General features: G+C 38.3%; 5 protein-coding genes across 32 annotated transcripts; 3 read left to right on the plus strand and 2 right to left on the minus strand.

Annotated features, from left to right (window-relative positions):
• Positions 1-2,771: 2,771 nt before the first annotated feature.
• LOC148800746 (uncharacterized) lies at positions 2,772-3,293 on the minus strand. The gene has a single exon (XM_088903834.1). The coding sequence runs from the start codon at positions 3,291-3,293 to the stop codon at positions 2,772-2,774; it is 522 nt and encodes a 173-aa protein (XP_088759960.1).
• A 4,176-nt stretch (positions 3,294-7,469) lies between these two features.
• On the plus strand, positions 7,470-34,901 carry LOC104605039 (uncharacterized). 23 transcript variants are annotated; one of them, XR_016085928.1, is made up of 7 exons: positions 9,120-9,358; positions 12,612-12,665; positions 15,234-15,336; positions 33,720-33,829; positions 33,917-34,019; positions 34,183-34,242; positions 34,554-34,901. XR_016085928.1 is itself a non-coding variant. In XM_088904413.1 (6 exons), exons 3-6 carry the CDS (start codon positions 33,801-33,803, stop codon positions 34,760-34,762), a joined length of 342 nt encoding a protein of 113 aa, XP_088760539.1. In that variant the 5' UTR covers positions 7,471-12,665; positions 15,234-15,336; positions 33,720-33,800; the 3' UTR covers positions 34,763-34,901. The 23 variants fall into 23 exon arrangements, 1 of the variants encoding a protein (XP_088760539.1); XR_016085936.1 differs by having other exon boundaries at positions 7,470-12,665; positions 34,121-34,242; XR_016085935.1 differs by having other exon boundaries at positions 7,470-12,665; positions 34,139-34,242.
• A 6,748-nt stretch (positions 34,902-41,649) lies between these two features.
• On the plus strand, positions 41,650-43,337 carry LOC104605040 (WRKY transcription factor 23-like). The gene is made up of 3 exons (XM_010269637.3): positions 41,650-42,205; positions 42,373-42,516; positions 42,679-43,337. Exons 1-3 carry the CDS (start codon positions 41,820-41,822, stop codon positions 43,079-43,081), a joined length of 933 nt encoding a protein of 310 aa, XP_010267939.1. The 5' UTR covers positions 41,650-41,819; the 3' UTR covers positions 43,082-43,337.
• A 7,241-nt stretch (positions 43,338-50,578) lies between these two features.
• LOC104605041 (peroxidase superfamily protein) lies at positions 50,579-52,143 on the plus strand. The gene is made up of 3 exons (XM_010269638.3): positions 50,579-50,960; positions 51,075-51,266; positions 51,360-52,143. The coding sequence occupies exons 1-3, from the start codon at positions 50,706-50,708 to the stop codon at positions 51,942-51,944; spliced, it is 1,032 nt and encodes a 343-aa protein (XP_010267940.1). The 5' UTR covers positions 50,579-50,705; the 3' UTR covers positions 51,945-52,143.
• An 8,021-nt stretch (positions 52,144-60,164) lies between these two features.
• LOC104605043 (flowering time control protein FCA) lies at positions 60,165-101,253 on the minus strand. Of its 6 annotated transcripts, none has more exons than XM_010269641.3 (19): positions 100,762-101,253; positions 97,868-97,938; positions 97,088-97,166; positions 92,072-92,154; positions 91,935-91,986; positions 83,858-83,925; positions 83,301-83,367; positions 82,934-83,013; positions 82,755-82,819; positions 81,300-81,362; positions 81,014-81,176; positions 66,292-66,375; positions 65,598-66,179; positions 64,661-64,864; positions 64,344-64,574; positions 64,223-64,261; positions 61,039-61,107; positions 60,911-60,956; positions 60,165-60,426 (listed from the first exon to the last, which is right to left on the minus strand). In XM_010269641.3, the coding sequence occupies exons 1-19, from the start codon at positions 100,991-100,993 to the stop codon at positions 60,416-60,418; spliced, it is 2,289 nt and encodes a 762-aa protein (XP_010267943.2). In that variant the 5' UTR covers positions 100,994-101,253; the 3' UTR covers positions 60,165-60,415. The 6 variants fall into 6 exon arrangements, with proteins under 6 accessions (XP_010267943.2, XP_010267946.2, XP_010267944.2 ...); XM_010269644.3 differs by having other exon boundaries at positions 64,223-64,255; positions 100,762-101,243; XM_010269642.3 differs by having other exon boundaries at positions 60,165-60,423; positions 100,762-101,243.
• Between the last annotated feature and the right edge of the window lie 18,595 nt (positions 101,254-119,848).

A 119,848-nucleotide genomic window follows, 5' to 3' on the forward strand; every position in this document is an offset into this window, starting at 1 on the left:
TGGCTTTGAGAGCTTCGCTATTTTCTGCATCACTATAGGCCTCGACTCGAAGCGTCGGCTGGCCGATCTCTGCAGGTATTACCGCTTTGATACCGTAGGTCAGGTTGAAGGGAGTTTCTCTCGTTGCTATCTGAGGTGTGGTTCGGTATAACCAGAGGACGCTGTGTAGTTCGTCGACCCACAGGCCTTTAGCTCTACCCAACCTAGTCTTTAGTCCATCCAGGATGGTTTTGTTCATAACCTCGACTAGCCATTTGTTTGGGAGTAGCCCACCGAGGTGTACTGTTGTTTGATGCCGAGGGAGGCACACCATTTTCGGAATTTGGCATCATCAAACTTTTTCCCGTTGTCGGTGACCAGAATGTGGAGGAGGCCGAAGCGATAGAAAATGTTTTTCCAAAAGAAGTTTTGGATTGCCTGAGTCGTGATGGTGGCTAAGGGCTCGGCTTCGACCTACTTCGTAAAGTAGTCCACTACAACGACGGGGTACTTCCTTCCCCTTGTTTCTTGTGGGAAAGGGCTAAGGAGGTCCATTCCCCACTTAGCGAAGGGCCAAGGGCTATTGAGGGCTGAGAGAGTTGTCGCAGGCTGATGGCATATGTTGGCGTGCCTCTGGCATTAATCACATCTTCGCACCAGTTCGGCTGCATCTTTGTGAAGTGTTGGCCAAAAATATCTCTGCCTCAATGTTTTCTGCAGATGCCTTCATGAATTTCCTTGAGCACGTACTCCCCCTCCTCGGGGCGAAGGCATCGGAGGTAGGGCAAGGTAAAGGATTTTCTATACAGCTTCCCTTCGAAAAATGTGTAGTGAGCTTCCTGACGCCGGAGTCGTCTAGCCTCGTTTCTGTCGTTGGGTAGCCTCCTCGTCAATAGGAAGTCGATAATGGGGTCCATCCAATATGGTTTTGACCTCTATGGAGAGGATTTGGATATCCCCTATGAAGGGTCGAGGTAACCTTTCCACATGCACAATGCGGCCATGGGCTGCGTCCGAGGTGCTTGCCAATTTGGAGAGGGCGTCGACTCAGGTGTTCTCGGCTCGTGGGACTTGCTGTAGGGAGAAACGTCAGAAGTGGCAGGCTAACTCTTGAACCTTGGCGAGGTACTTATCCATGCTCTATTCTCTGGCCTCGTACTCACCGTTGACTTGATTCACCACCAACTGTGAGTCATTGAGGACTTCGATGTGCTTAGAGTCGAGATCTCTGGTGAGTTCTAACCTTGCCAAGAGGGCTTCGTACTTGGCTTCGTTATTGGATGCAGGAAACTCGAATCTCAGTGCATACTCTATGACGACACCGTCGGGGGTGAGGAGAATGAGGCCCGCTCCACTCCCTTTGGCATTGGATGAACCATCGGAAAAAAGTCTCCACACGGGGGGGGGGGGCTCCTCGACCGGGCATGCTTCTTCTGATTCACCTCCGTGAGGCCGGCCGAGGGGCCTATTGAAGGTGCATTCTACTACGAAGTCAACCAAGGCTTGCGCTTTGATCGCGAGCCTCGACTGGTACTGGATGTCAAACTCCGATAGTTCGATTGCCCACTTAATCAGGCATCTTGAAGTCTCTGGCTTGGCGAGGATGGCCTTAAGGGGTTGATTCATCAGGACCACGATAGTATGGGCTTAGCTTTTGCAGGGGTACCTGGTTTTAGTGTCGTAGAGGACTTTGTTGACATAGTATACAGGTCTCTTGACTCTATCATCTTTCACGAGGACCAAGCTGACAACCTCGTCTCTAGCTGACAAGTACAAATATAGAGTTTTCCCTGATGTCGGCCGAGCAAGGAGTGGGGGTGAGGCGAGGTATAGCTTGAGCTCGTCGAAGGCACGTTGGCACTCCTCCGTCCATTGAAATTTTTTTAGCTTCTTGATGGCGCAGAAGAAGGGAAGGCAGCGGTCTGCCAACTTCAACATGAAACGGTTGAGGACAGCTGTCATGCCAGTGAATCTCTGGGTCTCCTTTACGGACCGAGGGGGTGCCATGTATAGTATGGCCTGTACCTTGTCCAGGTTGGCTTCAATGCCTCTTTGAGTGATGACGAAGCCTAAGAATTTTCCCGAGGTAACTCCGAAGGCACACTTGTTCAGGTTGAGCTTCATGTTGAACTTGCGTAGAGTATCAAAGGTCTCGACCAAGTCCGAGGTGTGTGCTTCGGCCTTCAAGCTCTTCACCACCATGTCATCCATGTAGGCTTCAACGTTTCTCCCATCTGATTCTTGAAAACCTTGTTGACAAGGCGCTGGTAGGTGGCCCCTGCATTCTTAAGATCGAACGACATTACCTTGTAGTAGTACGTGTTGTGCTCAATGATGAAAGAGTTATTTTCCTCATTGTTGGGATGCATCTGGATCTGGTTGTACCTAGAGAAGGCATCCATGAAGTTGAGTAGTTCATACTCTGTAGTGGCATCGACGAGGTGGTCTATCCTTGGCAAAGGAAAACTATCATTCGGGTAGGCTCGGTTAAGGTCTCACGGATGAAGCTGACATCGAGTAGCTTATCAACTTCCTCTCATACGGCCTTCCATCGTTCTGGTGCAAAGTTCCCCTTCTTTTGTCGGACTAGCCTAGAGCTTAGGTCCACGCTCAGCTTGTAAGTAATGATCGAGGGGTCAATTTCGGGCATGTCAATGGCAGACCAAGCAAAGATGTCTACGTTAGTTCTGAGGAAATTTACCAGTTCGGATAGGCGTTTAGGGGGAAGGTTAGACCCGACATGGACTATCTACTCTTGGGCTGACTCGTCCAGGAGAACTAAGACGAGGTCCTCAACTCGTTGGCTCCTCCCGGAGGTTGAGGCCTTCCAATGACAGGGCCTCCTTATTCTTTCCTTTTAGCGTCACCACGTAGCATTGGCAGGTGATCTGCTGGTTCCCACGAACAACTCCGACACTGTGCTCAGTGGGAAACTTGAGGGCTAGGTGATAGGAAGACATGGCTGCCCCTAGTGCATGAAGTGTTGGCCTCCCCATTATTGCGTTGTTGGGAGAGGCAACCTTCACCACTAGGAACTCATGCATCCAGGTCACCTGGTGTGGTGTTGTCCCTACCATGATGGGTAGGGTAATTTTTCCTTCCGGCCTAATGATGCTACTGGAGAAGCCAACAAGGGGAACATTGACAAGTCGGAGCCACTTTGGCACGAGCTTCATTCTCTCATTGGTGTCGTAAAAAAGGATATTGGCTGACAAGCCACTGTCCACCAAGATCTTCTTCAGCATAAAGCATCGTCGTGGGGGACTGTGACCCCCTCTATGTCCCCGTTGGTGAAGACGAGGGCATGTGGACATCTTAGTCTTTGTGGAGCATCCGAGTACTTCTACTTCTTCGGGGCAAGCTTCTGAATGTTAAGTTGCCTGGCATAGGCTTTTCGAGCTAAGGCTAAGGCTCCACCCAAGGCCATGCCCCCAGCGATGATGTCGATGACGCCTGCCACTTGATGATGTTGCTGCTACTAGGAGGACAAGGTGCCGGCCTCTCCTCCGACGAATTGCTTGAGGTGTCCGCAGCAGATAAGGGACTCTATCTCGTTCTTTAGATCGTAGCAGTCTTCGGTGTCATACTTGGTGTCGCGGTGATAGTTATAGTACTTCGTAGGGTTCCCCCTCTTGGGGTTCCACTTCAGCTTCATTGGCCACTTCACAAACTTCTCCTCCTCGATTTGCATCAGTATCTGAGTGCAGGTGGAGTTGAGTGGTGTGTAGTCCTTGTAAGCCAAGGCTGAGGCCGATGGCTTCTTGTTGTCTTTGCCGCCATGGTTGTCGGGGTGGTGCTGGTCTCCACCTTTCCTCTTTTTCTCCGGGGGCCCGTTGTGGTGCTCGACTGCCCTTTCTTGGTTGTCCCCGGCCAAAGCCTCTTCGACCGCGATGTATTTTTGGGCCTTCTTGAGGAATTCAATCTTAGTCTTCGACTGGGTCTTGGCGACCAAGCACTTGAGGGCTGAGCCGGTGCAGAGTCCGTTAATGGCGGCGTGCATGGAGACCATAGGGTCGAGGTCTTGAACTTCAAGCTCTTCCTTCTTAAAGCGGTCAATTTAGGACCACAAGCTTTCACTCGACTCTTGCTTGAGTGACATCAGAGAGACTACACTCTTATGGCATCGTCTACCATTGATGAAGCGAGCGAGGAACAAAGTTGTAAATTGCTCCCACGAGCTAATTGATCGAGAAAGGAGGCTGGAGAACCAGCGGTGAGCAGCCCCCCTGAAGGTGGCTTGAAAGGTCCAGCACGTTAAGGCGTCGGAATACCCATAGAGTATCATGAGCGCCCTGAAACCCTCCAGGTGGTCATCGGGGTCGGTGCTCCTGTCATACATTTCTAGTTGGGAGCCTTGAAGTGTGGGGGAAGAGGCTCCGAAATGATTTCCGGGGTGAACGCGTCCATGCGACCAGCGGAGTTGTCGTGACTGATTGAGGCGTCGGCTCAACTCTCCTTAATGGCCTCAATCTCGGCTCGCAACTCAGCAAGCCCTGGGTCAGTACGAGCATGGGCTCCGCTTCTATCCTTGCGGACTTGGTGGGCGTCAACTCAGACTCCCGAATACTCCGAGATAGGGTCGCGTGTTCCTTTGCGGGCGTGACGGTCATTCAAAATGTCCCGGAGTTCCGAGACGGGAGGGGGAGTGGCGTGGCGTCGGCTCTCACCTCAGGAGAAAACTCCAGGACGGCCGAGATGCCCATCATCATCCTGGGGGACCTCCCTCCGGCGGCGGTGGTGTTGCTCTGAAGGTTGATGACTACATTCGGATTGAGCGGGCACGCTTTCCCTTTGGCTAGGACAGATGTTCCTTCATGGTGAATTCGTGGGATGGTTGTTGCCCAATTCTGATGGCTCAACTAGCAAGTTACCATGGGCGAGGGCTGGTGGCTCGACATTCTCATGTCAGCCCTGATCCTCTGACACCCCAGTGAGGCGATCACTTCGAGAAGGACCTCCTGCTCGGGGGGCAAACTTGTTCCATTCGTTGAATATAGGTGGTCCAGATGATCGAGGATAGCCTGAAACTGTTCATAAGTGACCAATTTCTAATTGTTCCTGATTCTCCGCACCATGGTTTTCAAGCTTAAGAGGGCTTGGATTTAGAGTATTTTTTTTTTATCCTAAAGTAAGGGTCGTCTTAGCAACGCATTCCCGCAGACGACGCCAATTGTTGCCGCACCGATTGACTAGGGGCAACGAGGTATATTCACTCTCCAGGTTCTGAAAGTAGGCCGAAGACTTCGAGGCCTCGGAAGAGGTGAGCTGAAGACGAGGGCCGTAGGCCGAGGCGTGGTATTCCTTCCAAGGACCATAGAAGCCGAGGACTGTAGGTTGTTCCTTCATGGACGAGGTTTCTAGAGACCGGGGGTACTGCAAAACAGGGAATGTTAGAGGCCTCGAGCAAAGGCTCTGACGCTCAAGTTAGTACGAGGTGTAAAGTAGGAGAGGGTGCAGACGAGGTCTTAGTGACAGCCCTTGGGTGCACCGAATCTCCTAGAGTAAATGCTAAGGGAGCAAGGTAGGTGTGAGGAGTAAATGAGTGAGCTGTGCTAGAAGTCCCTGTTCCGGATCCTCTTTAAGAGGGAGTTACCTCTTATTTATACTTGAGTGTGTTGAAGATAGGTGCAAATAAATACCCCGAATGAGAGTCGTACGAGGTCAGGCGACAGACCCTGATGGATACATTTGATTGTCATGCGATTGGCTCCATACGAGGAGAGCAGGGCTCCCCTTAATGTAGCATATCTTTTTGGCATCATAAATTTTCCCATATTCTATATACACTAATGCAAATAGGGATACTATATACTCTTGACGTCATTCATTACAAGTCAGCAAGAAATCATTAAGAGAAGAAGAAAAACTAATTAATAGAATTAAATAGTTGGATTCTTTGAATGTTAGTTGCAATAGCACGAACTTCAAATAAGATAAACATTGATTAGTTGTTGCTAATGAAATAAAGTAGATGCTTTATCATGTTATTAGTCTCTAAAACGCAATTAAGGTGTGGATTTGGTGGTTTATCCATGTGCTCTGATAGCTATTGGAACAAGTGTCCTTAAGATCGTCACAGGTTGGTCTGTCCAATCCAATCTTCTAATTCCTTAATTATAAACTTACTCAGAAGGAAAGAATAAAGAGAAGCTAGCAGTGGGAACAAATCACAAATTAACAGAAAAATCTTTCTTATTATTCCTTCCTAATATCCTACCTACCTATTATATATGCTCTGCACATGCTTGGTTGGACCTTAATCTACTATTTCCTTGATTTTCATTCTTGGGTCCCATTTTCATTTTCAATCATAGAAATTACATTATTATTAATCATTTATTATCTATGATCATGAGAGTTGGATAAAAGTTTTTGTGTAGTTTTATCTAAAACCCATAGTGTAAGACAAATTTATTCAAGAATTTAAATAACAAATTGATATACCAATTGAACACCTAATCTCCAATCTAGGTGATGTATTTATCATTTTCATGAATATAATCCGTTATATAAAGAGGATGCTAAATATGTTGATGGAAAATTAATTTTGCAATGGTAAATGAGATTGCATATATGACCTCAGACAAAGATCTCCTGCACCTTTGAAGGTGCTGAGTGAAGAAAAGGTGGAATGCATGCTAATATGTTTGGAGACAATATCTTATTCTAAACCCAACAATGAGATATCTAAGAGTCATGCTTATGCTTATGTTGGAAGGAACAGTGATAAAGGATGGAATTAGAAACATAAGGATCTTATATAAATTTCTTAGAAACCATCTCCAGCCAGAGGTCCTCTCTCTGCATGTGCAGATACAGGGTTATCCACCATTAACTCTCAACTCCTATACGACCAATGCCACTTTGTTGGAGCTGGACATGTAAGGGTGTTAATGGACAGGTTCTGGATTGGACCCCGTCCAGTCCAAAATCAATTTGGACAGATTGAATGGGCCAATAAGACATATTGGATTGGACCAATCCAGTCCAAAATATTTATTAGATTGGATTGGACCCGGTTCGTCTATAACAAGTTTATATTGGATTGGGTTGGATTAAGCTAATATCTGGTCCATTGATATAAGATAAGAATATATGTGTCAATAGATTGAGTTTGGGTTGAAACCAATCTAAATCAAAATAAATTTAAACAGACTGGATGGTCCAAACATTGAATTTGACCGATATAAATTGGTCCAAAGCATTCATTGGATTGGATTGAACCTGATCCATTTATAATGGACTCACATTGGACTGGATTGGATTGGACCAAATCCAGTCCAATTGACACCCTTATGGACAAGGACCCAGATTCACACACAATATAATAAGAAATGAATCTGCTACAATAGGGGAGTTGAGGAATAATCCAGGGTGTTTTGTTGGGGTATTGAGGAATCATGTGAAAGCATGTGCATTAATGAGTTGGAGAAAATGCCCAAAGCAACAAGCAAACCCTAGCTGGGGAGTCTGATTGTTGGTGATCAACCCACCTTTGATTGGCCCCTTACCCTTGGAGTTGGAAGGCTTGGTGATGAAATTTGTTTGTAGGCCCCCACCTTGGCCGCTCCAATTGATTCCATGCACAAATTAAAGGTCACCTGCCCATTTTTTATTTTATTTTATTTTTCAAATAAGAAGCCATCATCATCTGGCCTTAACCTCCTTCAGCAATTCTGCAACTGGGTCTTCTTCTCTGTAATCAAATTCAAAGGAGGAGAAGTTGTTGTCTAGCTTCAAGGTTTTATGAGAGTTGGGTTTATTTTCTTTAGTATTGTTAGATCATGGGTATTCCTTCAAAATCTTTCTTTCTATCCCTTGATTTGAATGGTGATATCACAGAAAGAAGGGACTCCTTCTGGTGCAAAGTTTTTGAAGTGAGAGCCATGAGAAGAAGGCAGGAGAGGAAATTCAAGCACAGGATGAAGAAGATCTGTGGAGGCCATGGATGGAGCACAAGACCCAGAAGAAGTTTGATGAAGAGAACAAGGCGAATGAAGGGGATGGAGAGAAAAGTTAGAACCCTAAGGAAACTTGTCCCAAATGGAAAGTCCAGAGGCTTGGGAGAGCTTTTTGAGGAGACTGCTGATTACATATTGTTTTTACAAATGCAGGTGAAGGTTCTGCAGGCTCTGGTTAAGGTGTCGACTGATTCTAATTTCTAACCAGTGATTGAGATTCATTCATTTGTAGAGATTGATATTCTATTCTTTCTTTTATTTATTTTTTTCATTTCAATCATTTTAGAACCAGATTTGTTGTATTCTATTTCTATCTTATCTATGATTTGAAGAGAAACAAGCTTTGTTGTCATGTACCCATTTGAAGTTGTAAATGGAATTTTCTTCTCTTTTATTATTGTTCAATTCTAGGCTTCTAGTAGGAATGGCTTAAGCTTTCCATTTACCAATACAATAAATCCAGTGGTTTGATGCCAATATGGGATCAAGTGGATCATCATGATGCATACCTTCCCTGAACCCTCCTTAAATTGCCGATGGCGATGGTTGAGAATCTGGATTTCTTCCTCATAGAATCTTTCCAATGTTGCAGCCGTACATTGGGAACATCTTCCATATACTTGTATGTTTTCATTCATAGGGAGATGTTCTCAATGCATGTCTGCAAATGCCGTGAGATGGGTGTGAAGAGGAAACCTGAACTCCATCCATGACCATGAGTGAGGAAAAAATTAAGGTGGGCCTGGGCCAAAAGCAGTAATGGGTTGAAACTTGGACTTCACCCAAGCTATGCCTAACTTGACAAAATCATGGTTTTAAATGGGTTGGGCTGGTTTATATTTTTTGGGTTTTAAGATGGGCTTGGACTTGCAAAATAATTTGGGCTTGATCTAAACTTTTTGGGCTTACGGTAAGACCCTAGCAAGCCCAACCTTCAACTGAACCCGGTCAAATCCAATTTGAGCCTGACCAAACCGCTTAGCTTAGGTGCAATATTTACTATATAATATAATGACTATATTTGCTCTGGCCTCACGTCCAGACGACTATCTCAAGATTTTGTCAGTCACTCACATCCACGTGCTACCCAACTAATCACTGGGTTGGGGTTGGAATTGGATTGAGCCTAAACCCGACTCAACCCGTCCGAGTTGGACCAACAAAAACGGGTACTATGCCACTCCTTTCTTCCTTCGAGGCGTAGACCGGAGAGTTTCAGAGTTCAGTTCTAACTTCTAAGAATGGAAGAGTGCAGTGTATTCTCCTCCTTTCTGTCTCGAATGACTTCTTCATCATCATCCTCTGTGGTTTTGGAACGGAGGGGCATTCCAGGAACTGCATTCGTGGAGGATGTTCAAGCATATCTCACACAATCAGGCTTGGATTTGAACTCTTCCCCCTGCATTTCTTCATGAAAGGTCAGGCTTTTTAATTTACTCATGTGTCCGTGATCTTAATCGGCCATTATGTCTTGAGAAGTTCAGTTCAGATTCTGAGTTTCCAGCTTCTACCTACGATTTTGTTGGAGGTTTTCATGATTAGTCGTGTTGTGGTGGTTTTGGATGAATGGACAATTTGATGATTTTGTGATCATCTATGTATTACAGCACTTTGATTTCTCTTAACCTTGATTAATGGATTGATATGGACGCGCAGAAAATAGTAAAAACTTTTCTTTTTGTCGCATCGAATATGCTTTTTGCGTTTATATATAGTTCCTTCTGTTATTGGTGATTAATATTGGAGTCATAGACATGGGGGTCGAAGCACATCCGGTCAACTAATTGAGTCATTAAATAGTCTCTTACCAGGTTAAGTGAATAGCATTTTCTTATACGCAGTAATCAAACAACCATTACCTCGAACTCGGTAGCCACGTACCAAAAGCAAAAGAAAGAAAAGAATTTGGACACAATTTCTTCCCAAATTGTTACTTCTTGATTGTTGGAAAGTTCAGTTTCTTCTTTTCTTCGTTGAATATCATTCCATTTCCAAACTCTGATTACTTTCCTTTTTTTCTCAAGTTAGTTACTGATCTTCAACCTTTAAAGTTGTTTACTCCTAGATGCTGATCTAGCATCGCAGTCCCAGATTTGACACCTATAAATTCTCTAAGTTCCTTCTGCAGGGGAAACAATGGTTACTTTAATGTACAGTTCTATTTAGTGAATTAGGCCTTCTGAGCCTCCTGATGGCTGCTTCTAATTAACAAATTCCTATCCTTATTAAGAATACATTCTCCCACCTAACCACAAGCGGATTGCAAGGTCCCAGCCTAGAAACTCAAAAGGAACTTCCATGACTGAACTGTAGAGAAACCTAAAATGAGAGAATATGGCTCTTCATTGGACCGAACTTTTTGTCCTTTTAAGCAGTGAATCTTACCATATTTTGTTGGATTTCACTGAATTAATAATATGTATGGTAATTTTGTCCAATGTTTAAATGTGCAAGAAGCATGAAATGGGGCACCAAAACCTTTAGATTTGTGAGGTATAAGCCTTGAGGTGTAAGGATTAAAATGAAATTAAAATGTTAGAGGTGCATGTTTTCTACATGAAGACCACATTAATGAAATGTTGATAAAGTAAACAAGAACCATGGGAATGTTATGAGCTTTAGAGAAAGCAATTGCATTTAGAAACCATTTAATAACTAGAAAAAAAAGATTTAAACGTAAAGCAATACCTCTTTAAAATGTTAGAGCATAGGTACTATTACAAATACATACATAACACACACACACACATAGGCATCTCAAGGTAAAACTTGCAATCCAAATTACTTTATAATGTTGATACTTCCTTCTTTTCATGCACAGATGACCATCTCAAAATTTTAGTCCACTTTCCACTCTCGTCTCTTCTCTTGCTTTCTTTCTCTGCTCACATGCATTTGCACATGCTACTCAACCAGAGCTCCTTTCCACTGCCACTTTTTTCCCCTGTTTCAAATCCAAAAACCAAAAACAGAAAGAGAATAAAGGAAGATATAATATTAAGATGACAAGCATAAGAATGTGAGTTTTTTCTGAGAAGACCTACTTTGTACAAAAACTTTCGAAGGTTAGGTCCATATCTAGTCCACCCCTCCCATGAGCTTAAATAGCTAGGACCAACATTGGTTAATGGCCCAGTATAGGATGGTATAACTTCATGTACATGATGAGTTTTAAAGCCAAAATAAATAAATAGATAAGCATTACCTGGGTAAAAATGGTCTACAGCCCACTATCTCCTGCCTCTGAATGGTCTACAGCCATTCATCATTTCATCCACAATGCCTTTGAATTTTCTTGATTAGGTTTTAATTAGTAGCAGAGAAGGCAGAAAGGTTATCATTCTTGCATCCCTTCTTAAATACCTTAGGTTGTCTTTCTCTATGAATTTGTGGTTTCTGAAACATCTGGTGGAATATACTCAAATCATTAGTTGGGTATATGGCTCATTTCAGGGCCTTGTAAGCTTAGCCTTCCCATTAGAGAGGCAAGATCCTTATCCATGAGATTGAACTCTTTCTCCTATCTCCCTATCCATGAGGTTCGGATCTTGGAATTCTAATGTATTTTTTATCATTGTAATTCGTATTTGATCTTATTACTGATCCAAAAAAATCAAATTAACAAGGTGAGGTAATGACCCTTTTCTCATGTTGATTTGCTCTATTGTCTAAGAGCTGAAAATTATGGGAGAAGAGGTTCAGTGTTCAAAACACATGACCCATATTGAGTTGTTCATTTGGTGCTTAATATGGAAAAGGGACCAGCTTTAATGAATGCAAAGTTTTGTGTAATGCATTCAAGAGTTTGACTTACTGCTGTTCTCATTTTATATCTTATAAAGAAATTCATTGAACTAATTCTAGAGGGAATAACGTCCCAAAGTATGTAAGTTAGAATTTGAGCAATCTATTAACACCTTGATACGTTATTGGTCAGAAAAAAAAATGATTCATTTTGGACTTATTTGTTGCCTAATTTGTATTGATCTTTTATTCATGCTCAGCAGAGGGATTTCAGGTACTTTATCTTCTTGGTCTAGTTTACTGATGTTCAAACTTATCAATCTCACACCCATAGCACAAAACTCAAATGACCTGACTTAACTTTGTACTTGTTGGGTTTGATAAGAAACATATAATTTTTTTTTTTTTGGTGAATAAGAAACATATAATTGAACCTGATAGTAGCTTCTTGGTATTTTTGAGTCAACTTGGAAGAATTGATAAACTGATTTGGGAAATGGTTGTTTTTTGTCACATTTTGTTGTAGCTTTAAGTTGGAAGATAAAATAGTAAATAGTTTTAATTTTCAACTTTTTTTCAATATTTTGTTGCTTAAACAGACAAATTAAATCAACTTTTGTTTATATTTTCTTGTTAGACTTTAAATTTGATGCCAAAATTGGCTTTCAGTTGCATGTTGGATTAAATTAGAAAATCCTCTTCTCTCAAGTGGTATTCATTCTATTGAAGCTTAACAAGTAGAGATCTCCATTTTTATGTTAAACATTAAATAAAAGTTCTTGATGCTCAAGTTGAATGATATCATTCCATTTTTCAAATACATAGTTACTGCTTGGTTTCCCTGTGAGTTTCTTTTATAACTTGCATTGTTCTCTCCGCTCTCATAGTGCTGTCGAAACTCACTTTTTTGCTTCTTGTGTGTACTAGGCAAAGGTACCTGACGTAGGGAAGTGCTTAGATAGCAATCTGAAAAGGGTACCGGTGAGGCTTGTTTTTCATAATTGTATTTATGTTTTCCTGCTGGATTGTCATTACATTTTGATACTTCTATCTAATATATTCTCCTAAATTTCATGTCTACCTAAGGTTTTCATATTTTTTCTTATTATATCTTTTCCTTTTGTTGGGAGGGATCTCTTGACATCTATATTGATGGTTTTTAGTTATGTGTTGAATATGTTACTTCGATTATGACACAACAGTTGAGGGGAATCTTTCATCCAAAATATTTCACTATAAAATCTTGCATTTTGAGACAAAGTTTTTTTTTTGATAAAAATTAACATTTTTATTAATGATCAAAAGGAAAACCTGAAGTACCCAAGAAGGTATCAGGATCAATACAAGAAAACAGCAAAAACTGACCATACAAGAAAATACTCATATAGACACCCCTGTTACAGCAGAGCCCCAGGACCTGGCATACCCCAGTCAGAACCTTGTCTAGATACTCCTGTTCTGGCCAAAGAATCAGCTAGGGAATTATCCGATCTGGGAGCCCACTTGAATGAGCAGTTCAAATTTCTACCCAGGAAATATGCTTCCCTAACCAAAAATCTGAATCTCCATGGAAGGTCAGGTCCTCTTCATAATTTAGCCAAATAATAATCACCTTACAGTCCCCTTCAATTAGTATGTACCACCAGTTCTGTGACTTAAGCAGCTTAAGGCTTTGAAGCTGGGTCATCAACTCTTCTGTCAAAGAGTTACAGATATCAATCCAACCTGAGAAGCTCAGCATGATGTTTCCACCTTGGTACCTTACGACACCTCCCACACCAGACTCAACAGGATAGCTGGCCTAAAGAGCACCTGTCAAAATCAAATTTGAGCCTGCCTGCTTCAGAATGTTGATAAATAGCTTCTCTTAGCGGTCTACATTCAGATTTGGGAACCTGATAAGCCTGGTATAATCAGTTAAAAATTACTTTTTATTTGTTTAGCTTTTTTGCATTTATTTGTACTTGTATAAGGTTGTTTTGTTTTCAATTAATTATTGCAATATTTACATAGGTAGAAATTTACTAAAACATACGTTATACCTACCAAGTTCTTAATCCCTTTTACTGAGCTAGTTAAAGTGTAACTCATCTTGCCCTTGTCTGATTCTGAAACACATCCCTGCATCCATGTATGATTGCTCAAGGTGCATATGTTCAGTTCAAGAATGTTTAACCATTAATAAGTTATCTATTTTATTAAAAAAAAAAAGAAACAGATTGGGTTATGGATCCAACACCAAGCACAAATATGTAGTAAGAAAATGTTTTTTTTTTTTTTTTTTTTGAAAAGGTAAGGTAATCAGTGTTTTAAAAGGCGTGGGAGGCGTGCCTCCAGGCGAGGTGCTCCCAAAATGCCCCGAGGCGTGTATGCCAGAGGCGCACCTTTTTTCATGAGGTATGCTAGAGGCATATGCCTCATGTGCCTCATGCACATCTTTTATAAAAAGACAAAAAAAAAGGAAAAAGAAAAAAAAAAGGAAAGGAAAGGAAAGGAAAAGAAAGGGAAGGGAAGGGAAAGGAAAAGAAAGAGAAGAAAAAAAGAGAAAAGGAAAGAAAAGAAAAGGAAAGGGAAGGGAAAAAAAGATAAGGGGAAACAAAGTGGTTTGCCCCCTGCCCCTTCAGCTGGCGAGCCCAGACCCTCCGCCCCCTTTTCGATGCAGCCCAATTTGTTTTTTTGAGTCCCTAGGAATCCAAGCTAATTTTGCATTTAAACAGTCCAAGGAGTCCCTAGCCTCTGCCAAGTAGTGGTTCAGTCTCCAAGGTCCCCCCTTCCTTATCCCTTAACCATTTTATGGTATTTGCTGAGTCACCTGCAATGATTAAGTTCTGGATTCCCAAATTTTTTATTATTCTGATTCCTATGAGAGCTGCCATCACTTCAGCCTTTGTGGAATCAGCCAGTCCGATTGAACGTACCGCATATGTTACCCCTTTCATCCCTTACTATGCCTCCAATTCCAGCTAAGCCAGGATTTTTTTTTTTGATAGATAAAATATCATATTTCCATTAAATCAGAAAGAAATTACATAATCAGTCCCTTGGGAAGGCACGAGATGTCGCCTCTCCAAACATGAAGCACATAAAATCTTAAAAAACAGAATCTAAAGCAAAATGTTCATGTGTACTAAAACAAAATTACAGCTCAGCCCAAAATAGTGTTTCCCGAGTTGTGCCTTGTTTTGCCAAGCTATTAGCGAAGGCATTAGCTGATCTCCTCACCCACTGTACACTAACAGTCATATTCCTTGCATAGTTGTCAAGGTGACGCCTAGGCGACTAGGCGGTTTTACAGTGTTGCCTCGCCCAAACGCCTATAGTTTTGTATACTAGGTGACCGCCCAGAGACTTAGGCAGGTACCTAGGCGACTAGGCGAGCACCTAAACACAAGGCAGGCGCCTAAATAAAGTTAAGAAATTTTTTTTTTCATATTTATTATTCTAATATTTTTATTGGCTATTATGTTGTTTTAAAATACAACTGGTTACATGTTAACATTTTATTATTAAGCCACACTAATAGAATACATCTTATTTTCATTTCTTTAGTTCATTTGTTGTCTTGAAAGGGTTTTTGCTCGACTGAAGAGGGAGGAGAACCGAAGGCTTCTAGTTCCAGCTCCATCTCCAGCCCAACTTCGAGCTTCAGTTGGTAAGCTGCTGCTGCTTCTTCTTCTTCTTCTTCCAGTCAGCTTCAGTGTTTTTTTTTTTTTCTTTTTCCAAAAAAACAGGGGCTCCACCCCTATACTTCTTCTTCCAGCCCAGATTCAATGCTTTTTTTTTTTCGAAAAAACAGGGCCTCCGCCCCTATTCTCTTCCCTTCTTCTTCTTCTTCTTAAATATATTGTAGTATAAATATAGATTTTATATTTATAGATTTCATGCCTAGGCGCCTGGGCACCCCATGCTTGCCTAACTTCGCCTAGTCGCCTTGACAACTATGGTTCCTTGTCAACCATTTGTATTTCTTTAGCTCATTCTTGTAACCCCACAACGATCTCCGGGTTATTTATCCACTCCACCACTACCTTAGAGTCCCCTTCAATCAGCAACTGCTCCACACCCAATTCTTTTGCAAGGAGGACCCCTTGCATAGCAGCTAGCAATTCTGCCCTAACAGAATTTTCAATGCTCAATGGGCCAGAGTATAGAAGGATAACCTCTCCAGCCTCATTTTTCAAGACACCTTCCATCCCAGAGGGCCCTGGGTTGCCTTGGTTACTCCCATCAGAATTCAGCTTTAGAAAACCTTGAGGGGGGGGGGCAGTTTGTACAGACCCTTTCCTTTGAGAATGAACAACTTGCTACTACTAACCAGTTCCTCCATAAATCATTAAAGGAAAATTGGTGAAACAGTTCCATAGTCTTTAACCACTGTATTGCCCCATTCAAAATGCAGTCTTTTAGGGCCTGGCTGCTCCTCTCCTTCTCTTGGAAGATTCTAGCATTCCTTTCTTCCCGAACTGCCCATATCAAAGCAGCTCTCACACACCTCTACATTCTTCTTCCTCTTTTATGGGGCCAAGAGAGAGTAAATGGGTTAAACGACATGCTTACTTCTGATGGCATCTCCCACCTGCACCCAAACAAAGAGAAAAGCAAAACTAAAGCTCTGTAGTGACACTACAAGATAAAAATAAATGGTAACAGTCCTCACCATGTGATCTGCAAAGAGTACACCAGTTAGGTGAGATACAAAGAAAGGGTCTTCTCTTTTGTAGGTTATCCATAGTGTTAACTTTCCTGTGACACACTTCCCAACATAAAGCCATAACCTTAGGGGGAACTGACCTACACCAAACTTATTTGAAAGGGAAAACCTGTTGAGAGGGCGAGTTGCAAAGTGACTTATAAAAGGAACCATAGGAAAAAAAACCCCTTTTTGATGAGGGGCCCAAATCCTCTTATTTGGCTTTAAGGGGTCCAACCAAATCTTTTCAAGGAGACAAAGCAAATTAGACAAACACTGGATTTCCTCATCCCTTAACCCTCTACGAAAACCAAAATCCCAATTCAAGGCTGACGGGTTTAACACAAAAGGAAGGAATTTTGAAATCACCTCATTTTTATACAAAGAAACAAAGAACAAGGATGGAAAGAGGTCTTTAAGAGGAGCATCCCCTGCCTAAGTGTCTTCCCAAAACCAAACAGAATTACCAGAGCCTACACCATACCTGACATAACTAATGAATTGTGGGAGGAGTTTGTGAATTGCCTTCGATGGAGTTGCTAGATTAGCCCTCCTTGCTGCACCAACATCCCATCCATTTTCTTCATACCCATGAATACTCTTCACACTTCATGCTAAAGCCTCTCTCACTCCAAAGGCCACCTCCACAACCACTTCCCTAGGCGGTATCCTAAAGACAGAGAGGTAATAGGTAGGTAGATTCGTGAGGGTGGCTTTTATCAAGGTGATCCTTCCACCCAATGAGATATAATTCTTTTTCCACAAAGCTAACCTCTTTTCGAATCTCTATTACTGGAGTCCAAAACCTACTCTCCCTAGGATTTGCCCTTAACGGAAGCCCTAGATAGGACATAGGCCAAGAGGATACAGTACACTCAAGACAACTTGCAATATCCTCAATTTCCTCAATCTCCTCAATCTCCAAGTTGACCCTCGCTATGCAGCACTTTTCTAAGTTGATTTTCAAAAGGGAGATTTCTTCAAAAGTTTTAATCAACTCCTTCAGGTTTTCCACCTTCTCACTATAGCCCCTATCATAGAAAATCATCAAGTCATCTGCAAACAAAAGATGGGTAACTGGAATTTGGTTTCTGCCTATTCTCCATCCCTTTATGATCTCTTCCCTATCGGCTCTAATGATAATACGACTAAGAACATCGGCTCCAAGTTAAAGAGGAAAGGTGATAGAGGATCCCCTTGTCTTAAACCCCTACTGGCTAGAAAAAAATCCCTTACCATCCCATTTACAAGGATGGAATAATGATAGCTGCTAACACATCTGTTAACAGGTGTATTATATGTACTGTACAGCTTAGTACCCGCAGTGGTATTTTTTGTAATTCTGTAGACATATTATTATGTACGGCCAGAATAGTATAAATAGAAAGCTTCACTCGACTGAAGCTAAGTTTTGTTGAGGCCTTAACTCAGTTGCCTCTTATTCTTCTTCCTCTTCTTCTTCTTTTCTTCTTCTTTTCTCCTTCTTCTTTTCTTCTTCTTCTTGGTCTCCTGCTCAACATGGTATCAGAGCAGGTCCGTCCAGGCCTAGAAAACAACTAGCTGAGGTCTCTCTCCACTGCTGTGAAGGAGCTATAGTACTGATGCTTGAAGACAAGGAAGAGGAAGCTTTTCTAGTGCTGCGGTTAGTCTCCACTGCTGAGTAGGGCTCTGCTACAAGTATGCTGATTGTTTAACTTTCTAGCACAGAAAAAGGGTTCGGCTACATGTATTTTTTGTTGGTAACTAGGTTGCTTCGGCTAAGAGGACTGTAGAAATCCATCCCAGATGTTCGAAGGAAGGCTCTGACCTGAAGGGAAGTTCGAGTTCATGACTGTACTGCCTATTGCTGGTACTGAACCTTTTTTTTTCCCTGTTTATGGCTTCTTGCACGACTGTTAATGTCCCAGAATCTGAGTAGGGACTGTTCTCCTTCCTCTGATTGTATGTTGCCTTAGTCTACTCTCTAAGGGGCTGTTGATGAACCCTAGAACTTGAGTGACTGTTCAGCTGCCCTGGAAAGTGGATATCAGCCAATTAGGTGTGGTGAATCACCACTTGTATTGTTGTTCCTACTGTTTTTTTTTTTTTTTTGGGGGGGGGCTGAGAAGCTGTATCAAAGTTGTGAACTGTAGGTCATTCAGACCTGGTTACACTGCATGTGCAGTTTGTATATTGTTCTGTGGACTCCTACACAGTGTAGGTCATAAACCCTAGTACTGCATCTGCAGTGTTTGTGCTTGGTTCTTTGTGAGGCCGAAATTCAGCAAGTGTCTAGTTGTGGACTGTTGCAGCTTTGTAAGACTGTGCTTTGTTTTTGTGTATTTCTAAATTGAGAATCATGAGTAGTGAAGATTCAATTACATCTGGAATCTCCACAATGCTGAATGGAATGAGTGGGAACAGTGACCTATCCTTCCCTATGGCTGTTGTTCCTCTTGACGGGTTAAACTACCTAGAGTGGTCAAGGGGGATCAAGCTATACATAACTGCAAGGGGAAAAGTAGGCTACATAAATGGAAGAATCAAAGAACCACCTTCTGGAAATACAGAACATGATAGATGGGATCAGGAGAACAGTATGGTTATGTCATGGCTTTTGATCTCCATGCAACCGCAAATAAGGAAGAACTTCATGTGGGCTGAAACTACAAATGAGATCTGGGATCAGGCAAAGTCCACATATTCTGAACTTCGACACTATGCCAAAATTTATCAACTGCAAGCAGCTTCATCTACTTGTAAACAGGGGGAGAGGAGTTTATTAGTTTATTACTCTGACCTGACAACTGTTTGGAAGGAGCTGGACCATTACCAGAATATTGAGTGGAAGTGTGAGGAAGATGCAAAATTGTATAAGAAACTTGTCTCACAGCAAAGGGTGTTTGCCTTTTTACATGGTCTCAATCCTATCTATGAACCCATTAGAGTACAAATTCTAAGTTCTAAGGATCTTCCTTCAATTCAGGAGGTTTATGCACTTGTCCAGTCTGAAGAGAGCAGAAGGAACTTGATGAACAGCACCGGAGGGGATGCAATTGTGTTGGCGGCAAAGGGGGGTCCCTCTACTAGTGGTGGACCTTCTTTCAAGAGAGGGGATCTCCAGAAGAAAGTAGAAGATAAGGAAAAATTGTGGTGCACTAATTGTCAGAAGCCCCGGCACACCAAAGATACTTGTTGGGATCTCTATGGGAAACCGAAGTGGGCTCAGGATTTACCTAAGAAGCAAGGCTCAGATGGTATTAGAAGACCCGGGCAGCAAGGTACCAAGAAACACCACATGGCCAATATGGTTACTCGGGAGAATCAGCCCTCCACCTCCACTGTGACTCAACCACCACATGGCCAACATAACTACTCTGGATCCGACCCAAGGGAGGATATTGTCAACTCCTTCCGTGACCATTTGGAGCTCTATGGTAAAACAATTCGCCAGATGGATGCTCCTCCCACCACCTCTTTTGCATCCACATCAGGTAATCCTGCCACAACTTTCCATGTTGCTTCTCACGACCTTGACTCTCCATGGATCATTGATTCTGGAGCGTCAAAACACATGACTGGTATGTCCTCTTTCTTCCAAACTCATCACCCTCTTTCCGGAAGAGATAAAGTGAGACTAGCTGATGGATCATACTCTCCCATAGCTGGTCAAGGAACTCTCTCTCTTCCCCTTGGCCTTACTCTTTCTAATGTTCTTCATGTTCCAAAATTTCCTATGAATTTGTTTTCAGTCAGTAGTGTTACAAATTCCTTAAACTATTCCGTGACTTTTTTCCCTTCCTATTGTGTGATTCAGGATCTGGCCTCGGGGAGGACGATTGGTAGGGGTCGTATGGTTGATGGACTCTATATGCTGGAGAATACGGCTGGCCTTCTTGTTACAGAGTCTATGAGTCAGTTCAGAAAGAGTAAAATGTATTTATGGCATTGTCGTTTGGGTCACTTGTCTTTTGAGTCGTTGAAAGTTGTTTTCCCAGAACTGTGTAAGTCCGTGTCTGTTTCCAATTTTTCTTGTCAAACATGTCAGTTAAGCAAGCATTGTAGAACTCAATTTCCTCAAAGAAATAGTAAATCTGAGTTTCCTTTTCACATTGTGCATTCGGATGTGTGGGGCCCTGTTACTTTACCTTCTGAGAGTGGCTACAAGTACTTTATTACCTTCATTGACGATTATTCCAGATACACTTGGATATATCCAATGCAAACCCGTGAGGAAGTACCAAAAATTGTCCAAGATTTTCAGCAGATGGTCTTCACCCAATTTCAGACCGAAATTCAAATATTTCAATCAGACAATGCAAAAGAATTTTTTCATAGTGACCTCATGGAGTTCTTTGCTTCACATGGCTCACTTCACCGGAGCTCTTGTATCTGCACGCCACAACAAAATGGTGTGGCTGAACGGAAGAACCGTCACCTTCTTGAAGTGGCACGGGGTTTACTACTCCACATGAATGTTCCCAAACGTTTTTGGCTTGAGGCCATCCTTTGTTCTACATACCTCATTAACCGAATGCCCTCTCGTTGGTTAGAGTACAAAGCTCCACATCAGCTTCTCTTTCCTAAGGCCCCTCTTCTTTCTATTCTTCCTTGTGTTTTTGGTTGTCGGTGCTTTGTCCAAAACCTATCCCCCACCCGGGGAAAATTGGACTCTCGTGCTATCCCGTGCATATTTCTTGGCTACTCATTCTCTCAGAAAGGGTATCGTTGCTTTGATCCTATTTCACGGAAATTCTATGTCTCCATGGATGTTACCTTCTTTGAGGATGAGCCCTTCTTTCCTGTTTCTCCTCAGGGGGAGTGTAGGTATGAGGAGAAACTGGTTCAACTTCCTCCTCTCCCTACTCCTTCTCCTTCTCCCCTTTCTCCCTCTGATCCTCCACCTTTCCGTGTTTTTTCTCATCGTCGTAAAGGCCAATCAGGTTCAAGAGCTGAGGAGAATCCAGAAGCCGTACCTCAAATGCCATCAAATTCCTTGGGGGAAGATCATACTCACTTAGGTAACTTGACTCCTAACCTCCCTGTTGCTAATGATCTTGACCTTCCCATTGCCCACAGGAAAGGGGTTAGGTCGTACACCACCAAACACCCCATTTCCAACTTTGTTTCCTATGAGAACATCTCACCTTCATTTCGTGCTTTTCTTACCTCCATTGACAGTATCCCTATTGCCAAGAATGTGGCAGAAGCTCTCTCAGTTCCAGAATGGATGAAGGCCATGAAGGAAGAGATTGATGTTGTTCATAAGAATGGCACATGGGAACTTGTTGATCTCCTTAAGGGAAAGGATCCAGTTGGATGTAAATGGGTGTTCACTGTTAAGCATGGGGCTGATGGAACCGTGGAGAGGTATAAAGCTCGTTTAGTGGCAAAGGGTTTCACTCAAGTATATGGGGTTGATTATGCAAAAACCTTTGCTCCTGTTGCCAAAATGAACTCTATTAGAGTCCTTTTCTCTCTTGCTGCCAATCTGAATTGGGATCTACATTAGCTCGACATCAAGAATGCCTTCTTGAATGGTGACCTTGAAGAGGAAGTTTATATGGTTCAACCCCCTGGTTTTTTGGCTCAAGGAAGTGAACAAAAGGTGTGTAAGTTGAAGAAGTCTTTATATGGGCTGAAGCAATCACCAAGGGCTTGGTTCAACAGATTTCATACTGCAGTTCAGGAGAGGGGATACAAGCAATGTCAGTCAGATCACACACTGTTTGTAAAAAGAGTAGAAGGTAAAATGGCTGCCCTAATAGTATACGTGGATGACATAATTGTTACTGGTAACTGGAAGGATGAAATTCAAAGTTTGAAGGGCTTCCTTGCCACTCAGTTTGAGGTGAAAGATCTAGGACCCACCAAATACTTCCTTGGGATTGAGGTTGCCCGATCAAAAAGGGGTATCTTCATCTCACAAAAGAAATATGTCCTAGATTTGCTCAAGGACACGGGAAAGATTGGGGTTAAACCAACTGACTCTCCCATTGATCCCAACCATAAGTTAAGTGACAGTCAAGGTGAACCACTTAAGGATGTGAAGCAATTTCAGAGGCTTGTAGGGAGATTGTTGTACCTCTCTATGACTCGTCCAGACATAGCATATGCTGTTGGTGTCCTCAGTCAGTTCATGCATGCACCTAGGTTCACCCATCTTGAAGCAGCGGAGAGAGTACTACGGTATCTTAAGAAGTTCCCGGGTGCTGGTTTATTATTCCAGAAACATGGACACTTGAGGGTTGAAATTTACATAAATGCGGATTGGGCTGGATCTCAAAGTGACAGAAGGTCTACTAGTGGTTACTGCACCTTTGTAGGAGGGAACCTTGTTACTTGGAGGAGTAAGAAGCAAACCGTGGTAGCTAGATTCAGTGCTGAAGCTAAGTACCATGCAATGGCACACGGAGTAGCCGAAGGTATGTGGATAAAGAATCTATTGGGAGAGTTGGGTTTTCCAGTTGGTAAACCCATGACTCTACTCTGTGACAACAAGGCATCTATTAGTATCGCTGCCAACCCGGTACTACATGATAGAACAAAGCACATTGAAGTTGACAAGCATTTTATCAGAGAGAAAATCATCACAGGCAAAGTATGCACTCCATACATCAGCTCTGAAGACCAACTTGCAGACTTATTTACAAAAGGGCTAAACCATTCCAGACATCAAGGTCTCTGTGACAAGTTGGGCATGATTGATATCTATGCCCCAACTTGAGGGGGAGTGTTAACAAGTGTATTATATGTACTGTACACAGGCTTAGTACCCGCAGGAGTATTTTTCGTAATTCTGTAGACATATTGTTATGTACGGCCAGAATAGTATAAATAGAAAGCTTCACTCGACTGAAGCTAAGTTTTGTTGAGGCCTTAACTCGGTTGCCTCTTATTCTTCTTCTTCTTCCTCTTCTCCTTCTTCTTTTCTTCTTCTTTTCTCCTTCTTTTCTTCTTCTTCTTGGTCTCCTGCTCAACAACATCCAACCATCCAACTACACCACCTTTCCCCAAACCCACACTTCCTCAAAACCTCCATTAGAAATTTCCAGTCCACCAAATCATAATCTTTCTCAAGGTCTAGCTTACAAACAAAGCCTCTTTGCTTGGATCTCTTCATCTCCTCCACACATTCATTTGCAATCAAAATATGATCAACTATTTGTCATCCTCGAATGAAAGCTCCTTGTGCCTGACTAATGATGGAGGGGAGGGCTTCTTTAGTCCTCAAAGAAAGAATCTTGGCCAGAATTTTATAAATACTTGTCACCAATCTAATGGGCCTGAAGTCTTTAGGATGGATTGCACCATATTTCTTAGGGATTAGCGCCAAAAAAGTAGCATTAATGCCTCGAATAACTAAGTACTTATCTGCAAACTCCTTAAAGACATCACACAAATCATCTTTAATGACCTCCCAACAATTGAATCCATCTAGATCTGGAGCTTTCGGTCTATCCATTAGGAACACCACCTGTTTAGACCTCCCAACAATCTTGGTACTTATCTGCAAATTCCTTTCCAGCCACCTGTTTTTCTCTTCATCCAGTCTTGGCCAATCTGTCCCTTCTGTTTCTCTCCTCTCATTAATGGGTTTATTATAAATCGATTTAAAGTGGTCCATAAACTTCCTAGCAATCTCCTCCTGATTAGTGAACACCACCCCTCCAATCTCTAGCTTAGACACAAAATTCTTTCTCCTCCTCCCTTTAGCCACATCTTGAAAAAACTTAGTATTTCCATCACCTTCCTTAATCCACTTGTGCCTTGATTTTTGCCTCCAGCTTATTTCCTCTTTTAGAAGTACCTCTTCTATGTCCTTTTTCAATTGTTTCCTCTCTTCTCTCTCGTTCTCAGGCAAACCATTTTGAGATTCTTTCTCATCCAGCTCTTTATCCTAGAAGATAGACTCACTTTGTGTTCCTCAATTCTTCCAAATTGATCCCTATTCTACTCTTTTATTTTGGATCTTAGCCTCTGCAATTTCTTGTGAAGCCTTACCTCTTTCCACTTTGTTCTCCTCAGTTCCTCATTCCACCAAATCTTTACTTTGTTCACAAAGTCCGGGTGGATAAGCCACATGTTCTCGAACCTAAACGGTCTAGGTCCACTAATGAAATCCTTCAAACCTATTCTTTTGGGACAATGATCCGAGGTTTCCCTAGGCAAAGCTCTAGACACCAAGTTTCCCCAATAGTTTTCCCATGCTAAGTTAAAGATAAACCTATCCAACTTTGACCACAAAGGGGTTTCCTGTAGATTAGACCATGTGAATCTAGCTTGTAAAAGTGGAATTTCCTTCAACTCACAATCCACAATAAAGCTATTAAATCTCTGCATACTAGTTGTGATGGACTGTTGGGGGTTACTAGTTTCTTCAGAAAATCTTATGACACTGAAGTCCCCTCCCAAACACCATGGGCCTTCCCACAAACCCTGAATTGCATATAACTCATCCCACATGTCATTTCTTTCCCCGTAGTTAATAGGACCATTGATGTTGGTTAAAATCCAAGTGAAACCATCCGCCACATTCTTGAATTTGATGGACACTAAAAACCGACCTATCAACTCTTCCACTGCTTCTACTACATCATCTTTCCAGAGTGTAACAATCCCCTCCTGAGGTCTTGGGGCAGAACTCCAACTTACTCCTCTAGACCTCCATACACTTCTCACCGATCTTCTGTCCAATTCTGGCAATTTTGTTTCTTGCAAAAGCACAATGTCAGGCTTTTCCCTTCTCAGTAGATCCTTAATTACCTTCCTTTTGCTTGCACTCCCCAAACCTCTTACATTCCAGCTTATTATTCTCATAGTCACCGATCTTAGAATACCCCTAATCCATAGGCCACAACTCCTTACCTCGCACCCTTCCTCCTATCTCCTCTACCACTAAACTCTAAATCCCTTTCAATATCAAAAATTAATCTTTCAACCTCAGACGTTTTCTTCTTTTTCTTACTCTTTTTTTCCTCATTTTTCTCAGTAATCATTTCCGCCTCTCCTCTGCCAGCCCTTGCACCCATTTGATCCCTCTCATCGATGGGATCCACAGATAAAGACTGGAAACCTCCTGTATCAGCATCAGCCCCTCCCTTACCATCATCCCCCATCATCTCACAGTGACTGTCCCCATAACCTTCCTTTTGTCTGAGTATCTCAAGCTCCATGCAAATCAAACCCCAGATTCTATCTGCCACCTCATCCTTCCCTTCAATACCGCCTTCCCAAACTCTCCCACCCCCTTCCCCCTCCATTCTTTCCTTTGATGCACCTTCTACATGGGAAGCGGGTACATCTGTTTCAGGCAAAACACACTGATTAGTAACCAAAATCGAATTGACAATGATACCTGGGTGGACAAGGAGAGCACAAAGATTGCTAGGAATGGGTTGTTGGCCAACTACGCTAGGTTCTGGTATCATTCCCCTACAAGGTGACTTCTGCAGAGTGGTCATGGTAAGGCAAACACCATTGTCTTGCCTACCTTCTTGAAAACCCAAACCCTATTCTAGCCTTCAAGGATTTCCAAAAGCACTTCCGTCGAAGTTTAGGGTCACCACTCCACTGAGAAAATATGGTTGTCTCAAGGTTATTTGATGAGGGTGAGGAAGAAGCAGAAAGGGGTGAGCATCTCTATTGAGGTCATTGACTGAGAGTCCTTTGAACAGATCTGAATTGACAGTTCAGAGGTTGCGAAGGTAAGAAATGTCTGAAATTAACTCTTCAAGGGTCCTGAATTTATTGTCAAAGAGGCGTTTATTTCTTTCATCCCGAACTCCCCACATAACTGCATGTAGCACAGATTGCCAATAAACTTTACCCCTTTTACTTAAGCCTATGCTTTGCCACTGATGCAAGAAGTCCAGAATGAGCTCTGATATAACCCAGCTGTATCCTGCCATTCTCAAAATATGAAGCCAAATGTTTTGGGTGAACTTACAGTGAAGGAGGATGTGATCTGTTGATTCACCTTCACTGAAACATAAAATGCAAAAATGAGGAGAGATAGGCAGTCTTCCCAAATACTTCTTCTATGGTCCAGATAAATGGAGCTGTCAAAATAATGGAAGTTTAAAAGTTCTGGGTTGTAAGTTTTAAAAACAAGGGGGAGTTCTGAATGAAATTATTTTTCAATTTGTACTAGCCCTTCTGAACCCTTGTTTTGGTTTGTTTTTTTTTTTATCAGTCCTTGTTTTGGTTTGTTTGTTGCTAATTAATTTCTTTTTTTTAACAAAAAAAGTGACCTCAACTATTATGACTGTTTCTATGTAAGAAGAGAGCAAAACTTGTGAGAGGGTCCCCACCGTTGATGAGGTTTTCAGTGACTGTAGCCTCAGTTCCATCTGAGGCTCTGGGTGATCGATCTGTGTTTCTTATAAATGGCAACCAGAATAGCAGGCTCTGTGAAGCAGGGATCAGTTGTTCCCTTCTACCCTATTATTGATAATAGTTCTTGTTTGGTGGCACAAAGACCCACTACTGGTGGTCCATTGGTGGTGCCATGGTGGTCCAAGTAGAGAGCAGAAGGGTGGAGAAGGATGGCAGTGCAGTGACAGACAATTTCTAGTGTTTGAATCCTCAGGAAATCATTGATGAATGGTGGAATCCTGTTTGGACATGACTAATCTGGACCCTAAGGAGAAAAAAGACATTGATGCATCTTTTGGTGAGAATGTGATGCCAACAAGGGTATATAGTACATACACAGTTTCCAGTGAGATTTGGCATAAAGGAGAGAGTAGTATGGTGGGAATTAAACTGAAGAATGAGGCTTTAATTCAATGGTTGCTGAGGAAAAGAAAGAAATGCACAGCTTGATGAAACCTTTGAGCTAGGCTAACAAGTTCTTACTGGTAAATTGGTGGATAAATCAGTGAAAGTGACCAAACCTTGGGGATTTGTTTTCTTGTTTGGGGGAGGGGGGTTGGAGGGGTGGAGAAGTTGCTCATTCTATGTCAAACAGTTCAGAAAATAAAGAGAGGAAGACTGGTGGCTGCAAAGGAGTTGTGAACTTATGATATAGGGTTAGGAATGCTTCCATGTTATCACCTCAGGCAATCAGGCCATATCCAAAGATGTCAAACCCTTAGAATTGGTGTCAGCTTTTGTTACACATTCTCAACTTCTATTTTCGTTTCCATCAGTTAGGTATTCCATTACTAGTGTTTTATATGTGCCAGGTAAATATTAGGTACCATTTATTTCTATTTGGTAGATGAGATAACTGGCTCCATTTGTTAGTGTTGAAGTTTGACCTGCCATAGAATTCTGTCTTGTTCGTTGACTGTAGAGTAAAGTAGACAGCAAGAAGTAGGAGAGGAAAGAAGAAAAGAGAGAAGAGAGAAAGGCTGGTTCGAATTAGGGAAAAAAGTTAATCCCTTGATTCGGCCAGACCTGTTATTATATTATTAACTTATTGGAAAAGACTTGAGTGCCCTTCTTTAAGTAAGAGGCACTCGAACTAATATAACAGTACACATCAGCATTCTCAACAAGTACAGAGACTGAAATACCCCTTCACTAACACCACTAACACTCCCCTTCAAGCTGGTGAGTATATATCATATAATCCCAGCTTGTTACATATGTAGTCCACTCTCCCCCGACTCAAGCCTTTTGTAAACAAGTCTGCCCACTGGTTTCCCATACTAACATATGCAGTTTCTATCACCCCATTCAGCACCTTCTCTCTCACAAAATGACAGTCAACTTCGATGTGCTTGGTTCTTTCATGAAACACTGGATTGGAAGAGATATGAACCGCTGCCTGATTGTCACAATAGAGCTTCATTGGAGTACTGATGTCATATCCTATCTCCTGTAGAAGGTTCCTCAGCCACACTAGTTCACAAGCAGTACGTGCCATGGCCCTATATTCTGCTTCTGCACTGCTTCTTGCCACAATTGTTTGCTTCTTACTTTTCCATGTTACCAGGTTACCCCCCAGAAAGGTGCAATAGCCTGTGGTAGATCGTCTATCAGACATAGAACCTGCCCAATCAGCATCGGTATATCCTTCTACTACCAGTTTTCCACCACTTCTGTACAGCAAACCACGACCAGGAGCTCCTTTCAGATACCTCACAATCCTTAGCACTGCATTCCAATGTGGGACCAAAGGTTTCTGCATGAACTGACTCACCACACTAACCGCAAATGAAATATCTGGCCGAGTAATGGTTAGATAGTTTAGTTTGCCTACAAGTCGTCGGTATCTGCCAGGCTCTTCAAACACTTCACCTATATCACTGCTCAGCCTCGTATTTGTTTCCGTAAGTGTCTCAGCCGGTTTAGTACCCAACAATCCTGTTTCTTCCAGTAAATCAAGCACATATTTCCTCTGGCACAAATTAATGCCATGCTTAGATCTTGCTACCTCTATGCCCAAAAAGTATTTCAACTTGCCAAGGTCCTTTGTCTGAAAGTGTTCCTGTAGGAATGCCTTCAATCTGTCAATGCCCATTTTATCATTCCTAGTCACAATGATATCATCCACATACACCACCAATATTATTTTACCTGCCGAAGAGTCAAGACTGAAGACAGAGTGATCAACTTGGCACTGTTTCATACCAAACTTCTTGACCACCTCACTGAACCTACCAAACCATGCTCGAGGGGACTGTTTAAGTCCATAAATAGCCTTCTTAAGTCTGCATACCTTACCATCCTCCCCCTGAGCAACAAACCCGGGTGGTTGCTCCATGTAGACCTCCTCGAGCAAATCCCCATGCAAAAAGGCATTTTTGATATCGAGCTGATGGAGAGGCCAACCAGACATAGCTGCAAGAGAGATGACGACACGAACTGACCCTATCTTAGAAACCGGGGAGAACGTCTCCGTGTAGTCAATGCCATAGGTTTGGGAGTACCCTTTGGCAACCAGCCGCGCCTTCAGGCGCTCAACACGACCATCTGGCAAGTACTTAACACTATACACCCACTTACAACCGACAGCCTGCTTCCTAGGAGGAAGAGCGGTGAGATCCCAAGTGTGATTATGATGCAAAGCAGAGAGCTCTTCTTCCATAGCACGGCACCACTCTGGAGAGGTAAGGGCTTCCTGGACATCCTTAGGAACAACCACGGAGGATAACAAAGATATGAACTGGCGATGGGAAGCGGAGAGGTGGGTAAGTGAAACAAAATTGGAAATAGGGTGAAGGGTGCAAGTACGCTTACCTTTCTGTAAGGCAACAGGAAGATCTAGGTCGGAGGCTGGTGTCGGAGCTGGAGCTGGATCTATTGACGGTGATGAAGCTGGAGGAGCTGCAGCCGGTACACGTGGGCGATGTGTATACACGTGACGGATGGGTGGACGGTCAACCAATGGTGGCACCGGAGGCAAGGACGTAGGCATGACTGGAACCAGAGGAGGTGAATCAGCCACAGGAAGAGGAAGAGGAGGTGGTGATGTGGGGGAAGCAGCAGCACCGGACCCCACTAAGAACGGAGTAGACTCGAAGAATGTAACATCAGCACATACCAAGGAACGACGAGAACTAGGATGATAACACTTGTACCCTTTCTGAGTTCGGGAATAACCAAGGAAGATACACTTCACGGAACGTGCATCTAACTTGTTAGTCCCGGGACTCAGATTATGAACGAAGCGGACACAACCAAATACCCGAGGAGAAAGCGGAAACGGAGACATGTTGGGGAATAAGACACTAAAAGGAGAATGACCATCAAGGATAGACGTGGGCATCCGATTAATTAAGAAACAAGAGGTGAGCATTGCATCGCTCCAAAAAGTTTTGGGAACATTCATGTGGTGCATGAGGGAGCGTGCCGTTTCTACAAGATGGCGGTTCTTTCTCTCAGCAACCCCATTTTGTTGCGGAGTATAGGTACATGAAGTTTGGTGTATAATGCCATGTTGATCCAAGTATTCTCGAAAAGATGAAGACAAGTATTCACGACCATTATCAGAACGGAAAATTTTGATGTGAACACCAAATTGATTGCGGATCTCAGCATAAAATTTCTGGAAGATGGAAAATAATTCACTTCTTTCTTTCATTAAATAGAGCCACGTCATTCTTGAACAGTCATCAACAAAAATAACAAAATATCGGTATCCATTATATGACATCACTTTATAAGGACCCCAAACATCTGAATGAATTAAAGAAAAAAGACTCGACACACGGTTATCGACCCTAGAACGAAAGGGAACACGATGGTGTTTCCCAAATTGACAAGACTCACAATCTAAAACAGAAAGTTGACTCAATGAAGGGACTAAGGACTACAACACTTTCAGCGAAGGATGACCAAATCTACAGTGCCACTGGAGAGGAGAAATGGATGACTGAAGAGCCGTTGACGTTCGTCCACCACCATCAAGATAATACAGTCCACCGGCTTCATGCCCTCCACCAATCTTCATCCCCGTCTTGAGATCCTGAAAAACACACATAGAAGGGTAAAAAGTGATGGAGCACTTAAGGGACTTGGTCAGCTTACTAACAGACATAAGATTAAATGGAAGCTTAGGTACATATAAAACAGAGGATAGGGATACAGGGTCTAGGTCAACATTACCAACACCACAGATAGATGACGTGGAGCCATTAGCAAGGGTAACAGATTGTGATGTTGAGCAATGAGTGAGAGATGAAAACACACCTGGAGTTCCCGTCATGTGATCGGAGGCTCCAGAGTCAATAATCCAGGGGTTGGGTGTGGATGCCAAACAAGCCATACCTGAGTGTGCAAAGGAAGTTGTGTTCTGCTGCGACTTGGATTGAACAAACCTCTCATACTCATCACGAGGAACACTCACCATCTCCTTGCCTGGACCATCTGAGGGAGTAGAAGGCATCGGATCAGCTGACCGTTTCTCCTGTGTAGAGCTGAAACTGGTGTCACTAGTCATGGCATGGTTGGCCCACGTCGAGGGAGGACCATGTAAGTCATAGCAGTAGTTAATGGTATGTCCATCCAAACCACAGTGAGTACACTTCCGTGGACCCAAGCCACGTCCTCTACCACGAGCTCCCCCTGAATCTCTGCCTCCAGTACGACCACCACCACGGATATGTGTAGATCCACCACTACCACTCCTGCCAGGCTGGGTTCCTCGAGTCCCACTTCTGCCACCTCGGCCTCTTGACACTGCAAATGCTGATTTATCGGAGACATTAGAGTCCATAGATCCAATGGAAGCCCTCCGAAGACGAGCAAACACCTCCTCTAAAGATGGAAGAGCAGATCCCCCTAGTATCTGGGCTCGTACAGGTTCATACTCAGACTTCAGCCCCACCAGAAACCGTGTCACATCAAGCTGCTCTCGCTGTTGCTGTTGAACTTTGACATCTGAAGTGAGAGGATGATAAACATTTAACTCATTACGGATATTCCTCACATTGGCATAGTACTCCTCAAGGCTCTGATTTCCCTGTTGCAGATTGAAGTATTCCTGATACAGTTGATATACTCTAGTGGTATTATCCTGACCTGAATACAGTTTCTTAGCATGATCCCACACCTCTTTGGCTGTGTCAAGAAACATGAAGTTCACACTGATTTTGGGTTCCATACTGTTCCACAACCATGTAATGATCTGTGCATCTTCCTGTTCCCAGTCTTCATACTCCTGAGAATTAGCGGGGGGTTTCTCCTCTCTTATATGCTTCACTTTCTTCTTCGCCTTCAGAAAAACCTCTACAGACTTGGCCCAAGGGACATAATTCTCTCCATTCAGTTTAATGGAGGTCATTTGGACATTCAGGTAGTCAGTAGATATCATGACACTAGGTTTACTATCACTGTTATCTGCCATTGCCGAACTCCCTTAATTCTGAGCACTGAATTAGGAGCACTACACACTGCACACTACACACAGACACTTCACCGAAATCTGCACACTGATTTCAACAGCTGAGAACTGCAACACCACAAACCCTACTCACCGAAATCTGTACACTGATTTTAGCAGTATTAAATGCTGAAAACTACAACACCACAACCCCTACTCACCGAGGTCTACACACTGATTTCAGCGATATCAAAAGCTGAAAACCACACTTGTAACACCACCAACATTAATCCACAACTATAGGAAGCTTCACCATTCAGTAGACACTATTGCCATTCGAATCACACACAAAACAGAATAAACCCTAGCATAAACCCTAGCATACTGCAATCTGAAAACCCATCATGCGAACTGTACTACACCTCTCATGTATTCCAAAAAAAATATATATAAAAAAAAACTTTACCTCATCGCCTGAAGGCCAACCATACGAAGGGCTGAGACACCACTGCACCACACGTACCAGCCCTAACTAGGGCTTAGAAACCACAACAACCAATCACCAACGACACAATCGGAGGCATAGAGACCTCCTAGGGAAGAGGGCGATCACTCCTTTTCAGCCCTTTTCCCAGTCTCCAACTCACAACTGAGAACCCCAAGTGAAACCCTAATTCGAATGCGCAGAAGGCAGAATTCTAGCAAGTCTGATTTGGTGAACCTAGCTCTGATACCATGTTGAAGTTTGACCTGCCATAGAATTCTGTCTTGTTCGTTGACTGTAGAGTAAAGTAGACAGCAAGAAGTAGGAGAGGAAAGAAGAAAAGAGAGAAGAGAGAAAGGCTGGTTCGAATTAGGGAAAAAAGTTAATCCCTTGATTCGGCCAGACCTGTTATTATATTATTAACTTATTGGAAAAGACTTGAGTGCCCTTCTTTAAGTAAGAGGCACTCGAACTAATATAACAGTACACATCAGCATTCTCAACAAGTACAGAGACTGAAATACCCCTTCACTAACACCACTAACAGTTAGCACCGCATGTTTTCTGTGCATTAGGCATCATCTATTTTATCAAAAAAAAGATCTTTTCTTATTTATTACCAAAAGAATTTTATGAAGTATTCTTGTAAGGCTTCCTGGTGAAACCACCTCATACTTCATGAAAGTTGAAACTGATCTAATTATGACCCTTTAAATGTCTAGCCTTACCTGATTGGATGAGTGGTCCTAGCGTCTCTTGGTATCCTTGTTGTCCTTACTGGCAATGATAGTACCTCTTGGATCAAATGAAACAGCCAGAAACTCAAGAGGTTCGCCTTTGGAAGCATCAGCAATAACCAAAGTGTCACTCCTTCCTGATGTAGCCAAGTATCCCAATTTTTATCCGTTCTTGTTTCAGCATCCTGTATTAGAGTGACCTTAGTGCACTAGGCACCAGATATGGCACATAAAAGAGTTCATTCTGTTTCTTAACACTGGCGTCTACCCTACTATTACATATTATGTCTATTCTTTGGTAAAGACTACTACATGTTATGTCATGTATTAAGTTTTCAAATTTTTGCTTTTCTTGGACTGATGTATGAAGGTGCTGGTTGCTGATTTTGAATTATCTCTACGTTCTTGAATCAAGGAAACAGACACACAGACTGTCTGTGGTTGGGAGGAAATGTCATGCTTGAGTACTCATGTCAAGAGGTCTTCTAGTTGTAACTGGAAAGATTGTTGGCATTTATTTCCCTCCTACAGGGAAGCAAGTCTAATCTAAAATGATAATTTCTGCAGGCTACTGCTTTTTTTGCAAAAGAATCTAGAAAATGCTAAACCCAGCATGCAAGTACTTGTTGCTGACCTGCAGTTCCCAAGGGACCAAGTAACAATAATTCAGGTGCATCTATTGTTAACTGACCTGATAATCTTTTTTAATTTCGTCTGTAAGCTACACAGGTAGGTGTTTATTTCCTTTTTTCATTTTTGGCTCTTGGCTAGTTAATTTCCATTGATCAGGTTACAGTTGCTCGTGTGTATAATTGGGATGTTCATCGGTGCAGACTCAAACAAACTCCTACTGCTGTGAAAGACTCCTGAAGGTTATTATTTTACTAGAACAGGTAAACCTGGCTTTTCTGTTTTGTTCTGTTCGATAACTCATATTTTCTTTATTTTTTTCTTTATTTGGAGTTAACATTTATCTCTCTCTTCACAGAATTCATTAGTATATCCATAAAATGGGATCTCTTGCTTTGTTTGGTCCAAAGTTATGCTGGATTGATATATACTGCAAACAAAAATCAGTTTTGATATATCAATTTGGGCCAGAAGTAGACTTGAACGTACTTGAAGTATTGAATTTAATGATTGTGTGACCTGTAAATATTTGATTGAATCGAAGAGCTAATTAAGTATTTGATTTTCAATGAAGCTAGTACAAATTGGACAAACTAGGAGAACTCCCTTTCTAAGTTTGAAATCTACTTTCAGTGGAGAGAATGGTGGGACCAGATGCAGTTTCAGCGTGAAAGCAATTTGTCTTCCTCATTGCAATTTGCACTCAATAAAGTGGCATTGTCAGCATCGTCGACATGGGATGATATCGATACCATTTCTATCAGAAGAATTGCAAATATTTAATTTCCTATGTATGAGTCATGGGATCTTTTGTATTCAGTCACCCTGTTTCATGGCTGGGTCAACTGATTAAATCGAATAATCTTTAATTCTTTATTTACAAAGAAACAAAAAAACTGTATTCCCAACTCCCAAGCTGCAAGTTACTGCCTCACAGTTTTGTCTGTCTGCATTTGATGAGTTCCCCTAGTACAGAGGCCAACACTTGAGGGGGAGGGTCCGTTTGGTTCACAGTTGGAATGGGAATTGGAATCAGAATCAGAATCAAAATCTTTTGGAATCAGAATCGGAATCGTCATAGTCTGTTTGGTTCAGACAGGAATGGGATTTCATTCCCAAAGGGCAGGGAATGACCATTCTCTTAAATGGAGAAATGCTATTCTAGCAGGAATGAGAATGGGATTTAGGTTTAGTTCAACCAAACAGTTGAAATCGGAATAATCCATTCCGGTTCCGATTCCAGACCCCTATTCTTGCGAATCAAGCGGGGCCTAAATGTTTTGCAATGCCAAGAGTCAGTTAATTGGAATCAGAATGATCTATTATTCTTCCTGTCTGTTTGGTTTAGGTGGAAATCGGAATTGGAATGAATAGATTTCCATTCCCAAAAGAGGGGGAGGGAATTATCATTTCTTTAAATCGGAGAATGCCATTTCACCAGGAATAGGAATGAAATTTCATTTGGAATTGAATTCCAATTCCAGACCCCTAATTTCATGATCCAAAGGAACCCTAATTTGCTATTTCAACCCATGCAACGCTATTTAATAAATGTTTAAGAAGTTTTCTTCTTTTTCTCTTCTGTAACGCCCCAGTCCCCACCCCTCTCTTTCCCCTTTATACTCCTTTTTTTTATTTATTTTATGGGTTGGTTGATCTATCATCAAACAGTGGAGCGCTGATCTCACCTAATGTTCTTACGATTCAATTGACCGGCATTTGCTCCATGACGTTAAAGTTATAGACAGGCTTCAACAAATATGTATATATATATATATAAAAAAACAAAACAAGGGTTATAGATAGGCCCACCCATAACGAAATAGGCTGAGAACCACACCCACTATTCAAATCGCAGCCCATGAATAATGTAATTTATATAAACAAAGTCAAACCCTCGTCTCCAGACTCCGGTCGGTGGCATCGGCATCCCATTCCTATCCACCATGTAGGTCAAAGAAAGAATTGGCCGATATTCTGGGTTATATTTATATAGAGAATGAGTCAAAGGCGTTTGGCTGACGCCTGCTGTTTCTACTTTCTACTTTATATACTCCCCTCACGGTGCCCTGGTGTAATAAAAAACTTTCTATTTGTTGGTATTATTTATATGGAGTGTTGTTAAACATTGATAATTGATGTAAAACTTTACTTTGGTCGAATTTTATATTGATAAAATTTTGATAAAAACGATGTAAATATTTATATCGATAATCATATTTCCGATTTACAATGGTTCATAGGTGTAATTTTATTTTTATACTGTAATCAAACGCAGTCTAAGGCTTTGCTTGGGAACGATCCAAATAAAGTGTAAATACAAATATGCATAGTACAAATGGGTTCATATAAATGCAAAGATGGATTGATTTTGCATTGACAAACTTACCTTCTTTCCAAACAGACTTATCACACGGCAACTTAGATAACTTCTCTCTCTTTCTCTCTATCTCTTGCCCTAGCTTCTTCCATAGTTCCATCCTCGGATCTGTATCTCGTCACGACGATTAAAAATTTCTAATAAATTATTAATTAACCACCGTTTTCATTTAAATAAAACGAAATTAAAAAGGGGGGAAATACGCTTATAACCTTGTTCCATATACAACACCACACACACAATTGTGAATAGAAAGACAGATTGCACGGTACCCAAGGCTGATGGTGTCGTCAATTGGATTATTTAACCATCTTGTCCTTTTGGGATTTGACCAGCCAAGCCCCCTATTACTTGTACATTATCAAAATAAGTGTTGACTTTGACTTCTCATGTGCCATACCTCCTCCCCTCTCATGGGTTTGCTTTTCTTTTCTTTAAAATATTCAAATATTAAATTCCACCGGATACCCGTTGATTGTTGAAGTTGAAGAGAAGAGAACAACTTTTTTCTTTTTATTTTATTAATAGTTTAGGGTGTGACCGCAATTATCTCTTGCGTTTGATTTCGAGTGTATGTCTTTTCTTTCTAGAAGGCCTGATCTTTTCTTTCTCCCCCAGCAGATTACTTGCCACAAACTTCAATTCAACCCAACCACTCAATTCAAAAGAGTCTAGACACAGTCAGGGGGATAAAGAGGACGTTGAATGCTGAAATCAATAAGTTAGCAACCTTTTAGGTTTGTTAATTTGATTCTAGACATTATTTGTGCCTTAATATCAATTAACAATGTTAAATCAGAGATTCATTATTATTATTATTATTACTATTACTACTACATCATGTCGATGTCGATCAAAAAATGGATGGAATCATAAATCCTGTTAATTAAGTAAAGAATTCATATATAATTTTTCTTTTTCTTTTTTTCTTCTTTCTTTAATGTTTTAGTAAGCTCATTTATTAGGAGCCATGAAAGCGAAATGTGGTCCAATGAATCTTCCCATCTTCATCACCTTTATTTCTTCTTTCTCTTAGATGGATAATTCTGATGTAATTCCATTTTTTGCAATGAAACGATCTTGTGACCTCTGGCCCTCATGATTATGACATATTGTCGACACTTCAACTAAACCCATGTTCAGTGTTGTATGTTAGAAAAGCCTAATTTAACGTCTATTAAAGGGTGATAAAAAACAAGAACAAGAAGAAAATGAGTGAATGGGGGAGGAGATGTAACCCAAGAGGGTATAGTGTTTGTGTGTGTGTGTGAGAGAGAGAGAGAGGTGACTAATTATGAATTAAAAGAATTTGGCTTTTTTACAGTCCACTCCACTTTGAATTTGGAAATTATTTTTCCAAATGTATTCATCCCCAGCTCCTCGCCCAAATTGTACGATCGCATTATGAATTCTGAGGTAGACTGAACTCAAATTACCCTTTAAAATTTTGATATGCTTCTATACATGCATATAATAGATAGAAGAGTCTATTCAAACATGGATTAAGCAAATATAAATGTAGTTATATCCATTCATCGATGCTTTCATAATATAAATATTTCATTGCAGCTACCTAGCTAGTTTAGATGAGGGGCAGTGGTTAACCGTTATTTATATTTAATCAATGTAAATACAATTCATAGATTCATACCTCAGCTGTCTATTTTGTTAATGAATAGACCCGACTACCCTACTACCCTACCCTACCCTACCTTTGACATAATATTATTCCCTGGGGAACACTTGCTAGCTATGGCCACTTCAGCTGTGTTTGGTTGCAGCACATAAAAGGAAGACAAACCACAAAAGAGAATGAATGATTTCTTTGAAAATTGATATTCAATTGGAAAAACAAATCATTTTTCTACAACCCCAATTCACCTTTTAGTAAAAAAAAAAAAAAAAATCATTTATTTTCCATGATCATTTCCTTGCAAAACCAAACAGAACTCTTATATATGTATCTATATAAAATCAGATCATATGCGCCTATGGTTTATCTCCTCGAAATCTCTGCCAACCAAACAATAGAGTCAACGTACGTAACCAAACACATGGTGGGCATTCACGGGGTACAAGTGTCGTGGATCACTCACTCACTCACTCACTCACTCACTCATTCCCATTCATCTTCATATAATCACTTCACAGCAATTAATCTGTAACAGAAGAAACAGAAATAAAAAAGAAAAGAAGATTCTCTGCAATAAACAATTTACAAAAAAAACAAATCAGTGTATCATAGGATGATGAATGATGTTCATTTCATCCCATTACATTATATACTCGTAACTTCCTTGCTTTCCATCACCATAATCTACTTATTATAAACCCTTTAAATGCTGGAGCGCCTGGAGGGGACCATGTCACTATTCACACTTCACACACATACATTCAGCTGTTTCTTTTACAATAAATTAAAAACATCTCCTCATGGATTAGTTAAACGACCGTTTCCCTCTTTCCTTCGTTTTTTTTTCTTCTCCTTCTTCAACCACGTTCACATGAACCAACAAACAAACAGGTGGTGTTCGATTCAGAATTTCGAGAGATTTGACCGGCCGGGGCGGCATGTGTTGTTTGCTCGAGGATCGAGGCATCCATCCATCAGACTCACACAATCCGGCCAAGGAGGAGAAGGTAGGTATCGGCCGATACGTAGCCGTAGCGGAGACTCGTGACCGTAGTCAAACAAAACTAGGGTTTTGGGTCCGAGAAACCAAGCTGAAATAAATAAATAATTTTTTTTTGTTTAATATAAAATTAAAATCAGAAGCAGAACAGAAGAAGTACCAACCCCATTTCCGTTCCGATTTAATAATGTCTCTTTTGTCTCTTTCGAAACCCCCAAACTTGTCCATGAAGCAACATAGTCAACACTTAATTCTAATTTATTTTATTTTATTTTTTTATTTTTAACTTGATTTCTTTTTTTTTTTTAAAGAAAAAAAAAAGCGCTATTATAAGAGAGGAGCACACTACTACTGCACACAAGATCTCGAGAGCGTGTATTACAAGCAAACGTAGAATATACCGAAACCGCGTTAAAGGGACACGTGCTTTGAAAGCTGGGACAGCTAGCATGGCCGTCCGATCGTACACGTGGAAGGAATGACGCGCTTTGGGGCATTTCGATGTGCGGATTGAGATGATTACACGTGTGCGATTCGGAGGGGCCGATTGGTCGGGCATCGAATTCTGAGACGACGTCGACCCGGGGCCGTGTATGGTGGCGAGTTGGTTTCACGAAAAGGGTTTAAATAATTTGCCCCCTTTTTCTGACAATCCCGCTTTTGTCCCTAACCTTTCATTTCAGTGGGTCGACGAATCAAAACTCAAAGCCAAAAAGGCTCGTTTGTTTTGGTATTGGGCCTACCTATTGATTGGCCCATTTCCACTTTCATTGGGCCTACTATTGATGGCTCATTAGGATTACGTGGATTGGTTGTTTGCCTGTCCGGACTCCAGAGAGAAACGAGAAGCGAGAACCGAGCGAAGCGGAGGGTGGATGACGCGGGAATCGTGTCAGCACACCATCTGCCTGTCAGACGAGGGACCACACGTGTATAAAACCTTTTTCACACGATCTGAGATAACCTGGAACCTGAACCTCCCTTACTACCGATCTCACCGTTTCTGTCTAATTAATTATGTCTCTCTCTTCGAAAATCTTTTTCACCGACTGGGGTACGGGGTATCCAACTATCCATTTCACACGTTTTCCTTCCTTTCCTACCTTATCTTTCCACGGTACCATTACATCATTTAAATTACTTAAATGCCCTCCGCATCACTGAAAATAAATCAGAAGGGTATTTTGCTTTCGGAGAGACAGTGCAATTGGATGATCTCGATCTCGACTCTCGACCAATATTTGTGGTGTGGCCAACTGCCATGCATGTTCCCTGGCCATGGGCCTCCCTACCGTATCCATATCATGCATGAATGGATATGGATATGATGAACCCAGGGAGAGGAATGTACGTCGCGAGCTACTTTAATAAAGTGAAATGTATTTTTTTTTTTTCTTTTTAATTTGGAGATGCAAGTTCCAACAAGGGGAGATAGATCCGACAACGCATAGCCCATGCTGTTGTTGACGTTAGCCGTAGCCGATAAAAAGTGCAGTCGCTTTATGTCACCGAGCACGCTCGGTAACGCAAAAGATTACTCGGAACAGGCAAGGGCATATTTTTATATTGTGTCCCGAAAGTACGTTATCATCACTATCCCATAAATGGATTGGGGACACTTTTGGTCATTCTCTAGTTAAAAAAATAAATAAATGCAGAAAATGAAAAATGAAAATCTTTAATATTAGGGTTGGAATTTAGAGGTATAAATAGGGTCGTGCCTCGCCCAGCACGGTACAATCGCATGGGCTGTGTTGGGTCTAGAGTTTTAGGTTCGTGGGCCAAGCCAGCACAGCACGACCAAGCGAGTCGTTTCTCTCGCAGCCCGTTACAATTGTGTGGGTCATGTTGGGCCTAGAGTTTTAGGTCCATGGGCCGGGTAGGCACAACACGACCGAGCGGGCCGGGCCGCCCGTGGCCCACGTGCCAACATGACCTAGCTTAGCCCATATATATTATTTATATTTTTATATTTTTATATATAATATATAATATGTTATATAAGTTATAATTATATAATAATATAGTATATAATATATTAATAAAATAAATAATTATTTTCAATTTTATTATACTAATTTATTTAATTATTATATATATAAACAATTGTATATATTGAAATTTTAAAGTTTTTTTAATTTTTTAAATAAATAACTTTAACCCGATCCATGGCTTAAGATTTGGCCCACGACATGATAGAAGATACACGGACTTAAACCATCGACCATGCCAAACCAACACCCCAGAAGGGCCGTGCCATGCGTACCGGCCCGACATGACCCGTTTTACACATCAGGAGAATAGAGGAAAGTAAAGGAAATAAGGAATCACATGCACACAGACTCATTTTTCCAGCTTTACACCGTGATCTAACCCACGTATAACCGGAACCAGTTGGGGAGCGTTCATACTTCATACTTCGAACCGATCCGGTTTAGTGGTTAAAAACCGTTCAAACCCCGCGTATGTATGAAAGCGTCGACCGGATTGTCGGAGCGAGTGGACGCCACCTGGCTCCTGCATTCATTACCACCGGCCATTGGATGTTCCGTACGTACTGTTGACCGTTGATCGTCGGTCAATTATTTTTAGAGAACCTAGCCAACCTGTTCTCTTCTCCCTCGAACCTCTCTCTCCATGTTCACACTATAAAATCCAGGCACTCTTGTAGCTCTTTTCTCTCTCTTTTCCTATCTTACTGCGCAAGATAGAGAGCATAGACACAGAGAGGGACAGAGGGGCGAGAGAAATCAATTAACAGCAGAAGGGACAGCAGCAACCAAGCAACCGCAGAAAGAAATGAAAGATCTCTCGTTTTGATCGGTTGATGGAGAAGAAAGAGACAACAATGGAGACAGATAATTCGATCGGAGCTACGACATTTTCCGATCAGATTCCAACCACTTTCTCTTTATCCAGCATCTTTGACATGTCCTGTGAAGGTGAAAAAGGCTCTTTAGGCATCATGGATTTATTGGGCATCCAAGATTTCACTCCTTCTATATTCGATTTGCTACAGCAACCGTCGACGCTACTACCACCATCACCACCACCGCCACTACCACCGACGTCATCACTTCCGGAGTCGTCTGAGGTGTTGAATTTGCCAGCAACACCCAACTCTTCTTCGATTTCATCATCATCGACTGAAGCAGCAAATGATGAACAGACCAAAGCAGTGGAAGAGGAGGAGCAGGAGAAGACTAAGAAGCAGTAAACTTTTTCTTTTCGTCCTTTTTTTTCCTTATATTTTCTGGGACACTGAATTGTAATCTAATTTTGCTTTTCTTTTTCAAGGAAATTGAAAATTACTGGATGTTTGATTTTGTAATCTATTGGATATCTGTTTCAAATATCAAATCTTTTGCATGTGGTTTCAGGCTGAAACCCAAAAAAAAGAACCAGAAACGGCAGAGAGAACCGAGATTTGCTTTCATGACAAAGAGCGAGGTCGATCATCTGGAAGACGGGTACAGATGGAGAAAGTATGGACAAAAAGCTGTGAAAAATAGCCCTTTTCCAAGGTACTAACCTGCCCACCTTGTCCCATCTTTCTCTGGTAGTTCTGCCCATTTGCTTCCAGCCAGAGGAATTAGATCAGTACATGACATAGACGATAACGAATAGTCATTTTCTTAAGTGTTTGTTTATGTTTTTCTGGGTTTTGATCATTTGTCTATTTTCAGGAGCTACTATCGTTGCACCAGTGCCACATGCGGTGTGAAGAAGCGAGTGGAGAGATCATCAGATGATCCTTCCATTGTCGTGACAACGTACGAAGGCCAGCACACACATCCAAGCCCAGTAATGCCTCGTGGAAGCTCCACCGGAATCTCTTCGGATTCCGGCAGCTACGGTGCGGCCTTTGCCATGCCAATGCAATTGACGCAGTCTCACTTCCAACAACAGCAACAACAACAACAACCCCATTTCCACAACTTACCACCTTTGAATTTTAATTCTAATATTTCTTCGTCTCCTACTTTTGTACAAGAGAGACGATTTTGCACTTCAGCAGCTTCCTTCCTTAGAGATCATGGCCTTCTTCAAGATGTCGTTCCTTCGGATATGATGATCAAAAAGGAGTAGAAGAAATCCCCATTACTGGTATGTAGTCATCTTACTGACTTACAGAGATCACCCTCAGAGAAGAACCCACGTCGATCGTCACATATATATACACAGTCCACTTACCGATACCTCTCCTTTTTTTCTGTTCTTGTCTATGTACCATTTTCTCTCTTGTTTTTGCACCATCACTGTGTTCTGATCGGAGTACTAGTTTCCTAATTGGGTTCTTTGTATTATTCTTGTATTTATGTAGAGAGATTATTCATATTTGGAACTCTAGGGTTTTGTGTTCTTCTTTCTTCTTTCCCTTCACTTGTCTCATATATATCTTTGTTGTTTTGGTTGATGGAACGTGCATTAATTTCATTTCCAGTGTTGCAGCGAGGGTTTTAGTGTTTTCATGGGTTAGAGCCTTCTTCTCCATGGAGCAAGTTGGATACAACCTTTTCAGCTTTTTCTTTGAGTGGGAACCCTGATCAGGACCCACTTTTAGGAAAGTGATGAGACATCTACAAAAATGACTTAGAAACTCGATCAGGTTTCTGATTCTAGGTGCCTGAGTTAAAGCCTAAAGATTGGATGGTTATTGTGATTTGTGAAGAACTGGTGATGAGGTATCTAGATATGTATAGGGGGAGTTGCAGAATGGGAGAACAAGAAACTGATACAAACTCACTTTTGATCGTGTTGAATATTTACTTTATGGCTCTGATTTCCTCTTCTGGGATCTCTTAACTACTCAATGGGTTTGGATCCATTGAATGAATAGTTATGAGATCATGGTGGAGGTATGGACTTGTTATTTTGTATTTGATGGAATGGATGGTTTCTGTACCTCTTGGGTTGAAAAAGCTATATTGTCCATGTGACATTGTCTTTGCCAGGAATGTTGGGCTTACTTAAATTAATGCCACGCTGCTCATGACTATACATGACATGTACGTAGCTAGCTAGCACAGATCGATCAATGCAGAGCTCCCATAATACTATTACAGTCTCTCTATCTGATGAATTTAGGGAGATCAAATAATACAAATTAAATATTTTCTTTCTCTTTCTCTTCTCCTGATGCGTTCATATGGTGTTTCTATAAATTAATTAATTAATGATATATCTCTTCTGCATGTATAGATGTGAAAAAGAGAAAACAAAATATATTAGTCTATTAGATTAAAACAAAAAAATGTGTCAACCACAGACAATTTGGACGGATATCCATGTGATGTACTGCTTATGCATCTATGTGTATGTGCATTAATTGTTCACATACATCAGTCATGGGTAACAGCAACGTTAAACCTGTAGAGGGGTCTGACTCTACTATGGAATTTATTCAGATGTTCTGCAACCTGGGCTTCTGCATTTTTTCTGTTTACTACGTAATATGACCACAATCATGTTTTCTATTTACTGTTTGAATTCAGATCACGGAAGCGTGAACCATGGAGTGCATTCAGAACTCAGAAGGAAAGACTTATCGAGTACCACCATGGCTTTACCTTTTGAGTTTTGACCTACTCTGTGCATGGATCATGCAAATATTGAAACCTTGATTTGTGTCAATGTGTTTGCCTTGAAAACCTACGTCTACAATGATCTTCTCTATGTTTAGGTTGTGTCTAGCTACATAGCAGTAGAATTGAATTAATTGGGAGTGCAAATTAGGCTGTCAAATAATCAAATTCCTTTTGTTCTATTATTTGTTTTGTTAAACGAAGGGTGAAAATTAAATGAACCAGAATAGTTCCTCTTAAATTAGTCATCAATCATTGCATCTGAAAGAACCAGGAGTTGTATATTTATGATTTATGAACTTCAAATAACAAATAGGAGATGCATACTTAAAATAGGACTTAACTGGGCTCTATAGTATTTGATCTGGATCCTGAGTTTTATGGTATTTAACTGATAACGTCTGTGCATTCTCACAACAGAAAGTATGAACAAGGTCGTCAGCTAGTACATCTTCTCAATATAGATGAGGAGGGCTTAATTCTCTAGCCTTCTTTTACAAAGGGAGAGATTAAAAAGAAAAGAAAAGAAAAGAAAAAAAAACTCCCCATACTTGTTCCTCTCTTCTTTCTTTCCTTTTTTTTTTTCTAAAGAACAAAAATTCTTTTCTATAGAGGTTGAAAAAAACAGAAGAAAAAGAGAAGAAATTGTTGAACATTAATTTGTAATTTATGAGAGTTAATTATGAATATGGGAATTAAATAAGAAAGTGTGGGAATTGGGGAGTACTCAAAAATTAAGAAATACATAAATGTGACTCTTGGAGTCCTAATGAGAGTTAATATTGGGAATTGATGCTTTGTTTTAGCTATCAAGAAACTATGCCTACAATATAAATAGAGTAATGTCATCCCTTAATTAAATCAAGAGAAGAAAGAGTTCTCTAAAAGATTCAAGTTTTCTCTCCGTATATTTTTGTAGTCTTGTATTTATCTCCGAGTTCAGTCTATTGTGCCTCGGCCCACTTACTTTCGCTGCCCCAACAGAAATAATTTATACAAACCCCCTAATAATGTCAACAAGGATCCAAATTTTGTTCATAATTTGCGTTAGGATGTATACGCTTTAAAAAAAAAAAAAAGAGTTAAAAGTAAATATAATCTCTGGTCAATCTTTCTTGAGTTTGAGTTAAAAGAAAATTTGAGCACTTAGTCGTACATGAACCAATCAAACTATCAAAGAGAAAAAACCTGATAAATTAAAGGGAAGTTTTAATTATTGCATTTTCCCGAAGTCAAAGTCGTAGAGCCCATTTGTTGGAATGCAAAAAATATGTAATTATCTGCGATATCCTGATGATTTTGAGCTTTCGTTCAATCTCTTTCTAAAATTTAAAAAAACACAAACAGTTGTCCCAAGCAATCCCAAATAGCAGTCTTTGTTGGGGTTACAGGAGTCAGGTTGGATGTTGGGAACCTGCGAATGCGATATTATGAATAAAGTAATCGACTAAATGTATGATATGGACCCTCTATATCACAGTTCACAGACAGAGTCGAATACTGCCATGAAACCATGATGATATTCCTACTTCAAATGGTGGCCCATCCTGCCTGGAAATAACACTGTTGAGTGTTCAACAAATCTCTCATGCATATAATCATCCGATCAATGTCTCAGATTTCTGATTGATATATGTATAGTTCAGGCAGTAAAAACAAACTTCTGTCCAAACTCCACACAGAGGACTACTAGCTAGGGGAAACTGGGAAAGCAGTAGTCAGGGTGAGTTCTTGGCTTGACGGACATCCGGCCGGCCGGTCTCAGACTCAGGACAAACACGGTCTATCTGAAACAGACAATCAAAATATGAAAGATTAAAAGAAGTTAAGGAGACTCGGACTCTAGTGGGGAGTTCTTCATATATTGCTTCATCGATCAGGCAAAGGGTCGTCCAGATTCGATCCTTTGCTGAAACGAATACATGTTGTCGCTTTGGTAGGCGGCCTTCTGGTATGGCCATGTCTGAAGAAGCCCAGATATCTCTGAGCTCTAAAGCCTGCCGTACCGTGCACTGGACAGTCTGGACTTGAGCTTAGAGAAATGGTTCTGGTTCTTCAGTCTTGACCATTTCAATGCAGTTTACGGCTTACCCCATGTACCCAAGTTCCAGCCAGTTAATTAGAAACCGGCAAAGCAGAACTGATGCTTTGGAAACTGGAGCCGGCATGACCCAATGTGGTTTGACCGATTCAACTGTCCTATCAGCACAAAAAACAAGCAGCAAACCCTTCATGGTTTAATTTCAACTTTCAACCATGTTTCAGTGGATATTTTTTCTTTTTTAATATTTAGAATCTGGAAGAAGGTTGAACCGGACGGTTGGTCATGTCCTCCGGGCTTCAAAACAATAAGTTGAGCACAACCCAGATGAGAAAAGCATAAAAGTGAGAGGGAGATGAAGGAAGACTGGAAGAGAAATAACATCATCTGGGGGTTTCAAAGAATAGAAATCGTTGAATGTAATATATCTTCACCCAGCTGCAGCAACAAGGATCACTGGGTCGAAATTGGATGCACAACACCTGGAGACCTTTTGTCCACCCACTATGCTCCACTTGTAATATTCCTGGTTTCTCCAGGTCTGATCTGCAGAAGAATTCATGTTGAGATTTCTTTTCTTTTCTTTTCCTACTTTTAGTTGTGCCAATAACAAAATCATTTAGAGCTTTCAACCGTGTGAATGTGATCAAGTTGAGATTAGGTGGTTCAGTGATAAGTGACAACACAGGGTGTAATGGAAAGTTGAAAATAATGTATGGAATTGTTTCAGAGTAAATTATGGGCACTAATTCATTTGATTCTAGACAAGAGTGATACAGTTACATGGATACATTGGATCTCCTTTTCATACGGAATCCATTATAGAAATCTCTTGCTCAAATGACTTTTATCTGTGCATCTTTCTCTTGTCCTCGGGTGACTTCTAATTATTAGAGAAGCATCTTGTGGAGATCAAAGACTACAATTATAATATTAGCTATGACTAGCTATACCTCCATCTTAGGTCTTTTTTTTAACACTGTTGCAGAAAGCTCAGTGCTCTCTCTCTCTCTTAGATGAAGCCATAGATAGCTCTTACAGTAACATTAATTAATTACAATAGAAAATCATGATCCACCATTTAACGTATCTCACCAAAGAGATTGCATATACAATGAATCAGCATGATCCAAATATTCATATTAAATTAGTGGGTTGCAGTTATCCAATTAGGTAGAATCTTTACCTAAATAATCTCTTAGGGCTGAGGGTCTGAGAGGCTGGGTGCTTTTAATAGTGATTTCTGATTCTCTGTCAAAGTTGTGAATCATATGGGTAAAGGTGGTTTTCCTTTTTAATATTACTCTTTCTCTTAGTATTATTACAGCTTCTAGAAGAGATTTAATTTCTTCTTCATCATTATCATCTAGGCCTTGTTTCATTTATAAAGAGCTTTATTTATTTATTGGTAAAGATAAAGAGCTCTAATTCAGAGAGAAAGAAAAAAAAAAATTTCCTCCAGTCCAAATACAAATTTATTAAAGCCCACAATCATAACATTGAACCAGTTCAATGGTGAGCCCTAATGAGACTTCCTTTTTCTAAATATAGTAAATGTGGTAAAGCTAAAGAGCCCTAGAAGACCCTTTTACCTATTTTTTCTAGCCCTAGACCCACAATAGTTGTGGGGTAAGATCTTTGATATTGGATGCTGCAAAGGAAGGACTAACCCAAGCCCACCTTACCCAACTCTAACTTTCTCTGGGCTTGTGTTCAAAATTTTCAGCTTTGGGCTGGGCCTGAACCTGAAAGCTTGAGTCTACCAAGTTCTTGGACCGGGCTTGGGTTAAGATTTCAGCTGGTCCAAGCCCGACCTAAACTTGCATACTAAAAAATAATAAATCACAAAAATAATGTAAAAAATACCATGAGCCTTAAAACCAAATATCAGGAATAAAAATTTATTATGCCATATCCACATCAGGGGTCATTGCTTGGTCTAATGTTAAAATCTTGGGCTCACAAGTATGAGAATGCAGGTTTAATTTGAGTCTTAAAGCAACCATTTCATTTAGGTGTTTTTTTCAATAATTGGTCAGGGGGTTGGTCTAAGGCCTGCCTATTCCTTGAAATGGGTTAAAACCCCAAACGGGTCTTATTTGGCATATCAATGACCTACCAATACAATATATATCGACTGGTACAAACTGATACGTTGTAAAAGTTTGATCCTTGATTCAATCTACCCTTGTCAAGACCCTAAATAATTTGAAAACAACATTTAGTAATGCTTTTAGCTACCTATATAACAAGATAATTTGGTTAAGGACTGGCTAATAAAGGAAAAGCTTGGGAGAAAGATAAATGGATGCAATGCTACCAAGTTTAAAGATCAAACAATTCAACCAAAGGTATGTTTATTGAAGTCTGGAGGCTGGAACCATGTTCTTTTGAAGAAAAAGAAGGCAAGTATTCTCTCTGACTTGAGTGGGGCCAACTGATCAGTTTGGAGCATATTATTCTACCTAACGCTTTCCACAACTATAAAATCCCTAAAATTATACCTATTGGAGTAATTATCAGCTTTACAATTTTGAATTCTTGATAAATCTCAAGGTGCAAACTAATTGTTATAAATGCATCAGGTTGGTTTTTTGAAAATGTTATAAGTGCAAAATTCTAAAGGCCATAATTTTGCGCTCAGATGTCTGATTAGAAATTTTTTTGGGTAATTTTTCATGATTTATGTGTTCTCACGGTGCCTTGTCCCACTACTTTTTTCCAAAAAATGTCTTTTTTTGGCTTCAAATCTTAATTTTTTATATAAAAATTGAAACTAATTAAAATAACAAATATATTATAGAATAGTATAATTATAAATTTTGAATATATTATAATCTAATATATAATTTATAATGTATTATATTATATATGACATCATCAAGGGTCGGTCCAGAGAGAGAGAGAGAGAGAGAATTCCCCAAATCAATTAATGACTCCCTTTCTGAACTTCTTTCATTAGAATTCGGCTTCGGTCTGAGCAAAGTTGCAAAAAGCTGTTAGAATGGTGTGGGCACAGATTTGGCTAGCCCATCTCCTTAAGGGATGAATCTAATTAATCCCCACTTGAACCCTTGATGAATTGGTTTATTAATTTATTTAATTTATAACCTTTACTGAAATCTGCAAAGCGTGTGTTTCCCTCCGGCCGTGAGCGTGTAAACCTTAACCTTTTTTGGTTCTCTGACAATACAGTGAACTGATATCAGTTCAGAACCCATGAAACAAGGCGCATGGTAAGGGTACACTGATGCAGTGCAATCTGGACCATACGTTGATCATCTACTGGGTATGGTTTTTATAGATTAGGTTGGATCGGTTTGAGTCATTTTTTTTAACTGATTTTATTAATTAAATCAAAATTGACCGACCTTAAAGTAAAATCGACTCAAAACATAAAGGGTCGATTTATCGGTTTAATCGATTTATATATATATATATTTTAAGCTAAAATATCTATATCAAAATGTCTCTTTATATTTAAGTTTATTTCTTTTTAGTTTTTATGTAAAATCAAAATATATATATATATATATATATATATATTTAAATCGATTAATTCTTATGCAAAACTGATATTTTTTTTTGTCAATGTATACTTAAATTTATATAAAATTGAATTAAATATTGTACGCTTATATATTAGATTTGTAATGCTTCAACAATGGAGTAACAGACAACAAATCCCCCTGAATATGAAAAACACTAATCTGGTGGTAGGTAATCTTATCTCTCTTTCAAGTCACAGTGAGAGACAAGAAAAAACTGCCCGGCCCGAGCTCCAGCTGATCGAGGAGAGCAAGTACAAACACGAAGAAGCACATGGCGTTAGGTCTACAGTTTACACTTTACACAACGTACCCATCATGAATTTGACCACTTCTAATGTAAGGCTTGACTATGTCTTTTATTAACCACACACGACACACCATGTATTATAGTACAGACTACAGAGCTAGAGACCTCTCAACGATCGATCCCAGGAGTCTTCTTATTCCTTGCTTGTGCTATCTATCCATATATATAAAGGAGTGAGAGAAGAACACTTTCAGAGCTCGAGCTCAACAAGGTGTTCTAATTAATTAAGATGGTGACCCGCCACCTAGCTTTCACGCTTCTCATGCTTAAGCTTGCCGTCATTGCGTTATCAAGCACGCGGCCGAATCCCTTGACCAAGGCATGCCTCGGCGGTGGTGATGGCTCTCTGCCGGCCGACGCCTACCAAACCACCTGCCCCCAAGCCGAAGCTATCATCTTCTCTTGGGCGGCGAAGGCGGTGGCCGACGACCCAAGGATGGCCGCATCTCTCCTCCGTCTCCATTTCCACGATTGTTTCGTTAACGTACGTGAGTCATCTAATTAGTTTTTAGTTTTAGCCATTCTTAACTTATTACAACACTAGACAATGTGGGTGGTGACTGGTGATCGAGGTCGAGGATTGTTTGTTTGTTTGTAGGGATGCGACGGTTCGGTGTTGTTAGATGACACAGAATCCATGGTGGGTGAGAAAACAGCTGCACCCAACTTGAACTCGCTGAGGGGTTTCCAAGTGATCGATGCCATAAAATCCGACCTCGAAGCGGTGTGCCCTGAGACTGTATCGTGTGCTGATATCCTCGCCGTCGCGGCACGAGACGCCGTCGTTCTGGTACGTAATGTTGAATTGATATCGATCGATCATCAGTTTCCTTTAATTTCCTGCTGCAGCCAGGAATTTACGTAACGTCGTCGGAAATTACAGTCAGGTGGACCTGGATGGGAAGCTCAGACGGGGAGGAGGGACAGCTTGAGTGCCAGCAAGTCAGCAGCAAACAATAACATCCCTGGCCCCAATTCCGACGTGACAACACTCGTAACCAAATTCAACAACGTCGGCCTCTCCCTCAGAGACATGGTCGCCCTCTCGGGAGCGCACACCATCGGAAAGGCTCGATGCTCCACCTTCAGCTCGCGCCTCAAGGGCAGCGGTGGACCTACAGGTGCTAACTCCGGTGACGCAGGAGTGGACTTAGACTTCCTTTCATCACTGCAGCAGCTCTGCTCCGGATCTGATAACACAACATTGGCAATGCTGGACTTGGCAACACCGGCAACCTTCGACAACCAGTACTACGTCAACCTTCTCTCAGGTGACGGACTGCTTGCATCTGACCATGCTCTAGTTGCCGGAGGAGACAGTGGGACACGCGACATCGTTCAGTCCTACGCAGACGATCCGGTAGCCTTCTTTGAGGATTTCAAGGTGGCCATGCTGAAGATGGGGAGCTTGAAACCGCTTACAGGAGAGAGCGGCCAAATTCGTAGGAATTGCAGGAGTGTTAATTGATATTAATATTGAATTAAAAGTTAAAAACAGCAGCATTAATGGCATGCGCTCAGCTAGCTTAGCGTTTGAAGTGGTGTTCTACTTCTAGGCTGCTTCTAGCTCTAAAGGAAATCTGATTCCAGTAGTATGTATGTAATATGCATGTTGTAGGCTTCAAAGTTGTGTGTTGCGTTTGTTTCTTACTTGTTGTTGATGTTGGTTTTATTAATCTAATTATATATATATATATATATATATATTGAGGGTCTTCTGTTCCTTTTTTTTTTTTGATTCATTAACTTTGCTTCTGATTTTTTTGCTAGGAAAACAGCACTGATTTTTTTGCTACCTCTGCCCACATAACACTACAGCTGTACATTGAGAACATCTTCAGTATCTACATGTTATCATTCATGGGGAGATGTTCCCAATGTATAGCTTTAGTATTCTTGTGCGCAGGAGATCCAGAGTCCTACCACTGTTGTAGAATTGTTTTCAGCATTGGTCATGTTATCTAATGTCCAAGATGATTCCACATCATTGCACTGCTGGCAGTAACCAGATGTTTTCTGAAAAAACACCAAATTTGATGTTGCTTAGACCACACTTTCCCAATTTCCAAGGTATGGTCTGAAGCAATGTTAACGATACCAAATAAGAGGCCATTTTCTGAAGCACCGCTTTTTCTTTTGTGGTGCCTATATTTCTCAGAAAACGGCACCAATGCCAAACACCCACAGCACTTCTCAGAAGCATTAGGTACTAACGGGTATTTGAGGGTTGAAATTTAAATTCTCCATTATTATTTTGATTCTCATATTTGAGGAGTGCTGGGCTCAACTTTCACCAAATTCAAAACCAATTAAAGTTTCTCCAATAATACATCAACCTAGCACGCATAGGCTTAGTTTTCCATATTTTAATTTTGGATAAAATATTAAAACCTCCTTTAATGTTTCTGACAATCATAAAAACCTCCCCTGTAGTTTTAAAAATCTTGGAATTACCTCCCTTAGTAGTTAGATCTAATTTAGAGGGGAGGTAATTCCAACCTCCCTTCGTCAATGGCGCCCAAGGAGAGAAAGACCTAGATCTGATAAGCGGTGTGGGCAAGTATTCGAGGTCGCAGATGTACAAGCACAATTTCTAGGCTATCAATGCCAATCTTAAGAATGGTTGCATGTTTCTCCGATCCCAAACCGCCGGCAGAACCGAAGACAGCCGAGAAGCCACCAAATCTACCAAGCTCAGGGGGAGCATTACTATTGGGATGGTGTTGGTTCTTCTCGTTGGGAGGTTTAAGGGGGAAAAGAGTTGCTTCTGCTGTTACTGGACCCTTCAAGATCAATGGTGTTCCCCTAAGGCGTGTGAACCAATCTTATGTGATTGCAACCTCCACCAAGGTTGACATTTCCGGGCTAAATGTTGAAAATTTTGATGACAACTGCTTTACAAAGTAAGATGCATGAAAAGAAGAAGAAAAAGAGGGAGTAGTGCGAGTTATTTGAATAAGAGAAGAGAGGAAAAGAAGGCACTCCCACAGGAAAAGAAAAGATTATCAGAAGTATATATGTTGGTGTAATACAAGGTGTTGAGGGTGTTGGCAGCTAGGTTCTTAAGGCGGGCATGAAACCCCATGAGCTTGTGTTCTAAGGAAACGTTTAAGACTTCTTCTTTATCACCTTCATATTTTGTTTGTTGAGCATTAGCTTTTTTTTTTTTTTTTTCTTTTGAAGAACTGGGCATTAGCAATTTAGGAATCAGACATTTCTTCTAGTTTTAATACCCAATGCAAAAAAAAAAAAAAAAAATTGAAAAATAATAAAGTAACTTTACTTGATAAACTTCTTAGATGGCATTCGAAATTTAGAAGGGGGAATATGGCTTTTTAAATTATGTCCAAAGATACCCTAATGAATAGAAAGGGCAATTTCGTAATTTCCATGTCTTCATTACTGGGGTAATGACACAAGAGAGAGAGTTACAATTTTTTTCAAAAGCACAAAGGGAGGTTTTTGTTAAAGTAAAACTTCAGGGGAGGTTTTTGTGATTGTCATAAACTTCTGGGAAGGATTTTATATTTTACCCTTTAATTTTTCCACCTTATTCAATTTCTACCATTTCAAAGCTAAAATCTTTAGTCAGGTTTCAATTTGGGTTATTATCAAAAACTCTCCTTTACTTTCGTTAGATGATAAACGTCACTTGCAAGATTACCACAATGCCTTTCTGTCCGTCTCTACCCTCTAAAGAAAAATACCTTAAGGGGGTGTTCTATAGTGTGGATGAGAAATTAGTGGTCGTGGACTAGTCCACACCACACTCTGTGACAAGGACCAATCCACACCACACCACAGTCTACAATTGTTCTGAACTATTGATAGATTGTATGGACTGGACCAGTCCACACCCACAGTGGTGTTTTATAGGTGTGGTGTGGACTGGCTTTTGATTCCATGTATCTCACATACATTTTTTGGGAGATCTACATAGTCGATCATAAATGTCTATTTTTTGCATTTTATATGGTAAATAAATTGAAAAAAAAGGCATTAATATATAAACAACAACTGCATTTTTAAATAATTAAAAAAATATTATTTTATTAATAAAAATATTAAAAAATAATATTTAAATAATGAAAAAAGAGTTGAGAAGTAGAACCGTCAGACTTGTGTTGGAATTAATATTAAACAATATTACTTTATTGATAAATATTAAAAATTTAAAATTTAAAAATTATTAAAAGACTAAATAAAATTAGGGTAATTAGACCAATGTAACGCATGTGCGTTACACTGAAACCTTCGCACAAACTGTCCACACCATAGTGTGGACCATCTATGAGAAAATACTATAGACGATAAATTGGGGTGTGGCTCATCCTTGTCTACGCTATTTTGTGGATGGAGACCGTCTACACATAACAAAACACCACATCTTACCGTAGACAGGACCAAAACGGTCCCGTTCACAATATTTACACACTACCGAATGCCACCTAAGTCGGCATTGTTCATTCATACAACCAACTCCATTTCATAGTTATCTCACTCAGAAACTTACAGATGCCCTCTCCCAAAGTTGCTTTTGCCAAAATCCTAAGGCTAAGTTTGGGAGTGCTTAAAATAAGTGTTTATACGAAGAAACCCAAAATTTGGGCTTATTTTTAAGTGCTTATTTCCTTTGTGGCCTATCTTGGCCCACCATATCATTTTTAAAATACCTATACTACCCTTACCCTTGTTTAAAATAAGTGCTTTTCACCCAATGCTTATAGGCCCTTTTGATTTCACTTAGAATAAGAACTTTTTATAAGCACTTCTTTTAATTGTTGGGACCACACATTAAATGGTAATTAAGTGCTTGTGTATGTTTGGTAAAAAAGTCAGCTATAAGCGCTTTTCTTTTAAATAAGCACTTAAACAAAAAGTGACTTGGGAGTAGCTTTTTTTCAGCACTTCTTGGAGAAGTGCTTATTTGAATAATATGGGACGATTCAGTCCCTAGAATTTTTGTAATCCCCATTATACCCCCATGAGGGTTTTCTTCCCTCATCCTTCCATTCGAACATAAGGAGACGTAGGGGCAACACACCAAACATCTTGGTGACCAGCAACCACCGACGGCGCGAGGAAAACAATTAACGATCAAGTCATTTTTCTATTTTCCACCGTTTTATGCATTTTTATTTTGATTTGAACCGGTTTTGTGAACTTTTTTAACACCTAAAACTTCTTTTCTTTTTGTGTTCTCAAGTCTGTTTTGGGGTGTGTTTAACGGCAACAACACACCGTCCAGACGCTGACGAATGAAGGTTAGTTTGCCCAAACGAACACCCTCCATGTTTGATGTTGTGTTTTGGTTTTTTTTGGATGAATATTTGGTCGAAATCGATTTTTTTTCAGATTTTCATAGATGAAATCCGAAATATTTATGTTGGGTTTTTTGTGCATTGTCTGTGTGATTATTCCTATGGATAAGTAGGATTTTTTTTGGCGTTTTTTGTTGAAGATCATGCAAAAAATATGCTGAAGTATGTGCTTATAAAATTTTTTCTTGATTTGTTTATGAAATATAATGTTGTTGACTTTGCATACCCCAACATGACTGGATACATGGCACCCTATCGTAATACATGGTACCATTTGCCTAATTTTCAAAGGGGAGAGTGGCCTATAACAAAAGAAGAGTACTTCAACAATGACCATGTCTCGTTGAGAAGTATCATCGAGCAGAGTTTTGATGTGTTGAAGACTCAAATCCTATCTTGAAGTGTATGTCGTGCTATTCACTAAGAACACACGGTTGATAGTTGTGGCTTGCATGGCAATACACAACTTCATCAAGGACAACTAGAACACGAATACCATGTTTAACGAGTTTGAAAATGATGAGGAGTTCGAAATCCAAGCTCCATCTAAGACAAATGGAGAAGATATTGACGAGATTGCAGTTGGCAGTGTGGATCAACAACAAGAGATGTTGTTTCTTAAGCAACAACTTGCAGATGCAATATATGTTGACCATGCCTCGGCCACCATTGAGGAGGTGTAGGTTAGCATAATTTGTTGGTGGTCATGGTCTATGTTTTTCTCTAATTTTAATCAATAGTATGCATTGAATGCGGATGTATTTGACTTTAACCTGTGCATGTACTTTGTGTTTTGGTTACTTTATGTTTATCTAGTAGTTGATGATATATATTATCTCATTACAAGTCATTAATGGATGGTAGGAAATATTATATAGTGTTCATTGGTCGTCGCCTAGGTATAGGTTTATACAATACCTAGGTTGAATGCAATTTGTAGGTCCACCTGTATAGTGGTGCGACATTTTGCTCATATAAAGCATACGAGGAAGCAGATTATCAATTTCATCATTTCATAGCTTCACATGATTCTTCAACTAACCCATCGCTTTATACGAATGATGTATCCAGATTAACCTATGTATACTAGGCATCCACATGTGTTTTGTTAGTTGATGTGATTACATTGGGCATAATGTACATGTCTAAGTAAGATGCAACTTTACAAACATTTGCACTTGTATGTTACTATAGGGTACATTAACTGAACATGGACATGGATTTTCTGATATTTTCTATTTGTTTTCATATATAATTAAAAGACAAAAGTTAAAACCCCTTTATTAAGTTAGGTTGTTTACTAAAAGTATTTTTGTAAAAACTACTCCTTGAAAGTACTTCCTAAAGTGCTTTGTGAAAATTGTTCCTTGAAAGTACTTCCTAGAAGTATTTTGTGAAAACTACTCATTAAAAGTACTTTCTAAAAGTATTTTATAGAAACTACTCATTAAAAGTACTTCTTGGAAGTATTTTGTGAAAACTACTCCTTGAAAGTACTTTCTAGAAGTATTTTATGGAAACTACTCATTGAAAGTACTTTATAAAAGTATTTTGTAAAAGTTGCTCCTTGAAAGTACTTTCTAGGAGTATTTTGTGAAAACTGCTCCTTGAAAGTACTTTCTGGAAGTATTTTGTGAAAACTACTCCTTAAAAGTACTTTTTGAAAGTATTTTGTGAAAATTGCACCTTGAAAGTAATTCCTGTAAGTATTTCGTGAAAACTACTCCTTAAAAGTAATTCCTAGAAGTATTTTGTGAAAATTGCTCCTTGGAAGTATTTTATGGAAATTGCTCCTTCAAAGTACTTTCTAGAAGTACTATTCAATATTTATTATTATTATTATTTTTTTATTGTTGTTGTTATTATTATTTGTTGTTGCTGTTGTTGTTGTTGTTGTTATTCATTATTTTTTAAATATTTGGGTCTACGTGGCACTCAATGTGTGGGCCCACATGGGCTCTCATGTGCAAGGTTCTAAATATTGGCACAGGCCCGATACGCCCTAGCGTATCGGCCTGTGTCAATGTTTTTTTTATGTGTTTTACTTATTTTTTTGAAATCAGTTCAGAGGGGTCGGTTTAAGGCCCGACTACCCTTTGAACCAGTGGCTGACCTGATACACCCCTATAGGGGAGTATCGGGAAGCAACTGGCACGATACGTATCAACCGATATGGGCTGATACGTGTCGATACTTTGAACCTTGCTCATGTGTCATGAGGTGGTGATGTGGTGATTTTTCATCGAAACGTATAGTATAATATATGAAAAGCATTGTTTATATATGTGAGTGAAATGAGGGTTAAAATTATCATTTATGCTAATATAAGCACTTGTGGGGAAAGTAGCTCACCAAACATCCCCACCCAAATAAGTGCCTAAGAAACACAATAAGTGATTTGGCAAATGGGCCACCAAACAACCTTAAGTGGTTATTAAAATAAGCATGTACAACAAACACTTGTGCAACAAGTGCTTATGATGTAGTGAAATTTGGTTGCTCCCTCATGCCAAGTGATTCGAACGATTCCTTGTCAGGGCCAAGTTATGCTAGGTCGAGCTGTTGATGTTCTACAAGAAAGATGGTTAAAGTGCCCGAGCTATCTTTACTCGAGGTGGGCACTCCGATGCTTAAGTTAGAAAATGTTTTTTAGAATATTTTAGAAAATGAAAGAGTTTGAGAGCTTGTAATCGTGCGTACCTTCTCTAGAAGGAATGAAGACCTTTTATAGGTGTGAGTGGTTTGAGCCCTCTTACAACGGGTCTCATGTTCTCATGGAACCGTTTTTGCTTGATTGGGTGAGTTATTACATCGGCTACGAAATCTACATGGGGGTTACGGTCCGTCCAAATAACTCTAATGCGTGTAGTGCGGTAGGCCGATCTAACGGTCAACGCATTAATGCTCTGGAGATCTCAAGCTGGTAATGTATCTTTGAAACAAGTCAGCAAACTCGCTTGGCAGGTCGCCATAGGTTCCTACAGCTCGGTCAGTCTCTAAAGCAGGTCGCCATAAGTTGAGAAACCTATCGACTCAACCCGACCGAGGTGGAGGTCGGCCTGAACGAAGTGCTTTAGGCCGACTTGCCAAGCCAATTCACTTAGTGCCGAGGTGTTGCTTGAAGGCGACGTGTCACAATGTGATTCAGATGACCAAATTACCCCTTATCAGCTTATTTTAACAACCATTTAATCACCAAACATAGCCATAAATCTTATTAGAATAAGCTCTTATTTTTCAGATAAGCACTCCAAACAATAATGATGAAATCCACTAATTTAACCTATGCATTGTTGGGCGTCCAAGGTGAGGCAACATTATATGTATATATACATATATATAGGCGACGCAACACAACCATTTATACTTTTTATATTTTTTTGTAGTTTGTAGTCACGCCCTACGAGATCAACATGTTGATCTTCACCTTGTATTATGGAAAAAGATTAATTTGCCAAAGTGTACTTTAAGGTGAGATCTAGTGTTGCAATTGATTGGGATTCAGATTTAAGTTAACAACCAAATCTAGGATAATTAGATCAGATGTCGAATACAGTATTGGACTTTTGGAGTCTATTGGCAACTCTAATGAGAACAACCACATCATTCTGGGACATTTTTGCCTTAGGCTCAGTTTGGAAGGAGTACAAATGCATAATTCTATTTATATAAGGTTAACTTTGTTAGTCTCAGTTCGGAAGGAATATAAGTGCAAAACCATCTAATTTGTATTATTTTATATGTGTACTGTACATATTTATATTTGTATTTGTACTCCTTCCAAACTGGACCTTAATAAAAAAATAATAATAAATGGCCCAGATAGATCAAGATATTGGACTTATAGAAAGGTAATTTTGTTATATACGAAACATTCTGATAATGGGGGCTTCTGGAGGGCTTTTCGAAAAGCCAAGATAAGTTTAACAGAATACAATAAAATTGGATATATAAACAAAATGCATTAAAAAATCAGATGGATCGAATTGACAAAAGGGAGACCTGGTTCACATTAAATAACAGTTGTATTTTATTCATATAATTTTAATTTTCATGAACAACTAGATTCTGAAATTAAGCGTGAGGAAAGACGCAGATTTCATGAAATAGCAGTGCGGAAAATTGTAAAAGCAAGGGGTAGTGTGCCCCCAAAACCCCAAATATCCATGCATTAAGCAAAAAGAGCATTTGAGCTGCAAATCTGCAAACTGCAATGCATTTCTCATATCTCAACTGCAATAATACGCACGCTACGTGAGAGTTCGGTTCGGTTCTGGTCAAAACCCCCCATACTTTTATTTTTTACTATTACCCATTTTATTTAAGTGATATATAGATATATATATATGGCACAGGGAAAAAGAGACTAATATTAAATGACGTTGATTTTTTTTTTCTCTCTATTTTCATTCGTTTGAGCAGACGAATGACCGAGACAAATGAACCTCCTCAAGGGGGTTGATGGCTCAAGAAAGTAAAATATTGCCGTTACACATTCCATTTTACCCCCATTTAGTTGCCAAGCCTGCCTTGGATCAAGACTGGTTGACCACAAATCGGTTCTGGGGTAATACTTCCTCTGCCGGTATGCTGCCTGAGATGCGCCTTATTTTCCCCTTCAAGTTCCTGCTGATGAACAATGATTCCACCACAATTAGAACAAGGAGAAGAACATAATATTATTCAGTGCACAATCTTGTAATTGTAATTTTATACATAATCACATAAAGCAGATGTGAGCAAGAAACGCCTAGTAATTAATGACTATTGTGCCCAATTGGGTCCAACCAAATGAATATTTTAACCACTGAAAATGTCAAAATTTTATTTTGAACTGAAATGGACAATTTTCCCAGGAGTTGCGAGGGCCATCCAAAGCCTTAACCCACTAGTGATTCCATGCAGACAACCATCATTGATGAATAAAAACTGAATGTAGTTAAAATTTTTTATCATGCACCAATCAGCTGGACATCAAAGACAAGGTCAAAACATCCCCTGAATATACCTCATTTTTTATTAAAATCCCTCAAACCGTATATTGTGACTTTATCCCTTACACTAACTTCTGTGAGTAAATTTTATAGCCAGAAGAGGGAGACAGTAAAAAAACCTGCTGGCTTGCTCTTCCACATCCAATCCTGCACAGACCGTACCCCCTGCAATAGTTGCGTAAGAGTAACTTCAATAACACTGAGATAAAGATTTGGAGAGGTTATCAATGGATTAACACTAAATTACCTGTTGGAAAGAAGCAGGATCAATGACTGACCCAGCTGCTGCTGGAAGCTGTCCATAACCAGCAAGTTCCTGCAGAGATGCAGTATCCAACTGATGAAAATTTCCTTGAAATTGGATTTGATTCCCAAAAGAATAGCATCAATGGTAGTCGCAGGATTGTTATTAACATTGTTTCTCATGTGCTGTAGAACCATAGACTGTTTTATAATTTCAGTCAAAGCAACCATTTGACTACCAGTTTTTCCAACAACGTTCTCCAATCTGGGAATAGTTCAAGACAAACCAGAATACACCCTTGGAGGGGTATTAAACTTCTGGCAATTGGCCATCGCAACTTTAATGTAATAATCATGCAGCACATGATTATTGACCAACAACTTCCCTCCTGTAAGCACAAGCCTAGAAATCTGGAATGAATTAGGACATTTTGCCAGAATGTGACTGCTGAAGCATCAACACATCCAGACTCGTACTACAGCCATCCATGAAAACGCAAGGTGCAATTTTGGGAAATTTTCTGATTAGTACCCTGTACTTTGGGCCTAGTGCCACTTTGGTCCCCAAACTTTAAAATGTGACAATTCAGTACCCAAACTTTCAAAACGTGCCAATCCAGTACCTGTCATTAACCAGCCGTTAAGTGGCATTGAAAAGACACAAATGCCCTTCAAGTGTCATTTAATTTTCTTTATTAACCATCCAAACATTAACAAAAAATGAACAGTCCCAAATCCTTTTCTATTCAAAGAAAGTTGGGGTCATGACTCAGTGGGCATTCTGGTTACCCCAACTTTCTTGAATAGAAGAGGCAAGGATTTGGGACTGTTCATTTTTTATCAAAGTTCAGATGGTTAATAAAGAAAATTAGATGACACTCGAAGGGCATTTGTGTCTTTTCAAATGACACTTAACGGCTGGTTAACGACTGACTAACAGTAGGTACTAAATTGGTACGTTTTGAAAGTTTGGGTATTAAATTGTTGTGTTTTAAAGTTTGGGGACCAATGTGGCACTAGGCCCAAAGTACAGGGACTAATAATCAGGAATTTTCCCTGCAATTTAATAGGCAGCACCATCTGCCCATTGCGAGTGACAAACATACTTGGAGGTCCAAATATCAAGTTCTACACTGCTTCAAATTTGATTGCACTCCCACCTGATACAAAATCTGCACCTCTCATTTGCACTCATAGGCATCAAATTTTGCACCACTTTACTCCAACCTTCATTTCTTCCATATAAAGTAAGGAGAACTTGCATTCCCATGCATTTGCACAAAAAAGTGGAGACCGCTTTGCATTCCCATTTTCCCCTCCACTTGCTTCTCAAACAAATGAAACAAATGAAAACCCAAAAAAAAAAAGTGAACCACAAAACCCCCACTCAACTTGTAATACCATATATTTGCACCAAAAAATGGTGCCTAAGGGACTTTTCCTTCAACAACTAACCATCATTTGGACTCTTCAAGGGCATGATCCATTGACTGGTCAGATTATGTCAAAACTTTAAAGCTATAGTTAGCATTAAGGATCCAGGTTGACAAGAGTTTAGTAAAAGGCTTTAAATGGAGGAATGGGGCACATGTAGCCAACCCCAAATAGTTAGGAAAAGGCTGAGTTGAGTTGAGTTGGAAAAAAAAATAAGAGGCCTAGCATTCTAGAACCTCATGGTGTATAATAAGTGAAACTTGCAGAATTTTTTATTTTCTTTTAAATATGGGATAATGTACATTCAAATCACAAATAGAGGACGAAATTTCCATCTCCCTCCCTTAGGACATATTTGTATTAAGTTGGGGAGGGGGGGATTTGGTCAATGGGAAAGTTGACCAACTTTCCTCTAGGAGGGAAAAATGCCAAAACACCGGCTGACAAAATTGCCCCTTGTAAGAATGGAATATATGGGTAAAAATTAAATTGCCTAACTTACCTGAGTAAATTTCAAATTAAAAGAACACAGGTAAATAAATGCATTTACCCAGGAAAGTGTTACCTGGGAAACACTTACCCAGGAAAGTAACTTACCAAAAAACAAACAAGGCCTTAAAGCGCAAGAGGTGCCCCTGAGAAACAAGAAGCCTCTGTGAATCATGCCCCCCCCCCTCCCCTTTCCACCTCAGAAAAAGGGTGGGGTTTTGAATATGTGTCATGTCAATTCCTGTGCCATTACATTGGGTTTTGAATACATGTCATGCAATTTCTGTGCCAAGTTTTACACTGGTTCAAATATGGAGCCTTTCAACAACTACAGTATTTCTCACTCCAAAAGCACAGTATGGAGGATTTGAACATATCAATCACAAAAGGGGGACATCTTGAGTTTTTATGCTAAGAATAATTCACACATAACCTAAAATGGGCTTAGAAATAAGGTTCGGGCTTCAAAGCTGTATCAGAACAAAGCTCTGAATTGCCATCTTAGAGAAGACAAAACTATCATGAAAGAATTTATTATTATGGGATATCCCTGCCACCAAAGTGACAGCATGGATTCAAGATATTAGATGGATAGATACATGCTAACAAGTGAAAGGACATTAGGAGCTCCTACTAAAAACGATGGCTTTTTAACTAGGAGCAAAAAGGTAACTAAGATGTGCTAGAAAAGACCATGCAAATTCTTAGGTTGGTCCTTCACCCTTGTCTTATTGCTTTTCCGTTTTAGGGATCTAATCTGGATCAAATTTCATTGCTAAATTGCATAATATGAATGGAGAAATTGACTTGAACCTGTGAAAGTTACTGTTTAATGTCCACTAGATAAGTACATTTCTAACAAGATCACTTACACAGAAACTGTGTTTACCTAGTGGTTCAACAACACTTGGTCTACTAAAATTTTTTAGAATAGATGTCATAGTTCCTTGAAATCTTCAAACTTGAGACGTTAAGGTCCCTTTGGTTCCAATAAAAGCTTCAAAATTCAGGTTTCCAATTGAGTACATTACACTCAAATTAATATCTCTGTCTGTGTGCATGCTTAAATTGGCAATATATAGGCAATATATATCTTTACATAGAAAACCCAAAGCACCTAAGACTAAATTGACCTTGAAATAGTAATACATAGTAAAAAGAGCCCTTAAAAAGTTACTAAATGGAGATGAATAAAAGCACATTTTTTAATAGCAAACATATTACATGTTGATCCATTAATTAATTATGTAAAGACAGGAATATACCTGAACACTTTGATGGCCAAAAACACCAGAAACCTGATACTATAATCAAATTTGTGAAGTTAGGCAACAGAAAAAACGAAAACATTTACATTTATAATAAATCAGGTGATACAAGACTAACCGGAGAAGATAAAGAAGGTTGCTGCACTTGTAACTGCTGTTGATGGCGAAGCTGTGTTTGGAGTTGTCCTTGTGGTGTTTGAGAAACCTGTTGGGCAGACAGAACCTGCATGTGTGGTTGTGTCTGTGTCTGGGGTTGCTGAACTGATGGTTTTTGTTGCTGCTGTTGTTGATTTTGCTGCTTCTGTTGCTGTTGTTGCTCAAACAAGGTCAACTCCTCAGGCTTTTCCCACTACACATCCATTTCAACAAGCATTGGTTATATCTGCTTAAGATGGACCTAAGATGACAAAAGAGAGAAACAAAGGAGACACTTACCCTGCTTTCACCAGTCACACTATTATAGTAGTACTTGTATCCTTCGGGTGATGTGTGCTCTGTCCAATTACATGTTGAAGGAACTGCTGCCTGCACACTTACAGGAACAGTGGAAGCAGCAGACGTGGTTGAAGGTGCCAGAGCAGCTGGGGAAGTTGCAGGAATGCTGGTGGCTACCTGTGATGCAGCTCCAGTCCATTGAAGCTGCAGGTAAGATGTTTCACCCACAAATCAATCCAGCAGCTTTTAAGATTTCGTGGCATTAGAGTACCAACCTAAGCAGTCTCATTTGGATAATATATTTCTTGGCATCAGAGCACAGTCTCTTACAAGGTGTTGTTTGGCTTTGATTCAAATGGAGGTGTGCGGGAGTTTTTGGTCTCAAGGGTTAAGGGATGTCTAAGTGGTCCTTGGTTGAGTTTGATGGCTTTTGGTCTTTCAAGTCCAGTGTATTATTTCTTTTTCGAGTGAATTTTCCTTTTACTATCAAAAATAAAATAAAATAAAATCAGAGTCCGGTCTCTATTAGCAGGTCCAGAAAGATGGACTTTTTAAGTCCCAACCAGACGTATTTATGGGCTTAATTTACATAGGCCCACAGGATCATACATAAGCTTAGCAATTGGACACATTCAAACATGGACTAAGCTGGCCATAGAACCCATATAAGTTAGGCCTAGACATGTAACCAGGGCAGGCCCTAGCCTAGCTTGTGAGGAGGGCTGGGCTCGGTGACAATAACACAAAGTCTAAATCTGCCCATAAAAAATCCTACACAAGTTGTGTCCCAGATAAGACCATCAAAGTGATTGGTCCAATTACACAAATGTAATAAACCATATTTTTATCAGACTGGAAAACCACCCTTGCTACTCAAAAGACATCCTCATTTAGCATGGACATCTAAACATTGATGGATCAGCCGAATCTGTAGTACCTGTTGTTTAGTAGCTTGGGAACTCTGTTGCTGAGTCATATTTTGACTTGGTGGTTGCATCAGATGCAACTGTTGTTGCAAGTGGGAGAATGCTTGCTGTGATGATTGAAAGCTTGCCTGTAGAGTTTGCGTCTGTTGAGATAGCATCTGAGCCAAATGAGAGGGTGACTGCTGTAAAGGCTGAAGTAATTGTTGCCGGACGGTAAGAGCAGAAAGCTGTTGTTGGGTTGTTGTGGCAGAGACAGCTTGCTGTTGTAAGTTTAGAGGGGTTTGTTGTGGTGCAGCAGAGGAGGTGCTCTGTTGACCTTGAGGCTGAGATATGGGCAGCTGAGAACTCAACCCAAATAACTGTTGTGATGGCAGTGGTTGACTGAAGGATGGACCAGAAGATTGAGGAATCTGTAGCTGACCAAGTTGCTGGACTGATATCTGGGACGTTTGTGGCTGTGAGTAAGTTGGTGGAATTTGTTGAGGGTGTAGTTGGTGGGAAGGTGGCAAATGCTGCGGAGACTGAAGAGGCTTCTGCAGTGGTGATATTTTCTGACCAACTGCTTGAACTTGGGGCACAGATGGGTTGAAATTCTAACATAAAAGGCCAAAAAGCACTTCAGAATTAAATAATTGAGAATCAAGTGAGATCATAAGAGCAAATACATTTCAAATATCCATAAAAAAGTATAATCTAATACAGTACCTGTTGTGAAGTTGAAGAAGGTAAGACCGAAAGCCCCGGAAGAGAACCATTTGCAGGGCCACCAAGCAGTCCCAGGGGGGCACCCTTAAGAAAAGATCAATAAGACAGAATGAAAGTAAAGTCTTTTAGTTTAAGCTGCACATTTTCAAGCATTGCCAAAACTCAAAAGGCTCAAGCCATACCTGGTTTTCTAGCATTCATACAGGGAGAAGTGGAAATTAATACATACCAAAAAACTGATTAAATGTAATGAACAGAACTCAGAAGCACATTTTTTAGTAAAGTTACAAATTATCCATGGCTCTGTCCTCATTTCTATATGTAGATTCATGCTAATACATCTTGGGGCATGGCCAACCAGGGGCCTAATTTATTGTCTAGGCAATAAACCAGCAGCGATGCAATTTAGGCTGCGCTTTACCGGCCCAACCTCATTAAAACTCAGATTTTCAGTGTGAATGGGCTGTATTACAGTTGAAAAAGATGAAGCCAAATTGAATCTGGTTGAGATTGAGCAATCCAAGCCCCCACTAGGCATGCATGTTTCTGCAAACACATATACATGGAGACAGATCTTTTATCAGTCAGATGACACTAAATGACCAGGAATCTTCCATGTGACAATGTATTTGGGCCTCAAAAACAAACACATGCAATTGTCAAGCATCCACATGTGGGGATGGATCTTTTAGTGGAGTCTAAGAACTCTAACTGACTACTTATCTTCCATGTGGTAATGTATTTGGGTCTAAAAAGGCCCTGCATGTTCCTCTCACCACCCTCTATCCATGGGGTGAATTTAAGCTTTAAACCCTGCCATGTGTTCAAAATAAGCCCTTCATTGGATGAATACTTTAAGCTAAAATATTGGACATTTGGACTGTCAAATAACTCAAGAAAAAATTTAATAGAAGATGGGATATAAGTAACAGCATAGATTGCAGGAATAAACATTACATCCAATTTTGTTCTGGGACTGTAATCTCCATAAGCGTACTCGAACTGAACAAGAACTAAGCCCTTTCTTTTCTCTAGTTCTTGGTCTGGTTACCAAGAACAGGCAGTGGTCTGCTTTGGCTGAAGGATATAGGGGTGGTCTTAACCCCATTTGTGGATCTGTAGATCCAGAACTGTGTGAATGTTGGAGCTCTGTAGGTCTTGAATGACCTGGTTCAGTTTACTGAAGTACTACAGCAGCCCTATTGATGCTTTGTGTGGCTTGTACTAGCCTCAGTGAGGTCTGGTAGACCTGCTAATGTGTGTAACATAAAGTGCTGTACTTTTTGGAACTTCCTTTTGATTCAAAAGAAATTACTCTTCGAAGTAGGGGCTGCTGTCCTCTGTGTGTGGGCTGTAAGAACAGAAATGGGGATCATTGATAAGTGATTTACTTATGGCTTATGAAGACTCTGCAACTTCAGGAACCACTTCAAATCAGAGTGGTTTGAACAGTGGCCATGATACAGCAAACCTCCCAATGACTATTACCCCATAGATGGTAGAAATTACTTGGGATGATCTAAGGAGATGCAGTTGTACATTACAGCCAGGGGTAAAACTGAATATATAAATGGAAAAGTGAAAGAACCTAGGGCTGGAACTGCTAAATATGAGAAATGGGACCAAGAGAACTACATGATTACGCCTTGGCTTTTGACATCCATGTTATTCTCTGTTAATCAGAACTTTATGTGGGTTCAAACAGCAAAAGAAATATGGGAACAAACAAAGGCCACTTACTCAGAACAAAGACATTATGCCAGAATCTATCAGCTTCAGGCAGAATCCTCAACATGTAAGCAAGGGAAAAGGAGTTTATTAGCTTACTATTCTGCACTCACTTCAGTCTGGAAAGAGTTGGATTACTACCAAAGTATTGAGTGGGAGTGAGAAAGATGTTAAAGCCTATAAACAGTTGGTCTCTCAGCAGCGTGTCTTTGCCTTTCTACTAGGGCTGAATCCCATGTATGAACTTATCAGAGTGCAGATCTTAGGCAGTAAGGACCTCCCTTTTGTCCAAGAGGTGTATGTTCTAGTGCAATCTGAGGATAGTAGGAGAACAGCTATGAATCCTCCTGAGGGTGAGTCTATTGCTCTAGTGGTAAGATATAACCCAAGTTCGGAAAAAAGGGGGGAAGGCCGGAAAAGAGTGGATGATAAAGATAAGTTGTCGTGCACCCATTGCCAGAAATCCAGGCATACCCGTAAGACTTGTTGGGAACTGAATGGGAAACCTAAATGGGCACAAGAACTAAGCAAGAAATCAGCAAAGGAATGGAACAAGAAACCAAGTCAGAAGAAGTTCACTTCAGCAAACTTGGCATCTCAAGAGTCTTAGAATAATCTTTCTACTATGAGTTCTACTCAAGGTTGCCCTCCTAGCTCTGATCTCAAGGAGGATATTATTAACTCCTTTGTGACCATTTAGGGCACTTCGCCAGGCAGATTCTGGATTCACACCTACGGTTTCTTTTGCTTCCTCCTCAGGTAACTCAGCCTTCATTTTCCATGTATCTACTGACACTCTGGAATCCCCATGGATTATTGATTCAAGTGCTTCAAACCATATGACTGGTAAGTCAACCCTTTCCAATCATACACCATTCTCTCTAGCAGAGATAAAGTGAAATTAGTTGATGGCTCCTTCTCCTCCATTACTGGTCAAGGATCTAAATCTCTACCATTTGGCCTCTCACTATCAAATGTCTTACAAGTCCCAAAGTTGCCTATTAATTTGTTATCATTTAGCAGTATTACCCATTCTTTGAACTGTTCAATAATCTTTTTTCCACATTCTTCTGTTTTTTAGGATTTGACCTCCAAGAGGACAATTGGTAGAGGAAACATGGTTGATGACTATGTGCTAGAGACTAAAGTTGGTGTTGAAATCTCAGAGTCTGCGTGTCAGTCAAGTTATTTTGTGGCACCATCACTTGGGCCATATGTCTTTTGAGTCCTTAAAATACTTGTTTCCAGAATTATTCAAGTCAGTGTCAGTTGATGATTTTCAGTGTCGAGTATGTCAATAGAGTAAGCATTGTAGAACTTCATTTCTTTTACGTAATAAAAGACCAGATTTTCCCTTTTATCTTGTGTATTCTGATGTGTGGGACCTTGTTAATATTCCAACTAAGAATGACTACACGGGTTTTACCCTATGCACCTTCAACAAAAAGTCCCTAAACTGGTGAGAGATTTTCAGAGCATGATTTATACTCAATTTTAGATAGAAATTCAAGTGTTTCAGTCAAATAATGCAAGAGGACTTCCATAGTGATCTCATAGAATTTTTTGCATCCTATGGCTCCCTCCACCAGAGCTCCAATGCCAAAACCCCGCAACAAAATGGGGTTGCAGAGAAAAAAATGGATGCAGTCCTGACTACTGATTATATTATCAACAGGTCGCTATCTCGGTTACTAGGATATAATTCCCCTCATCAAATCCTCTTCCCTAAGGCCACATTATTTCCTATACCCATGCGAGTCTTTAGTTGCCAATGCTTTGTTCATGATTTATCCCCTACTCGTGGTAAGCTTGACCCTAAGGCTATTGTTTGTGTTTTCCTTAATTATCCTCTTTCTCAGAAGGGCTATCATTGCTTTGATCCTACTTCAAAAAAAATACTTTTTGTCCAATGGATGTCACCTTCTTTGAAAATGTTCCCATTTTCCCTTTTTCTCCTCTAGGGGAGAGTTCAGGTGAGGAGAAATAGAAACAAACACAAGTTTTATTACCTTCTCCTCCTGACCCTCCTCCATTCCATGTCTTCCACATACAACGATACAAAAACTAAGGCCAATAGGGTTCAACAACTGTGGAGAAACCTGAAGCTATGCCACCAATGCCATTGGACTCTCAAATATTAGATCCCTCACCCCATCCAGGTACCATTGTTCCAGTTGATATTCCCAAACCTATTGATATTGATACTTCAAGTTGTGATCTGGACCTTCCTATTGCAAAAAAGGAAAGGTGTTAGGTCATGCACTACTCACCATCCTATGGCTCATTTCTTATCTTATGAAAACATCTCACCCTCATTTCATGCCTTTCTTTCTGCCATTGATAGTATCCCTCTTCCTAAGAGTGTTGCAAAGGCCTTACGTGTTCCTAAGTGGACAGATGTAATGAAGGAAGAAATCAATGCCCTACATAAAATCGAACGTGGAAGTTGGTAAATCTTCCCAAGGGAAAGGAACCTGTGGGGTGCAAATGGGGTAGAAAAGGGTTTTACGCAGGTCTATGGGGTTGACTATGCAGAGACTTTTGCTCTTGTGGCAAAGATGAATTCTACCTGGATTCTTCTCTCTTTCGCAGCAAATCTGGATTGGCAACTCCATCAATTAGACATCAAAAATGCCTTTCCAAATGGTGATTTGGAGGTGTACATGATCCAACCTCCTGGGTTCTGTGCCAAGGGATATGAACAAAAAGTATGCAAATTGAAGAAGTCTCTATATGGTCTAAAACAATCACCAAGGGCTTGGTTCAACAAATTTCATCAAGCAGTTCCATAGATGGGTTTTAAACAATGTCAGACTGATCACACTTTCTTCGTGAAGAAAGAACGGGGAAGAACAATAGCCTTGATTGTTTATGTGGATGTCATAGTCATCGTTGGTGATTGGGTTTGGGTCTTAGAGATTCAAAGGGTAAAGAAGGTCTTGGCCACTCAATTTAAGGTAAAAGATCTAGGACCCCTTCGTTACTTCCTTGGGATTGAAGTTACTCGCTCTCAATAGGGTATCTTCACTCCTAAAGGAAATATACCATAGATCTCCTAAAAGATACAGGAAAACTTGGAGCCAAACCGGGCAACACTCCTATAGATGTAAATCACAGACTCAAGGACTGCAATGATGAGCCCATAAAAGATGCAAAGCAATACCAAAGACTTGTGGGTAGACTCCTGCACTTATCTATGACCAGGCCAAATATTGCATATGCAGTAGGAGTCCTTAGTCAGTTCATGCATGCTTCCAAGGTTGCCCACTTAGAAGCAGCAGATCAGGTTCTCAAGTACCCAAAGAAATTCCCAGGGGCAGGCCTCCTCTTCTAGAAGCATGGACATATGAAAGTTGAGGTTTTCACTGATGCAAATTGGGCAAGCTCTATAGATGACAAAAAATCTACAAGTGGCTTTTGTACCTTTGTGGGGGGGAATATTGTTACTTGGAGTAGTAAGAAACAAAGTATGGTGGCCAAAAACAAAGCATAGAGACATGTCTCATGGAGTTGCTAAAATACTATGGATTAAAAGCCTGTTAGGTGAATTGGGGTTTTCCCTTGATGGCCCCATGTCACTCTACTGAGATAATAAGGCTGCCATCAATATTGCAGCCAATCTTGTTCTCCATGATAAAACCAAGCATATTGAAGTGGATAAACACTTTATTAGAGAGAAACTAAAGAAGGGAGAAGTGTGCACTCCATATGCTAGTTCCAAGGAGCAACTTGCAGATGTTCTCACCAAAGGATTGAACTCCTTGTGGCATTATGGGGATGATTGATATCTACACCCTATAGAGAGGCTGGGCCAAATGGGCCCTAATGATTTATTTTTATTAGTATTGTTCTCTTATATTGTTTATTTATTAATAGGCCTAATTCTTATGGGCTTGTTAACTCTTTTTTATTTCTTTTAAGTAACTGAAGAGCTGGCCATCCACTTAAGGGCAGATCTGTAATTAGTCTTGATTAAACACGTTTAATAAAAGATTAGACCGCTAGGAGAGAGGGGATTGAACTTTCTCCTTCTTCTCCATCTTCTTCTTCTCTCTACTATTTGCTTCTCCTCTCCTTCCTTTTCTTGCTGAAAGTTTATAATTATTTACAGATTTATTGATCTGAATCACATCTTGGTAGCAGAGCACCTCTTTCTTTCTTCCTTTTTTTCTTTTTTTTCCCCATAACCCTTCTATTAGAAGAGTGTATGGAGAGATGAGTTGTTGATTGTCCAAAGAACTTTTGTGCCAAGTTAGTAGAGGGTTTGGAGAGATAGAACCTAGCTAATTGCCAAGAAAGTGATGTTGCTGATTTTTTGCCCAAAACCCTAGCTGACTAAAGAGTTTACGTTTACAGGGTAAGAAGACCGTTTGAATGTGGCACACAGTGCTTAGGGAGTTCCTTTTGATCTCTAGAAGAGGGTGGTTGAAGTTGGAAAGAGTTTGAGAAGATCTGGTAGGAGCGGTTGACTCTTTTCTTTTGTTCTTCCGTGGAGTCGGGTACAGTGAAATCCTAATTTTGGAACCTATAAGTACTAGACTGATCTCAGTTAGGTCCACATACACTAAAATTCTTATTTTTGGATTTTCGTTTGGTCAATGGAACAATCTGAAAGTGAGTTAAAGCATATTCCGATGTCTAGGGTTGGTCCGGTAGATTCCATTTTAATTGGAGTGACCACAACTAAATTGGATGGAACAAATTACTTGGCTTGGGCACAATCTATAAGGATTTATGTTTGTGGTAGAGGTAAACCGAAGTATCACACAGGTAGTAAGAAGAAATCGGAAGAGACTAATCCCACATATGAAAAATGGATGTAGGAGAACTATACAATAATTGGGTAATTAGTCAACTCTATGCAGCCTCACATAAGTCAGCATTACCTCTGGATGACTTCAGCCAAGGAGATTTGGAATAGTGTTATAGAGACATTCACAGAAATTGAATGTTGCAAGAGCTTATAAGTTGAATGATGTGAACAATTTAAGACAGGAGAAGAGTGTAGCTATTTACTACTCTTTGAAATCATTGTGGCAAGACATTGATGTAATGGAGACAATTGTATGGGAGAGTACCAAGGATGCGAAGACATTTAGGAAGCTGGTAGAAAGAAACAGTTTGTTGAGTTCCTCACATGACTCAACCTTGAGTTTGATGTTACAAGACAGAACATTCTGGCTAGAGATTTAGTAACTCTTGCTCAGGCATACTCTATGGTGACAGTGAAGAGAGTAAGCAGAGCAAGTACAGTAACAATGACCACCTCCAGAACATTTTGTACATGTTGGAATAAAGCCAAAGGGGTCGACTGAAAAGAAAGAGGTGATATGTGAATATTGCAAGAAGCCGAAACATACCAAGGACACCTGTTGGAAGTTACATCCAAATCTTCTTCCAAAGAGGTTTCGGAACAACAACAATTCTAAGAAGAATGGTCATATTGGAAAGCCTAAAAATGCAAATGTGAATACGGTACCTGAAGATGGGAATAGGGAAAGTGAGGATAAGTCTACTATGAAGCAACTAGCAGCAATGAAGGCAGAATAAGGTACGGGAAACTAAATTAATCACTTGGAGACTTCTGTTGCAACATCCAACTCCTCAGGCAACACCTCTTCATCTGCATTTGCTCACTCAAGTATTCATGCTTCTGCAAACCATGCTATTGTTTCAAGTAATCATAAAAAATTCCATTGGATTATTAATTATGGTGCATCAAACCATATGACCAACATGCCTATCTTTTTTGTTCATATCAGCTCCTTTCTAGCTAAGAAAAGATATCCCTTACTAATGGATGGGTCTCTTGCTTCCATCTCCGACAAGGGGGATATCAAAGCCTTTGACTCCCTTATTTTATCCTATGTTCTTCATGTTCCCAAACTTAACACCAATATTTTATCTGTTAGTAGTTTGACTAAATTCATGAATTGTAATATAACATTTTTCCCTATTCATTGTGTTTTTCAGGACCTAAAATCTCAAAGGACGATTGGGAGTGACCATGAGGCAAACGAAATATACTTGTTGGATACACCTGATAGATGTCTTGGACCACCTACTAGAGTAGCTTTGGAGTCTATTGATAGAGTCATGTTATGTCATTTACGTTTTGGTCATTTGCCTTTTTCTGCTTTTGAGTCATTTGTTTCCAGAAATGTTTAAAGGAATATCTCTATTGTCTTAATTGTGAATCATATGAACTTGCAAAACTTTGTAGACGTTCTTATTCACTGAATAAGAAAAGATCAGTTTCTCCTTTCCATATTATGCACTCTAATGTGTGGGGGGCCATACCATTTATCTTCCATGGGGGGTTACAAGTATTTTATCCTTTTCATTAATGATTTCTCTCACTATACTTGGATTTACCTTATGAGATCCCGAGATGAAGTGCCAATTATTGTTCAGAAGTTTCATGAACTTATTATTACCCAATTTAGCACTCATATCAAAATATTCCGATCTAATAATGCTAAGGAATATTTTGAGAAGAACCTTTCATCCTACTTTGATGCCTCTGGGATTATTCACCAGAGTTCATGTGTTCCTACACTCCACAACAAAATAGAATGGCGGAAAGGAAGAACTGACATGTGGTTGAGGTGGCAAGAAGTCTCCTCTTTGGATCTCATGTTCCTATTATGTTTTGGGGGGATGTTGTCCTTACAGCTACATATTTGATAAACCATATGTCGTCCCAAGTTCTAGGTTTCAAAACTCCCTTTGGCCTTCTCTTTCCCAATGAGGATCTCTTTTCTCTTCCCCTCCGAGTTTTTGGGTGCGCTTGTTGTGTCCATGTTCACAGTCACTAAAGACATAAATTTGAGCCTAAAGCACGCAAGTGTGTTTTCTTAGGGTATGCCTCCACACAAAAGGGACATTGTTGTTTTGATCTAGTCCGTGGCACCTGTTTTGTATCTAGGGATGTCACATTTGCAGAGTCTATTCCTTTCTTTGGCACCTCTCCTGAGGGGGAGCATTTGGATGAATTATTTTCTATGTCCCAGTTGTTTCTCTTCCAGTTCCTCTTGAGTCCTCTATTTTTTTTCCAGTTCCTCTTGAGTCCTCTATTGAGTCGTCTACTTCTATTGGGTCTCCTTCTGTTGAGTCTCCTTCCCATGTTCCAGCTCCCCCTCCCCCAACTCATCCTCCCACATTTACTTCTCATCCTATTCTCCACGTGGTACTGAAGACAAAGATTAAGGTGTGAGCAAGTTGTTTCCCCTCCTTCAGTTGAAACTCTTCCACCTCCCATTACTATTAAGGAAATAGGTCAACCCTCCTCTACCCCTTCTAATACCTTCCCAGACCTTGATCTTCCTATTGCCCTTCGCAAAGGCAAAAGGAAGTGTACAGCTCATTACATCTCCAAACACCTATCCTACAACCTTCTTTCCCCAACCTATTATTCCTTTCTTGCCTTTGTTTCTACACATGATGTCCCTAGGCCTGTCCTAAAAGCTTTATCTAAACATGAATGAAGGGATGCTATGATGATTGAACTAGATGCTTTGCATAAGAACCATACCTGAGATATTATGGACTTGTTTGAGAGGAAGGAACCAGTTGGTTGTAAATGAGTAATCACTACCAAGTATCATTTTGATGGTACTATTGAGAGATTCAAGGCTCAGTTGGTTGCTAAAAGTTATACTCAGATGTACGGTGTTGATTACCTAAAGACATTTGCCCCTATGGCAAAAATGACTTCAATTCAAGTTTTGCTATCTCTTGCTACTACTTTTATTGGCCTCTTCACCAATTTGATGTTAAAAATGTCTTTTGAATGTAGATTTATATGAGGAGGTTTATATCATAGTTTTCAAGGCACCCAGGCGAGGCTAGGCAACAGGGGGGCACCTTGTCACCTAGTGCCTAGGCGGGCGCCTAGGTGATGGATTTTTTTAAGTAAAAACATGTATCCTAGGGTAGTTCCCTAGGTTCCATAATCATATTTCCTTAATAAATAACCATAATTTTCATAAGAAAAATATAAACTTCATGTTAAAGTATAGAAAATCAACATATTCCAACATATTCATGAGAAGAAAAGGAAGAAAGAAAATAAAATTAAAAAATATAGAAGCTGAACCCATATTTCTGTTATAGGAAAAGAAGAAAAGAAAAGGTGGAAGAAGAAGAAGAAGAAATTAGTATATAAACACACAAATTTAGTAAAGAAAAAGAAGAAAATGTATTGATTGGACAACATTTTGTGTTCTTCCTTACTTATTGGTTCAGGTTTTGAAGTCTTTGAGGGTTCAATACAGCATTTAGCAATGTTTGTGTTGATTAAACCCTAACAAATAAGAAAATAATAAAAAGAAATTAGTATATAAACACACAAAATGAATATTTTAGTTTAAAAATGTCTATTTTATAATTATAACCTCAAAAAATTAAGAATACAGAAGTTTTTTATAACACACTAGAGAAAACTGCTTGGCGATTAGGCAATGTGAGCCTCCAAGGGTGCCTTGTCGCCTTGACAACTATGGTATGTCTTTACCTCAGGGGTGTATGGAAAGGAAATGCAAGGGAATGTGTGTGAATAGAGGAAGTCCCTTTATGGCCTCAAATAGTCTCCTAGAGCATGGTTTGGGAGATTCTAGGCTGCTCTTGTTGCCTTTGGTTATACACAGACTCAGTCTGATCATACTTTATTTGTTAAGAGGAGAGACTCCTTGTCGACCTATCTAATTGTTTATGTTGATGACATTGTGGTTACTGGTAATGAATACTTTGGAAATGGCTAATCTCCAAAGATTTCTTAATACTGAATTTGAGATCAAAGACTTGGGTGACCTCTGATATTTCTTGGGAATTGAGGTTACTCGATCTAAGGATGGTATTTTCATCTCCCAATGCAAGTATGTCCTTGATTTACTTGCAACAACTGGTAAACTTGGTGCTAAACCGACTTTCACTCCTATTGACTTGAATCATAAGCTCTCAACTACTGATGGTGAACTGTTGACTCGGCCGAATATTTCCTATAAAGTGTCATTAGTCAGTTCATTCATTCCCCTAGAGATACACATTTAACAGCTACAGAGAGGGTTTTGTGTTACCTGAAAGGTACTCCAAGGAAGGGTATCTTGTTAGCTAGGCATGAACAGATGAAGTTCGAAGCGTCATTGATGTTGACTGGGCTGGATGTATTGATGGTAGGAAATCTACTTCAAGATATTGTGCTATGGTGGTAGGGAACATTGTTTCATGGAGAAGTAAGAAAAAGTTTGTAGTGGCTAAATCCTCAACTGAGGCAGAATATAGGGCAATGGCACATGGAGTTTCAAAATTATTGTGACTTAGGTCACTTTTGGAAGAATTGGGTATTGATTGTGAGAAGCCAATGATACTATATTGTGATAACCAGGCAGTTATTAACATTGCACATAATCCGGTTCAACATGATAGAACTAAGAACATAGAGGTTGACAGACATTTTATACAGGAGAAAGTTGCTTTAGGGGAGGTTTGCTTGTGCTTTCCATTTGTTGCTTTTGAAGAACAAACGGCTGATTTCTTGACAAAAGGTGTTCCAAAAGGGAAGTTGATACATTATATAAGCAAGTTGGGTATGATTGCTATCTATGCTTAGCTTGAGGGGGAGTCGGTATTTTAAATGTGTAAGGCGAAAGGGCCAATTTGGGCCCGAGGCGCAAGGCGTGGCGCATGCCTTTTTGAAGCAAGACGGAAAAATACAAAAAGAAAAGTTAAAAATAAAAAATGTTAGAAAATTCAAAAAATGCAAAAAAAAATCAAAAAATATTAAACATAATATTAATAAAAAATATAAACTTAAGTTTTAAAATAAATGTTTTAAAAAAACATATTATCAAAAATTAAAATACATAAACATAACATGTAAAGCATATTCAAATGAGAATTTAAAAATAAAATCACCCCGACTTGAGGGGGAGTTATGTAATGTTCAGTTGTTATGTGCCGCAAGGGCACTTTTGTCTTTTCTTTTATTTTTTTGTTATGTTTGGCTACCTGAAGATATAAATATATAACTGGCGCCACCAACTAATACTTTGTTGTCTCTCTAATCTTCTTCTTCTTTGAAATCAGAGAGGACGAATAATGTGGAGGGTAGTAAGAGCAGCAGTGTTCTGAACTATTTGGGAGGATAGGAATCAAAGAAATTTTAATGATAAAAGCAGGTCCTAGGAGGAGTTGATAAAAGTCATATAAGAGTTAGAGCTGCACGTTGGTTAAAAACTTTGGAACTCTTTCAAACATTTTCAGTCATTGATATTGTAAGAACTTGGACAGAAGTGGCATAAACAGGAACAAGGAAAGAAAGGGTGCATATGAATTGGATTCCACCAGCTGATAACAAGACAAAGCTGAACTTTGATGGTAGCTCCATGGATAATCTAGGGAGAGGTCTAGGGGGTGTGTTGAAGAACCACTTGGGCTCGGTGTCACTTTGTATTCCAGGCCAATTGGAAATGGTGACTTAGTTAGAGATCAATTGTTGGCATTGCTTCAAGCCTGCAAGGACTATGATTAGCAAAATAGCTTGGAACCCAAGAGTTAGAAGTGGAAGGGAATTAAAATTGTCATTTTTTTATGAATAATGAGTGAATTTATTTAGATTAAAAGCATAAAAGATACAGAGAAAATTCCCACGATGAGGCACGAGATGCAGCCTCGGATTAAAGCAAAAAACTACAGTTTAGCCCAAAACATCTGATTCCTATGCACCCTTTGTTTCGCTAATGAATCTGCTAACCCATTTGCTGATCTGCTTTCCCATTGGAATTGGACTGACATGTTTGTAGTTAGCCATTTGAATCTTCGTAAAGCTCCTTTATAGGACTAGGCTGCCGTTTCTGGTTCTTTTAACCACTGGATCACCAGCTTGGAATCACCTTTAATTAACAATTGTTCACAGTTCAGTTCCTTGGCAAATTCAGCTCCTTGTAGCATTGACTGAGTCCCCTACTCCTATAGGGCCAGAGTATAAAGCAATGATTAGCCCTCCAGTATTTCTAAACACTCCCCCAACACCCGAAGGACCCAGATTGCCTAAACTGCTGCCATCAAAGTTGAGCTTAATGATACCCTCTTGAGAAGGTTTCCATTCTGCTAATGGTTTAGGTCTTGTACCAGAGCTTTTGGCAACCGCTTCCCAATTTCTCCATAAATCATCAAAGGAGAATGGAGAAAATAGTTCCAGGGTCTTGAACCAATTAATGGCTCTATTAATTAAAATTATGTCATTTTGGACAAGGAAAATCAATTTAGCTCCATGGACAGGCATTACTTTAGGGAGATAACTGACCTTTCAAGGGAACTCAACACCACTTTCAATTAGGTTAGAAGAACAGCTAATGGAATGGCTGATGTATTGGCTAAACAGGGGGTCAATAGACTTTAGTATTTTTTGGGCAAAAGCTTAGATCTTTGTATTTGGTTTAAGTTGGAATGCTCCAACATGTTGCAACAATTTTAATTCATCTTGATGCTTAATGAATTTTTTTACTGATTAAAAAAAATTCTGGCACTTGACACCCTATCCTAGACATGTAGATGAAATACCAGGTGGACTGGAACCTAACCTCTTGAATTATGTGCACGAAGTGCCTGCTCTCAGACTTTACTATAGTCATACACTTATCTACCCAAGACTTTACCATGTTCCAAGAAATGGCCCCTAGCTATACTTTAAAATAATAAATGTCCCCAAGAAATACCCCTACCAACCTAACATCTAAAAATTAAAACACACACACACACACACACGCAAAAAAATTAGAAAGTTTAGTATTAGCTATCTGGCTTCTGTATTAGCTATATTTTAAAATAATAAATGTAATTTGGAATTATAAATGTAATTTTCAGTGACATGAATTCTGTAACTTTACAATCCAAGCATCTATGAACATGACATGAATTTGGCACCATTCCATTATCATTGTATTTTGCACATACAGGTTAAAACCCACTCTGACTCGATTAGACCCAATTCATAGAAACTAGGATTGAAATTCAACTCTGCTAGATTAAGTCTAAATATTCAACACAACTGGACATATTCCAACTAGCTGCAAAATCTAATCTCAGTTTCATGCCCATGGCTCAATGTGTTGGAGCCTAGGACAAGCACAAATAGATGTTACTACAATATTGTACTATTTAATTAAATGGTCATCACCCAATGTTTGTCCCATCTATCTGGGGCATTGGGAGGGGTGGACTGGATATGGACCTAACCTTCAGCATTTCCTTGCACAAAGTGGCCACTCTCAGACTCAAACCTGCACTTTCATGCTTATCTGCCCAAGATTTTGCCATTGCATCGAGGGATGACCCATATTGTACCTTTATTAATTATTACAGAAAAAAATTAAAAGAAAATGCATACACTTTCACATGCTTATATAAACAACTAATTGCATCGACTTGTATGTACTACCAATTACCAAACAAGGGATCACTCATTAGCATAGTTCAGGGGTTGAGGGACTTCACATAGTCCAAACAACTGCTCTAACAACATCATGCGATAAAGGACAGCCCAGGCAAGTGCACAGCTAGACCAAGCAACCAAAAATCAATCCTTATCATACCAAATAGAGGCTCTCCTTTATTGCCAAGCCTTGCAGTTGCATTTGACAACACTACTACTGTCTATTAACATAATACTAGAACAAGCTGTGCAAATTCAGTGGCTCGACATACAAGGACACCTTGGCTAAAAGCCAACCAAATGATGTGAAAACCACTGCCCCGTCCAAGGCTCACTTTTTGTCTAGATCACTTGTCAGCTTCTTCAAGAAAGTAGAAGTGACTGATCACAAATTGTCACTAAAGTGTAATCCTTTTGGCATGGAAAAGTAGCAGGTCTAGGTAACTGAACAAACATTTCATGTAGCCTGGTGTTGCGTTCAAGACAATAACTACTATTAGCATTATAGGGCCTTCCTGGATAAATGCTACAACAATGTTTATCAGAAGAAAAATTACTTACTGTTGTTGAAGGCATTGTTGGAGCACCAGGTCTAGCAACCAAATTACCCCCAAAACCACGAGGACTTGACTGGGAAGATGGCCCCAAGTTTCGAGGACTCATTGGATGCCAAGCATTAGGAGGAACATGTCCACTCATTGGTTCACCAAAATTGGGTGCTGGCCTGCAATGGATGAATGTCAGAACACGAGTGGAGTATCCAAAGCCCAAAGGAGCTCAAAATGGAGAATCAGAAAAAGGTGACTGGATTGAGTCCTTAAACTTTATTTCAAAGTCATGAACAAACCTAACCCCCAATGGAGCTTGAGATCGGGGGCCAAAACCAGGACCTCCAAATGCAGGACCACCCCTAAGAAAGCAAGGAAAAAAATAAGAAAGAAGAAAATGAATTCCAATAAGAATAATAGCTCTACAGTATTTGAACCATAGGAAGAAACATCTAAAAGGGACTCTGGACATTCAGCTTACATGCAGTGGAGTAGTACAAAGCATCAGTAATGCAGGAGCTGAAGAATCAAATCTGGAATTTTCTGTATTTCTGTATATTTGGACAGTATGGGAATTTTCGTCATTTTGACCAGTCCCATGTGGGCTTGGGCCATACCATCTTGTTCCTCTAGCTTAGTAGTGTTTGTCTTTCAATTTTCAGTTTATTTACATTAGTAGATTGTGTTTCTTGATGCACGAGACAAGGAATGGCGTTTTTGTAATTATGCTGAACAGTATTATAAATAGATGTATTCTATTCCCTTTGAAGCGAATGAATGAATGAATGAAGATTTCTTAGAGCAAGTTAATGAATCTCTCTCTCTCTCTCTTCTGTTAGGGGTGATCACATTAAATCTCACCGAACCGAACCTGTCCTATATGTTTAAGTAATTATTAATTAGTCCCTACCTATGTTGATATATTTTGTTTGTGTTTTGTTTGAACTTCAAAAAAAAATGGTTATTTATGATAACACTAAAAACATAAAACCAATACAAATATAATACAATGGTACAATATTTAATTCAGTTTTGTATAAATTTAAATATATATTGACAAAAAAATCAGTTTTGCATAAAAACTAAAAGGAAATAAATATAAATAAATATTTAGAAATAGATATCTTAGTTTAAAATATATATATAAAAATCGACTAAACCAATAACCAACCCTTCATGTTTGGGTCGGTTTTGCTTCAGGGTCGGTCGGTTTCGGTTTGGTCAATAAGTAAACCAACTAGATCGAGTCGGTTGAAGAAAATGACTCAAACCGACCCAACCCAACCCGTGAACACCCCTATTTTCTGTCTTCTGATAGTTTGTTCCAGCTCTACTGCATCAATCAGTCTCCTACTTAAGAAACAAATGTATCAGTTGTGTTTGTTCTTGTGTATATACAGCAACTAAAATCCCATGCCAATCATGTTATTTCACACACATGGAAGAAGAATTTGAATTTAACTGATTTACTGAAAGATGGCAGACAGATATTTAATAGTTCTTCTCAACCCATGCATGCAGAAGACATGATTCTTACATAGTTGTCAAGACATTGCTATGGAACCTATGGGATCGCCCGAGGAGGATTCAGGATTAAGAAAACTCGCCCAGGCAACAAGAACCCCACAGGTCACCTAGCCTTGCCTTGGCTCCTTGAAAACCATGGATTCTTGTATGCTTAATTGCTTATACAACTCGGTGTACAAATTTAGATATATGCATGAAGAAAGAAGAAAAATCAAATCATAAAAAACCTTGCTTCTCCAACACGAGGCCTCTTAGGATCAGCAAATCGAACAGTTAATGGCTGATCACAACCCTATGTAGCAAAAAAAAGAATGCGATAAATGGTTATCCTTTAAAAATGGAACAAGGAAATGATAAATGCTGAAGATATAAATGAAAAAGGAACGAAAGAATAAATAAATCTTACTCTCATCAAATAGATTCCATTAAGAGAATTTATAGCGGATACTGCCATATCTCTATGAGAAAATTTAACAAACCCACAACCTTCAAAAGTGTTCAACATATCAGAAACAAGATAGCATATACATCTCAAACTATGATTACAGAATAATAGAGTTCAAATAACAAGAAACACATTGTGAGATTGGACGAAGCTACAAAAAAGATTCCACATCAATTTTAAACAAACGTGTAACCATCTAGCCTGAATAATTCTTTTCCCAGATGATACTGTATGACCCATGAAAGTGTAGTTATCAGAATCTTGTTTGAGCAAATATCACAAGGAATTAATAAAAAGGAAGCACCAAAATAAATGTCATGGTACACACCACGGCTTTGCTTCAATTCATCACGCATAATGTAGACATCTTCAACACGACCATAAGGAGAAAATATCTGATACATGAAATATCGGTTATAACCACAACAAACTAACATTAAAAAGGTATGCAACATGAATAGTAAAGAAAACGGATGATTAAGCCTTTTATGTTGCTCAGATGCCATATATGGCAGCAACAAGCTTACAGTTTCTGAGTCCGGACATTTTTTTCCAGAAATTGCCATACCACCCCAACAGTAGAGCTTTGAACATGGGGTTTATAAATTATAACCAACTAATAATACAAGTCTTATCCAAATGCAGCAAAGAAAGAAATAAAAACATAATCAATGTTTACTCTGACCCAAACCAATATACAAACATAAATACCTACATGAATACATGCACATATGCATACATACATATATGTATGTACTGAGTTTATTCTTTGGAGGAAAAAGCTTCTAAGTGCAAAAAAAAAAACATTAAAGAACAAAGAAAAGCAGAAAATGAGACATTTTCTATGTACAAAAGATGGAGTAAAAAATGTCATATGTTGCATACTTCCTCAACTTCCTTTTCTGTAGCTTGCTTGTTCAAGGAACCAACAAACAGCTTGTGCTCAACTGTACCTACCAATAAAAGAGCCACCATCAGAAGAGATGCTAAATTAATGACTTAGACTAGTTCTAACTATCAGAAAAAAGAGCAAAGAGCAAAATGAGTATAATTTTAGTTGTCAAAATAGTTGGAAACCTAAAGATCCTGTGAAAGAATGACATAAGACAATTTTCCTGTCAAAGCATGTACTCTTTTCCTTGTCAAAAAGAATCAAGAACATAAAAGCATAATTCCTTTTGTTATCATCAACAGCAATCATCATTCCATTAATGTATAAGAGGAACCCCACACTACAAAAATTTTGCAGTGAGGGAACTAATACAACAGCCAAGCTTGACAAGTCAATAAATAAATAAACTGTCACCTTGTTACAAGTTGACCCTGAGCCAGCTGCCCCATTTGAAAGATTCTTCCTAGTTACCCCATCTCCTGTTAAAGGTTTGGCGGATGGGCAATTTAGTTAGCCAAGCCAGATATCTGATCAGATTATAGAGGATAATGCCTTTTTTCCTCTCTTAGCAAGAATCTAAGGGTGCACGGACCTTCAGTTCTTGTTAACAAGAGGCCCCCATTTTTTTGAAAAACAAAAGGTACAGAAGGCCTTTTCAGTGCCTATTGCCTGTCTAGGCCTTCTCTGTAGAGCAAGTAGTGAAAAGCTCAGATAGGTGATGCAGGTGTTAAACAAAGAAGACCATTTTAGTGCCTAATTCACATCTTTCTTTATCTTTTGCGCTTTAGGTTCCTCAATTTCCATTTAATTTAATATCATCATTATCATCATCTAAGCCTTGTCCCAACTATATGGGGTGAGCCACATGAAACCAAGCCCTTTTTTTATCAACAGAAATTTTGTTTTATTAAATCAGTTATATGTGAAAACAGTACAATTTGATGACAAGAATGTCATCCCAAATATCATAAGCTGGATTACAAAGCAGCCCAGTACAAAATGCTGCCTTGCAACCCCTTGTTTAGCTAGGGAGTCAGCTAACCCATTTGCACTCCTCCTTACCCACTTAAATTCAGCATTTAAATCCTTTGCAATCCTTTCAGCTTCTCTGAAGACATGTTTGAGAGTCCATGAAATAATTACTTTTGAATCCCCTTCCACCTCCACCTGTCTAAAGAACAATTGCTTTGACAACAGAAAACCCTACAGCAATGCCAACAATTCAGCCTTCAAGGAGTTTGCAGTACCAATTGGCCCTGAATATAAATGCCAAGATCCTGCTCTCCAAATTTTTGATTGCTCAACCTATTCCTGCCATACCTGGGTTACCCAAGGAGCTCCTATCAAAGTTCAATTTTACTTTGCTGCCTTCTAGGGGATTCCACTCCACTCCTTTTCTTTCTTTTTCTCTAGAAGGCTTTGCTACTCCTTCCACGCCCTTAGAATGTTAGTAACTGAAAAACCCATAGAGCAACCTTCACTTTTTTTTGAAGAGTAAAAAGAAAAAATTCATTAAAAAATAAACTTAATACAATCATCAGGGGGTCATGAGGCAGCACCCAGAACAACAAAATCCATAACAACAAAGTAGCATCCTCAAAAAGATAGAGATGGAATACTACATAGACATCAACAGAAAACAAAAACCTCTCCACAAAACACACTGAACCTCCAGCACTGCTCCCTTTTCTCCTAGCTGACAGGAAGAAACCTCCTCGGCCTTCTTTTCTTTAGCAATTCCACCCCCCTTTCCTCTTCATCTAACCCAGCAGTTGGCTTCAGAATTTCCTCAGACACCTTCATTGATTGAGTCACCACCCCTGCTAAACCTTGGGACTTGGTATATATCTTCTCCCCCTCCTTTGAGCCTTTGAATTTCAAAATTATTTTCTTATAAACTCTCTTGTATTTGTTTGTTGGTCCAGCCCCAAACAGTCCTTTCAGTCTAGAAAAAAAATTTGTAACATGCTCTATATGAGAAATATTTGCAACCCGGACCTTCTTCAACGCCACCTCCCCCACATAACTATCTCCCGAGCTTCTCTCTTCAACCCTTTCACTGAGTACCTTAACATCCTCTCTTTCTTTAACACTCCCTTCCTCCTTCACCCCTTCCACCACTATTTCTCCCATACATGCAACCTCTTTCTCTTTCCCCTGTTCTAGCCTTATAACAGCTTGGGAAAACGTAGCACTCCTCCCTCCTTGAGAAGGCTGAAGAGTCCTCTTGAATCTCAACCCAAAAGGAGCCAAAGCTTAAGACACAACCTACCTGTCAACTGAGCTCCACCTGGTCATCTCATCTTTCCCATCACAGAGCGCCTTTGAAAAACATGCACCAGCCTGCACCTCATGAGTAGCAAGACCGTCAATCCTCTTCCAACCTGTCTCGAGCGTGCACCGTCCTCTAGAACACTTCTTTCTTTCCGGCACTGTCACACCTAGCAACCTTCCAGACCCATTCCTCATTCTTCCTTCTTCGAGCCTTAGGTGGGTCTTTCCTCCTTGTAAAACTTGAAGACTTGAACTTAAAGCTCTTTCTTTTGAAGACCTTTAATCTGCTTGGTTTTAGACAGTTCCACTCCTAATATTTCCTTGCTTCGACAAATAGAGGTGGTCCCCACTCCCTAAACTGCAAACCTTTAAAACCATAGCTGCCCCATCTAAAGCACCCCCACTCTCTGAACCAACTTCATTAAAGACCTTGAATGACTCTTTGAATACCTCCTCAGGCCACCCAGACATGGTGACCCACCTTTTCATTTCTCTCTCATCTCCTTCCACATGTCCCACTGTTGCCTTCTCCCCCCCCCCTTGTGAAATTACTTTTATATCCCTTTGTCTTTCCTCCCCATTGTCTTCAACCTCCAAGAGACCTTTCGTCTTCCCCTGCTTCTCAGACCTTTGCACCTCTGATTCCCTCTCAACCTTCTCTTCTTCCCAAGCTCTCTCTCTCTCTCTCTCTCTCTCTCTCTCTTTTGAAAGGAGGTAAGGTAAATTCTATTCATGAAGATAATCATACAAGAATGGGGGAAACCACAGGCCAGTTCACCCCCAAAGGATATGATTATAGACCCCACAGACTAACTGAACTAAGCATCAAAAACAAGTTCTGATTACAAAAATCAGGGATGATAGAAAGCCGGGAAGCAAGTCTGGACACAATACACTGAATTAACAACTCAAGCTCTTTCTTCCCAGCTCTCTTCTCTCCAACCGTACCTTTTCTCAGCCCTGAAAAAAGCATGTTCCTCTCCTGCATAAACTCTCTCTCAGATTAACCTTTACCTGTGAACCTGAGCACCATCAATGTTGGGATAGCAGAGGCATCTTCTATTTCCACCAGCAATCTTGCAATGTCTAATTTCTCCCACCTCCTATTTTTGTCATCAAATCCTAAAAACTTACCACTGTGGTCTCCAATTGCTTTAAAAGTAGACGTACACCATACATGAAGGGGAATTCCCATGACTCCAATCCACATCGCTCTCCTCCTCGCCCATTGTGAATCATACCCGCTGTTGGAAACCACCAACTTAATCTTAAATCAAACTCCCTATTTTTCCTCTCTTCTGCTTCCAAAGCCCACTCTGCAACTCTTCTGCTATGGAACATAAATAAGAACAAACCTCCATTCAGTTTTCTGATACACCGAACTCTGTTCTTCCCCCATTCGGATCTCGCCCAAGCTTCCACCTTTTCTTCTTCCAAATCCAGGCCGACAAACCTTCCAACCAAACTCACGTTAAGGACCTTCAGCCTCTCCACCAACTTCCTCATCTGACTCGCCTCAATCTGCACCACCATCGCGTTAAGGTTCATCACTTCGACTTTGTTGGTTAGCCCTAACCTTATATGTCATGCAACAAAACAAGGAATTCTATTCTATTACCTCCTCCAAAGTCCTACTCTTTCTAGTAAATATTCTGGTATTTCTCTTCCCACACCACCCAAGTAATTGCTGCCTTAGTGGCTCTCCACATTATTCTCCCTCTTTTCTTCAGTTGTCTCAAGAAGTTTGAGTTGAAGATGTCCACCACCTCTTGAGAGGGTCCCACCTTCAGCCAAAAGGAGAACAGAAAAAGTCCTAAATACGAAGTACAAAGGAACAAGAGATTAGTAAATGGGAGAGGGTCTTCTCCACTACCCCTATATAAGAAGCACATATGAGGAGAAAGGCAAGAAGAGGGCCTTCTTTTCTGCAGACCATCACATGTATTTACCTTGCCAAGGAATATTTCCCAGCAAAAAGTCTGAATTTTTTGTGGGATAAGATTACTCCAAATTTCTTTCACCGGATAGTCCTCCACTTGAGAACTAGGTAAGGCAAGATGCTTGAAAAAGGAGGAACAAGTGAAGAGTCCAGCTGGGGAGATTACCCAAATTCTAGAATCTTCCAGGTTTGGGTCTGGGAAAACTGCCTCCAAAATGTCAAGTAGGTCAATCAAAGAAGTACATTCGTTTTACCTTAGGCCTCTTCTACAAGTTCCAATTGAAACCTGAAGGAGAGGGTGTTCCCAATCTAGACACAATTTCACCCTTAAGGTTAGAGAGGGAAAAAAGTTCAGGAAATTGATCTTTTAATGGTGTTTCCCTTATTCAAAGTTCTTCCTAGAAATGGATTTTGTCACCCCTTCCCACATCATACCAAATAGATCTAAGAAAAGAAGGATATACCTCAGGAATTGCCTTCCAAGTAGAAGCTAAGGTTGAATGAGGAGTAATTTTAGCATCCCAGCCATTATCCTCCAGACCATGAATTCTTACTATTACCTTATTCCACAGCCTGTCTCTTTCAAAATGAAATCTCCACAACCATTTTCCCAATAAAGTGGTGTTTCTAACATCTACGAGCAATGTTTCCTAATCCTAGGACCCATTTCTCTTTTGGCTTACTAATGTGTTCCCATGTAACCAAGTGGTCCTTTTTTTCCTCTCCTGGTTCCCATAAGAAGTCTCCCGTATATTTCTCTATTTGTCTTGTTACCCTAGTCGAGATGCAAAAGGTGGAAAGGAAGTAAATAGGTAGATTTGCTAACGTGGCTTTGATCAAGGTGATTTTTCCTCCTAAAGAAATATAGTTCCTTTTCCACAGGGCTAGTTTCTTTGCAAACGTTTCCACCACTAACTTCTAGAACCCATCAAACCTAAACTAACCAACCAAGCCCTTAAAATGTTTAGTTACCTTTTACACTCCATTCTGTTTCAGGGTCTAAAGATGAAGAAAATTGTGGCAAGCATGAGTTTTGTGGTTTTTACTATTTCCATGGTGATCTAACAAGTATAGTGTCATATATTTGTCCTTTTCATCTCTCATCTCCTCAGCAATTGCATTTTGATTTGGGTCTTTCATCATTACAAAGTTTGAAGCTTCTTGTTCCTTTACTATTTTCTTTGGAGTCTCTCATGCGTGAAGCATCTCAACTTAGCAAAGCATCATAACATGTCATTTCCTCTTAGAGTCAAGAAGAATTGTTTGTCTCATTTATTTCAGTTGGTTCATTGTGATGTATGTGGTCCTTTCCAATGCAACCTCTTGTTTGAGGCTTTGGTGTTCGGTTAATTATTAGGACAATAATTCTAGAATGACATGAATTTATTTAATTAAAGATCATTTTTTCATAAAAGTTCAAACCTAATTTCAGTCTACAGTACGTATTTTGCAAATGGATAATGTTAAGGAATACACTTTTCAGCCTTTTAAGTAAATATTTTAGTAAACATGGCTTCAAATTTCTTGCATTACAACTCTTCATCATAGGCCTTTATTTTCTAACCATCTTCTACTTCTGGTTATGTTTTTTGTTCATCAGTTTGATCCTAAAACAAATAAACATGATCCTAACGCTGTGAAGTATGTTTTCTTAGGTTATTCTTGTTAGTAAACTCAAAAAGGGTAAAAGTGTTACAGTCTTTAGCTGCCTTACCATTTTGTTTGTGTTGATGCTACATTTTTATGAATCTGATCCTTATTTTTTCTACTCTAAGTTCCATAGTTTTGATGACTTTTTGCTTCCTGCTCCAGTTCCTATTGAAAAAGGTTTATCTTCTCATGCTACCTCCTAAACCATCAATTACACAAGTTTATACATAGCAACACAACAATGTCTTGCCACCATCTTCTTTGTAGTCAATGGAACTTGAACCTACTTCTGAACTTGATCCTTCTGAAAACTCAGACATACCCATTACATTCCTCTACATCCCTATCCAATAAAGGCCACCTAAATTTGGATACCACAGAATTTTCTCACCTTTTCGAAGTATTGACTTATTGTAATGAATTAGTGCTCAGTCTATACAACAGATTTCACAGTTCGCACAACCTCCCCTCTCCATACCATTCATCTTCCAAAAACCTTACTTTCCATCCTCAATTACAAAACTTCATGTATGATGTATCCTGTTAACTCTTCATGAATCTTAATTAAAGGAAAATTAAAAAATTAAAAAAAAAATCATTAGATGAAGAAACCTCTCCAGAAACCTACTATCTAAGTGCCCCATATTTACACACTACCACCCTTCTTTAAAGAGCATATCTTTCTTTGCCCTCCCATTCTTTTTATCTTACCAAGAACTTCCATTACTAGCACAAACAACAAAGAGAAAAAGGATCACGTTGTAGGGTCTAGTTCAGTGCAGTTCAGGTCTGTCAGACCTGCCCTCAAGTTGGTGAATAGACATCACATAATTCCAAATAGAAACAGATAAAATCAACCTGAGGACACCTCAGATACTTGGAAAACAGATAGGCAAGCTGCTTCTTAACATTAATATGTTTAGTCCTCTTATTAAAGATGGAGTTAGATGCTATATGAATAGTTGCTTGATTTATTACAATGAACACGTGTAAGTAAACTCATAGAGATGTGTTAACTCTTCTAAAAGACTCTTTAGCCAAACTAGCTCACAACTTATGTTGTATTGCCTTGACGCCTTGTGTTCTGCTTCAGGACTCAATCTAAACCATCACTTTGCTTTTTACTCTTCCAAGTTATAAGATTTGCCCCTAATAAAGTACTATAGGCTATAGTGTATTTATGCTGTCAATAGGTCGGGCAGGTCTGACAGAAACAAACTGAACTAAACCAACCATATAGAGTCTGGGTCTGGATTACTTGTCAGAAGGGGCCATTGCTTAGTGTATTGTTAAAAATATCAGGTTATCAAGAATGAGAATATGGGTTTTTAGTCTGAGAGTTGCCACATTGGGAAAAAAATGCCCAAGTTAGGGCCCTATCCAGTTTTTTTTTTTTTGAGAAAAGGTAATGTATAATAAGAAACAAAACAAAATATACAAGGCCCTGTTCAAAAAGAATCTGTATAGGGCCCTACCCAATTCACCCCTCCCAAGACTGTAGATGGCTGGGACTAACATTGGGTAATGGCCCTTTGTTGTGTACATGAAAACAAATAGGTTTTTTTTTATCAGTAACAGAAAACTTTCATTGAATTTAAATACAAAGGTGGGAGGAGGTAAACTCAAAAACAAACAAGTTATCAAGAGTGAGAATATGCCTATTAGCTGGGATTAACAGACATAAGTACTAACATACATAAAAAAACAATTCTTTTTATGGACCATTGTTTTATATTTTATATGTATGCAGGACTAGCTTGGTCTTTGTAGATCCCAGTCAATGTTTTATAAAATGGATGTTAACAGTGATATGAACAATACTTTAGACTCTCTTATTTTCTTTATTTTCTTCTCTTTCTTTATTGTTGTATTTATTTTTTGAACAATCTTAATTGCTTATTTATTGCAGATCAAAACAGAGTTTGTTGATTATCTACCTCACAAACAAATCAAGATGATCACAAAAATATAGACCAAAATTAACTGTAACTATTGACAATTAAATTAGTTTTTTAGGTGGACTTTGAAAACCATGCAGTAGAAGAATAGAAAACATTTTAAGACTAGACATGAATAGACATCTGATAGTGAAATGCATAACAGGCATAAGTACTAACATACTAACATACAAATAAGGTTCAAAAACAATAAATTTTAAGTTTCAAATTATCAAAAAATAAATAAATTTTAAGTTTCTAAAAATTTACCAAGACGCTCCCGTTCTCCATCAGCATATCTAACTTGGATTGGACCCATTCCCTGGAAAAATTAAACATGAATAGATCAAGAAATAGAACCACTAGCCTAGTAACTGTCAATACCCAATGGTAACATTAGAACTCACCCCAGGCAAAGTATATTGATTATGCAAAGCTCTAATAGCCCTGTCAGCTTCTTCACAAGTTGCGTATTTTATGAAACAACATCCTGTATAAGTAAAGATTCACAACCTGACTCAATTAGGCTACTGTTTCAGTCATTATCAGTACAGCATGAATATAGTTAAATGACCAAGAATACAAGCATTCCATTGGAAGGCTATTAAAAGACCAACTCTGAGATAATGCAAACTACCCCCTCTGACTCTCAAGTAACATTAAATATGGGTCATAAAGGATAAGGAGAAAACTTTAATGCAAACAAGATAGGATTTATTGGGGATGCACAAGAATCCCATTTGTGGTCCATAACTCCATACCAAGTATGGAATATAAATTAAATCTTAAGGATTACTTGCGAATGGAGACAAGTATGCTGCTGGTATGACCCTAAATGCACACTCCCATTATACCAAATATCTCAATATTTGTAAAAAGAAATAAAGCCCCATACCTTCTGTTATAGGAGAAAGCATATGCCTTGGGCCATTTAGTTGCAATACCCAGGGTAGCTAACCCCAAACAGTTGGGATTAAGGCCAAGTTAAGTTGACCCAGATTACATGGTTACTGTTTCATGTCAGACACTTCAACTTTTAGATTGAAATGTTTGACCAATGTTTTAAAACAGAGGCAAGGCACAAAGTGTTCCACTACCTGGAGGCATGAAACATAGTTCATAATGCAAAAAGCACAAGCCTCCTCAAGAAGAGTATTAGTAAGCTGAAAGGAGGCATAATCCTCATCCTCCTCTGAGGCATACCAGAGGCGTACACCTCAGATGCATCCATGCTTCTAACATGCTCATCAAGGTGTTTTGGGCATGCCTTCTAAAACATTGTTTCCATCACCCTATCCATCCATGTGTCATTTCTGGGTAACGTAGCCATATAGAATGCACCAAGGCAAATGAAATGAAGATCAAGAAGCTTGTGGTTAAAGGTGACTCTAAGATGGTGGTAGGGTGGCTGCAGAACAAAGGAAGGCAGCTCTGTGGATCTAAAGGAATAAATTAAAAAAGCTCAAATGGTTAACAGCAGGGATGCAGGTGCAACAGATACAAAGATTGACCAACTCTATGGATGATGCATTGGTAAGACAAGGGCTGGCTAGAAGCCAATTATTTTGGGCTGAATTGCAACGTTATTCTCATGGGGAAGGGAAACATTGTTTTCTCTTCAATGATGTATAACATTGTACATGTACTATTTATAAGGATTTAATAATAACTAATTTATCCAAAAAAAAAAAGTATACTTGAACAGCATGAATTAAAATGTATTGTAAATCATACAACTATCCTATAAATGAAAGTCCCTTGAGATCAATAAAAAGTCAAGAACCATTATTGGAAATCATACAACTACCCTATAAATGAAAGTCCCTTAAAATAGGTCTGTATCCAGTCCACTCCTCCCAGACTCTGGATGACCTCTTTTTTTTCTGTGGGATTCAAATTATCAGATTGAACCCAAACTTTATCTCTTAGATGGCCAAGCAACGGGGAGGATTTCTCTAAAACTCGTGGAATGGGAAATCAATGCTTTTGGCTACTTTAGAATATTGTTAAGACAAATTTCACATGAAAGAAAATTGTTATTACTTAACCAAAAACAGGGGAAAAAAAGAAACTAGCAATCTATTACTATCAAAATACGTTGATAAGCCAAAAGTCAACCAAACTCATTTACCTGCACAAGCAAAATGGAAAAAATAGTAGAATTTGAAGATGACACCTGAAAGTGCATTTTGATAGTAATAATAGATAGCTATTTTCTATTACACGTGAAAGTGCATGGAAATTGATTCCATACATGGCAGTTTCAATTACTCCAGAAGCTGTCATAAATAATTACTTAGGTTGATAATATCCAACATCTACATCTCAGAACAAACCAACATAACGCCCAAGCTCACTAAATAACATTTTTCAAAGGCTCCAATACAAGTGACTCCCTTTTCACGAAGCACACATCCCCAGGCTGTGCACTATCAACTTTTACTCCACTCAACCATCTTAACTAAGCAAAAGATCAAAAGAATCATGCCAATCAACGCATGCTAATATATCTACACCGTAGAAAAGAAAATTGTATGTCATCCTAATGCTAATACCCAAAAACCAATACCCTAGGCTATTTCCACATTAGAGTGATAACCCACAAGTTATTCTATCAGCATTGAACTTCCAACCTTCATGATAAGATTGGACCTACGTACCAAAATTTGGTGCCTGTTAAATTGTTAGATCATTAATACAGAAAACACAGATATACTAATTACAAGAAAAAGAAAAAATAACACAAATGAAAGAAGATAAGAAGTAAATCCTCACAAAAACAGTCTGTTAAAAAACCAGTCAATGTAATTTGAAATTGGTCAACACCTTCTCTTGGCAAAAGGTATGAGACCAAGAACCAAGTATAACAAATTGGAGAAGCACCATTCCTTTTTAAATAAAAATAAAACCAGATATTATTAAAACAAAAATAATCAAATACACTACAATGATAAGAATGTCAAGGAAACACTCAAACAAAAATATGATGCTCAAAAGAAAATCCCCAAGCCCAGAAATCAGAAGCATTCTCAACTACACAGACTAACAAACAATAGCCAATTACATAACTTTCAACCACTTCACAATTTCAGATGCATAATCCACAACTTGAGAAGGAACCACCAAGAACAAGTTCTTCAACAAATTTCTCCATTCTCTCCAGAACTCCACCAAGCACTGGTAAGCACCATTATTTGGTATGATATGCTAGTTTAAATGGTAACAGTGAATTTCGTAACATAAAATTGATGACATTACTTTAGCACATTAGCATGGTAAAATATTATTTAATAATGACCAAAGGCCACCCAGATTTGACTTGAGACTCACAACCCAGTCTGTGGTTATAATTTCACAAAATTGCCACTTGTCATGCAAAGAAGAAGACATCTTTCTCAACAACCATAAAGACACACAATAATGGGAGTTGGCAAAAAAGCAATTACTTTACCAACCTTCTGCCACAAATGATAAATATAACCCCAAATCTCACAATTTTCAAATGTCAGTATATCCTAACATGGTTCACATTATTTTCTTTATTATTAACACAATCAATACCAAATGCCTTTGACATTTGACTCATGACTTACAAGTCACAACCCAATCCTTGATTATCATTTTACAAATGATTTGCAATCAATATGCTCCATGCCAAATTGATTAAAAAAAATCCACTATATAGCATGTAACAAGCAGATTTTAGTCCCTTGCATCCAAGCTTAACACCATCACCAAGAAAAACTGAAAAAAGGAAAAAAAAAAAAAAGAAAAAGAAAACTTGTATAATCTGAATATAATAAACAAACAGCAAACCCCATAAGAAAGAGAAATCAAACCAAAATACTTTGCCATGATCATTCCTTGAGCATCCAACTCCACAAATCATTAAGGGAATATCCAAAAATAAAATTGGAAATAAATCAATGCAAAAACCCTCTAATGAAATTGCAGAACCACTTCTTCAATAGTATCAGCATTCAGACAAAAGGTGATTATAAGTTATAACCAAATCCAGGAATAAGAGATTTAAGAATTCGGTCGTAAGAGAACCTATCCATGTCATCTGATGATTAATCGTCTGAATATTCAATAACATAGTAAGACAAAATTTGACCACATCATCACAATCTTTCCTTGCTTTGGATGAGACATAAATTCGGCCCAACATGATAAAAAGTTTCTTATCTACCTACTAAGAACTTCCTAGTCTCAATTACAAATTATAATACAATTCAGGCCTCACCCATTATCATCTTGTTCCATGCCTAATATGAAACAAATTCTAATACACAATTCAAGCCATATGTATATATAATCCCTACTCACCTTGCTCAGTTCAAGAAGAGCCAGATCAGTGATATAAGAAAATAACCTTCTTGACTGAATACTTGAATAGCCTATGCAAAATGATACACTCAAGCTTTAAACTACATACACAATTTATTTCTCTTCTACCAATAATCAAATTCAATGTTTACGGATTTCTTGGCAAAAGTATCTCAAAAGAAACACTTTTTGAGGAAAAACTTGACAATGTCATAAAAAGGAGTTTATTCACGTTAGCCAGCAGTTTTTTAAGTTAGAAAGTTATATCATGGAGGAGGAGGAATGAATAAGAAGATATTTGACAAGATTTTGGTACCAAATAAGAGATATTTGGCAAGATTTACAGGCCAATCACATTTAATAGGACCATCTAGATATCACAGACCATCCAACATCATCAGAATCGTGATTGTTCTACATGGACATCACAGTAACCATCCAATATCATCAAAAATCCAGATATTTACTAGGACATCACAGGACTACCCAATATCATCATAGTTATGATCGTGATACATCAACATCACATGCACCACCCAAGATCATCAAAAAGATTTTGTGCCATAAGGGCATTGCATGTCATCAAAGGAAAGAATCTCTCCCTAGTTACCAAGACAACAAACCACAGAAATCCCCCATGTTACACATTTGTGGTAAACCCATTTAACAGAAATCATCAATGTATTACTATGTTTGTGTACAAGAACTGCACATGGCTAAACATCTTGACAAATAAAATGCTACAGCTATGGCAAAAGCCATTTCCCACTACAAAAGACTTGCTACATCAACAAAGGTGAAATTTCACCACTGCAGCAAGTGGTGCAAGAGCAGGATTTATTTGCCTTCCAATTTTCTGCTTTGCATAACCAGTTTTTAGTAGATTCCCATGGTCTTGCCTTCTTCTGCGTTCACAGGAAGGACGAAGGACATAAACGGAAGGTTGGCAACCAAAACAACAACCCCAGATATTGTTGCAAAAAATAACTGAGATGAACATGAGCTTAGTAGTGTTCCCATCAGCCCCTCAGGAGACCTGAAAAGAGAGAGGTTCAAATCACAATCAATTCATAGAAAATGGCATTTGTGCATACCTTGCTGCTGGCCAGTTCTCTTGTCCTTGATCAGAGCAACCTCAATAACATTTCCATGTTCCTCAAACAAGGGACGAATCTGACATAAAGGAAGAATTACTCAATCAGAATAATGAGAAACCTTTTAATAAGACCAAAATGAGAATGAACAATGGATACAAGACAAACACGAGTAACATGGAGTAAAAAGGACTAAAAGCATCCAAAAATTAAAACAAAACATAAAAATCTCATTCTGTAAGCAGAACAAGAGCTAATACAATCAGGCAAACAGAATAACATCCAAGTAAGCATGGACATCTACTGTTTCCAGAAGCCAGATGACGTTAGACAAACTTCACTTCTAAAGAATCCAGATCAATAGATTCTCCAAGTTTCAGCTCAAGGAATCAAAAAAGGTGTTCACTTTCAGTCAGAAAATAAAGAAGATGGACAATTAAAGTAATGTTTGGTTTAATATAAACTAAGAGAGAAACAGAAAGTTGAGGGAAAGAATTCCTTAAGAACTTTCCCTCAACTTTCTATTTCTCTCGTATTTTCTACCAAACCAAACATCCTAAATGATCTCAAATGTCACCAATTAACCTACAAAAGTAAAAGGAAAGCACATTCCCTTTAAAGGTTAACTAGGCATTAGCATCAATATAAACATGAAGAGTTCTTCTATGGATCTTATTGTGGAAAGTCTTGTGGTATATGAGAATGTTATGTCCTTTCTTTTTGTGTAAAACCAAATCAGCATATTTCAGGCATATCAAAGAAAATCAAATAATTACTTACATCTTCCTCCCTTGCTGTCCTTGGAACAGATCCAACAAAAAGTTTGGCAAAAGTGCTATTATCAGTATTATCTGAGAAGACAATGATATCAGTACTTTGACAGAAAAAGATAGGAAGAAGGGAGGGGCAAGGATTGTGAACATGCAATTTTTGGGGAACTATAAATCAATTATCGATAAAAAAAAAAAAGTAATTTTAACTGAAATTGAATACAAAAGCAAGTGTATCTTGTTTTATGTAGAACTCAGAAAAGTAAAACCACAAAAGTATCAAACTAGAAGAATGTTCTGTAACATGATCTTTCCTATTATCTACAAAGTACCACCAGAAAGCGCAGAGATAAATGAAGCAAACACTCAGCTCCTTGCACCAAGACAATAATGTCCTCATGTAGTAAAACAGGAAATGAATTTAGGTAAAACATCCAAGAACAACTCTACCCACATTAACATGTGGTTATGTTTTTGCACCAGGCAACACCATTCTCTCATATAGCAAAGGAGTACAAGCAATTAATGTATTTTTTTATAAATTTTATTGATAGTCCAACATAAATATCTTCAGATTACAAGGAGTATTCACTATCTCTTTACAATATACAGCATATTGCTGTACCCCTACTCATAAGGAGTTGTGTAACACAAACCAATTCTCATTCCAAATGGTACTCTCCCCAAGTGGCTTTAAATAGAACAGATTGACAAAACAGCATCCATATGGATGATGATTATGATAATACTCTCCCCAAGTCAATGGTTCCTTCCCATGCAAAAGAGTCAGAAAGTGTGATGGAAGTTCCTGGAATCCAATAACAATTAGCACACAATGATCTTGCTAGCAGTCTTGCTTTTCTAATCTGATGCCTAAGCTACCACGATCCTACCATATTTCCATCCAACCAGTTCATAACCACCTGTGGTTCCCCTTCAATTATTTAATTTTTAAATCTGCTTCCCTTGGAGCACTGCTTTTGGTTCATCCCTTACCAACCCCTATTGGACCAGAAAAGGCCAACAGGACCTCTTTTTTGTGATTTCTGAGTACACCTCTTATTTTTTTTAATAAGTAATAAATACTTCTGAATTCTTCACTTATACCTGAAGGCCCCAGGTTGCCAATGCTGCATCCAAAAAAATAACAATTTCTATTTTTTTATAAGACATCAAAAAAAATCAATTTCATTCTAATAGAGGTACTTTTTATAAGTACATCCTAGTAGAGGTTGTTGCTGCTGTTTTTTTTTTATCAGCAACAGAAAACAGAATTTTATTAAAGTTTCTTTTTGGTTTGTCAAGGAGAGAAAAGGATGAGGAAAAAAAAAGCATATAACCATCAGAGGTTAGCTCCTTCCTGAAACCTTCGCCAACCAGTTCAATACAAACAAGCAAATCAGAAGATGCTCCCTAAGGGCAGAAGTTTTTGCTTTACTCCATGGTCTCAGATCAGCAAAGCAATGGGGATTGCAACATTTAGAAGTGGAGGGAGACTCCAAACTGGTAATAGGCTGGCTGCAAACTATAAGCTTGGGGATGTGGCTTTTCAGACATCAGCTAAGAGATATCTCGAGCTTAGCAAAGGAGATTGGGGTGAGGTTTAACTGGGCAAGAATATCAGAAAATGGTATGGCTGATGCTTTGGCAAAGCAAGGAGTCAATAGGCAAGAGTTGTTTTGGGTCTGTTTATGAGACAGTAGGGTTCTCCATCCAGCCCTTGGATGGTGGCAGTTGTAATTTTTATCCAATATCATTAATGAGAGATACTGTTTCCCATAAAAAAAAATGCATCTTTCAAGTCTTTGACTAAAGCTTGTAATACCATATGCCAAAATTAAGACCCATGAAAATTAATCTTGGTAATAAACTGTTACTGTTACAAAACTCTTATGGAAGGTACAACAACTGCACTGCAGTACAATACCAAACTAGAGATATTATCTATTTACCATTGCTGCTAACTGAAAGATGGAGATGGCATAAACATGGTAGAATATTGAAGTTCCCATTTTCAAGGGCCAATGTGATGTAACTGGACAAACAAGAATCAACAGATAGTGGCTTAGAACTCAAGCGTCATTGGTTTTTTTGTATGGATAACCAACCATCATTTATTTATCCAATTTGGAATGGAATAGTTCGGGCATCATTCACAAGTAAGAGATCTTTTTTCCCAATTGATTGTTCAATTACGAAGCTTATTTCATGCAGTATGTTTTTAAGTCAGCCATCATCCAGTAGTGTAGCATAGTATTGGTCAAAATGATGTAAAAAGTATATTCATAACTAAGTTAATTCTTAATCGTGATGCATGACAACAAGGCAAGTAACTTTCAAAATCAAAGCTAGTAACTACGAACTTCACAAAGGGAAGGAAAAAATTGTAACAAAAGTTGTTATGATGATATACCAATTGAATAGCACTTCTCTAGATTATATCCTCATTTGCAAGAATGAGAATTTCACCGAGAACATGTTTCTAATGCATAATTTAAAAAAAAAAAAGCACTAAATCATCAGAATAGAATCATCCAATATGAAGGCATCCCATAAATGGAAAAAACTTATTGAACTACCGTAGCATATTAGCCATGTTTCAGATGCCAAAGTCAAGAAAGCTACTACCAATCAAGAGAACGAAAGGGGAAGAATATCCAGAGAAAGATGAAAACAGAAACCTAAGAGACATAATTGAAGCTCAAAATGACCAACAAGAGTAATAAAGGAGGTAAAATTATAGCTAGCAAAGACCCGACCCGTACATATAAAGATCACCAAAATAATAAAGGAGGTAAATTCCCATCATTCGAACTCCAAAAAAGAAGCAAATGCGTATTAATCAAGCAAAAAGTAACGGAATTCCAACCAACTAAATAACGAACTCTTAGAATGCCACCCTACCTGGAGACCCTCCTCGGCCGGAAGAGGGAAAACCACGTTTCTGACCTGAGAGAGGCATCTGATGACCAGAGCCATAACCACCGCCACCTCCAGGCGGGTTATTGGGTGGACTGTTGAAAGGACGATGCTGGTTGTGGTAGTGATACCCTCCGCCCGAGAAGCCGCTTCTGTAATTAGGGTTACGGTGGTGGTTGTGATGGTTCATGGGGCTCTCAGACGACCGAGAAGGCATTCTCGAATGTCGGTTGGGGTAAGAATCTGGATTACTACCAGATCGTTCTCGTTCTCTTTCTCTGTGTCTATCCAGCTTTGCAGATAGGATGTCACAAATTAAAAAATGAAAATTGGAGGCCCTCACAAACCCTGAAACGGCTAGATGAGTGGACTTGCAGGTACAAGGGCGCGAAGACGCTCCGAGACCCCAACAGCAACAAGAAGAGAGAGAGAGAGAGTCCTCTTGCAAATAATAGAAAGACCAAGGACGTATAGTCGCCTAGTCGGCGCGGCGGGGACCTTAAAGACTTTGGAGGATGGGAACGTCCTTTTCTCCTCACTCGGACACCAATTTTGGTCCTCCAAACGAAAAAAGTAATGTAGAAAGCTGAAGGCTGAAGCTAAATATTCTGTACACGTGTCTTATTTATATTAAATTCGAACTTCGAAGTGTGAATCGGGCGGGCTGGGCTGAGTTGGGTTTAAGGTCAACCCAGCCTAATCCTGGGCTTAAGCCCGTACCGAACTCGATGTCAAGTCCAATTGAACCCTCTCCAAACTGATAATTTTGACATGTTCCGGTTGGGCCTGGCCCAAGTCGAGATTGGATTGGTGACATTGGTCAATTGGGTTTAATAGTTTATGCATGCCTATTAAGCTAAGGCCATGTTTGGGAACGTTTATGTTAAAAAAAATTGCTTATTGAATATGTGATTATTCCAATAAGCACTTATTTGTGTTTGGTATCTAACTTTTTCAAATTCATATTGGGTGTTTGATAGTCTTTTTCTTCAATAAGCATTTGTGACTATTTTGTCCTTTATTTTCTTATAAATTTTCAAAATATACCCTATGGGTAGGGGTGTCAATGGGTCAATTTTGATTAGATCCAATCCGATCCAAACCTTATCAAATCGGATTTCAATAGTTCATTATAATTATTGGATTGGACCAATCCAAAATAGATTGGTCTTATCAGTTTGAATCAGACTTAAACCAAATTCCTAATAATCCGATCATGAGGCTAATCCCTTATCCAATTTGAAACCGATCAAAACTTTTATGAAAGTATTTTTACGAAAACACTTCTACGAAAGCACTTTTATAAAAGCACTTTTATGAAAGCACATTTATAAAAGCACTTTTGTGAAAGTATTTTTACAAAAGTACTTTTATGAAAGCACTTTTATAAAGGCACTTGTGCCTTTTACAAAAGCACTTTAATAAAACACTTTTATGAAAGCACATTTATGAAAGTGATTTTATGAAACCACTTTTATAAAAGCACTTTTGTGAAAGTACTTTTATAAAAGTACTTTTACGAAAGTACTTTTATAAAACTCTACTAGGGATAATTTTATAAGTGGTATTTTAAAACTCTACTAGGGATAATTTTATAAGTGGTATTTTAAAACTCAACTAGGGATGATTTTGGAAGAAAAAAATAGAATAAGTGCATATTGTATAAACACTTAAAAAAACTGGAAATTTGGGCTTAAAAAATAAGCCCTTTATTTCTAAAATAAGCACTTATTTCAGGCTTATTTCCCAAACACCAATAAGTGCTTAATGGTGTGATCCCGACCCAAATAAGCACTTATTTTTAAGGGGTTTGAATATGATATGGAAAAGATATGATATCCAAAAACAATTGACCAATGAACTGGAATCATAAACGTGGTAGCGAATAAGGTGTTATTTATCAAAACTCATGGGTGGGTTTTGATTGGTCAAAACTCTTTCCACACCATATCTTTCCCACATCATAGATTCTCCCCTCTCAAACATGGCCTAAATGTACAAAAAAAAAAAGTTGCATCAATCTATTTAGTATCAATAATTTAAATCTTTAAATATAAAAATCTATATAATTTTCACTTATGCATACATACGTATATGATATGACAAATTAATACGATGGTGTTTTTTTTTCTTTCTGTTAGCGTTGCAACTTGGGTGGGATTAGCCCAGACCCAATCTAAAAAAGGTGTCATGTTGGGTTGGGTCAGGTTGAATGTTCCAAGTTAGGGTCAGGGTTAGGATATTATCCAACTTAACTTTAAGTTGAATTAGGGTTGAGGCCTTGTCCAATCCTATCTAATCCGAATTTGACTTAGGCCTCATTTAGTTCGTAGGAATAGGGGTCTGAAATCAGAATCAGAATGGGCTATTCCAATTTCAACTGTTTGGTTGGTTGGAATCGAAATCCCATTCCCATTCCTACTGGAATGGTATTCCCCGTTTGAGGGAATGGCCATTCACTGCCCTTCCCTTGGGAATAAAGTCCCATCCCTGCTGATTTCAATTCTCATTCCCATTCCTATCTGAACCAAATAGACTATGGGAACAGACCATTCCAAAGGATTTCAATTCCAATTCCAACTGTGAACCAAATGGACTCTTAGTTTATCTATGTTAACAATTTTAAGGCCCTATTTGGTTCGCAGGAATAGGGGTTTGGAATTAGATTCAGAATGGGTTATTCTAATTCCAACTGTTTGGTTGGGTGGAATTGGAATCCTATTCCCATTCATGTTGGAACGGCACTCCCCCGTTTGAGAGAATGGCCATTCCCCGCCCCTCCCTTGGGAATGAAATCTCATTCTTGCTAATTGAAATTCCCATTCTCATTCCTGTTTGAACCAAACAAATTGAGAATGGACCATTCCAATTCCTATTCCCACTATGAACCAAACAGACCCTAAGTTTAAAAATAAACATTTCTAAGAGCATGATAATTATGTCCTTTTACATATAATAATGCTAAAACTAACGATATGTTTGGTTTGAAGGAAAAAGTAGGGAAAGGAAAGGAAGTGAAACCTTTACAGATCTTGTATAGGTTTCCCACCATTTCTCTTCCTTTCCCTACTTTTTTTTTCCTTTAAACCATGCATAGCCTAAGTGACCTCAATCCTTAAATATAGAAAATATGAACAATTGGCAAAAGAAACTAGACAAGTTGTGCCAACCTTAACGCAACCCCAAAACTTTGGGTGATTTTGTATTTGAAAATTATTATTGTTATTCTTGTTGCTCTTGTGGCATTATGAAAAGGGTTATTATGCGTCTTTAAATATAAACTTATGGATTTTTTTAAGAGTGACTTTAATCCTTTAATCATACCTTTAAAAAAGCGAGAATGGATTCTTCGTAAGGTGCTCCCACTTGTGAGCTTAAGGTCCTAATATATAGGTTTAACCGGGCCTGATCAGTGGGATAAGGAATATTTTGACATTAGATTTTAGGAAATAACGATGTTTTAAAAACTGATCTAGAGATCGAATTGTTTTTACCTTCAGGCCATGGGTCACTAATTTGACCATTTGGGTTGGACATCCGAACACAAAGTTATGGCTTTAAAAAGATTGCACATATATCGAGTGTGCAACCCATGTCTAAGTTGAACGGGTCAACGGTTCAACTGCTTGGGTTGGGTTTTAGCAAAAACCAGACCCAAAATCCAAGACAGGGGTGACGGTTTGAATGGTTCAACCAGAAGGGTCAATAATGGGTTGAAAACACTATGAAAAACTTATTATCGGGAAAATAGTATTTCTTTTTCTTTCCTATTTACTAGACTTTTGTTTATCTTCCTTCATAATTGTAGCAATTAGACCTATTCATCATGGGCCATGTTGGGTTGGATTTGGGTTGGGCTTGTATTCGTATTATGAGAACACATTTAGGCCCGAGCCTAAGCCCAGCCTGATCATCGAGCCTAGGTCTTGAGCCCAAGTGTGGTCATTGTAGAAAGCCCAAAACTCAAACCCAAGCCTGAAGCCCATCAAAAAATTAGGAAAAAGATCATTTCTTTTTTTATTCAATAAAGAACAGATTTATAAAGAGAAATTTTCCGATTAGTACCATGTACTTTGGGCCTAGTGCTACTTTGGTCCTCATACTTTAAAACGCAACAATTCAGTACCCAAACTTTCAAAACATGCCAATCCAATACCTGTCGTTAACTAGCCATTAAGTGGCATTTGAAAAGACACAAATGTCATTCGAGTGTCATCCAATTTTCTTTATCAACCATTTAAACGTTGATAAAAAAATGAACAATCCCAAATCCTTGCCTCTTCTATTAAAGAAAGTTGGCATCACTACAATAACCATTGAGATGCGGCCCCAACTTTATTGAATAGAAGAGGCAAGGATTTTTTTTCTGATGGGAAAGAAGCAAGGATTTGAGACTGTTCACTTTTTGTCAACGTTTGGATGGTGAATAAAGAGAATTAGATGACACTCAAAAGGAATTTGTGTCTTTTCAAATGCCACTTAATGGCTGGTTAACGACATGTACTGGATTGGCACATTTTGAAAGTCCGGGTATTGAATTGTCGTGTTTTAAAATTTGGGGATCAAAGTAGCACTAAGCCCAAAGTGTAGGGTACTAATTGAGAATTTTCCAAAAAATAACAAAATTTATACTGTATATAAAAGTGGGAATGCTGAGTGGAAGTTTTGTTGGACTAAAATTATCCTCAATTTCATTGTTTGAGAATGGGTGTAAAAAGTTATTTTTTGTAGCCTTAATGTCAACTTTTATTGCTACCAAAATGCCCATATTTGTCTATTTAATGCATCTCTAATTGCAAGGGTTGAAAATGTAACTTCAATTATTATTTTCCATCTCATTTAATCCCCTCTCATTAAGTCTTATAACTTAAAGTATTAACTCCCATTTTTTCTTATTAAATCATATATTAAGTTATTTTTCACTAATATATGATACCAATTAGATTTATGCCAATATTTTTAACAATAAAAACCCATATATTTTAAAACTAACTTAATAACAAAACCATTTTTTATCAAAGTGGTGGCTAAGAAATTCAACCATCCGAATCAAATTGATTAACCTATACAGTCATCGTTAGGTAATACAAATTTTAAAATATAAATAAATATAAAAAATTACAAAATGTAGAAAAAACTAGACACATTTATGATATTTTTATTAATGAAATAAAAAAATAAGTGTAATAAATAAGATAATTTTTATTGATAATGAAAATTAAATACATAATTTGGAATTGAGCAAAAATGAAATTATTTTACTATTTGGCAAAAATCAATAGTTCAACTTTTGGGTCAAATTTGTTAGCGTTTAATGTCAAATAAATAAATCAATAACAAATAATAAAATACAAAAATACAAAATGAAAAAAATGAATAAATTTTGCAAAAGAACATTCAGGCGCATGTATAATATCATATAATTATCATATTAAACAAGAGGTAAGTGTGACATATCAAAATTATTTTTACACATAGAAATATAAAAAGAATTATAGAAAAATTGAACACATCTATAATTTTATATTTACAATACCATTAAAAATATGAATAAGATTATGGAATATTCTTTTAACTAAAATACTCAATTTTGAATTTAGTCTGAATTTAATTGTAAGGTTTAAATTGTAAATTGAACTACTACTTAGGGGTGTCAATTGGACTAGATTTGGTCCAATCCGATCCAGTACAATGCGTGTCAATTACAAATGGACCAGGTTCAATCCAAACCAATAAATATTTTCGACCATTTTGAACCAATCCAATTCAATGTTTGGACCGTCCAATCTGTTCAAATTTGTTTTAATTTAGATTGGTTTCAACGCAAACTCGGTCCATTGACACCTATATTCTTATCTTATATCAATGGACCAGATATCAGCTTAATCCAACCCAATTCAATATAAATTTATTACGGACGAACTAGGTCCAATCCAATCTAATAAATATTTTGGACTAGATTGGTCCAATCCAATATGTCTTGTTGGTCCGTCCAATCCGTTCAAATTAATTTTGTGCTGGATGGGGGTCTAGTCCAAAACCGATCCATTGACACCTTTACTACTACTATTTCATTATTCGAGTAGCACACTAGCTGGCCAAAGTTGCCACGTGATATGCCTTAGTGGCTAGCGACTTCGGACCACGTCGACACACGTCACCACAACCATGTCATGAAGAGGCCTCACGAGGAAGCAGAGTCTCGCACGAACAAGGAGACGTGACCCATTGGAAGAGCGGGACTACTTGAGAACCTCGGTGGGCAACCTCATCCTGATAATCCCACGGACCTCATCCGACTACAACACGGGTGTTTAGTCTATATAAAGGCATCTCCCCCTCAAGGTAGGCTCTCTAGGATCTAGCACACATTACTCTCTTCAGCTTTGACCAGCTCTTTACCTGCTCAGCCCAACCAGTCTCTCTCTCTCTCTCTCTCTCTCTTCATTATTGACTTGAGCATCGAAGTGCCTATACCTATGGATAAATTCCTTGGGCCTTTGATTCTCTTTGTGCTTGCAGATTACAATGCACAACCTCATCCTTCCACCTTGACCTCATCCAATTGGCAAGACTATATGTTGCGTATTTGGCTCGACCCACCTCAGATTGAACAACATCATTCACCTCATTTAATTATCTCTATTTAAATCTTACATTTATTTGGTAAATGAACAAAAAAAGATACACCAAAAAGACAAAACATTACAAAAAGAAGAATCTAGCCAAGTAGGTAGGCTTATCAATGATACTTGAAGCTTCACAACTTGATCGGATGATATTTGGATGAGGTTTTGTATGCAATCAGATTTAGATTTTGCAATCTGCATCTTATTACCAATAAAAATATAAAAATATAAAAACAAAATTTAGAAATACATATTAATATAATTTTTTGTTACATTATTACCATCATTATAATCATATAGAATTGCCACGTGCATGCTTACTAATATATAGAAGTGTGGATCCAGTGCGAAACTTAATTTGGACTAAAATTACCCTCTATTTCTTTGTTTGAGAAAGGGTATAAAAGTCTTTTTATGTTAGCTTTAATGGCTACTAAAATGCACATATTCGTGTATTTAGTCTATCTCTAACTGTAAGGGTTGAAAATGTAACTTTAATTATTACTTTCCACTTCATTTAATCTCCTCTCATTAAGTCTTATATTTAAGGTATTAAATCTCATTTTCTCTTATAAAATCCTATATTTAAGTTATTTCTCACTAATAAATGCTACTAATTAAATCTCTGCCAATGTTTTTAACAATATAAACCCATATATTTTAAAACTAACTCAAAAACAAAACTATTATTTATTCAAGTGGTGGCTAAGCAATTAAACCATCTGAATCAAATTAATTAACTTATAAAGTCATAGTTAGGTAATAAAAAATTTAAAATAGAAATAAATATAGAAAATTAGACACATTTATGATATTTTTATTAATCAAATTAAAAATAAGTGTAATAAAAAATAATTATTTTTATTAATAAATAATGAAAATGAAATACATAATTTAGAATTAACAAAAAATGAAATATAAAAATTAATAATAAATAGTTCAACTTTTTGGTTAAATGTGTTAACCTTTAATGTCACAAATAAATAATAAAAAATAAAAATGAGAAAATATACACAATTTTTGCAAAAAAAAACATTCAGGCACATGTATAATCTCATATATTTATCATATTAAACAAAAAGTAAGTGTTAACATATCAAAATTATTTGTACATACAAAAATACAAAAAAATTATAGAAAAAATTGAACACATCTATAATTCTATGTCTACACTACTACTAAAAATATGAATAAGATTGTGGATCTTTCTTTTGACTAAAATACTCATTTTGAATTTAGTTCCTATTTAATTGTAAGGTTTATATTGTAAATTGAACTATTACTTTTCACCTGATTCATTTTCCTTTATTTAAATTTACATTTTTTTATAAATGAAAAAATAAATAAAACAATACACCAAAAAGATGAAACATTACAAAAAGAAGAATCTAGCCAAGCAGGTAGGCATGTCAATGATACTTGAAACTTCACAATTCAATCTAATTATCACATATTTGGATAAATGTGTTTATATAATCAAATTTGGATTTTGCAACTTGTATCTGATTAATAATAATAAACAAAAAATAAAAAATAAAGTTTATAACAAATTTTGGATATATTATTACTATTATTATCATCATTTAGAATTGTCACGTGCAAAGCACGTACAACTCACGTCCATTGCCCCAACCTTGCAGTCTCCTTCGCTCTCTCTCCTCTCCCCCTTCCCACCACTCCATCTCATCACCCTCTCTCTTCATTCCTCTCTCTTCCCATTGGGTTCTCTCTCTCTCCCCCACAACTCATGTCTCTCACTTTCTATAACAATCTAACTTCTCTCCTTAATTAGATCAATATATGCTTTATCCTCTCCTACCCTTCTATCTCTAATTCTCCTATATTCTCTCAACTTTCCCATAAAAATAGGGCCATAATTTATTAAGATTTGGTTTTCCAAATCAAACAATATTTATATCTATAGACGTGATTTTAAGCAAAGACAGGAGAATTCAATGTTTCTTATATATTCAATGCATCTTCCATTATTGTTAAATAGTCTATTCTTAAATAATCCATTAGTTAGGAAAATTATTAAAAAATTATGGAAAATATTCTACCAAAAATTATGAAATAATTATTTCAGAAATAATCGATTATTTTACAAATATTAAATAATTTAATAAATACCAAAAATTAATAAACAATCCATTATTTAATAATTTTTGGTTATTAATAAATGTGCAAAATTTCAACGTTTAGCATAATTTGCATTAATCATTGTACTTTAGTAAAATTTCACTAAATTTTTAAAATAATAAATTATTGAAAAAAGATAATACTAATTTGCGTAATTTCCTAATTTATATAAAATCAATAATTATAGTAACAATTATCAAATAATTTAGGGAAACGCTTTAACTAATAATCCATAATTATATTTTAAATAAGTAATTAAAAAAATTAAGAAGTTAATCTATGAAAAAAATTTCTCCAAAACTATTTAAATAATAATCCATTATTATTATTATTATTACTACTACTACTACTATTACTACTACTATTATTGTTATTATTATTATTATTATTATTATTATTATTATTCAAGTAAATAATTATTAAAAATTTAGGAAAATTAAATTAGGAAATTAATATATCAAAAATTGTTTCATAATTATTAAATAACAATTGATTATTATTATTATTATTATTATTTCAATAAATAATTATTGAATAATTTAGGAAAATTATTAAGTCTATCCACACCGATCTAGACCACTCGGTTGACTTCGATCGTACCTGGTTTTACATTAATTAACAACAAATGGTTTATTTTTAATTAAAAATAATGTAATTTACCATAATTACATTAGTTTACTATAATTACATTTACTTTGATTAACAGTAAATAATTTAGGCTTAAAAAGTAAATAATTTACATTAATTTATTGTTATTGTAAATAATTAATTTACTATACAATACTACTAATCAATAGCAATTTCAATATTTTTTTTGGAAATTATCATAAAATATTGTAATTTATTGTTATTTAATTTACTATTAGTCAATTAGTTATAGAAAATTATTAGAATTGTAGGGATGCCAATTTTCCTTGTAAAATTGTGGCCCTACCCTGCCCTGCCCTGAGTGGGGTAAGTTTTCTCAAATCTTAAATGGGGACGGGGTGGGGATAGGGAAAATATTTTTGCCCCAAATTAGGGATCGGGTTTGCATATAATTCCTGAACCATATGGTAAATTAGTAAAATATCCGTAGATTTAATATTGATTTTTAAAATATCTCCAAGTTTTCCTCATATTCTTATAATCCTAGGATCCCATAATTTCATTTATAAAATACCCCCAAATTGTCATAATCTAATTCCTAAAAACCCCCAAATTCTTATAATCCTATTTGTAAAATATCCATAAATTAGATTTTTCTAGGTGGTTGACTCACAGTGGGAAAGAGGGACAAGGAGGGGTGCCCCATCCCGTGCATCGCACGTGTCCCCTCTAGTTCTTAGTACATAGCATTTTAGTGACATTGAAAATTGATAACATATTGAGCAATGGTTGCATTTTCTTAAAGCAATTGTTTTTGGGTGTTTCTTAAAGCAACTGTTTTTTTCTTGAGTGAAAGTAAGGTAAAGTTAGGCTATGTTTGGTTTGAAGGAAAAAGGTAGGGAAGTCTATACAAATTTTATATAGGGCCATGTTAAAAATATGTGCTTATGAATAACTTACTTCCATTTGACACCAAACTTTTTCAAGTGCTTATTTAAAAAATAAGCAATTATTTCATATTAGGCGTTTGGTAGTCTTTTTCTCCAATAAGCACTTAAATAAGCATTTGTGACCATTTCGTCCTTCTTTTTTTATGAAAATACTTTTGTTAAGTTACTTTTATAAAAACACTTTTATGAAAGTACTTTTATGAAAACACTTTTATGAAAGCACTTTTATAAAAATACTTTTATAAAAGAACCTTTATAAAATTCAACTAGGGATAGTTTTATAAGTGGTATTTTAAAATTCAACTAGGGATAATTTTGATAGAAAAAGTTGAATAAGTGCTTATTGTATAAGCACTTAAAAAAAGCTGGAAATTTGGGCTTAAAAAATAAGCCCTTATTTTTAAAATAGGAATTTATTTTGAGCTTATTTCCCAAACACCAATAAGTGCTTAATGGTTTGTTCCCAGCCCAAATAAGCACTTATTTCAAATAAGCACTTATTTTTAAACACTCGCAAACATGGCCAATTCTCCCTACCTTTTCCTTCAAACCAAATACAGCCTTAAATTAGAAACCAAAAAAAAAAAAGCAAAAACAAGTTAGTTTCCATGTAAAATAATCTATGTTTTTGAACGTTGTAGTACTCCCTCACACCCCCTGATGGAACACAGACATGTCAGCAATGGAAATAAATTCCAAACATCATGCAAATGAGTTCAGATCTGCGCCCCACTGTGTCCCACAACACATCCCCACTGTGTATTGGGAACATCTTCCGATGATGACATCATCGGAACTGGTACTATCATCGGGAGATGTTCCCAATGCATGGCGGGGATGTGCTGTGGGACGTTGTGGGGCACAGATGTGAACTCCATGTGAATTGCTTTTTAATTAATTTCCATAGTTATAGCTAGCATGCCCATGTTTGATTGGTGGGTCGCAATTTCCACACTGTTCAACAAGCAAGTAAATGTTGTATTCCTTTTGCTCCAAGCTGCTAAAGCATTTTTTAAGTAGTACTATTCATATAGGCAGTGTTTGGCATCGATGTCGTTGCTCCAGAAAATGGTGACACATCAGTACCACGTTGGAAAAATCGGTGCTCTAGAAAACGGTAACATGTTTGGAACCATTTTTCCATAAAAAACGGTGATTCAAATCATGTCTCAAAAAATCAATAAGGTGTGGTATGGGGAAACGCCGAATTTGATGTTTTCTCAATTTGAAGCTCGTACCAACGAGGACATGATGTGGCAGTGACATGGACTACCTAGCAGCAACGTTTTCAAACAAAAAAAAAAAAAACATGTATATGCAGCATCAATGCCAAACATATATATAGTTTCCTCTTTCTGGTTCATTTTAATTAATTGTACATTTTATCTACCTATTAAGGTGAACATATTGTCCTCCAAGAACAAAGCGGAAGAACACTTGTGATATAATAGGGTGATCATGGATTCATGGCGATGCAATAGCAAGATCTAATTTTCCTTGTTGGGGATAATTTTAGTGCAAGATAAATTACTTTCAAAGTCAAGAAACTTAGGGCCCATTTTGTTCAGGGGAATAAGAGTCTGGAATTGGAATTGAAATCGGAATGCCAATTGTTTGGTTGATTGGAATTGGAATCCCATTCGTATTTCTGGTGGAATGGTATTTTCCCATTTGAGGGAATGACCATTCCTTCTCCCTTCAATGGAAATGAAATCCCATTCCAGTTGATTCCAATTTCTATTCCGATTCTTGTTTGATCTGTTCCCACATCTCTACCCACGAAACATTATTACAGCTACGCATTGGGAATATCTCCCTTGTCATCCATGAGATCGGCTTCAGTCAGAGCTAGGCCCGTCCGAACACTGTTCGAACAGCCTTTACAACCTTTCATGGGGAATATCTCCGTACTTCTGTGCTTTATTTCATGATGGAGATATTCCCAATGCAAGGCAGTGATGGCTGTTCGAATGGACTTAGTTCTGACTGAATCCAGTCTTGTCATCCATGGGGAGATATTCCCAATACACAACGGTGGTGCTCTGTGGGTAGGGATATGGGAACAATTTGTGGGTAGCAGATCTGGAGTGCAAACAGACTATGCCCATAGACCATTCTGATTCCATTTAAATGGATTTCATCAATTTCGGTTTTGTTTTGAATTCCAATTCCGATTCCGACTATAAACCAAACGAACCCTTAAACTTATATTGAGAGATGGTACTTATCATGTATGAGTAAATAACTTTTAATTTCATCAAATCCAAGATTCTCATGTGTTTATGGTCAGGGGAATTTGTGGGCACTATTTGGGCTCCGATCATGTTCCTTGTGAACAGGCTTGCCCATTTGCAAAGAGTCTAAAGGTAAAGAGTCATTTGATAATCGCTGAAATAGCTGAATTAAATAACAACATATTGCTTTATCTTTTAGTGAATAAATTATTAAAGAAGTTGTAGCTTAATGGCTGAAGCTGAAGTTGCATTGATGGTTATTCATGTAGTAATGGTTAAATTTCTTTAGGCTAAAAGTTTATAAAATACAGGGAAAATACAGCTTTCTCGGAGGTGGTTTACACTGGAGTACTGGACCAGCTGGATCACACCCAGCACCAGGAAGGATGGCTTGAGAAACAATTTCAGCCCTAATCCGTGAAATTTGCTAAGCGCTTAGTGGTTTAAAAGAAAATAACATCTCTAAGAAATGTTACCTTAAGGCTAAGGCTATGTTTGGTTTGAAGGAAAATGTAGGAAAAATAAGGGAAAGATAAGAAATTTATACAAGTTTATAAAGGTTTTTTTAACTTTCCCTTCATTTTCCTACTTTTTCCTTCAAATCAAACACAGCCTAAAATAGTGATTATCACATTTTGCATATCTTTTCTAGCATTGCTTTAAATTTATATACTTCAGGCTCAGTTTGAAAAGAGTACCAATTTAAATATATATAATACAAATACATACAAAATACAAAATTTTGCGCTCTTTGTACTCGTACTAATTCCTCCAAACTGAGCCTCAATTGCTAATGAATCGATCGAATTCATTCCTCTATTCAATCTAGCATAGATAAATAGGAGAGAGAGAGAGGGGGGGGGGGGGGTTTAACAACTAACAAACCAGTTAAAAGCAACCATTATGAGAGATGAAATAGGGAGTAAAGGATATATTTATTTATTTTGGATAGAGCGAGCTAAGATTTTGAGAGAAATAAGGTGGGAGTTACGATGAAAAAATATACAAATGTTTTTTAATTTAACAAAAGTACAAAAATTTCGTCTTTTTTTGGGACAATTCTTTTAAACCAAAAATTACTCTCTTTAAATATCCCCTTTATAATATTCAAGAAACATTCATTTTCCACTTTGCTGTAGAGAAAAATATCTGCTCACCGGAAGCTTAAGTGGGGATAGGAAAGAATTTGATGTAAGTAGGGGTGATAATTTTTAACCCAACCCGCTGAACCCATACAACCCACCAGTATCTAATCCACTCAACTTGCCTATTTATTTGGCGGGTTGTGTGATCAATCCATCATCCAACCCACCCATTTAAATGGGTTGGGTTGTGGATAACCATTAGGTTAATTATTATAGACATAAGTATTAATTCCTTAGTCTTTTTTTTTATTTTTTTCATTTGAATTAAATAATTTATAATTAATGCATTAATTTTCTATTAATTATTGACTAAATTTAGTTTTGTCTTGAATCGATACACTTCACCCAACATAAATCCAAATCAATTTGACCCGAGTCCAGACCAGTTCAACACGGTTTGACCCGACCCAACATATACTGATTAGGGTTGACTTGAATCCGAAATAGACCCCGGGCAGAATGGTTCAGTGCTGCTTGCTTTGTCCGATTTGGGCCATTTGGCCCAACCAATATTCACACACTCCAACCTGACCCGGTACAAGTTGATCCGGGTCACCCGAATCCAAAACGGTTTTGGGCGGGATGATTCGGCCTCTGCGTGCTTTGCTCGATCTGGACCGTCCATCTGACCAATATATGCATGACCCGACCCAAATTTAGACATATCCGATTTAGCTACATTGACCCGGTTCGGGTCAGCCAGCCCAATCCCGAACCCATGCATAAACCTGATATGGTTTGGTCCAAGTCAATCCACCATTGTCTGAAAACGGTTTGGTCCAATCCGGTCCGACCGGATTGATCCAGACCTAAATGGTTCAACCACCCTTGAACCTAAGTGGTTTAAGTTAGTCTGATCGGTTTGAATCTAAGTGGTTCGGTCAAACCTGGAATCCGAACATAGTCAAATGGCTTCGCCGCTTGTGTAAAAATAGCATGCATGTAATGTAATTTGAACCTTCACCACTTATGTAAATAATAACTACAATAACCACCAAGCTACAACCAACTTATTTGTTAAGAGAGAGAAAGTTTGTTTTTTAAGTCCGTAAATATAAGATTAATGGGTTTGGGTGGGTTGGATTGGGTTAAAGCGGGTTTGGGTTGAACCCAACCCATTTAATTTTATATAACTAGGTCATTAATGGGTTGGCAGGTTAGATGGATTGGGTTGAAACTCAACTCAAACCAAACCCAACCCAACCCACCCAATTGCCACCCCTAGAAGTAAGAACCGATCAATTGATGCATAAATCTCCATCCAAATAGATCAAATCGAATTTGGATAGGGGTATTATCTGAATTCAATTTGATATATCCAACCAATATGTTGATTTGATGGATTTCACAATGATTAATTTGAATTCGAATCCGCTAAGGATATTCAAATTAATCTGTCTGATCTGATTCAATTGCCCATAGTTATATAAAATTTAACAAGTTATTAATATATAAAAAAATAAATATATAAAACAATCTATACAAATATAAACAAAAAACATAGGCACTTTCAACCTTTCTTTTATTACTAGTGGAGAAGCCCGTGTGATGCACGAGTGAAAGTGAATGAAAAAATAACAGTTAAAACTATAACTAAATTCATTAATGCAAATCAAGTATAATAAAGAATATACAATTTGGGATGAATATATCGACTTGACCCCAATTTGAGAAGAACTTGGATTGAGGCCATTAAAAAGTGATTCGATTGATGTTTGACAATTTATAATTATTTGTTTTCTATTACTTTCTCATATGTTTGTATGCATGTTATCTACTATCTTTCGTGCCCTTTTTTGTATTCTCTAATTTGCACTTTTCACTACTTTATCAAAAAATATAAAGTGGGTTGTGTCATGCCAACACGACACGATTTTGCAGGTTGTCTATGCTTTAACAGGTCATGCCATGCAACACGTGGTCCTAGGTGGGTCGTGCCCTACCTAGCTTGGAACTCTTCAAAGATTACGCCTGTAGCACAAGCCCAATCGGGCTCAACCATCGATCGAGGTGTGAGAGGCATGCTTTTTTATTAAAAAATTGAAAAAATAATGAGCAGTTAAATAAATTAACAAAATAGACAAGAAATTGAAAAATCTTAAAATTTTATTCTTATGAACTGTGATGTATACAATTGTTTATACATGAAATTAAAAAAAAATTACAATATAATTTGAATAAAATAGTATAATAAAATTGAATATATATATATATATATATATATATATATATACCTATTCCGTGATGGGCTACGGGCCTATACCAGCATGGTCCACTTTTTTGTTCTATATCGTGTTGATGCACGAGCCTCAAAATCCAAGCCCAACACAACTCGGGGGTATGGGCTAGCCCAATTGCTATAGTGACTAGGCTGTGTTGGGTATAACCCACTTTATAGTTTCACATTTATGAGAGATCAAACATTGGAACATCAAAAAATGATGAAGGTAAAAATTAAACGATGCAACTTTGGTTGATAGTCAGTATGTTAACGGTTAGCATTCATTTTTATTGGAAAAAGCTTTGTTTTAGTGTACATCCCATTTAATGATAGGTTAAATAACTATTGGAATAACAAAAAACATAGAGGGTAGAGAGGGATCATGGTTCTATCTGATCCAAACGTTTGATCCTATTTTATCAGATTTGGATATCTTCATTACAGATTTTTTGATCGGATCCAATTAAAAACTGAATTGGATTCGGGTCACCCCTATCCGATTCAAAAGGATCCAATATGTTATTTATATTTTTATAAACTTTTTGTATTGTTTATTTTTTATAAAAAAACATGTATACGTGATGAAAATAGTTGAAAAGTACTTTCATTTTTTGTTCTTCTTTATTTAAATTGTTATATTTTCTTTTTTTAATAATTTATTATTTTAAAAAATTAAATCTGATTGGATCAAATTCGAATATCCAACATCCTTATCGAATTCGAATCTAAATCAATATTTGTGAGATCTGATCGGATTGGATTGGACCTATAATTTATCAAATTAGATTCGGATATACCCTGATTTGAATCCAATTCGATCCATTTGCATCCTTATAAAAAGGGAAAGTGTAATCAAGCTTTTTGACGAAACATTGTTACCATCCTCATTTTTATTATAGATTATAGAAATATATAATGGTTATAGAGAAGTTAGGGTACAATGACTAAGGAGGGACAATAATGGAAATATAAAATACTATATAATATTATAAAATACAATTGGAATTACAATGACTAAAGGGGGCAATAATAGAAATAGATATGTAATTGGAATAATAATAACTAAACAAGAGTAATAATGGAAATAGATAAACAAATTACCATCTACCATTCTATTTTTTATATGGTAATAGAAATAAATAAAAATATCCTATCTTTATTCCTCACTTGAATTGCTATGTCATAAAAATAAGAGTATAGGGGCAATAGTGGAAATAGAAAATCAGGGAGGGGTAGGATTGGAAATATAAAATCAGGGTGTTGGAGTCTAAGGTGTTTGCCCAAAATCTACTTGTCCCATTCTCTTCAAGGGATACAATTGGAAATATGAAATCAGAGAGGGGGTAGGACTAGAAATATAAAACCAGGGTGTTTACTTGTCCCATTCTCTTCAGGGGATACGATTGGAAATATGAAAATCTACTTGTCCCATTCTCTTCAGGGGATACGATTAGAAATATGAAATTTGGAAGGGGGTAGGACTGGAAACATAAAATCAAGGTGTTGGACAAACGATTCATCCATTTCTTCTTTTTTATAAATGGGTAAGATATATACATGTTTTTTCATAAAACAACATAGATAATATGAAAAATTAAATTACAAAAATTCATTATAAACATATCTCAAAGCCTTATTAACGTTCTTTGAGGAGGGGTGGTTGACCTCCTTGGATGCCTACTCTTACTTCCAAGATCAACATTTCCTCGCGGGGCAGTTATAGTTAATGGCTACTAGGGTTTTTCATGGGCACACATACATTCACGAGGAACTGTCCATGAGAGAGAGAGAGAGAGAGAGAGAGAGAGAGAGAGATGAAACAAGATTGGATTCAATTTCGAATTTCATGATTTTGTCTGTTTACACCCTTATCCAAAGGTTCACCTAGACCGGTTGACATTTCCCATCCGCCCCAAAATTCATCTTTCTTTTTCTCCTAGTCTTTTTTTTTTTGAAAATTCGTCCATAAGAAAAAATAAAATAAAATAAAACAGACGAGATAGATATATTTCAGCCAAAATTTAAAATTTTTATGCAAAATTTCAGGGTTTCATGAATTTTTTTACCTTAAATTTTGAATATAATATTACAATAACATAAAATCAATAATAAAAATAAAAAAATAATAAAAAATATTAACAAAATCTATACTACTTTAAAAAGCACAATAGCCTCAGTAATATTTCTGGAATTTTTTGAGGACAAAATTTACCCTTTTACATTTAAATTTATTGATAAAAAATGAGGGCAAAAGGGTAATCAATTATTAATATTAAATGAGTTGAAAAGAGACAAATTATAAGACATTCAATGCATTCAATTTCCTTTCATTAAGTCCAACAATTAAGGTATTAATTTGCATTCACCTTCATTGAATCATATATTTAATGCATTTTTATTTATTTTCATCATTAAATTCTATTAATTAAAACCATACATAATAAATTAATAATTCCAATAACATAAAAACATACTTTTAACATCTATATGAAAAAAATAGTGTTTTCATCTAGGTAGTGGTGAGAAATTAAACCATTTCGGGTCAAATGGGCCAATCCATGTTGTCATAATTAAATAATAAAATTCAAAAATAGATAAAATGCAAAAAATATAAAAATTAAAAGAACTGGGAACATTTTTAACATAATATATTCGACATATTAAACAATAATAAGTATGATAAATAAGAATTGTTTTTATTAATGATGGAAATGGAATATAAAATTTAAAACCAATTAGAAATAAAACTATTTTTCTATTCTCTCTCATTAAATCTCATATTAAGGTATAGTCTCTTATTAAATCCATAAAATTAATTTTAATATTATAAAAATAAATATTTTGAAAACAAACTATTTTCTTCCCTCCCAATGGGGGGTAAGCAATTCAACCATTTTGGGTCAAATGGATTAATAAATAATGTCATAATTAAATAATAAAAAATTAAAATATATAAAATATATAATACAAAAAATAGAAAGAATAAAAAGAATTGGACATATCTCATTATACTAAATAAAAATACATATGAAATGTAAGAAGTAATTTTATTAATGATGAAAATGGAATGCCAAAGTTAAAATCAACCTATAAATGAAATGATGTCATAGTCAAATAATAAAATTTTTAAAAATAAAAATAAAAATAGTAAAAAAAAATAAAAATA

Source organism: Nelumbo nucifera, chromosome 4 (assembly GCF_055504915.1).
Source record: "Nelumbo nucifera cultivar China Antique chromosome 4, China Antique-T2T, whole genome shotgun sequence".
Taxonomy (NCBI): Eukaryota; Viridiplantae; Streptophyta; class Magnoliopsida; order Proteales; family Nelumbonaceae; genus Nelumbo; species Nelumbo nucifera.

What these genes read in the sequence shown, in the direction of transcription:
- LOC148800746 (XM_088903834.1), bottom strand. Translation starts at nt 3,293, where the DNA reads ATGTCCACATGCCCTCGTCTTCACCAACGGGGACATAGAGGGGGTCAC.
- LOC104605039 (XM_088904413.1), top strand. Translation starts at nt 33,801, where the DNA reads ATGTCATGCTTGAGTACTCATGTCAAGAG. An exon ending in TTGAGTACTCATGTCAAGAG is followed by an intron (nt 33,830 to 33,916) that starts GTCTTCTAGTTG and finishes TAATTTCTGCAG; the next exon opens with GCTACTGCTTTTTTTGCAAA. An exon ending in TTATTATTTTACTAGAACAG is followed by an intron (nt 34,243 to 34,612) that starts GTAAACCTGGCT and finishes ATCTACTTTCAG; the next exon opens with TGGAGAGAATGGTGGGACCA.
- LOC104605040 (XM_010269637.3), top strand. Translation starts at nt 41,820, where the DNA reads ATGGAGAAGAAAGAGACAACAATGGAGACAGATAATTCGATCGGAGCT. An exon ending in CAGGAGAAGACTAAGAAGCA is followed by an intron (nt 42,206 to 42,372) that starts GTAAACTTTTTC and finishes ATGTGGTTTCAG; the next exon opens with GCTGAAACCCAAAAAAAAGA. An exon ending in AAAAATAGCCCTTTTCCAAG is followed by an intron (nt 42,517 to 42,678) that starts GTACTAACCTGC and finishes GTCTATTTTCAG; the next exon opens with GAGCTACTATCGTTGCACCA.
- LOC104605041 (XM_010269638.3), top strand. Translation starts at nt 50,706, where the DNA reads ATGGTGACCCGCCACCTAGCTTTCACGCTTCTCATGCTTAAGCTTGCC. An exon ending in TCCACGATTGTTTCGTTAAC is followed by an intron (nt 50,961 to 51,074) that starts GTACGTGAGTCA and finishes GTTTGTTTGTAG; the next exon opens with GGATGCGACGGTTCGGTGTT. An exon ending in CACGAGACGCCGTCGTTCTG is followed by an intron (nt 51,267 to 51,359) that starts GTACGTAATGTT and finishes CGGAAATTACAG; the next exon opens with TCAGGTGGACCTGGATGGGA.
- LOC104605043 (XM_010269641.3), bottom strand. Translation starts at nt 100,993, where the DNA reads ATGCCTTCTCGGTCGTCTGAGAGCCCCATGAACCATCACAACCACCAC. An exon ending in CAAGCTCCATTGGGGGTTAG is followed by an intron (nt 81,177 to 81,299) that starts GTTTGTTCATGA and finishes CATCCATTGCAG; the next exon opens with GCCAGCACCCAATTTTGGTG. An exon ending in CCCAAGCTACTAAACAACAG is followed by an intron (nt 64,865 to 65,597) that starts GTACTACAGATT and finishes TCTTACCTGCAG; the next exon opens with CTTCAATGGACTGGAGCTGC.